This window comes from Schistocerca serialis, chromosome 4, assembly GCF_023864345.2.
Source record: "Schistocerca serialis cubense isolate TAMUIC-IGC-003099 chromosome 4, iqSchSeri2.2, whole genome shotgun sequence".
NCBI classification, from domain to species: domain Eukaryota; kingdom Metazoa; phylum Arthropoda; class Insecta; order Orthoptera; family Acrididae; genus Schistocerca; species Schistocerca serialis.
Window position 1 is genome coordinate 347,572,206 of NC_064641.1, and position 133,834 is coordinate 347,706,039.

A 133,834-nucleotide genomic window follows, 5' to 3' on the forward strand; every position below is an offset into this window, starting at 1 on the left:
GGGGGCATTTATATTGTTAGAACTGTCTTTTGCGATGTTGGTGGATGTTTGATAGTAAAGGAAATCAAGTCTCAATATGATCTGTAGCATAGTTATATTTAGCAGGCCGTTTGGAGTCAGGAGTCAATACGAGAGCCATTCGGAAAGTAAGGTCAGATCGATCGCAAAATGGAAACGACAGTGAAAATGCGATTAAGCTTTGCACAGATTTGTTGGGCAGCGTCTCTAGTAACCTGTTGATCGCCACACGTCGCTCTTTTCAGTTTTGAGAGCACATAAACATGCCCACAAAAAATTGTCTCCCGCTAAGTGTGAGGGTCTGGTGAGAGATTTCGCCTGAAGCTATACAGCCCACGTAACATGACTGTCATGCGAATCCTTCCTCATGACAATTCTCGCCCGAACTTTGCAGGGGAATCGAAGATGGTCCTGCAACGTTTTGGATGGGAAGTGTTTGATTGCCTATAATACAGCCTGAAATTGGCTTCCACTGGGTTAAGTTTCTGCTCACATGAACCGTTGGCTATGAAGACAACATTTTGGTCCAGAGAACGAGCTGTAGAGCAGCTTAGAGATTTGAGATTTGGTGCAATGCACAGGTGGCTGCGTTTTATGGTCGACTGGGTAGAGAAGTAGATGGAATGTCTAGCTAACTGTTTCAAGTAAAATATTTTTGAATTTCTTAGTGGTTTCCATTTCGCGACCGATCGGACGCTACTTTACTAATGCCCCTCGTATATCTCTGTCTAGTGCCTACATGTCCGGCCATCTGCACAACAGATCCGTAAAGCGGGTCGCGGACGGAGCAGGGGCTATCCTGTAGACCGCCGAACAGAGGCCAAGTCACACCGGCCGTGACCATGGGCGTCAGACACGCAGGTAGAGGTCGCGGTGTACACGGACTAGTTTATTGCGCATAGAAATGTGATTCAAAATAACTTGCAGAGTATTCTGCTGCGGCCAGCTCATTTAAGGCTGCTCACAGACCACAGAAGTGGTCTTCACTGCGTAAGCCGCCTGACTACTGAGTGGAGGTATTAACTGTTGTTCTATTACAATTGCACTTCTGCCAAGAGTTATTTTGTTGTCTGGGCATTTAACCAGAAGAAAGTTGATCAACTTCTGTCTAATAACTGATGTGCTGGTAAACCGCCGCATTAAAAGATCTTGAATTCTTCGTGCTCTGCAGTTCGTGGAAATTTCTTAGTGATGCGACCTGCATTTAAAATATGTAATAGTCAATCTGGTATTTGCTAGTACAACCCAAAGTCAGTGTCACATATATGTTCAGTAACATTAATGTGGCCATCTGTCAAAAGCCTCAATATCCAATCATTGCAGACCGCTGCGGGATGTGCAGTAAGAGAGCCAGTGAGGTTCTGGAAGGTAACAACAAGGCTGTAAATCCAAGCTCACTCCCGTGGCGTGGCCAGGTGCGATTGTTTTCTCCGATGAAGTTGCATGAAGCGAGCAACCTGATCGAGATGGTCCCACAGACTCTCGATTGGGTTTAAATCCAGGAAGTTTGGCTGCCAGGGAAGTACGGTAACCTCATCCTGGTGTCTTCGAACCATGCGTGTACACTACGAGCTACGTGACACTTTGCATTATCCTGCTGGTAGATGTCATCGTGCTGAGGAAAAACAAACTGCGTCTCCTCAAGGATGCGTACTTGGATTTCTCGATTTTGGTTTCCAGAACAACGAGATCATTCAGGGAATGCTACGAAAACATTCCTCAGATCATAACAGACTTCCTGGATGCAGAGTGTTTGCTTTCAGAGGTTTCACGCCGTAAAGACCAACAGCCATCTGCCAGAAGGAGCATAAAACTTGATTCATCTGAAAAGGGCACTCAGTGGACGTCTAGTTACTATGCTGGCGTGCGGATTCCAGCCTTTTTCGCTGGTGAGCAGCATTCAATATGGGGCATGAGCAAGGCGCCTGTTGTAGAGGCCCACAGGGAGCAACGTTCACTGAACGGTCGTTGGTATCTCTTTGGTTCACTTGTGTAGTTAGCTGATCATCTGTTACACGTCTATTCGCCCTTATGCATTTACACAGCTGAGGTTTACCCTTGAATGTAGTGCACCACTGTTTCCTTGGAGTCGGTTTTGTAAAGCACCATTTTGCTATGCATGGAATACTTTAACCACAGCCGTTTCGGAGATACTTCCACCCTTGGTCCGAAAGTCAATGATCATGCCAGTTTGGACGACAGATAAATCGCTCTGTTTCCGCTTTACGACAACGACTGCACAGTTTCCCGCATCCCCAACACACTTCAAATCCACTGCTAGCGCTGCCGACTGCCGGCTGTGATTGGTTATTGCACGTTGACGTCGAACATACAGTGATCACACAAAGGGAGGAAGCCACGTTAGGAGGTTCAAAAAATCCGATTTTTGTATCGCATAAATCGTTAGCGTAACTATCCAATAAGACGCTATCAAAATTTCAAAGCGAAATTCGCATTCATTTACATTATATGAGATTAGAACCGAACGCACATTGGGTACAACAGGAAATTCTCCCAATTAATGAAGATTTATCAAGGGACTAATTACTGGAGAGATGTTCAGGTGGCCACACACAAAATGCGAATGAAAATTTTAATTCCACTATTTGACGATTAGCTTCTAAACACTTGCACTCCACCCTAAAAGTCGTTGAATTGGCATCGTATTTAGCAGCGGGCTTATTCAATGAAGGAAATTCATCCCTTCTGATGGTCATGAACGAGGCAGGAATTGTAGTAGACACGCAAAGCTTCAGGTATGCCGAACAAATCGATAACCAGTGAGTGAGCCGGCAGAATCGACGTAGTTCGTTGAATCTAAAGAAGGTCAGAAAGAACGGAAAGCACTACTGCAAGCGCAAAACGAAGCCTGTGAAGAAGAAGGATTACTATATGGTGCTGGAATCGCAGATTAAACGGTAAGCATTTTACATTATTGTTAACTTCCTTGAATCTCTAATTTCCGAGAATTTATTTTTCAAACGCGTTTATCTCGAAATGACTTTTTTCGCATTTGCATACAGTCAAACTCCAAAATGATGGAAAATTGAAAAAAATTGATAGTATGATTCTTTATAATATTAGGAATTATATGAACCAATTTGTGAGATTATATAATGATTTTAAGGGTATTTTTCTTTGCATAATCAGAGAAAAAATCATGAATATCGAAGTAAATTGTTCTAACGCCTGCAAAATTTTTGATTTTCGTTATTTTCATATGCATTGAGTTCATATTCTTAGAAAAGAAGTTACTAATGTAAAATCAAAACCTTTTTGATTTCAGATGAAAATCGAAATGGCTACACTGCACGCAAACGGAGAAGTATACTCACAACTTTAAGCGGACATCACAGCGTAACTTTGCCATGTTTGGTTAAAGTTATTCAAAAAACTTTTAAAAAACTGTTGGAAGCATGAATAAAATGATATCAAAATTTGATAAAATTCTAATTAATTCTTCCCCACCACCCTAAAAGAAAATCCCAAAAAAATCTGTCACAAACAGATGTTATTTTCCCCATTAATAAGAATAGACCGTGTATTTTCTATCTTTATCTTGCAATGTGGGCATTCATTCTGATTTTTGTATGTTATCGACGTGCACGTCAGACAGAGAGGGGAAGTTACTTCACTGTTAAACAACCTTTGGTCTTGTCGTGCCACAGTTTTTGGCTCTGCGCAGACTGATAGGTTCTTAGTTGAAGTGTGTTAGATGATGGACTATTTTGTAGTGCTGTGTGAACTTGTGATTGCATATATTAGATTAAGAAAGGACGGCAAGGATGAGTATGATGAGTGCTTTGAAACATGAAAGAAATATAAATTTTGCATACTGCATTGTTCTTGAAGAGAAGGAGTTTGAGGTAAGACTGCAGCACTGCACAGCTGGGAATGATTATCGTCAGGTAGTTAACTTGCTCAGGGCTGAAAGAAAGACCAGCCCACTTCCCTCAGTCATGGATTTGTATATTAATTGATTGAGCTGTTTTATTTTTATAGAAATTCTCTGTTAAGTGTGTACCCTTTCTTAAATCATTGTTCACTTGGTTAAACATAGTATTGTTCAGAACCATGTTATGCATGAAGATCACGCGAAGTTGCATTCTGTCTTTTTGAATATGTATAAGGGGCGTTCAAAAAGAAACGAGCCAGAGGCATAATCATAGAAGCCAGTACCTGTACGTTAGAAGTATTGACCCTCGCTGGTGAGACACTTGTCCCACTGTGACACAAGGCGGTGAATGGCTGTCTCATAAAATTTCCGGGGCAGCGATGTTAACCAGTTCCGCACGTTCAGGTGGACGTTGTCATCCGAGGTGAACTGTTTGGCCCTAAGAGCCATTTTAAGGGACCAAAAATGGCGTAATCACAAGGAGAGAGGTCCGGACTGTATGGAGGGTGGTCGAAAACCCCCCATTTGAATTTCTGCAAGAGTGCCGCGGTTGTGTTGGTCGTACGAGACTTTGCATTGTCGTGGAGCAGAATGACCCCAAGGGTGAAATTGCCTGGTCATATTGATTTGATAGCTTGGCGAAGGGTGGTCAAGGTTTTCGAGTAACGCTGGGCATTCACTGTTGTCCCGTGCTTCAGGAAGTGAATCAGAAGGGGGCCATCTTGGTCAAAGTAGAACGTTAGCTCTGAGGGGCAAACGGTTCACCTCAGACTACGACGTACATCTGCAAGTGCGGATCTAGTTAACATCACAGCCCCGGGAATTTTATGGGGCAGCCACTCACCGCCTTGTGTCATAGTGGGATAAATGTCTCAACAGCCAGTGTCAATACTTCTAACAAACAGGTACTGGTATTTGTAATTCTGCCTCCAGCTCGTTTCTTTTTGAACGCCCCTTGTATTTTATTCTAAAATCGTTGAACTGGAATAACATTTCGTAGGAATATTTACTTTTGCCTCCTCACTGTTTATCATTACGCATTACTACGTGCAACATTTTGATTATGAGGAGTAACTTTCCAAACCCCAGTAGTCCACAAATAAAAATTTTATAGGAGAAGCAAAAAACTAATATTAGGCTAAGCTGTTGAGTAAATTAGATTTGTATATGAGACTTTATTAAGCTTCAAGAAGTTAGAAGAATGGAATGAGTGAGACAAATCTCACTCTTTATGTAAAGGCAGTGTTACCAACTGAATTTATGAAATACATGGAACTTTCTCGTTTTGCAACAGCTGAACGGACATAATGGGTTTTGAAACACATTTGCATAATAAAAATACAAGAATCAATCGTTTTGTCTTTTATTTACACCAATAAGACACAGTACAAATGAAACAGGAATAAGTGTCCAGTTGTTGTTGAAAGAAAACAGTCAAAATTAGTCACGTATTTGAATGGTTGCTTACAGTAACTTTTTACATATTGTCTTTTGTAACAAATTTATAAATGCTGTATTCTTTATCACTCACTCAAAATTAAAATTAAGCATGCCATTTTCAAACATTGTTAAAGGATACAGCCACAATTTTTATCGAACCTACAAATTATACGCTGTTTTTCTCAAAATTATCTAAAACGTTTGTAACCAGTTAAACTGAAATTATTAAAAATTCTTTTCACACCGTAGTTAATTTATTATTTCAAAATAATTTTAAAACTTATTTTAACGAAATATTGAAAAGAAAATCATATTTTGGACATCAAAAACATCATTTCAGTTTCCCCATGTTTTAATTAAAAAGTGTTCAGAATGTACTGGGAATTATTCTTTCAAACTTTCTCCAAAGTTTTGACATCCTAGTTCCTCCTCCAAGCAACGACACTCTTTATAAAGTTGTTCTGCAAGCTACTTACGGTGTTTCTTTACATAATCTGCTGCTTCCCTCCTTGCTAGCAGTGGTTAGTGTCAACAGGCTTTGTTTCACATCTGCACTTAGCAGTTTTTGGCGTTCTGCAGTATTTCCTGCTCTGTACGATTCACAAAACAAAAGAACAGGCATAAACACTGTGGCAGTGCAGAACGAAAAACAGTTCAAGAAAGTAAATTGTAAATAGTGCAGCGTAAGTAGCTTAGAGACCAACGTTATGAAGAAGATGCTGTCTTCGCCTAAAACAATCAAAAAATGTACAAACATATGTACCCAGTTTACAGAACAACCACTAAAGATGCTTTATAAATAAAAGCGAAACGCGTCTGGTGTAATTTTTTTAAATTAGATTGCACTCAGCTCAAGACGGATAACCTGTAGTAACAGATAAAGACAAGATATTGAGCAGTGTACCTTTCATAGCTGTGTAAAACTGTTCAGCTCTCATTTTATGAGGAGCAAGCTCTGTTCGCGCCCTTTGTTTTTTTAATTAGTTTTATTTCATGTTTAATTCTAAGCAGTAACTACAAACATCTACTGCAGGATCACCAAGCCACAAATCAAATTATTTTAAGAATATGTTGCTGAAGAACCACTTTTTTGCTTTTAATGAATCAGGGAAACTTTCATTAGACATTTTAAAAAGTTTTGTGGTATTTAAGTCTGCTATAGTGACTTTATCTAACCTTCAGATTTGCGATGAATTATATCACACTATCGTTTTTTGCAAAGTTTTGTTTTGTTCTGCGATCCCCTCCTCTTTTTTCACAAGTGAAATTACCAGCATGCCATTAAGTCGAGTTTTCCCTATACCAAACAGATCTCTCAAAAACTTGGAACACACAGGAACTCTCATGCTGTCTACTCTCACCTGAAACTTGTAGATAGGGTCTTCAGTTTTCCATCCTCTTCGTTTTCGACTGGAGGCAACCATAAATGAAGACAGAATCATGTCCTGCTGCAGTTTGTTTAAGTGTCTGTAGACTTTCATCCTATTTCTGATTAGATGGTGTACAGAGTTGATGCAGCATTTGAATTTTCCCTCTCTGTGTCTACAAGGATGCTCAAACTCCAGCATTTCAAGGTCCTTATCTGAAAGAGGTAAATAGTACACGTTTAAGTGGATTCCTATCAAAAAATTAAAGCGAAACACGTAGTTAGTATGTGTAGTAAAATCAATTTAGGAGACAATCTCACAAAAATATTGTCTTTTAAAACATCTTACATCTTCATCTGCTCAATCTTTATTTTCACATCGGCCTTCTGCCTCTTCGTAGATTCAGAGGAGTGGTCCCCTACATGTACAACTCCTTCTACATCAGTCATATTTTTCACGAATAGCAAGCTCCCACATAAACAAGATGCTGGCCAACCAATCTGGCTACAACAATGAGTGGTACGGGTTTACCACAGATACATTGTAGTGAAGTTTTAAAACGTATTCTGTAAAATTTCGTTATCAAGCGGCAGTAAATGGGCTTACCACGATTTGAACCAATTTCGCTGATGGACTTATTGTACATTGAACCGAAAGTCAAATTTACATCTGATTTAAATAGTTAAAAATATCATTATTGAATGAAAACAACACCATAGCTTGATGTTAGCACACCTTCTGGAGCAGAAATTCACTTCAGCTTAATTTTTGACCGTGAGTGGACTTATCGCGTTTTGAAACGTCACTCCTCATTGTATTCAGAAACGAAAATGTAGCTTAGCCGCTACCTGCTTGCTGTTTCTTGTTGCGCTTGCGAGAAAGCTGCAACAACATTGTCAAGACGCGAGGTATGTTCAAATTTTGATTAGGGCCAAATAATTGTTTTACTTCTGTTGCATATTCAATACAAAATTACAGTTCAGTTCAAATTTGGTTCTGTTTAGTCAGAGGTTATCATACGAGTGTAAGTCGAATAACAGTTTGTGAATACAAATTTTTGGTAATAGGTAGACGTTCATAGAGGTACTTTTATAAAGGTAAAGTTGGACTAAATTTCGTATAGTTACAAATAAAGAGTGGCGAGGTTACATATGTCGACCTTTCTGCCTGGTAGTACATTCTTTCGGTAATACATAGTCAGATATTGTTGGATTTCTCGGAAGCAAAAATAAGGCTGCGCTAATTTTTCTAATATTGTACCTCTTCTTCCGGCAAGTTATTTAAAATTCTGTGTTCAGTTTGTGAAATTTAGTGTTGTATGGCGATTATTGATTACTTTGTTGCGTAAGCAGTTGACATAACAGTACAGGTCATGTGAACATTTCTTTCTTTGTTCAGTATTTGCGTGCGCGATAGTACAATTTTGTTTGCTTGGTCCTTGTAACAATTCTGTTTCTCCAAGAAACAATGTTTCGTCGTGATTGGTACAACAGAAAACAATATGAAAGTTCGTGGTAGCACAAAACAACACAGAGTGTTGCAAAATAACGAGTCGGCACAGGATGAGACAAACCAGCTTAAGCAACTAGCAAATACCAGTAGTTTACATGAAATTGCAGGAGATTGCGCGGATCTACAATTATTAACCAATTTAGCGAACAATAATGAAACTGAACAAACGATGGGTAACGAATACGTACATTCTGAAGTTGAGTCGATCGGCAATAAGTTGCCACAGTCAAGTGAAAGCTCACAAATGTCGCCAGAGTGGTGGGAAAGTTTGCAACGACTGGTAGCAGAAACAGATTTTGTGTCAGTGCCTTTTCAACGAACGCAAGACACATATCACCTTCGTGAACAGTCATGTAGAACCACACTTCGCGAATCCGACAAATTATCTAGAATCAGCTCATCATATGCTTAAAGAAACTATAGGTAAGAATTGACTAGCGCGCGCATAGAACAGAAAATAAAAGGAAGAAATGATATTAAAACACACAAAATTTATCAGTTGAGATTAGGGAAGAAATTAAAAATGACCTTGAACCAACAATTAACAGTTTTGCAACTACAATACATGACCTTGAAACAAAACATGGAAACTTGAAGACAAATCGGCGTAAAGAGAAGGACGAATTGTTAGCTAAAATCAACACTGAAGTTCCGAGTGCTATAGTTACACATATAAAAGAACGGAACGAACATCTTAACACAACGGTAAAAGATATTAGCAAACTAGTGGAAACTTTGACACTAAATTCTGAAGAACACAAAGAACAATTTTGTGCGCTAACAAACAACACAACATTAGCCGACAAGAGCAGAAACAGTGACACAAATCCGTGCACTGACAAAGTAGAAAAACTATCCAAAGAAAACAATGTAATACCCTGTATCGCTGCAACTCATGGTGAAAAAGAAATCCAACGTCTGGCTGTCCCAACCTTTGAAAAACACGAACAAAGAGCATAGGCCGAAAGTCAGAAAACATTTCACTAGTTTGTTCTTCTCGTATAGCAAAACTTCAAGCTTTGAAACAGCATACAGACGGTCATGTAAGACTTCTGGAACAACTGCTTACACGTAGTGAAAGAAAATGCAAGTACGATGATCTTGGTCATTCTCATTCATATTTTGGCGTTTGAGGTATCTGTATGTGTTCACGGAATTTATGTGACTTTTCAAGAGAACACAATTTCTTTCGCAGTCGAAACAGTGAACAGCCTTGGCGGCATACCAACAGAGATTTGTAGATACAGAAAGCTTACTGCTAAATTCACAAATATTTTGGTAAAGACGGTTTAGGCGATTATTTTCTTATAAAAATGCACTTACACGCAAGACAGTGAACAATTCGAGCGCAATTATACCGAGCACTGGAACAAAATAACTACGAAAAAGTGACGATCTGAATTCCATGCATTTTATCACGTTCAACTGTCGGTATGGGGATCCATTGCACTTTTCTGGATACATCTATTGGCGATGATGCCTCCCCGAACTGGGTGTCAACTATTCTTCAAGTTCTTAGTACACTCGTCTTCTCTTACTATCCTTTTGGTCGATATGTACAAGGAACTTTTCTCTACTACCCTAATGTAAATATGTTGAAAGTAATTTTTAGTGATTTGAGAGCTACGACCGTCCCAGGAACTCTGCTATCAGTAAACATTTGCTAATACGAAATTTTTGGAAGTGAAACACAAAGTGGCGAAACAAATACAACTTTTACAGATAGCAGTAATAGTCGTGAGTTATAAAATGAGATATTTAGTACCAGTTCTGATGAGATTTGCAGATTAATGAGATAGTAGTTTCATTCTCTAAATGGAAAGTCTGTTTTGCAAGTAATAGTCGTACTGATGAATTGCAAGTACACTCCTGGAAATTGAAATAAGAACACCGTGAATTCATTGTCCCAGGAAGGGGAAACTTTATTGACACATTCCTGGGGTCAGATACATCACATGATCACACTGACAGAACCACAGGCACATAGACACAGGCAACAGAGCATGCACAATGTCGGCACTAGCACAGTGTATATCCACCTTTCGCAGCAATGCATGCTGCTATTCTCCCATGGAGACGATCGTAGAGATGCTGGATGTAGTCCTGTGGAACGGCTTGCCATGCCATTTCCACCTGGCGCCTCAGTTGGACCAGCGTTCGTGCTGGACGTGCAGACCGCTTGAGACGACGCTTCATCCAGTCCCAAACATGCTCAATGGGGGACAGATCCGGAGATCTTGCTGGCCAGGGTAGTTGACTTACACCTTCTAGAGCACGTTGGGTGGCACGGGATACATGCGGACGTGCATTGTCCTGTTGGAACAGTAAGTTCCCTTGCCGGTCTAGGAATGGTAGAACGATGGGTTCGATGACGGTTTGGATGTACCGTGCACTATTCAGTGTCCCCTCGACGATCACCAGTGGTGTACGGTCAGTGTAGGAGATCGCTCCCCACACCATGATGCCGGGTGTTGGCCCTGTGTGCCTCGGTCGAATGCAGTCCTGATTGTGGCGCTCACCTGCACGGCGCCAAACACGCATACGACCATCATTGGCACCAAGGCAGAAGCGACTCTCATCGCTGAAGACGACACGTCTCCATTCGTCCCTCCATTCACGCCTGTCGCGACACCACTGGAGGCGGGCTGCACGATGTTGTGTCGTGAGCGGAAGACGGCCTAACGGTGTGCGGGACCGTAGCCCAGCTTCATGAAGACGGTTGCGAATGGTCCTCGCCGATACCCCAGGAGCAACAGTGTCCCTAATTTGCTGGGAAGTGGCGGTGCGGTCCCCTACGGCACTGCGTAGGATCCTACGGTCTTGGCGTGCATCCGTGCGTCGCTGCGGTCCGGTCCCAGGTCGACGGGCATGTGCACCTTCCGCCGACCACTGGCGACAACATCGATGTACTGTGGAGACCTCACGCCCCACGTGTTGAGCAATTCGGCGGTACGTCCACCCGGCCTCCCGCATGCCCACTATACGCCCGCGCTCAAAGTCCGTCAACTGCACATGCGGTTCACGTCCACGCTGCCGCGGCATGCTACCAGTGTTAAAGACTGCGATGGAGCTCCGTATGCCACGGCAAACTGGCTGACACTGACGGCGGCGGTGCACAAATGCTGCGCAGCTAGCGCCATTCGCCGGCCAACACCGCGGTTCCTGGTGTGTCCGCTGTGCCGTGCGTGTGATCATTGCTTGTATAGCCCTCTCGCAGTGTCCGGAGCAAGTATGGTGGGTCTGACACACCGGTGTCAATGTGTTCTTTTTTCCATTTCCAGGAGTGTATATGAAGGATTTTCTGTCAGTTCAAGGAATAATTATAGGTTTTTACAGATAGGATTGTGTTGTCTGAATGAAATTGTCAGTGCCCGAGGTAATATGTATTTTTGTAGGGCTTTCTTTTTGTGATTAGTTGTGCAGTAATGAAGGCTTGTTTGCTCAGTAGTGTTATTTATGAAGTGTGAGTGTAGACTGTTCCACGTGTAAGTACTGATTAATGAAACAGAGCAGGGAGTATTTACTATTCATTATTTACGAGATACGAGGATATTACAAGATGTGAGGTTATTGTGATGATGATATAGCAGAGATCAATAAGTTAAAGGTCTTACTGATTATTAGTGATGATGATTATGAGGGTAATGACGACAACATAGCATCAAGATGCTATGGTTAGGAATTATGACGTATTATGGGGAATGTGTGGGTAATGGTTAGGGCATATGTTAGGGACTCTGTTTCTGTTGAAGTTGATTTTTCTTTGCATAGATATATTTCGTTAGCTTGCATGTAGTAAAGGGAGGGTGATAAACGGTAAAGTGGTTAGTAGGAAAACGGAGTAAGTAACGCTTGTGTAGTAAAAGGCATCAGAATTATTTTTTCATGTGGTGGTACCCATATAATAGAACTACCTGTCACTGCAAGCTTCTGTTTTTCAATTCCAATCAAGACTTTAATAAAAATGGCAAAGGTAACGTTAATTAGAACACTGGGAGGAGCTGTGATCTAAATAACAATTGATTTATTCATTATTAACATCATATGACAAAATATGGCTAAAGAAACAGCACATTACATTTTTTATTTGACAAACGATTTCAGTGATATGGGGTGTATGGTGAACAATGTGGTCAGCTGTGGATCAACACACGACACTAACCAGAACTACTAGCCTTACCTGACTTCATACATGTGAATCCGTGGTATGGACCAAAAACTATTATCAAGCATGTATATTGTACTATTTCATAAAGAATAATATGGTTCCAAAGAACAGGGTGTCGAGAAGCATATATTGGATCCCTACACCTTAGCAGCGAATACGTTACCCTTCTGCTGCTCAGGACGGCACACCACGATGCTCTCTGATGCTGCAGTCATGGACACTGACAATCTGTTATTAAAAGCACTTGCCCGGAAGAATGCAAATACGCGTTATAGCGTTTGGCTAATTTGGGATTCAGGTACTTCCCTGTGAGCCTATGAAACCCCACTGGATTCCAGTGTGCAGGTAGATCCATTTGCTGGTCTGTCGAACCAGTTTGGCTCTGTGCCATGACTATGCATGATGGCGTCAAATTTTTAGACAGCTGACTCAAAGCAAATAAGTACACCCGCACATCGCTCGTTGTGTGCGTGATGCAAGGAGCAGTATCTTTTGACAGTTCAGATAGCGACTGACACAGGCTATAAGTGGCACACTAGCAAAGGACACAAACCTCACCATTTAGGTAAAGACCTGCCATTCTTTATTAGCAAAGCGACGGTACAAGTGAGAGCACTTCGCTTTCTCTCAGCTTTCTTCGTCAGCTCGGTAGCATTTACATCTTACAAGGGGAGGCCGCCAATTGTGAAATTCAGATTCGATTCATACTGCGCGTAATAAAAGCTCATGGCCAGAGGTGTAATGTGGGAAGGCACCAAGATGCACTTCTCAGCCGTTGTCGAGAAAATCGACAGTTAAAAGAAACCGTTGCGGTGAAATACTCTCTACGATTAACGATTTTCCAGAGCGTCCTGGCGCAGCGGTAAGCACTCGGGTTCGTAATATGAAGGTCGCCGGATCGAATCCCGCACCATGCAACTTTTTTATTATTAGTTTTTGTAATTCATATATATATATATATATATATATATATATATATATATATATATATGAATTGCTTATGCATGTTGGTGAAGGCGGATCGCTCTTCAATTGTACCGCCTCCATTTTTCCGTTTGTTTAACAGGGTGTACCAAAGCTCTCCCGTCCGCACTGATTTTCGACGATGTTATAAGTTGCGCTAGGGACCGCATCTACCTTCTTTCGAAGTTAGCAGGCAACTACGCTGTTAAGCGGCGGCCCGTTTCGTCCCATTCAACATCTGTCCTTCAAGTGTAACGAGCGAGTAACGGAGTTTATATTTCATACCTGCCACAGCAAATTTGTGTTCGTGGGGTTTCTATTCTAATTCGAACGTTTGACTTACGCTATACGTATTCGTTTCGGAATATCGTTTCTACGTCTTCCGTTAACTATACGTGGTTAACATTATGAAGACAATTAATAACATTTGTGAAATACAACTTTGTTTGCGGAAAACATAATGATGTTCGAAGTCGCCAGTTTTTCCACGACAAACGACTTTGAACAACTTATTATATGCATAATTGTTGCGACTGATTGCCGAGAATTTTATATATATATATATATATATATATATATATATATATATATATATGAATTACAAAAAACAAATACTAAAAAAAAAAAGTTTGCATAGCGCGAGATTCGAACCGGCGACCTTCGGATTACGAACCCGAGCGCTTACCGCTGCGCCAGGACGCTCTGCAAAATTATTAATCGTAGAGAGTATTTCATCGCAACGGTTTCTTTTAACTGTCGATTTTCTCGACAGTGGCTGAGAAGTGCATCTTGGTGCTTTGCCACATTACACCTCTGGCCATGAGCTTTTATTATGCGCAGTATGAATCGAATCTGAATTTCACAATTGGCGGCCTCCCCTTGTTAGACTACTCCCACTTTAGCACAAGCCAATCACGAGCTGGATCGTGGCATTTGAAGCTGGGAGACCACCTCCTGCACGGAATACACAGATCTGACCAGCCAGTGACTTTAAAAAATAATTGGGAGGAAAGGAAAAATGATTCAGCTTTGCGGCCTCTTTCCCACGCATGTATGCCGTGTCTTTGCTAGCAGCCTGACCTGGATGAAACCACAGCCCTCTATAAAAAGATCGTTATCTCCCCTGTTGCGTCAATTTCAAACTTTCCAAAGAAAGGCCATAAACCCGCTAAAAGCCTCGTGCCTTCACAGATATGTTTTGTAGCCCAGTCTGGACGCCTGGGCACCACTGACCTGTCCCACGGAAAATCGCACGAACTCACAGTCGTCTCATCGGCTTCCCACCTAGCAAGGGCTCATCCTCTGCTTTATTGCCGGTCATCAATGTTCTGCCCATAGCTCCAACGATTCCTTGCCGCTAGTCAGCGCACCTGAGCACGGCCAGCGAGCGACCGGTGCCATCCAATGTGTCTGCACAATGAGACCGAGAGACTGGGCAGTCCACAAACGTTGTCACCTCGGCCCTCAGGCATTGCATGCTTTTACTGCAGTCAGTTAACTTGGCACCCTGTTCTTTGAACGCAGGTAAAGCTTACCACTATTCCTTCACTAAAGCACACAAGCAAGAGCGTTAACTACTGCAAACCATTTCATCAAAGCAGCATGACACCGTATCAGAAGTGAGAGTGCCTTGCAATCTCTCAATTTGTTTCGAAAATATTCATTGCGTTACAGTGCACAGCAACTGCTATTGCACCACATGCGAGAACAACTCCAGTCGTCCGGCACATAACTTTTGACAAGAACTGGGCGAATATCGTCGCGCAACAAACTTCATTTATTGCACAACAACTCGAGCGATTTGCTGCCATGATGCGAACGCTAAACAAACTGCTCGAGAAGTGTATATTTTTGTTTCCATTTGTGCACGAAAAATGTTTTTGCGAAGATATGGCTCAGCATTGATTGCTACTCTGTACCCTGTCACACTATTTTAGTATATGACATTTCATTGACCTTTTTGTCATTTGTCTTTGTGTTGAACTTTTTGTGATTTGTCTTTGTGGTAGTGTCTATTTTCTTCTTGATACTGATGAATGTCACTGTTTTCTCTGATTCGAATACAGCTACAAGCACTCAAGATTTATCTTCTACTGAATTCTGTAGAACTAATCTAGCTTTCCTTTGTCTAACAGATAAGCTTTACATATGTATGAAACGATGTTATAACAGTATAGGTATGCAGAAAACTTTAAATTCTTGGGAACTGAAGATGCAACTTCTGACTCACAAGGTGTGACGTGGATAGAAAGTACACTTAATAAGAGACAGGAGATACAGAAATTATGTGGGATACTACTGATGATGTATTTATTACTTTTCAGCTTTACGTGATGGTTTCTCTTTAACTTTTAGCTTTAATTCTTTTTCCATGGCATTGTGTAAGATTATTTTATACAAGTGTGATATTGCATACTGTCTTCTTGTATTTACACATAATGTAACGTAATAACATGCATTGCTTTAACTTTAGGAATCTTCAGCTTGTATTTATCTTTTGCAGTTATGTCATTTGCTGAGTTGTGACTTCTGAAATTTTCCCGACGTATTTCTTCTCCTAGAAATTTTCGGGTTTGCAGCCGAATCCCGTCAACATTCTGCCACTATATTTCGGCTCAGAGATGTCTGGCCATCCTCAGGTGGGTAGACGAAGTATTGAAGAGACCTGATGCAGTCATAGTATTTATAGCGGATTCCGCGCTTGCGAATCGTTATGGCGGCTTACGGTGCATGCATTACGAGGTGACATGCGTAAGGCAGCCAAGTTGTGTGTGCTGCCCTCAGTGATGAAGTAGTAACAAATTAATCGCTAAGTATCGACTGAGCATGTCGATTCAGTTGTGACCACATCATTTTAATAATAAGATTCCAATTTTTATCGAGCTGAAAGCCGTTGTCACGATTCATTTGATTATCAGCAAGACGTATTTCCTTGGATTCTTAAAACAAATTCACAGAATTGGTAACCGGTGCTAAAATTTTGGTATTATTGCATTCCATTGAATGTCCCAAGGAAATGCAATCTGTCACAGCTTATTTTAAAGGTGTGTTCTACGCAGCGTTCCTGAACCGCTCGTGTGGTCTGGCCTATATATGCAGAGTCCCACTCACAGGGAATTTTATAAACACCAGTCTTCCTCAATTTTAAATCGTCTTTAACGGATCCAACTAAGGCCCTGCTCTTTGCTGGTGGACGGAAGATGATATTAATGTTATTCTTTCTAAGCAATCTGCCTAATTTGCAAGACATGTGGAAGGAACGCAGTTGATTTGCCTTTAATTACGTTCTGAACCCCAGTCGACTTGCCACTCATAACGACAATTAATGTTTCAATTTCTTTCACAATACTCTCAGCTATAGTATGAGCATTTTGACTTTCCGGATTAACAAAGTTCCAAACTCCTTCAACAGATTTTCCCTCAACAACATAACACAAAACAACTGAAATTCGCAAGACAGATCTGTGGTCTCATCCGCGATTATTGCTACATAATCGGCACTTTTTATTTCTTTATGAACTTCATCACGGTACACTTCCAACACGTATTACAGTAGTCTCTTCTGGACAGTCTTAGAAATGCCTTTAAACACTGATGCTTGACTGAGATGAACGTAAAGATCTTCACCCAGTTCCGCACTGAACTGAATTAGCTCATGAGAAACCCCTTTTTTGAGAGGCATTAGATTCATCATTGCCCCTGAGAGCCAGTTTCAAAGCACCACAGAATCGAATACAGTTTACAACCAACTTCAATATACACTCCTGGAAATTGAAATAAGAACACCGTGAATTCATTGTCCCAGGAAGGGGAAACTTTATTGACACATTCCTGGGGTCAGATACATCACATGATCACACTGACAGAACCACAGGCACATAGACACAGGCAACAGAGCATGCACAATGTCGGCACTAGTACACTGTATATCCACCTTTCGCAGCAATGCAGGCTGCTATTCTCCCATGGAGACGATCGTAGAGATGCTGGATGTAGTCCTGTGGAACGGCTTGCCATGCCATTTCCACCTGGCGCCTCAGTTGGACCAGCGTTCGTGCTGGACGTGCAGACCGCGTGAGACGACGCTTCATCCAGTCCCAAACATGCTCAATGGGGGACAGATCCGGAGATCTTGCTGGCCAGGGTAGTTGACTTACACCTTCTAGAGCACGTTGGGTGGCACGGGATGCATGCGGACGTGCATTGTCCTGTTGGAACAGCAAGTTCCCTTGCCGGTCTAGGAATGGTAGAACGATGGGTTCGATGACGGTTTGGATGTACCGTGCACTATTCAGTGTCCCCTCGACGATCACCAGTGGTGTACGGCCAGTGTAGGAGATCGCTCCCCACACCATAATGCCGGGTGTTGGCCCTGTGTGCCTCGGTCGTATGCAGTCCTGATTGTGGCGCTCACCTGCACGGCGCCAAACACGCATACGACCATCATTGGCGCCAAGGCAGAAGCGACTCTCATCGCTGAAGACGACACGTCTCCATTCGTCCCTCCATTCACGCCTGTCGCTACACCACTGGAGGCGGGCTGCACGATGTTGGGGCGTGAGCGGAAGACGGCCTAACGGTGTGCGGGACCGTAGCCCAGCTTCATGGAGACGGTTGCGAATGGTCCTCGCCGATACCCCAGGAGCAACAGTGTCCCTAATTTGCTGGGAAGTGGCGGTGCGGTCCCCTACAGCACTGCGTAGGATCCTACGGTCTTGGCGTGCATCCGTGCGTCGCTGCGGTCCGGTCCCAGGTCGACGGGCATGTGCACCTTCCACCGACCACTGGCGACAACATCGATGTACTGTGGAGACCTCACGCCCCACGTGTTGAGCAATTCGGCGGTACGTCCACTCGGCCTCCCGCATGCCCACTATACGCCCTCGCTCAAAGTCCGTCAACTGCACATGCGGTTCACGTCCACGCTGTCGCGGCATGCTACTAGTGTTAAAGACTGCGATGGAGCTCCGTATGCCACGGCAAACTGGCTGACACTGACGGCGGCGGTGCACAAATGCTGCACAGCTAGCGCCATTCGACGGCCAACACCGCGGTTCCTGGTGTGTCCGCTGTGCCGTGCGTGTGATCATTGCTTGTACAGCCCTCTCGCAGTGTCCGGAGCAAGTATGGTGGGTCTGACACACCGGTGTCAATGTGTTCTTTTTTCCATTTCCAGGAGTGTATATATCTATTCTTTTCCACACATTTGTTGTGGCTGTTAATTGCTTGTGTATATTGCGAATATAACGTCTGCTGGTTTTGCCGTGAAAGACTAAACACATTGTTCATGTGTCGCTTTGACATTTCAAAACGCCCAATATCAGTTATTCTGGGCTTACACCAACGAACATTTCCCCCAAATAACACACAAGAAAATCGAAGAACAGCATTGTTTTCTTCACAGCCACAAATCTATTTGTTCTTTTGGTAAATTTCTGGATCGAAGTGATGGCATCGATCTTTTGGTTGTTGCTGCAGATTCAGATTCAGGAGTGGCCCACCCTGTGTTTTTATGCGAATTTTTTCTCTGAGAGTCCCGTCGCTAAATGGCGTTTTTAATAAGTCAGTTATTTTGTCCATGTTTGCTATTTTCACAGTCAACTGAGTTTTCCCTTGCAGATAACACCGCACACACAGCTATATACGGTCAGTTACCTGATCTCACAACAACTGCAACGTTTTTGTAAAGAATTGTATAATGCAAAAGTAATGAGTATAAACAGAAATACTTCATTGTTGTTTGGAGGGTAGATGCTCAGCAGGTGGTGTATACGTTAGTTTTTTGTTCTGTACCAATAGCCCCTCTGTTGTGAAATATACCAATATTGAAATAATGCCTCTTGGTTCCAAAATCTAAGGGCATAATTATATTTATAACGATATTTAAGTGTATTATTTCTATATTCGATTTTGCAAGCATTAATTTGTGTTTACAAATGTATTAGCATTAACTTGCAGAAAGAGTGTAAGATTGGATTACAAGAAGTTTGTGCCTCGATGCATTGTAACATGATCGCTAGAAGGCAAAGCGTGCCTCTATAGGTTCTGCACTTCACTGCTCTCTGGCGGAATGAACGTAAAGCTCTGAGTCAGACCAGCTGTGGCTCCATCTCCGCTATAAGAAGTGTGCAGGAACCGACAGCCGAGCCTTTCACACAGTGATTACGAGGGCAGATGGGGCCAGTCTGCAGTTGGCTCCAAGCTTCAGAAAACTACCGCAAGAGTGCATGCGGCGAAATGCGCCTCTTCAAATCAGAAAATACTTACTCCGAAACAATGTTTTATGTGCAATTCGCATAGATTTCTCTCTCTTTCTTTTTCATGCAAGTGGTGCTATGGCACAGTGGCACTTCTTTAGAAACCGCCCCTTTTGTATGCCTTAGACAAAGAAAGGACAGCAAGGATGAATATGATGAGTACATTGAAGGGTGAAAGGAGTATAAATTTTGAATAATGTCGCCATTTTTTAAGAGAAGAAGTTTGAGGTAAGACTGCAGCACAGCACAGCTACGAATGATTATTGTCAGCTTGGAGGGCTGTACCAAAAGTAAGGTTCCCAATGACGTACAGCCTCGAGGGAAGGTGCTAGGCTAAATCCGACAACAGTGCCATGTACAGTGGTTGCCCACTTTTGATTCCACCAATCCGTGATTTGCTAAGTCGCTCAGTTCACGGGAGTGCAAATGCGGCCTCCCACTCTTTTCTCCGCCATGATGAATTTTGAGCAGTGACGTCACCTGGCAGCTACTGCAGTTTGTTTACAACAGTGTCGCTCAGTGTTTCTATCGAAGGCGTTGATGTGAGTTCGTGTTACATGTTTGTGTATATTTCTTGTCCTGCCGAGTGTTCAGATGGAAAGGAGTTTGTTTCGTGAGTCTTGTAGCTTCGTTTTTGGAATTATGTCTACAAATACGACGTACTGTGCAGTTACTGAATGCAGTAATAGCGGACGTAAGACTGAAGGCGTAATTTATCATCGTCTTCCAAAAAAATGTTGAACTACAGCGTAAATGGATTGCTCGTTGTAAACGGGAGGACAAAATTAATGTTAATAAAAAATGGTTCAAATGGTTCTGAGCACTATGGGACTTAACTTCTGAGTCATCAGTCCCCTAGAACTTAGAGCTATTTAAACCTAACTAACTTAAAGACATCTCACACATCCATGCTCGAGGCAGGATTCGAACCTGCGACCGTAGCGGTCGCGCCATTCCAGACTGTAGCGCTTAGAACCGCTCGGCCACTACGGCCGGCCAATTAATGTTAATAGTACAAGAATTTGTTCTGAACGTTTTTGTGAAAGCCATTACAAACGAGACTTACAGAATGAATTCTTAGGTCTACCTACACGGAAATTGCTACAGGATAATGCTGTTCCGTCTCAAAAAATACCAAACTGGCACGGAAATCTATTCAAAGTTCCAGGTCCTAGCACCGCGAATGTCACCGGTAGCGTTCTGACAGAGAGAGAACGTCGCTGTGATACTAGAACAGTAAAAAAAAAAGAGCTCTCTCAACGTTGAAAACTTAAACTCCGAAGAAAAGTAAGCTAGACAATTCCAGCAACACAGACATTTTTACTGATCCGCTAATTTCACTTAAAGACCAGGAAATTCAAGAACTGAAGGAAGACTTGGTTAGGTTGAAGATTAAAAATGTTCGACTGGAACAAAGAATTAAGTCCATGAAGGAAATTATAAAGCAAGTTACATCTATAAAACGTAATGTGTCTCACACTAAGAAGCACAAATGTGTATGCTCGGATGTGAGAAGTCCACTTTCTCAGTGTTTCACACAAGGACAAATTCGCTGTCTGTTAAAGAAGAGGAAGCAAGTAAAGTGGTGCTCAGAGGACACTGCAAATGCTCTTACGTTGAGAGCTTTATCTCTTAAAGCATATGCGTATCTGAGAAGGAAGAATTATCCTTTTCCCTGCACACCAGACATGGTTGAAACAGTTCAAGTGCCAATCAGGTATTTTGAAACCAGTTTTGGAGTTAATTAAAGGTAGGTCAGAAATGTTCACATCATTAGAGGCGACTGGTGTCCTAAGCTTCGACGAGATGAGCGTTGACGGTCGTGTGACTGACGATTCGTCCGACGATGTAGTACTCGGACCACACAACAATGTCCAAGTTGTCATGGTTCGCAGCTTGTTTTCAAAGTGGAAGCAGCCAGTGTATTATGTTCAAAAATGTTCAAATGTGTGTGGAATCTTATGGGACTTCATTGCTAAGGTCATCAGTCCCTAAGGTTACACACTACTTAACCTAAATTATCCTAAGGACAAACACACACACCCATGCCCGAGGGAGGACACGAACCTCCGCCGGGACCAGCCGCACAGTTCATGACTGCAGCGCCTAAGACCGCTCGGCTAATCCCGCGCGGCAGTGTACTGTGACTCTGATGTTTCAGTGTCTAGTGATTTGTTGCAGAATGTCATAAAAGAAATTGAAACAGCAGGAATCCCTATCGTAGCTGCTACGTGTGACATGGTGCCAAAAAATGTATGGAAGCAACTTGGTGTGTCTACATCCAAGACTTTCTTTTTCAAACCCTGTTGATCATAGCAGAAAGGTCTGGGTTATTTTGATGTTCCATATTTGCTTAAATTATTAATAAATCCTTTTCTTGATGATGGAATCACTTTAAAAAATTGTTATAAAAGATCTTCTTCGACATCAGAAAGGCGATCATACTATCAATCGTCACATATCGGAGGTTCATCTTAACGTTAGTGGACTTGATCATCAGAATGTCCGAAGTGCTGCGCTGTTATTTTCACGTGGCATTGCCCAAGCTGTGAGACATGTTCTGCATAAAGATCGCGAAGGAAGCTTCATTGAGCTGGTGAACGATGTTTTCGATGTGCTGAACTCGAGATATCCTCAAGATGAGAAAGCTCCCCTTAGAAGTGGTTACAGGTTTAATATCAGAAGTCAGGAAAACTCTCTAAAAAGATTTCTTGAAATGTGTTCTAATATACGAATATGAAAAAGAAACAGTCTTCTCTCGTTTCAGAAGGGATTCATTATATCAGTAAATTCACTTTTTGGACTTTACAATGATATGAAAAATTCCGGAGCTACTTATATATTGACAGCCAGACTTAACCAAGATTATATGGAAAATTTCTTTTCCAGAATTCGTGTCTTCTACAACAATCCCACACCTTTCGAGGTGAAAAACAGAATTCGTTTATTGATACTGACTGGAAGTGCAAGCGAAATACCATTTTCTTCAGGTGTTCCGACTTCAGAGGACAGAAATGAGAATTCTGCTTCTGAAAACCACCCGACACTTGCTGAGGAAACTGATGAAGATTTTGCGCGTTTCCTCTCGAGTGATTTATGTATCATAGTAACTGATAAATCATTTGACGTCGCTACAGATGACGAAAACTTGCTCTTAGATTTGGAGCTCAGTGATTCAGTGTGTACCAGTGAAGACGTGAATGATGATACTTTAAAATATTTAGGGGGATACATAGCATTCAAGTGCAAAAACGTTGACAGTTCTCTGGGAAATACAGCAGGGCAGTGTGTTGTTGATACAGTATTAAGTCTGAAGCAAGACTGGATTACTATTACTTCAAAAGGAGGCCTCATTTCTCGCTCTACTGACTGGTTTGCTAAAATACGCGAGTTTTAAATTATATTTGCCGCTTTCATGGATCAAATATTTGTCATTGTAGTAGAGTGATGGCAACCTTAGCAGATCAAATACGTGCGAAATTTCCCGAACTTGATAGCAAAATAGTTCAAATTTTATGTCAGAACAAGAACTTTTATACGGATTAGGCATTTAAACAAAAACGCCAAATTGATGCAATGAAACGGAATTCGGCAAGGAAGAATCGGCTCTAGTCAGCGTCGCCCTCTGCATCTTCGACGTAGCTTCTGCATCAGCTTTGTAAGATAAGTTTGGAGATTATTATCTTTTTATTTACAAAAAAAGTGTACAATAGGCAGTACCCAATTGTAAAACATTTACCGTAGTCACATGCCTAAAACACAAGCACGAATGCGGATGCGAACATCGGCCACTAGTTTTGCGCGCATTTCTTTCGGAAACCTTGTATATAATATTAACATGAAGTGTGTTCAACCCTGTGAGCGCGAAACTTTAAGTTATATGAGAAGAGAAGAGACGTGAAAACAATTATTGTGCAATCTCCCATTCTCTAATAATCGGAGACTTCTGCCGTCTGGCTGCCGGGTGACGTAACAAGTCGCTGACCAATGAGAGAGCACTAATCCAATCTGGTATACCTTTTTTACTCTATGTTCCTTGGCTCAGTGTTGGCATGGCAGCCGTCAGAGATAGAAGTGTTATCGCTGCCCCCGCCAAGTGCGAGGTTCGAGCAGTAATCCGGTTTCTCCATACGAGGTAATTAATTACTGCCCATGGAGATTCATCGGTTAATGGCTGAGATTTACGGTGAAGAGTGCACATCCGTTCAAATCGTCCGCAAATGGTACAGGGCTTTTGCTGAGGGTTGCACAGAAGTTCACGATGAAGAACGTAGAGGAAGACCGCCGGTTTCCAGAAGATCAATGGTGAGCTGCTCAAAGATAGGAGGGTCATTGTCTGTGAACTTGTTGAAAGCATTCCTGAAGCTTCCCACAGCACAATTGAAAGAACTTTAGCAGGAACACTGGGTTATCGCAAGGTGGTGCTTGCTGGGTCCCCAGACGCTGACTGACTGACTGTGCTCACAAGTTTCTTCAACAGTGTTAGGGGTGAGGCAACAAGGGAAAGCTGTTGGACTCTATCGTCATAGGAGATGAAACGTGGATGTTTCATTACACTCCTGAAAGAAAACAACAATCTCGTCAGTGGTATCACTCCGGTTCAGCGTCACAAAAAGGTACGAACACAATTAGCAGGAAAGGTTATGGAAACTGTGTTTTGGGATCGGAAGGGGTTGCTCCTCATCGATTTTATGCAGCCTGGGGCGACAATAAACTCAGACAGATATTGTGAAACATTGACCAAACTCCGGCGAGCGATCCAGAATCGCTGGAGAGCAGAGGTCACATGCTTCCTCAACAGGTTGGCGGGACACTTCTTTGACTACAAGGTGGAGCACCATCTTCAAAAGTGTGACGCAAAAATAGAGACTACGTTGGAAAATAGACAAAAGTGTGAGCTTTCTAACGATGTATAAATTAATAACACTAAACAATTTTTTCTATTTGTTAAAATATATGGGGACCTTACTTTTGGTACAACTTGCTGAGAGAAAGACCAGTCCACTTCCTTGAACCATGGATTTGCACATTAATTGATTAATCTGTTTGACTTTTATAGAAATACTTTGTTAACTTTGTAACCATCTTAAATCATTTTTCTCTTGTTAAGCATAGTATTGTTCAGACTCATGTTATGTCTATAGATCATGCCAAGTTACATCCTGTCTTTTTGAATATGTATTTCATTCTAAAATCGTTGTCCTGGAACATCATTTCACAGGAGTAGTTACCACACCCCACAGTTTCTCATTATGAATTACGACATGCAGCAGTTTGAATATGTATGCTTGCTGTTTGCTATTGTGCTTCCGATAACTCTGCAACACGCAAGGTAAGTGGAAATTTCGCTTAGGGTTGTTTTACTTCAGTTGCACGTTTAATACAAAGTCAAGCTGCATTCAGATCGGTTACAGTTCAGTTCATATTAGGCTCTGTTTCGCAAAGTTTGTCATAAGAGTGGATGTTGAGTAACAGTCCGCGGATACGAAGTTTTGGTAGTGGGTAGACTTTTATAGAGTGGGAGGTAAGTTGAGCTACATTTTAGACAGAAACAAATATAGACAGAAATTTACAATACCGATGACATGCGTGTTAATTATACGATTTCCTTGCTGTGTTCAAATCGATGTTCATCTCACAGTGCACATGTTATCGTCTATGGAACTGTTGTCAAGATTTAAACGGTGACGTTTCTTTTTCGCTCTGTTCCCACAAGTCACGTAATGTAAGCGAGGAACTATCAAACTAAGCGAAGGTTGCTCTTCATCGATAATAGAACTAACTTCAGAGGAGAACGCAGAAAGTATTAGGTTGAATAGCCTGTCTTACAGTTCCCTGTTTATATTACATGACAACTGTGTCCATTGTGACCAAGAAATGTCACTATCTGACAGCACCCATGCACGCCATAACTTTTACGCTGTGAGATACCCATCGACTTGAATATCACAAAGATGCACAATTAACACACATGTCTTGATGTGGAGATACGTAATACACTGCTTGGCAATTGTCAGGGAAAAGTTGTCACCTGCTAAGGAACAACTGCCAATTCCTATGGAACATTCGGAAACGGCAACGAAATACCCGATCCATGATAGTAAAAGGAGATGTGGAGCGTGGGATGTGTTAACAGCAGCAAAGCCTGCGTATGAACGCGCTGTATGCGTTCAACTGTTCAGGCAGTACGGTGTTTGACAGAGGTTGCTTTGGAACTGATCAGTGCGACATTCCACATGTTACGGTAACGTGTCCGCAAAACATCTTTTGAGTGCTTACGATGGTGGGCGAGCAGTAGAACGGCTCGAAGGCGGTCAAAGTGACGTTATTATGGCTACAGCAGTGTGTGCATCAGAAAGCTACCGGTACACGTGTCTCTGCCACAACCATTTTGCAGCAATTAGTATCACACTGGTTTGTACGCTTGGAAAACTGTTAAATGCACCCCACTTCAACCACGTCATCATCGGGAAAGAATTCGTTAGTGTAGGGAGCATGTTGGCTGGGGTCAGTAAGAGTAGCTCTGAGTGATATTCTCCGACGAATCCCGCTAAAGGGTGTAAGTGATTCTGGCCACCATTTAGTGTGGAGAGAGAGAGAGAGAGAGGAACGCATTACATGCGACAGAATGTTGATGAACGTCATCGGTGTGGCCTAGGCGTTATAGTGTGGACAGGCATTATGCACCGTGGCCGAACACCGGCGCATATCTTTGTGTGAGGTGCCGTTACAGTACAGTGGTAGATTGCTCTGGATCATGTCTGTCTATTTAGAAGTTCTGTTGGACCCGACTTTATGGACAACACTGGTCGATATCACAGGACACTTGAAGTGTCTTACACACTTGAAAATGAAGATATTGAGCGTACCGTATAGAATGACCTGCGAGCTGACCGTACATGAACCCTACAGAGTGCACCAAGGAGATTCTAGCTCACGAGTTTCTCAATGTTGGTCAATGAACACCTCCTCCCCATATCGTGCAAGAACCGAACACTGCCTTGAGAGGAGCGGTACAATATCCTCCAAAGATTCCTCGACAGTTTGGAAGTCAGCGTGAACAACAGGTGTAATATGTTAGTGTACAAGGAGAGTATATTCCTTATTGAAAGTCTGATATCGCATTTATGCTGGGAGTTCTCACGTCCGTCGGCCGTCGTAATTTAATGTATATATTATTATTGTTATTATTATTTTTTGATTGTTGCCGACTTACGTGGTGGGCCTTAATAAAAATGATATTTAAGTTGAACAATGTAATTAACTTTTCATATAAATTTCCTCGGCTAGTCAGTTGACGTTAAAGCAAAAGATCTTTAGTTATTAATTACAATTGCGGCCCACACACGCGCGAGAGTATTTTCTTACCTCCGTTAACCATTGTATTGTAGTCAGAGTCCTGGCTCTGGGTCTCGGCTATGCTACTGAAAATAAGAATCTTAAAGCTAAGTATTTCTGCAACTTCGTGCGGCTGTGGAGAAAAATTAATATTATGCTAATAGCGGGCGAGGTTTCCGCTTCCGCTAATTTTTCATAAGTTAATATCGCCACGTAATGGCGTCGTTGGCTGCATCGGCCGCTGCGATTGTTGAGCTGTAAATTACTTGAATGCAGGTTAATTCAAGGAAGGCGGACATGAAATCGGGATCACCTCTTACAAATTAAAAGTGCACAATGATATTAAATAGTTATATTATATGTTTAACTCATACAAATATGCTTACATTTGTCAGCACATGCAAGATGTCCCTCTAGACACATTCAAGACAAGCGAAGAAGTAAGGTCGACTAAAAAATTAACAAAAGAGTGTAACTTGTCGTCTCTTTAGATCATTCTGTCATAAATTATTTCTTTGCAATCTAAACTTACACAGAGAAATTATTATTTTACGGCTACATGATAAAAAAAATCTCTTACAAATTATGAATGTCTTCTTTATAAATAATTTAAAGTCTTTTCGTAATATGGCACTGGGGACGCTATATTGCCCCCCGAAATGTTTATGTCATAAAAAATGTTCGTGTTTTTTGACATAAATATTTCCACTTTCATGTCCACAGTGTCCACACGCAGAGTTTTCTTTCATAGTCTATATATGTCACATCGTATGTTGTAATTACTGAGGTGTGTTGCACACAAAGTGTAATACAGATGAAGTTATCTACATAACAATATAATATACAATTGGTTACGTATGCAGTCATGTACAAAAGGACATAGAATACAACTAGTTTTATTTTGGTTGCTTCTTCTTAGGGTTGCAACTTTTGCAGTGTTCAAAGGTATACAATCACGAGTTAGTCCATAAACTTGAAGTCCCAGGGGTGTCAACTATTGGCTCCCCATTTGGCGCGGCCGTAGGGAAACCTGGGGAAAACCTCGGCGGAGCGACAGACTAACTGCTTTGGTCACTTTCACTTAATTGTTTCTGGAATGTCATTGGAGTACAGGATGTGCATACAAATATTTTTGTTGCAATATGCAAAAAAATGAGGTCATTAAAACAATTGATTGCGGTGTCGTTGATGATCTACGCCGCGACGTTTAGCTCGCGACGGCGTCGGTTGGTGTGTTCGGTGCTCGGCGGTTGCGGCGGCTGCGGAGAGGTCAACGCCCGCTCGACGCCAGCGTGTCTCTCGCCGTCGCGGAACGTCAGAATCAGCTGATCGGCTGCACCGTTGGCGATGCGCTTCTGTCTCGGCCGGGCGTGGCGGAGTGGGATGATATCCGCCCCCCGCTCTTGTTGGCAGGAGTCAGCTCTGCTACGCATCTCCGACGTAGTACATGAAACACACACACAACCAACGTAATATTTGTTTCCCGCTTCAGATGGTTACGCTAGTGGGAAAGGAGCATTTATTAGTGCGGCAGTTGTTGTTAAGTTTTCGCCAGTTTCCGAGTGTCAAGCTAGCACTGTCTTGCAGAAAACATGACATGGACCTTCTCCCGTGAATGCAGTTTTGATGCAATACTGTTTCCATTACACGTCAGTTTTTGTCTTAATAAAATTATTTATGTTTTCGCCGCACTCGCAGGCACTGGTGAGTGTCCCAATACGAGCTTAGCACAAACATTCGCCGTTTCTGCGGTCGCTGTTTTGCAACAGTCCACGCATCGCATTCCAATCTCGCATTATTGTGCTCACTGAAACTACAGTCTGTCCCAAAAATATTGACTGTGGGTTCACTTCACGTTAACAGTTCACATTTATAGGCAAATTCACAGTTTTTCGTGCGTAATATTGGCGTTTGGCGTCCTCACCGCTGTTGAACGTTCAATACTAGCACCTCACTGTCCATATCACAGTTTCACCTTCACAGTTTTTCACACTGTTTAAAGTAACTGTTTCGATTAGTTCACAAACACTAATGAATTTCATTCAGTCTGAACTGGATTTTGGCTTGTGCTGGATTTTACCAGTCTCTCGCACTACTTGTCTCTTTTCCTTTTCCACTTAGAGTCGTACTTGCCTCGTACTTGCCTTCAGATTTTTTGACTATACAATTGTATTTCCGTCTCATCTGAGGTCAGTCCCCATGTCATGTCTGCCCACTCATTGCGTACTTGCCCTCCAGAGCCAGGCTCGACTTTACAAAACTTTGCCTCTCGCATTATTGTAGACATTTTATAATCTAGGCCTAGCGTGCAAGTTCCTAGATTAATGTTAGATTTGTGACTTTTGTTTACACAACAAATTCGTGCAAATCTCTGCCTTAGCAGATGGCAATATAGTTTAACAGTGCTTAGCGGTAGTCGCGTTTATTGATTTGCTTTGTACCTTGTCCACAACACATGAGGTACCTTGGGTGATGTACACCCTGCACTCATGTTGTTTAGTAAATTATGATTGAGCATATTTCAAGATCGGTATAGACATAAATACATGGAACAACATATACACTATAATATTGAATTTCATAAGTTGCGTTACTACTACAGTTCAAAAATATTCATGACACACTAATGAAAAATTCTTTCATCATTAAATGCTATTGAAATTTTTTTTAATATACTTTTTTAGCTTTTTTCAACATGAAATTTTTAAAATATTCTTAAATCTATGTTTTTTTTCAAAATGCAATTGTTTAAAAATACTATTATTCCTTAACATCTACAAAATTGAATCGCACTAATCTTTTGTGCCTCATTGTCTTTAAATGTTACACTAAAATCTTAACATTTACACACAAAAAAAATACACTATAAACTTAACCTACTACACACAAATGTAAACGTTGCTCTACTGAGCAAACTTCCTTAAGTCTTTGTAAGTATTTTTTCTTATTTCCTTCGTAACTGCCTCCCTCTTTGACCACGGGATGGTGTAGTTTGCGTGACAGAAAGTATCATGAGGTACCACTTCGATGTTATAGGTGTAGCCCTCGATAACACCGGGTTTTTCCGAAAACACATTCTCATAATCTGTAAGTAGCTGAGTCAATTCGTTTTGTTGTGCTTCAGTCAAATGTTCTGACTCCCTAACTTTCATGGCTATCAGTTTCCTTTTTTCCTCTCTGTCTTCAGTAATAAACTCCTTATAATATGCTTGTCTTGTACTTAAGTCAGAATATAAATTCATTACCTGTATTCCTTCGAATCTCGACTGAAAGCTCCGGCAATATTTACCGTGCACTTCCCGTGTCCTCAACAACGGTAAAATTACACGTCTATCCTCATTCATAAGGCTTACTTCCCCGCACAAGAGGTCGATTTTTGCGTCCCTCTAGCGTAAAAATTCCATCCCCAGGATGCAAGCAACACCTAATCCCTTAACTACTAGGAACGAGCTTTTCATTGCTTCATTTCCTACCGTAAACTCGACTTGCACCTGGTGCTTTATGATATGAGATTGTGCACCTATTGCACCTGTAACACGACAATTCTTCACTGGCAATACTGGTATTCTATTATTTTGACTCAAGTACTTGTAAAAATTTGCGCTCATGTCATTGGTTGACGCACCGGTATCGACTATTATGTGTATTGGTGCTCCGTACATATCTGCTTGCAATATAGCCTGCACAACACTTTTGTCGGTTCGGTTACATGTCTGCGGTATGTCTACAAGTTCCTTTTCTATTTTTGTTCCTTCATTGTATCTCAGCATACAAAGTTTATGGCTGTCATCCGTGAATGTGCCCTCACTACACCATCCTGCAGCCAACAACGGAGAGCGTATTGTGGCTGTCTTTAGTTTAACGGATGAGCATTAGTGGGTTGACAGTTGTCTGTCACTTCCACTAACCTCACATTGTGGTTCTGGTTGTTGTTGTTGCTACTGTTGGGTTGGCCGCCCTGCCTCCCCGATGGTGTATTTTGATATTGTGTATGGCTCTGGTTTTGCGGTGGTCGGTTGTAACTTCCTGACATGTTCTGTGATGGACCTGGGTTGGCGTTCCATTGTGGCGCTGTGTTTTGTTGCCACTGTGGTGTCGGTTCGTTACGACCACGCCACTGGTTTCGGTTGTTCCGCCATTGCGGATTGCCGTTACCATTATATCCATTACTCATGCGTCCATCATGATGTCTCTTTCGATTTTGACGATTATAACCATTGCCGTTATAACCATTGCCATTGTTTGTGCCTTGATTCTGTTGCCGGTGCTCTTGCCTATTCCCGTTACCATTTGGTACTAAGTTACTACCGTTACTGTGGCTGCTATTGTAATCGGCTTTGTGTTGATTATAGCCTGCATGGTTCCACTTGTTTTCGGTTTTCATATCTTCGATCAATAGGTCAACAGAATCCACTATTTCCATGAATTGTTCTATATCGTATTCCGGCACATTGATGAAATATCTTTTAATTTCACTGGGCAACTTCATTTTTATTAATCTGATTATGTCACGATCGGACATTGGCTCGTCCCAGTACCTGGTTTTGTTTATATACTTTTCGAAATATTTGCGTAACGTTCCCATCTTAGGATTGTACATTTCTGGACTGTACAACTCCTTTCGTAGTCTTTCTTGGACGCTATCGGACCAGAATTTTTGCAAGAATGCACTTCAAACTGTTGCATCGTTAGACATTTTTCGGACACGTCGGTGGCCCACAGTGCCGCGTCACCTTGAATAAAGGAGACCACGAACTGTATTCTTTGTCTTTCCGTCCATGTCCTGGGAAACACATTCCTGAAGCTCTTAATAAATACAACAGGGTGGACATTTCGTTTTTCGCTATTGAAGGGTTGGAATGTCCTGTGTTTTATTACATTGTCCTCTTTTTTGCACATCTGATTGCTACATTCTGGGACATTCATCACTTCGTGATGTGCGCTGCACGGTATCGCGTGTTGCTCGTGCTCATAATTCGCATTAGGTTGCGGTTGCGCACTCGCACCCTGGCTACCGTCAGCGTTATTATAGTAATCAGTACGCGAAGTTGGATTCATGATCTGTCCGCCACTGTTTACATTGCTTTCCAACACAGACAGTCTCCGCGCGACCTCCTGTTGCCAATTTGGCAACTCCGCTGTCACAAGGGACTTAATCTGTGTTAATTCGGCATGTAGTGCGGCAGCGCTGGCGTCAATATTTACACTCGCGGCCGCAGTCGCTTGTTCTACAGCTGTTTTTACGTCGCTTTCAATCTTTGCAGATATCTCGCGATCCTTTACTTCTAGCCATTCATTTAATTCTTTTTCTACTTTTTGAGCTTGCACTTCCAAATATGCGTCAATACTTTTCCGTGCATCTATCTCCACATTATCCACGCGGTTGGTTAAAGTCTGGACATTGTCTTCAAGCCTAGCCTGCGATATCTGTAATTTTTGCATCTCTCCGGCTAAGCTTTGCACGAGATCGGGGATCTCTTTGCACGCATCCCGCATCTCGGCTAGTTCGCTTTGGATCCTATCTAGTTTCGCTTCATTGCGCTGCTCTTGCTCACGTAGCATCTGAGCCAGTTTTTCGTCTCTTTGTTTTTCCCTCTGTTCTGACATTCTTTCCTTTTCCCTTTCTTTCAGTTCTCTTTGTTGCTCTTGCTCATGGAGCATCTGAGCCAGTTTCTGATCTCTTTCCCTATCTCTTTCTTCTAACCTGCGCAGAAATTCTGCAAATGGGTCTGCAATCGGTGAGCATACTGGTGCCCCGCTAAATCTAGCACTCGATTGGCCCCCCTGCCCAGGCAGTGGAGTTGTTACTCTATTCCCATTCTGCTGTGGGGCGTCATTCACCGTCCACAGATCCTCGCCCCCCGCTCCGGAAATTATGTTATCCGAGGCGGTGGCTTGGGATTCGTTTACGTATTGCAAATGGGCACTTTCCATATTAACAGAATTTTGTTCTTTTGGTACGGATGCTTTAGGTTGTCCTATCTTACCCATACTAAATTCACTTTAAGCCACTGACGAATCTTTAACACTGATACACACACGATTAATTATCCCCTCCAAAAATAAACACATAAATACACAAAACGAATAATTATCCCTCCAAAAATAAACACATAAATACACAAAACGAATAATTATCCCTCCAAAAATAAACACATAAATACACAAAACACCGAAGGTATCTCATGTGCACATGGGTTCGATATTCCGCACAGAGCTACACAGGATGCTTGCACAATAGGCCTTACCTTACTTATTTTTCTTTCTCGCAATCCTTTTCCTTTTCTACACTTTTTCCTCTCCAGATCTCCTCAGGGTGTGGTTTTGTTGTTGTACATGTAAAAGAATTCATACAAGCATTAATATTTTACAACAATTAGACACATACATAATTACATTCATTACAATAGAATCATATTAATCGGGCCCCAAAGTTGCGGCGCCAATCTCGCGTCCGTCGGCCGTCGTAATTTAATGTATATATTATTATTGTTATTATTATTTTTTGATTGTTGCCGACTTACGTGGTGGGCCTTAATAAAAATGATATTTAAGTTGAACAATGTAATTAACTTTTCATATAAATTTCCTCGGCTAGTCAGTTGACGTTAAAGCAAAAGATCTTTAGTTATTAATTACAATTGCGGCCCACACACGCGCGAGAGTATTTTCTTACCTCCGTTAACCATTGTATTGTAGTCAGAGTCCTGGCTCTGGGTCTCGGCTATGCTACTGAAAATAAGAATCTTAAAGCTAAGTATTTCTGCAACTTCGTGCGGCTGTGGAGAAAAATTAATATTATGCTAATAGCGGGCGAGGTTTCCGCTTCCGCTAATTTTTCATAAGTTAATATCGCCACGTAATGGCGTCGTTGGCTGCATCGGCCGCTGCGATTGTTGAGCTGTAAATTACTTGAATGCAGGTTAATTCAAGGAAGGCGGACATGAAATCGGGATCACCTCTTACAAATTAAAAGTGCACAATGATATTAAATAGTTATATTATATGTTTAACTCATACAAATATGCTTACATTTGTCAGCACATGTAAGATGTCCCTCTAGACACATTCAAGACAAGCGAAGAAGTAAGGTCGACTAAAAAATTAACAAAAGAGTGTAACTTGTCGTCTCTTTAGATCATTCTGTCATAAATTATTTCTTTGCAATCTAAACTTACACAGAGAAATTATTATTTTACGGCTACATGATAAAAAAAATCTCTTACAAATTATGAATGTCTTCTTTATAAATAATTTAAAGTCTTTTCGTAATATGGCACTGGGGACGCTATAGAGTCTAGCCCGTGTCAATCACGAACGTAATTATGCCTATTACCGTGCTTTCCCAAGTGGTGAAATCTGTATAATTTTTCGATGTACCACATCACCTCTGTTACGTATGTACTGTTTTTCATGTTGTCGATCATAATCTGTGAATATTGCTATCCAACAATGTCTCTGTTCCTTAGCATTTGTCAGGCAGTGTACATGTGGCTGACAATGGGCTTTGCAACCAAATAACGGTTTGACTATTCCAGTTTAAAATGTAGCTCATTTTGTTTACAACGTGTCCTTTAACAAACCGCAACAGCTCACGTATTAGTATTTATTACGAGTTCTTCTTTTTAGATGCCTACATCTTCTGATTCCGTTGCCGTGGTGGAAACACATTAAATGACTAAAGCTTTGATCGGCTCCATGATTATCACGCGTAGATTTAGAATGAATTTTCACTCTGCAGCGGAGTCTATCCTGATTTGAAACTTCATGGTCAATTAATACTGTGTACCGGACTGGTACTCGAAACTGAGACATTTGTCTTTAGTGGGCAGATACTCTACTAACTGAGCTATACAAGCACATCTCACAGTATGCATCAAAGTTCCACTTCACCCAATGCCTCATGTCCTGAGTGTTTCGACAGCTAATTCAGTACAGAAGTTGCTTTCGAAAGGCAGAAACCCCATGTTAGAGTTCCAGTCGAGAACACACTTTTAATTTACCAACAAGTTTCAAATCGTACAGATTCACTGTGTGGGACTGAGTATCTTTCTACACTGTACTAGAGAGTCACAGTTAAAATGGACATCTAGAGAGTTGACAACTAGTCTTCTTGATGGCAATGGAATTATTGCTCCTTTAGTGGTAGACTATCGTCCAGACTAAAAGTTGTTCTGTAACTGTTGGAGTAGTTTAGTCTGTCTGGACTCAGTGGTCTGTCAACTCAACGTTCTGTGACTAAGGTGCCTGAAGTAAGTCACATCAAGTACAACATTGTGACTGCAGTCTGCTGAAGTGACAAATTTCAAGGGTTGTGTTCTATCATTGGTATTTTTTTTCCCAACACGTATTATTGGTGGTACGATGTACAATCTAAGACAAAAGAAACTACAAACGACAAAGGAATTATTCTAATTTGGCAGATATTGGTATATGTGGTGTACACATAAGGAAAAACAAATGCTTAAAATTAAAAAAAAATTAGATGATTTATTCAGGAGATAGAGCTTCACAAATTGAGTAAGTCAATATTGCGTTGATCCACTTATGGTCCTCGTTGGGATTGACACTGATTGATAGAGTTGTTGGATGTCCGCCTGAATTCTGTCTAATTCGCGCGCTAGGTCGTCCAGAACTGATTGTAGGGTCCAGTCCATAATGAACAATGCATCCAGTTTTTCTGAAAATATAATGATTGGTTTGTCTGTAGAATCTATCGATTCCCACTCCTCCCTCCCCCCCCCCCCCCCCCCATACGGATAATTCTTTCTTGGTGCGTTTTTTAAATTATTTTCTTCTCTCTTACAGAGTATTTTGCCTCTCGCAACCTACAGAGCAATGGTCCTAGAATCTCGGAACTTCTGTCTTGGCTGTCGGTGATGCACGTACAGGAAAAGACGTCCAGAATCTGTAAGAGTCACGACAGGTTGGTCGTTCATGATTAAGTCGAGCGATTTCTAATATTTTCGCAATTTCATGAGATTTTTGAATTGAAGACAGACAGCCTCGGCATCCTTACACGACATCTCGACTGACGATTCAGCCATATTCAGCGTGAAGGTGGTCGAATGCTTATCATCCGTTGATCACGCCACATAGCATCTTCAACGCTTCGATTCTCGTCTTTCAAGTTTGCACACCGTCCATGATGTACTTCCATTTAACGCAGTGCTGTAACCGTTTATTGTCAGAAATTTCGTCCTCAAACTGAGAGATACGTTCGATAGACTACTAGGAGACTTCCTTTGGTGAGGAATGTTATCTTTGGCTGTAATATTCTGTTTTTTATGTCCTTTGTTTGACCGGCGTGGGTAATTTTTCTTACTAGGTAGCAGAATTCCCGCACTTCATCTACGTCGTGTTCCAAATATTGGTACTGAGTTTATCGCTAGTCTCATTTCTGTTACTCCTCATTACTTGCTACTCTATGCATTTCAAAACTGCTTCATGTCGGCAGCTTATTGGCAACAGAAGATCATTAAATATTAGTCAAGGTTTGTGAATCGGCTCCTTCACTTTCGATTTAGAACTGACTGGCTGAATTCAGACAGGGATACTTCTCATGAAAATGATCCATGTGAACAACATTCCAAAACTGCAACCATAGCTTAAATCAACGACGAAATGCGCAATATGGTACTGGATGATGTGCGAAATAGCTGATGGAGTTGGAAGATCGGAAAAAGTATTGCTACAAACAAGTTTCGTGTCGTATATACTAATGACTTAAAAGCTAATTTCTCAACAAGGTTACAATAAAGAAAAAGGTCAACTTGGTTTCATTAAGATGGTAATAAGAGGGTTGGAACTAAAATAGTGGCAACTATTTATTCACAACCGATACAAAAGAGTTACATGTTTGTACCTGTTATTGGCCTTCAAGGCAGTCACCAGCGTTGTGTAGAACCCGTTGCCAGCGATGTGGAAGGCGTAGTATACCGTTAGCAGAGCCTGTTCTGATGATGCTGTGAATGGAGCGGTCTATTGCCTGTCAAATCTCTGAACAGTTCTGTAATGAATGCCACGAAGCCAAAACTGAAACGCCAATCCAACGAATGGCGTCATTATGGGTCACCACGAAAGTCGAAAATGCGTCAGAGCCCCAGTATGGTGAAAGTGATGGTGATTCTCGTGTACGATTGTGATCGTGTTATCCTAACACATTACGTTCCTCCACAGGAGACTGTCAATGCACAGTATTACTGTTCGCTTTTAGAGCATCACCTGCGACCATCTTTGCCAAAGAAGCGGCGACACTTTCTGCGCAACCTGCTCATCATTTTGCACGAGAATGCGCGAGCGCATACAGCAAAAGCTGTGGCTGCTCTGCTCGGTCGATGGGCCTGGGAAATACTGCACCCTCCACCATACTCCCCGGACTTAAGTCCTTGTGACTTTGATTTGATTCTGAAGATGAAGGAACCACTTCGCGCCATTCGCTTCAGAATTGTTCCAGAAATTCGACAGGCAGTAGACCGCTCCATTCGCACCATCAACAGAACAGGCTCTGCTAACGGTATACTACGCCTTCCACACTGCTGGCAACGGGTTCTACACAACGCTGGTGACTACTTTGAAGGACAGTTACAGTTGCAAACATGTAACTCTTTTGTATCGGTTGTGAATAAATAATTGCTACTATTTAAATTCCAACCCTTGTGAGCCATGCGCGGCTCATGTTCATCCCACTTATTGTTTGTCATCTTTTCTTACGGTACTGCCGCCTCGTTTTCTTATTCCTTTTACTGGAGTGATTAACTTCCTGCCTTAACTGCCTGTGAGTGGCAGCAGCAGCGCTTATCGATAAGTGCACTCTCATGCCATCTCTGGCGCGACCGATAGTATTTCCAGGTCGTCGTGTGTCGGGAGTTTAGTCGGCACACAGCAGCAGTGAAGGCGAGGATGGAGCGCCGGCGACGCGCGGACAGTCAATGCTTGTCCACCGCTGGCGACACACATGAACTGTCCGAAGGAAGGAGATTGGAGCAAGACGACCGTTGGTTGGTCGTCTCATCGGGCGACGTGTATTTGGTCCTTTGACCGTTTCCAGGCCTAGGCAGTCAGTCGGTTGGGGCAGAGCAGCGAGGAAGTCTCCGTGGCGCACATTCACGCCGGCGCCGCTGGCGGCGTGCACGCTTGGTTGGAATCGTGAGACGCTTCTTGTGGGGTTACGAAGTTCGTCGGCCACCGATCCTGGACACTGAAATTGAGTGCTCACTTAACCAACTATCAAACCTCAACTGCTATCACATCTCTTCGTTTGATCCTGGTTGTCGCCTTCTGGGAAATTCCCACAAGCAACAACATGTGTGCTTTGAAGTCGGTTAGAATTGCAGCCATCTTCCTCTGTGGTGTTTAACGTAATCAAAATTATTCCTTCATTAATGAAGTATTCCAGTGGTATTTTCTGCCTTATGGCCGTTGACGTTCCGGTTACCTGCCCTGGTCGTTGACATAGTTTTAGGCAGTGTAATTTCCTCGTCGTGTTGATGCTATCCAGCACGGCGTGTAGTTCGACAGCTGAGATGTTGTTGGTAGTTTTGGGCGTTTATTCTGCCTTGGCCGGATTGGGCACCAGTAACCAGAACGTTGTGCTATGGACATATTGTTGTCGTTTTGCTGGTCAGGTGGAGCTCAACTGATCTTGTTGGTTGGTTTGTCGGGTGGCTTTTGGTTGGGTTGCCTTCCGATGGAAACGTTGTCAGTCTGGTTGCCTGTCTCACCTAAACGTGCATTAGTGTTACCTTCCAAGACCGGCCCTTGGAAACGTCTGAGCGCTGCTCCTTGTGTTTTACATAGTGATTTCTGTTTTAGTCTAAAGTACTCTTTGTGGCCTTCAGTCGAGTTTTAGCTTATTTAAATTGCAATGCTTTTCTTATTAGGCCTTAAGCGATTAAAAAAAGTTTCTTGTTTAGTATGCGGCCTTTGACCGAGTTTCAGCATTTAAAAATTAAAACTGAAAATTCCTTATGTTTAGGCTTTAAGCCGTAAATTTGTTTCGAGTTGGTATGTGACCTTCAGTCGTGTTTTCAGCATTTTCATATCAAAAGTTGAAAAATTAGTCTAGGCCTTAAGCTGTAAGAAATATTTTCTAGTTTTTATGCGGCCTTCAGCCGAGATTTCCAGCTTAAATTAAAAATTTGAAATTTCTTTGTCTGGGCTTTAAGCCATGAGATTGTGTTTCTTACGTGGCCTTCAGCTGAGTTTTATGTGAAGCATTTTAAGATAAAGCCTTTAGCCTATTTTAGTTGAAATTTAGAAGCTCTTTCCTTTAGGCCTTAAGCCGTAAAATTGTTTTCTGCATGGTGTGTGGCCTTCAGCCGAGTTTTAATTCCTCTTAAATTAAAAATTCAAAATCGTTGTCTTGCCCTTAAGTCATAAGATTGTTATTCTTTGGGCCTTCAGCCGAGTTTTCAAATAGAAAGCTCTTCTTCCTAGGCCTTAAGCCGTTAAATCGTTTTCAACCTACTTAGATTAAATAATGAAAATGTTTGTCTCGGCCTTAAGCCATAATACTGTTCTTGATTAATATGTGGCCTTCACCCGAGTTCAATGGGAAAAATTTAAGCTAAAGCTTTCAACCTATTTATACTGAAGATAAATTTTTTTTTTAAGAATTGAAACTTCCAGAAGAACTCCTGTACCTCAATTCCTTGCTTAGGCCTTGTGCCTTGGATTTTCGATGTGGCGTTCAGCCGATTTACATTAAATCAAAGGATTTAAAACTTTGCGAGTTTTTGATTCTTAATTGTGTGATTGTGTCTTTTAACAAATAAAGTTTATATGTTGAGTCCAACTGACAGTAACTTATTTTGGCCCCTTTCCACAAATATAACCTCGTCCGCTCTGTCCTGCTAGCCCAGGGATTTCATCTCGTATTATAACCAGTTATATGAATAATTATACTTCATTTATGTAATATTTAGATATGCAGTTTTTATTTTGGCGTACGCCTTAGCTTAAATGTACTCAGTAGTGTATTCAGTGAAAATATGAGCTGATGTGGGACCACTTAGTGCTTTGTGACGGTTGAAATCCGTCGCCGACGCGGACTGAGTTGATCGGCAGCCATGCTTCGCCGTCGCGGCCAGGGCGGCCCGCTAAGAAATTGTCCATGTCGGCCAAACCTGTCGAGAGGATTCTGTCGTGTGTTCTCAGTTCCTGCGTGGCGATCAGCAAGTGACGACGGCAGAGAATCTATAACCGATTCTCCATCCAGGGTATGATGACGGGAAATGAGCCTGCTCTGTTTCTCTTGTCTATATGCAATATTTGGCCTTCTGAAAAGTTGTACAGTGGCAACCTGCACTGGGTTTCTGACGCTGCTGGTTAATGATACGAGGAGAACGTGTAAATTACTCAGTGTGCCCACCTGTCGGCAGTTGACTTTAGGAGACTTGTGTTATCTTCTCTCGCCGGTTGCGCGCCCGTCACAGTTCTTTAATCCAAGAAAAAACGGAAGCGGCACTTGCTCCTAAGATAGTTTTTCATGCGTGTATATTTTGTGGCGCCCTTTTACTTAAACTGAAGTTCTGTCACACACAAACACTTAGGTATTTCAACTATATGAGAGTATTAGGTACTGTTATTGTTTTACAGGAGTGTGGGCGTAAGGTTATTTATTTAATTAGGTTATTGCCTTTACCTTATTTAATAAATTTTGATAGTATTACGCAACTTCCTAAGTAATGGTAATTTGTATTGTTTAAATTACTGTAAATTTTGAAGGTCGTCGTATATGGTCATTATACTAGTAAAATTCCTAAGGGTTCTGTTTGTGTTATTTTAAATGACTGTACATTTTTGGGGTAATGTTATATACTCATTGAAAACTGTAATTCCGTGTGTTATTTTAAATGATTATACATTTTTGGGGGTAATGTTACATCCTCATTGAAAATTGTAATACCGTGTGTTGTTTTAAATGATTATATATTTTGGAGGTTATTTTATATGCTCACTGTAAAACAGTGATTCTGTGGCCCACTCTTGGTTGAGTATTCACTTTAATGCTTGGCTTTTTGAGTAACAATTAGTTGTTTCTAAAATGTGGTTACGCACATCTCTAGAACCTGGCACCATACTCCATGTACTGTACATGTTAACGTTTTTGAGACGGAACGACATCTGTAAACACAGTTTTTAGATATTCCTAGGTCATATCTGAAAAGAACTTAGGAAACATAATTTATGTTTTTCACACACACACACACACACACACACACACACACACACATACACACGCACACACACACACGTGGCTAATGTTACCTGGAAACAGAGGCATTCATCATATTGCGTACGTTGCGAAGGTAAACAACTGGTAAACCATACACTAGGCTTCTGAGCCAGCTTACCGTAACAATATTTGCCACACATCGGATACTGCAAAAACCAAAATGCAAGCGAAATGTATCTATCCACGAAAGAACTTGGGTGAAGGGAAAACTGATGTTCAGGAGGTGTGAGGTATGGCAGTATCCCCATTATCACAGATTTCCCACTCTCATAGTCCCAAAATCCCATTATCTGAAAGAAATTAATTCCTGTAATAAATTTCAAATTTTAGTGACACATAGGGTCTACTGTTTACCACCACAAACATTTCTTGCCTTTTGTTACGTTGTATTATTACCGTTGTGCGTTGGAAATATGATTCCTGTTGCGATCAATGTGCTCTTTAGAATTTTTATATTTTAATTACAGTGTGCGTCGGAAATTAAAAGATTCAGCTCATGATTTTGTTGGTTCCTCACGTTTCTTCTGGTTAGTATTCTGGAATGATGGCATATGCACCATCTCTCAGCCAATCAGCGACCTGTCGCTTATGAAGTACGTACATCATCGCTAAAAACGTTTTTAACAGTGACTTAGAATTAGTTCAAAACATATTTGCAGTTTCTGTGTTGGTCTAGTCTTCAGCCCGAAGACTTGTTTGACGCAGTTGATCTCGCAAGTATCCTATGGAAGCCTCTTCTCCTCTGCATAACTGCTGCAATCTTAATAAACTTTATCCTGAGTACTAGAGTCAAGTCTTGTACCCTCTCTACAAGTTTTATCCCACACACTACTGTCCATTAATAAACCGAAGGTTCATTGATGTCCCAGGACGTGTAATATCAAGCAAAACTTTCTTTTCGCTTAATCGTACACAAATTTCTTTGTTCTCCAATTGATTCAGTAGCCTCTCTTCGGTTATTCGTTGTACTACCACACTTTTCAACAGTCTTCTCTAGCACCACATTGCAAAAGCCTGTATTCTCTTCTCGTTGAGCTATTTATCGTTCAAATTTCACTTCCATACAAGGTACACTCCAGACAAATGCCTTAAGTAAAGGCCTCCTAACACGTAAGATTATATTAGATGTTAACAAATTTCCCTTTTTCAGTTCTGCTTTTTCTTGCTGTTGCAAGTCTTTGTCTTATCATTGTCTCTACTACGGCCACCGTCAGCTACTTTGCCACCCGAAATGCAGTTACGACGTCGGCGGCAAAATTTAGAATTGTTTTTTCGCTAGGCTCATGTATACATTTTTAATAATATAAGAACTGTGCAAGTGAGTACTTTATTGTCTACATTACAGTTGGGGTACAATGTAAATTAATCTCATTTAGCAAGTATCGATGGTTTATTGCACACAGTGGTCAGATGTGCCGCGTGCAGCATGCTGTAGTAGCTCGCTGGTTGTCGTAGCTCGATGGTTGTCGTGCTTCGAGTCAGCAGTTCAAACACGACCAAAAGCGATTACTTATTATTTAGTATCCATCGTCTCTGGAAGTTTCTTGACATATGTTCGTAACGTTTGTGTATTCTCTAAAATTCTATGTATGTATAAATATCTGCTCTCTCCGTCCAGGAGGTCTATTCCGTTCTGGTTGTACTTCTGTTTCAATAACAAAAGTGCTTTCAGTACCAGTGAACTTTATCCATGGCCTTCCATTCGGATTTGGATTTGACTGTCATTTAAACGTAACATTATGACAAAGCACATTACACCTTAGTTAAATAGGCCCCATCTATTACAAAGAAATATTTGTGACATTACTAGCTGACATACCCGTCATTGCCTGGTATTCATTTTGCCAGCTCTATATTGGATACGAAAAGAAAAAAATGAACTCTGTTTGTAGTGCAATATCTAAAAATTTCTTTTCCATGCATTTTAGGAAACACATTTGAAATTGTGCAGTAGACTTGATGTGAGATGATCACGGACAGTTTCTGTACTGTGCGCTGGGCGCAATTGCTCGGTTTGTCAACAGTGCGATTTTGTAAACTAACCAAGAAACGAATGACCAAAAGTATCACGTCATCTCTGGTCTGAGCGTTAGCTAAGTATTTTGCAACCCATGGTGGGTTGCGACACACCGTTTTTGCCTGCGATTTCTATTGAACCGAGCTACCAAGAGAACTTCCTTACGAGGCTTCAGTCAGTAAATCAGCTTATCGCTCGCGAGAAACTATACCGTATATAGCCTTGTCTAGTCGAATTTCAGCGAGAAGTACAGTCACTCTCGCAGTTCCAACCACTGCCTCTAAATTACTCGCCGTATTTCTAGTGGTAAGAGCTGTGTAACTGTTTCTGCGCTTTCCCTTTATAGCATCCACTTCATTGCCTCCCGTCTCTAATCTATGATGTGTAGCTGATAATTATGCCTCGAGGACAAAAAACCAATTCCTTATTATTTAAGACAGCGTTTGCTTCGGAAAATTCAGTGTGATAGTCTGTTTACGTGCTCAGTTTTACTCCATTCGTGTATTCTTTCAGCTGATACAAGCTACAATTTTTATCTTATACTTTTTGGACATGTAGATCATTATGTTCATCCCTCTGGCCTCCTTATCATTATTTCTTAGGTGCGTGGTGTTGATCAGCGTATTTTTTTTTAACAAAAATGGGAATTCCATGTGACACAATGACAGCTACGGTGAAGTCTTAGCTGCTCATGATCTTTGTTTAGACTGTGGCTGTACGTTATCTGATTGCCAGCAATTCAGAACGCACAGGGCCTACTGTGAGCGATAAAATTAAGTCACACTTGTTCAAACAGGAACAGTTTCTTTGACCTAGCCCTTTTACGCAGATATACAACAGTATATTTTTGTTGGTTACGTTAACCACAAGATGAGGATTTCGCACTGGAGCCAATGATACATAACTACGTGTCATTCTTCATGTTTTGCATTTAGTTTAACAACATAACAAAGTCGCCCACAAAATATGGTCCACCGTCGTTAGTTTCACGAGACATTACTGGCTTAAAACTTTTTCGTGATTAAATATAACTGGATTTTATGAGTTTTCTTCGGGTGAATACATTTAATTACAATAATTGTCCTTTAATAAGCATTAAAAACCTTTAATAGCTTGTCATCTATATCTTGGAAAAGGCTTTATTCTTATTAAGCTGATATGATATTTAACTTTATTGTGTACATTCGATGTTATCATTCAGTATAGTGGCTTTGGAATTACTTAGCTTCAACTGGCCTTAGGAAGAATTCTTTCACTCGAGTACCTTGCTCAATTTTACTGTCATACTATATCTTTTGTGCTCCTTGTTGAACATAGGATGTCCACTGTATCAGTAATACTGTGCTACAAACGTCTTGTTGACTACGAGGAACTTACTTCCTTTGAAGGATTTCGTCACCTAGTATTCAAAAATATAAAATTCAGTGTTCTGAAGCTGCCACTTGTTTGTTATAAAAAGCTCATAGATTTCCTAATAATTATATTTGTGCCATAGAGAACCTCTATGAGGACCTGTTGTGCATGTGTTGTAAATATCTAGTTTCATTTAGCTCGTGACATCAGTCGTGAATGATGAAAACTTCCATCGCAGTGACACCCGGTCAACGTACAGAGCAGGAGAAAAGAAATAGTTATAAAGTTGTCTTTCTAAATAACTATAGTATTTCGTCTGCCTATTTACCCCTGTCTGTTTCTGACATAGAGAAAATGAACACCATAAGGAACTGATTACATGAATCATATGGAGGTTACTGGAAGTTGCAGAAGAGCTTTTGTCCGGATTGATAGATGTCTACAGTGTCGACCTACTCCTGCAAACTAAATGCTGAATGTCAGAGAAAGCAAGGAGGGGGTAGACACTCTTCCGAAATTTCCAAGAGAAGCAAAGTCCTACGAAGAAATAGGAAAGGTAGTGTTAACTGCATTCACAAATCAAGCGCAACTTTGAAAGTTGCAGTCGATAAGATTTTCAGAAACACGTAAAATTGTGATGAAGGAAATTATTGTTTACCCAAGACTCACTGCAAATCTTCACAGTTCAAACGAAAAAACAGCAAGTGTACGCTACTATATGAAGGATCATATATCATCATGCAGGTTGTTATTTCCTCAGATCCAAGGAGCAATAACTTCAACGTCTGTACCCACACAAAGATTTGAGAAAGCTTCAACATATACAAAACCAATAAATGAACATCAAGGAAGGTAAGTACCGGCTACGAGGATATTGGTTGAACTTCTTGCCGAATGAACTGGAACATATGGAACATTACGTATCTTGACTTCGTTTGGAATTAGCATTATAGTTGCAACATATGTATGTATCAGTGATACAACATCTATACTAGCTGGAATTGTATTTATTCGATTGCATACGGACACACATATTAATATGGTTTTCAATGTTTCATTCGTACAGGTGTAATGTTGTTTCCTCAGACTGCAAAGGTGCATCTCAGACTTAGACATTGCTGAATACACGCTATCTTTAACGCATTTCGATACTATGACATTTACTTTGTGGTGACAGTACAATATGGTCATAAACTAATACAGCTGATTGAATAGTAAAATGACAGAGGATGATGTATTGCTAATAAATGGAAACATTTATGGAGGTACACTGCACTGTGTGCCATGTACCACCTAAGCACAAAACAATAAAAAACATGTATATAACGTACTAGCCCGTTCACAAAGTAAACATTAGTAGTACACTTACACAAAATGTTATTATGCAACGTGAATGGTAATGTTCTGCTGACAGGAAACGAGTAACTAGACGTTCTTTCCTGTGCTCCTTTTGGATGACCTTCTTTTACACTTGAATCCTTTCTGATAGTAAGTACTTTGCCATTTTGTACTCACGTACTTCAGGCACTGATGTGTTTTAATGACTTGTCTCTGACTGCCTTTTATGTGTATATAAATAAATGAAAAATGAACTTCAAGATATGTGAACCATACATCCGGATTATAAAAGCATATTAACAATCTAGGTAATATTTTGTGAAAATGACTGGTTAACAAAAAAAATTTAATAAAATGACTTGGGCAGAGAATCTGTAAATATGAAAGCCTATTTTAAGTAAGAAACCTCACGCAAAAGTACCTAAACCAAACTAATGGTGTGTATATATGACAACACAGTGACCAACAGTAGGCAGTGGGATGAGATTAAGTTCATTGTGTGTAATCCCAGTCCCTAACGGGATGTTAAAGAGACGTTAGGATAAATAAGCAGCAATTTTGCTGGATACAAAGATATACACTTAGCTTGTGAGAAAACTGAAGCTGCTTCCTCCAAGAGAATGTGATACCGAAAGGGTGCCGGTGGATTCGACTGCAGAGGAACTCAGAACCCGTCTCCAACGCCAGTCCTCGCTGAAAGAACTTCACATGACATGAAGCTGGAGGGAAACGAACTTTTGGCTTTCTCTGAAAGCGGCAATATCCAAGTCCATCCAGTTAAATGAAACCAAATAAAAAGGAATAATTTCTGTTGTACACAGTATTGACGTTCTGAGCTCATATTACTATTTGTCAAAACAAAGAATTTTAAACTTTTTATTGTATATTTATTTATCTACGTATTTCAACTATCTACGCTCGTAGTAGTGGATGTTTTTCAAGAGCCTAGTATCGTGGTAGGAATGTTTCTTGAATCCCAGACCTTCAGCACTGCTGCATGAATGTGAGCCGACACTGGCGTCAAGCAATGAGACAGCGATGTATTCGTGGACCGCAGACCGTGCTGAGGAAGATCGCATTGACTGGCGTGTTGCCGCCTGATGATGTCTTGCAGCTCACATCTAACGTCACTCCTCTAGACCTACGAGGTATATTGCGTCACGCACACAAAGCAATAACAATCCAGAGAACAATAGTGTTGCTCACATGCCGTGCTGACACGGACATATGGACAAGCCTTTGCCAGGAACTCGATAACTAATCAAAATAAAACAAACACTGCCCAAACAGGTCTTTAATGCCCACTGCAATATACACAGTACTATCTGCAGTGAGAGTTGAGCGTAATACGTAAAAACAGTGCAAAAACTGGACATGCTATTCTATGAAAATTTTCGCTAAGTAGTAAACGTTTTTTTAGAAAGTAATTCCATTAACGACAGCTGAAAATCATATTTCGTATTATGTGAACCGAAATGCTTTGTATTTTCTTAAATAACGAAGCATTAATACATAATTCTCATTTGAATCAACTTTAGAGTTCTTCCTTGGTAGCGCTGCATCGCTTTGTTTGCCGGAGAGGTAGCGACCTCCAGAAATCCACTCGCTCTTGGAAGAGACCTTTCTTCGTTTCCAGCTGTTTTCCTATATCCAGGTACTCCAAATCACCATCTGATGTTACCCTGGGCCAATGCACAGGGTCGTTGTCTGGTGTGGGATTTCTGAAATGTATGAAAAGCTTTATTGGCAAATAACGTTATAATAATGGATGGTTTGAAGCTATATCACGTAACTGTAGTAAAATGAATCTAAAATCAATAGGAAGAGTTGCACGCAACTACATTAGTGTCAAAACTACAATTCGTCTATGAAATTTTGGAAAATGTCTTCTTTGGTTTCCTCTGCAGTATGATACGTATTCATCGTCCACTAAGGGCGGACTCTTGATATTTTTTACCCTCTCTCATTAAGTCTTACTTCCAAGTGCTTTAACTCAACATGGAAACTTAATGACTTCAGGAGGGTGAAGATTTTCTTGATAAATATCACGAATGCTATCAGGTTATTTAATCAAGTAACAGAGTCGTATTTAAGCAACGTCTCATCAGGCTAGAGGTCCGATTAGTGCAACAAGTGATCCTTAATCGAGTCTGAAACACGCTCCTCCGTTTCCGAAGGAGAAACGTGTGAACCATTCGTATTACTTTGGAATACAGCGTATTAATAAATAACATATCGTTCAGTAGTGGGGGCTCCCAGCATTGCGTCCTTCAGATACTTCAGAACATTGTCATCATTGCCTGCCTAGACCTTAGCAGGGAGCGACCTGACGAATTTCTGTTGACGTATCACACCATATAGATTTTGTTGGCAATAACTGTCGTGGTTGATACTATTTTCTGTTACTTTTATTTGCACTACCTCTGATTACAGACTTCTATCATCCACTGACATGGCACAGAAGTTTTTTTCTGTTCAGAGCCATACATGTATACTGAGAGCAACAAGGTACCGAACAGAATTGTTTCTACAGCCTGCAGCCCCTACAAACGCATTTCTCTCCGCGAAGTTTATTAAGACCGACACTGATAATTTGTAAAGCGTCACATTATAACAGTAGGTGACATTTCAGCCGAGGTTGACGAACAGGAAATTTGTTAAAATGATTCATCATGACGAAACTGCCACTCGGTTAAGGGGAGGCGTATGTAAAATAGGCCAAAGATGTTGAAATTTTGGTTCCCACCAGTACGTTTTTAGCGTGTTAGAAATTTTGTTTCCAGTTTTCAGAGTTTAATCCGTACTGCAAATGATTATAATCCATCTTGTTTAAACCAATGTAAAGAGCCAACCCCCCTTTTCAACCTGACTCTGTCCTCGTCTGGCATATTATGTTTATTTATTGCCATCAGAGGAGACATATGTAGAATATAAAAGACTGTGAACCCATTTGCGAAGCGATTCATTACGATTTATAAAGTAAATGCACAGCTGGTTGAACACAAGACACGAACGAAAGCTTTAATAACATCATTCAGAAGAGATTCCCAAGGACAACGTATTGTCCATCTACTGTTTTTAATACGAGTATTTTCTCTTATGTTGCACATGTTGTGTTCAATAATGTTAACTCTGGAAGAATCAGGACCTCTTTATGACACTAGAATTTTAGGTAGTTCCATTCACTGAAAAACTACTGAAGGAGACTGTTGATGTGCACATTGCTGGTTCGGAAATGGCACTGAAGGATACGGACAAAAAGGCACTTCAATAGGATCAGACCTACATGAAGACCAAAAAGAGAAAAATATACGGCCATGGCCAACAGTAAGGTACTTGTTTCTGGCGTAAATACTAATAAAATCTTTTTTCTCCTTTCCTGCAACACCCATTTTTGAGTGTATAAGGAAAAGTACGTCTAAAGTAATGCACATAAAGATGTGTAATTTACTACAGACTTCGTATATTCTATAACACAGCTTCCTGTGGTACGGAATGTTTCAAAGTGTATTACTGAGAAGTTTATTTAAATTTTGCTGAAATACAAACTGCTATGTATCACACGACCAGTGCGAGAATTATCGCTCAGTCAGATTAACAGCTCATGCATCCAAGTTGCTGACAAGAATAATTTACAGAGGAATCAAGAAGAACGTTTAGGACCGTCAGTTTGGCTTCAGGAAAGGTAAAGGCACGAGAGAGGCAGTCCTGACGCTGCAGTTAATAATGGAAACAAGACTAAAGAAAAATCAACACACGTTCATAGGATTTGTCGACCTGGAAAAAACGTTAGACAATATAAAATGGTGCAAGATGTTCGAAATTCTGAGAAAAATAGGGGATAAGCTATAGGAAAAAAAATGTAAGTTATGCAATATGTACAAGAACCAAGAGAGAACAATAAGAGTGGAAGACCAAGAACGAAGTGATCGGATTAAGAAGGGTGTAAGTGAGTGATGCAGTTTTCGTCCCCTAGTGATGAATCTGTACATCGAAGAAGCAATTACAGTAATGAAAGGAAAAATTCAAGGTGACAGAATACCAATATTAAGATGAGCTGATGACACTGTTATCTTCAGTGAAAGTGGATAAGAATTACAGAATTTTCTGAATAGAATGCACTGTCTAATAAGTAAAAAATATGGTTTGAGAATAAACCGAAGAAAGACGAAAGTAATGATAAATAGCAAAAATGAGAACACCGACAAACCTAACTCACAATTGGTTATCACCAAGTATATGAAGTTAAGAATTCTGTTATCTAGGCAAGGAGAACTTCAAAAGCAGACTATCACTGAAAAAAGGGCATTCATGACCAAGAGAAGTCCAATAGTATCAAACATAGGTCTTAATTTGAAGAAGAAATTTCTGAGACCGTACGTTTGTAGCACAGCATTGTATGGTAGTGAAACATGGACTGTGAGATAACGGAAAAGATGATAATCGGAGAATTTGAGACGTGATGCTACAGAAGAACGTTGAAAGTGTGGTAACTGGTAAGGTAAGGAATGAGGAGCTTCTCTGGAGAATCGGCGGGTAAAAGAATTCATGGAAAACTCTGATAAGAAGAAGGAACATGGTAATAGGACATCTGTTAACACATCATGGAACAGGAAGTTGTAGATGGTAAAAACTGTAGAGGTAGACAGAGACTGGAATACACACAGCAAATAATTGGGCTGCAAGTGCTTCTCAGAGATGAGAAGACTGACAAGAAGAGGAATTCGTGGCAGGCAAAATCACACCAGATAGTAAAGTAATGTGTTGGAGAAGTATCCTGCAACGTCCTGATCAAATTAGTTGACAAAACCGTTGAAGAAGGTCCAGATTATAGCCAATAATATAATTACAATATGCAAAACATTTGGTTCATTTGTCATTCAAACTGTAAAATTTACATTAGCTTATACGTACCCGTGTATTTTCCCATACTTCCTCCTTCAATAATCACAGAAATATCGACAGAATAAGAACTTTTTCGAAAGGTGAATAATAAATCAGATTGTCATATTGCAAGAATTATCCTTGCATCATCTGAAAAGATTCAGAGAACATTATAGAAAGTGTTTGATCAAGAATACAATGCTTTGCTTTCTCACTCGTTAGGAATATTTGGTCCAGCAAAACATTATCTCCCCTCCCCACGTCTCCGACACGTCACACCACCCCTTTCTTCCCCAAGAACTACGGACTTTCCCGCTGTGGGAGTGGGATGGCTTGAATGCGTTAACAATATTGATAGCGGCCAGCTAACTTAAACGGTTTGTAAAATGGATCAGTAGCCTTTACAGTTGTTACTTTAACAACAGTATGGATAAGTGACCTTATAACATAAGCCTTGCTATGTTCAAATTGCGGAAGACTTAAAGCAGCGGAGAAATATAGTCGGTATATTTCTCGAACGCGTACAGCTCTATTGCACGGTGTAATGATGATGGCATCCGCCTGAATAATATATGCTCGGATGTCAAATAGCCTCCCTCTGCCAAACGCGGGCTTTTTGAGTGTTTTAGTTAGTCAGAAACGAAGTTTACGTATTCTGAATAAGGAATGTTACAACTTTTAAACGGATATGTTGGTTAACGAGCGCGAACACGGAGAGAGAAAGGGAGATGTTGAACTTACATACGATAGTAGTCAGTAAAGTTTGGTGGCTGTAATTCCAGGATTTCTGATAAGGAAATACCCGATTATCAAAACAAAACGAAATATTTTTAATACAGAAGCAGGTCTCATTGTGAGCATTTTAATAATTGCTAACAGGCTGAGTCAAGAAGGAAGGTATATGTGGAAGAAAAACGTGGAGACACCGGAAGATTTAAGATGGATTATTTAACGATAAGGCAGAGATTTAGAAGTAACATTATAAACTGCAGAACATTCCAAGAGCAAATGTTGACAGTGTTCATAATTTATTATTTATGAAACTTAATTAAAACTGAAGAAACTGCGAAAGGATTTGAGACTAGAATAAAGTGGAAAAAGTACACGCTGTTGTCAGTTTCAGAGTGAGCAGTAGCCAACGATTGACTGAAACAGGGGAAAGGAACAGATTACAAAACGAATAGGTGAGAGATGAAATAGCCAAGGTACCGGAGGAAAATGTAGACCACAGGGCGATGCCCAAAGAAATGCTTGGAAAACATACGAAATATGTTATTGACATAAGGAGAAAATATAAAAATGCTTCAAATGATGGAGGCATAAGGTAATACACATATCTAAACAACAAATTGACAGGAAGTACAAAATAGCCTCAGCATGTCTAGAGGAAAATATAAAGCAACGTAGGTGTGTATGACTGTCGGAAAGGTAGATACAGTGAGTAGGAGAACTGAAGAAACTTTCTTGCATGTACGACTATCTACAAGTTCTGCAATCAATCGTACAGTGCATGGTGGAGTGTACCACATACCACTACAAGTGATTTCCTTTCTTGTTACAATCGCAAACGGGAAAAGGGAATCATCTTTGTGGTTCTTTAGCGGAATAAACCTTGGCAGCAGTAGAGTCGTTCTGCAACTGGCATCAAATGCCAGTATTCTAAGTTTCCCACATGGTGTCTACCGAAAAGAACGTAGTTTTCCTACAGGGGCTCCCAATTGAGTTCACGAAGTAGCTCTGTAATGCTTCGATACCGATCGAACCTACAGTGACAAACCAAGCAGCACGTCTCTGGACTGCTTCGTTGTCTTGATTTAGTCGGAACTGATGGGGATCTCAAATTCTCGAGCAGTATTCAGGGATGGGTTATTTATTGTTCTTTAAGTCGGTTCCTTCACAGATGAACTACACCTTCTCCAGATTCGCCTTCGCTACTACCAACCTGCCGTCCTCGTTTCATTTTATATTGCTCTGCACATTACACCTAGATATGTAATCTATGTGGCTCTCATGCAGCACACTGCTAATAATGTATACGAAGTTTGAAGGATTGTTTCTCCTGCTCATCTGGATTGACTTATATTGTTATACATTTAGAGCAATTAGGAATGCAGTTTGTCATCCTTTATCCTCCTACAATTACTGTACGACGTCACGTTCTCGTACAACACAGCATCACCAGCAAACAGACGAAAATTGCTACTCACACTGTCCGTCAGGTTAATTATGTATGCAGAGAATAATACGAGTCCTATCACACTTGCCTGGGGCACTCCTGCGATACCCACGTTTCTGATGAACAACTCCTTTTAGGACAACGTACTGTGTTATAGCCACGAGCGACTGGCGAGCGGTGCGCAGGAGAGAATAGAGACGTGAAGCTGCCAGTAGGGGGTGCCGCTGGAGGTATCGCTAACAATGAACAGACAGGACAAACGAACAAGTAGAGGACGACAGGCACTACAACCGACCAGGACATAACACGGAGAGTGGCGCACTCCATGGCTAGACTCGCGGAGCAGATGGTAAAGCTGAAAAGTGAAATACATATGGAGAAGGGGTGGGCAAGGAAAGGTACTTTATGAAAATATTATGCAAAAGGAAGAGGAAATAGACAAGGAAGAGAGAAAAATTAGCCACTGCATGAAAGCCAACGTCAAATAATCCGTATAGAATAGACAACTTGCTGCTAAAATTACTGAAATCCTTGGAAAAACCAACGATGACAATAACATCCGTTTTGATATGAAAGGCATATAGATGTTCAAAATGCCAGCAGACTTCAAGAAGAATGTAAGAATTCACTTGCAAACAGGGCAGATCACTAAATTATCACTCTAATAAATCACAGATTCTAAATAAAAACACGAATTACAAAAAGGAAGAATGAACTACTTATAGAAGCCAACCTGGTGGAAGATCTGTTGGAACTTTAGAGAAATGAAGAAATACCCGAAACTCTTGCCAATAGAATTACAACAACATTTGACCATCTTGAACGCTATATAGGCCTTGAAATTCAGGAAATGTTGCGGATAGTATACAGGGAAAGAAAGATTAACTACTACTTATGCACAAATCATATTATGAGTCGAAGAGCGTGTGAAGGAGGCAGTAACTGAGAAGCGAGTGACACGGAAAGGTAGTCTGTCGCCCTGTTACTCGAAATTCAGGTAGAGGAAATAAAAACAATAAGACTAGCCGCTGACATTGTCTTTCTGCCAGAGTTGGAAAGAACCTGGCAGATTAGTGTAACGGAATGGCTAGCGGTTTAAAAAAGACATTATAAGGCAAAGATCTATGAAAGTGAAACAAGGGAAGTGGATTTTAGCGGAATTAAATTGAGTCACAGTACGGGAATTAGTTTGGGAAATCGGACGGTAAACGTAGAATCGAGTTTTGCTATTTGGCCAGCAAAATGAGATGGCCAAAGCAAAGTAAATATAAAATACAGACAGGCCGCAGCAAGAAAACATTCCAGGAAAAATGAATTTGTTGGGACAAAATATAAGTTTAAGTTTCAGGGCGTCTTTTCTGAAAGTTTTTGTCAACAGTGTATGCTTATTTGAAAGTGAAACGTTGGTGGTAAATCGCACTTACAAAAGGAAAATAGAAGACTTAGAAAGTAGATGTTATGGAAGTGTTGAATAGTAATAAGAAATCTTACTGGTTCTTACTTTCATTTCGTAAACGTGTAAGGGCAGCTTAGGAGTACACCAGCGAATGTAGTGGCCGCTATTGGTGTGCAATGCACAACCCAATTTGTTGGCTTGACTCGTTGTGATAGGTGTGGGATCGGTTGGACACCGTCACCTTAACGTCCACACATTTAACAAAGACCCAATTTTTAAACCATGTTTATTAAATGAAGAAATCAGCGAAAAAGGATTGGGTAAAACCTGAAGTATTAATGAGACACGCGGAACTAGATATTTATAGGTTAAATCACTAATCGCTGCTAAACGTATTTGAAAAGTTTCGTAAGACAGGTCTAGAGACTTGTAAGTATCCATTCGATTTCATAAACGTAAGTTTTTCACGTACGAGAACGATGACGTCACATGAATTGCGAATTCAAACGAAAAACAGTTTTAAAAAATTAATGAGATAGTAGTGTATGTAGGGCGTCGAATACCAAAAAATGTGAGAGCGAAGTTCATTCAACAGTACATTAATTCACGAAGTCAAAAGCAAATGTTGTAAGTCGAAACCGGCAGTTTCCACTGTCAGTGGCGAAATAAACTAAGGTTCGTTGCTTAGAGTAACCATTGCGAAAAATATGCAATTTGTCCATTATACATGAAAATAAATCTCAACTGCAGCAAATAATTACAGTTCACAGCTATCTTTAGTCCTGTGAAGCAGACGTCCTTAAAGTCTGGCAAAGTCGACCACCGAAAACACAGGAATATAGAGAAATTTTAGATTCGTATCTTTCGCTGATGTAATTTTTCCAAGTCCAGAGAAATGTTAAAGGCTCTTACTTACACGTGGCCGCTTGGCTGCACAGCCTCCTGACAAAAACATTCTAACAACTACAAAAGCGAACCAACGAAAAATCTTATGCACCTACTGCTTGTCCATAAATACTTTCTACAACGGCATGCACCACTGAATCGAAGACAGAGACTTTAATAGTGGCCTCCATTCAAATATAAAGCTAATTACATGAACACAAAATACAAAAGTTTACAGACACTACTACTGTGGTCTTTAAGGATTGTCATTAAAATATCAACGCACTATTGAGCTACGAGGGTGTGCTGAATAGTAATGCGTTCGAATTTTTTATGTGAAAACTTTTAAAGCTTTTTAAGTAAAACAAACTTCATTGCCATCTGCATCTTTATTACTTTTATCTACATATTTTTTTGATAACACAGTCATTCTGGTGATGAACACATCTCTCCCAACTAGAGACCAATTTGTTAATGCTGTCGCTGAAGAATTTCTGACTTCTTTGACTGAGGCACATCACCTCTGCTTTTACCGCTTCAACAGTATCAAAATGAAGTCCTTTAAGCTGTTCTTTAAGTTCTGGAAAGAGATGAAAATCTGATGGGACCAAGCCGGGACTATGGAGGATGATCGATGACAGTGAATCCAAGGCCTCGGATTGTTGCAGGTGTCGCAGCACTCGTATGTCGTCTGGCATTGTCTTGCTCAAAGAGGGGTGTTCAGTGTGTGGACGACCTTTTCGAATTCGTCCTTTCAGTTTTATGAGGGTCTCGCTGTTCTGAAAAGATGAGCTGTACACTCTCACGTAATATGCCATACTTACCTCAGAGCTGTTACGGCCCGATGATTTTGTCTCATGAGTTCATCAACGCATTCCCATGGATACCATCGGCATCATTCCGAGCATTGTCACACACGCTAAGATTAACACCATCGTTTTCATCATTACTCGCAGGCCCCTAGAGGCACAGGGTTGTACCTTGAGTCAGCGAAGTGAAAAAGTCGACCGAGTTGTATGAATGACATGTAATACTTCAACCGATAATGAGAATATTGAGAACGGAATAAAAAATTCGGATTCATTACTTTTCAGCATTTCCTCGTAGTTACTAATAAAGTTGATGCCAACATCTGCTCTTGCTACGCAAGATAACTTTACGTAATTTTATACGAGTAAATAAATATCTAGTCATAAATTGCAGTTACTCATCCACTAGGAAAATTAGTTAAGGATCTGGAGAACTCATACTACCTTCATATTAGGTGTAACCGTGCAGAGCCTCTACTAATGGTATGCTCGCATATTATCTTTTAATAAACTCGTCTTCAGTTCTTCATATACATGCCTAATTGAAACTGTTTGATGTGGCGTTTATCGTGCAGGGCTTAATTTCGGTCGGAAGGTGCCAGAATGGCGTGGGGCTAGTGTGTGTGTGTGTGTGTGTGTGTGTGTGTGTGTGTGTGTGTTTGTGTGTGTGCGCGCGCACAATACACCAAGGTTTTTTGTGGCTGGGAAGAAGGGATTGTGTGGTTCAAGACGTCCGTTCTGGCACTTACAATTTTAGAAATTAAGCACTGTTTACAGAAGTTATGTTACATAGTGATGTGTAATACTCGTAATATGTACTGCTATACAAAGGCATCGAGGCAAAACCTGTGCTGCAGATGTACGGCGCACTTGTCACAACTAAAAGTTTTTGAAATGTTTCATGCGACAGGTTTAGGGAGTTGTAAAATAGCTATACGAGTTCATGAACATAAGCTACCCATAGTAGACTGACGATCTCTAACCCTGAATTGTTGTGTGTTGTTTACAACTCTGTAAATTTTTGAATGAGTGCAGGGATCAGTCAGGTGTTGCACACGCTGCATTTAAACTTATGAAAATAAACAATATATTAGCAGAAAGTAGCCATACTGTATTGAATTTCTTTCCATCAACCATGTCATGCCCACCATTAAATCAATTTCCAAGAAACAGCAAATCAGCAATAAAGCAATACCACTGGTGTGTTAGGTCCCCGTGGATGATGACACAGCCAACGAGATTTAAACTCGGACACACATTTGTAATAGGCATTTTTATGTTCAGCGGTACATTCTACCGAAAGCTGCATTGGGCAAATGTCAAACATTGTTTTTGCGTTTGAATTCACGAAAGTTATCAGCAAACGTTCCAAGTGCAAACGAGCAGAACCTCACTGCCAGTGCCGACGTAAACTGAAATTCTTTACCCTTCATAACCACTGTAAAAACTGTGCTACATGTCCATTACACACAATCAATTCTGACAGTTAATTTCTTGGTGAAGTACACTCTGCTTCACCAAAATATCTTTTTGACAAATTGGCCTATTTATTAAATACTCACCGGGTTTTAGTGAAGTCTGCACAGAGCTTGGTAATGGTTTTAGCGTCTTCACAGTTTTTCTCGGACATTTCACCAAATGTTGGTCTTATTTATTAAATCTAATACATACTCACCCAGTTTTAGCGAAGTCTGTCCAGAGCTTGGTTATGGTTTTAACGACTTCGTAGTCCTCCTCGGGCATGTCACGAGATGTTGGATAGTAAGGATTCTTAGAAAATAAGTAAAACAGATCGTCCCCATGGGCCACTCCTGTAACACAGAAGGTCACTCTATCACAGAAGATCTACAATTCAATTTTTCAGCCTTAAATTGCATTCTGACTTGTCCACTAGTGTTCGAAGAACTTACGATAACACTGATGAAAATTGTGCGCACTAGACACCGATAGAGCCCTATGGATTGTAACTCTGGCAGATGTCGTTTGTGGGGGGGTTCAGACTTGCTCAAAACTGTACAGATCATCCGATTTCCAACTAGTCTTTCTTAAATACGAAAAACTGACATCACTGATCGAAAACTGGTTGTATTTCGTTCGGAATCATTGTAATTTTGTATGTATTTTGATTTATTCACCACCTTTATCATTGTGTTGCTTTACATAACAGAACACACATGCTGTTCCATTAATCTGGACTCTCTTCTGACGACAACTAACTCAGCTGCAGTCACCCGCTCACTACATCTTCTCTCTACAACCTTCGCTTCCCGTTCAGCCTCGATCATTGTGGACGGAGCGAAATGGCTCGGTGGTTAGCACACTTGACTCGCATTCGGGTCAAAGTCGCGACAGGACATTCACATTCACTTACGTTTCCAGTTATTTCCCTAAATCACTCCACGCAAAGGCCAGTATGATTCATTCGAAAGGGCACAGTCGAGTTCCTTCCCCATTCTTGGCACAATTCGAGCTTGTGCTGCGTCTCTAATGACCTCGATGTCGACGGGGCATTACAGCCAATTTTCCTTCCTTCCATCCTTCAATCGTTGTGCTATGGATTATTATTGTTCATTATCACTAATCAAGGCGATGCATGAGTTAAGTATCAGCAAGATATCAAACACTGCGGGAAGCATTACGACACCTTACATAGTGCTTCTGAATAGTTTAGAAAAGTCGAAAGAGTAAAACTCAAAAACAAGCGATCACTTTAAATTAGCCAAAACTTAAACTACGCAACGAATGAGTGCGTAATTACACTGCTGGCCATTAAAATTGCTACACCACGAAGATGACGTGCTACAGACGTGAAATTTAACCGACAGGAAGAAGATGCTGTGATATGAAAATGATTACCTTTTCAGAACATTCACATAATGTTGGCGCCGGTGGCGACACCTACAACGTGCTGACATGAGGAAAGTTTCCAACCGATTTCTCATACACAAACAGCAGTTGACCGGCGTTGTCTGGTGAAACGTTGTTGTGGTGCCTCGCGTAAGGAGGAGAATTGCGTACCATCACGTTTCCGACTTGGATAAAGGTCGGATTGAAGCCTATCGCGATTGCGGTTTATCGTATCGCAACATTGCTCCTCGCGTTGGTCGAGATCCAATGAGTGTTAGCAGAATATGGAATCAGTGGGTTCAAGAGGGTAATATGGAACATCGTGCTGGATCCCAAAGGCCTCGTACCACTAGCAGTCGAGATGACAGGTATCTTATCCGCATGGCTGTAACCGATCGTGCAGCCACGTCTCGATCCCTGAGTCAACAGATGGGGACATTTGCAAGACAACAACCAGCGGCACGAACAGTTCGACGACGTTTTCAGCAGCATGGACTATCAGCTCGGAGACCATGGCTGCGGTTATCCTTGACGCAGCATCACACACAGGAGCGTCTGTGATGGTGTACTCGACGACGAACCTGGGTGTGCGAATGGCAAAACATCATTTTTTCGGATGACTCCAGGTTCTGTTTACAGAATCACAATGGTCGCATCCATGTTTGGCGACATCGCGGTGAAGGCACATTAGAAGCTTGTATTCCTCATCGCCATGCTGGCGTATCCCCCGGCGTGATGGTATGGGGTGCCACTGGTTACACATCTCGGTCACCTCTTGTTCGCATTGACGGCACTTTGAACAGAAAATGTTCCACTGCTGACATGGCCAACACATTCTCCAGATCTCTCACCAATAGAAAACGTCTGGTCAATGGTGGCCGAGCAACTGTCTCGTCACAATATGCCAGTCACCGTTATTATGGACAGAGGTGGTTGTTCTGCGTACTGATTTCTCAGGATTTACGCACCCAAATTGTGTGAAAATGAAATCACATGTCAGTTCTAGTACAATATATTTGTCCAATGAATACCCGTTTATCATCTGCATTTCTTCTTGGTGTAGTGATTTTAATGGCCAGTAGTGTATTATACTGAGAAGATTGAATTGCACCCACAATGTACCACGTTAGCCTTAATATAGGTGCATTGTTTAGCAATCACGAACTCGCTCATGTTATAATCGTTAGTTTCTAATTCTTTCTTTTCCTTTACTTCAACAACAGTTTGTGCCAGCGTACCCATGTAGAAGTCTATCGTTGTGCTACGGGATAGTACTGATCATTATCTCTAATAACGGCGATGCATTATTTAAGTATCAGCAAGAAGTCGCACATGTGGAAAGCACTGCAACACCTTACATAGTGCTTCTGAAGAGTTTACAATTGTCATTAAGAGGATAAAACAAAAAAAGAAAATCTTTCGCTTTATAATTAGCCAAAGCGTAAATTATGCATCAAATAAGCGCGTAATTATTATACAGAGAAGAGTGAGTTGCACACGCAATGTACCAAGTTAGCCTTAACGTCGGTGCATTGTTTAGCAATCACAAACTCTTGCCTCTTATAATGGTTAGTTTCTTATTTGTGCTATTCATTTACTTCAACAACAATTTCCAACCAGCATACCCTATGTAGCAGATAATAACAGTACAAACATAGCAAATATTTCATGGTTCTCTATTTAATAACACTATTGAGAACATATCTGATTATCAAAGATTGCAAATTTCGAAAATCTCACTGTCGCTGCCATATATTTCATGATTTACGTTTTGCTTTCCATTGTAAAACTATCACTCGTATGTTGATGATGGTGGTTATGCACCTTTATTGTAGAGTTAGTTAAAATATAAATAATGAATTATGCGCCTCAGTGCACCATGAATAGGTCTATGATAACAGTTAAAATTCTGAGACAGGCTGAGCTGATTAAAAAAAAAAAAACAACGAGAGAACCGGTTTTGGCACTCCCTCACGTTTCATAAAATCATAAGTTTTCCCTTGTATTTTATTTTATCTGGCATTCGGTATGATTAATGGCCTTAAACAAACAAATTGTTTTTAATAAATACATCTGTGATTTGAGGTAAACTCTGTACTTTTTTTTTTAATTCTCAGAATATCTTTTTCTACATACCTACGATACTGTTCCTCCAATCACAAATTTTGCATTAATTCTTTCTCGTGAAGAGCACAAATTCCTAGTTCTTTAGAAAAAAAAATCGTTTTGCGCAAATTACGGGTCTAACCATTGAGGAAGAAGTAAAAATATACTTTTAGACTCTACAAAGCACTTCAGAAAAGTAAATGATACCTCTAACGACTATTTACTTTATTCATTTCACTTTCGAAAAATTTTCACAGAACTCTTACCCAGATCCAGATCAGCACCTCCGAAGTATTTTGTCATTCGGTATTTTCCCCTGTATGAAAGAACGTAGTAGTACACAGGCGCTGTATCCTTGTACTTCCTGACAGCCTCATCCGCGTTCCAGATAAACAATCCATCAGTGTATAACTAGAAAGAGAAAAGTGGAAACTATTTGTATGGCAGATCATTCCATAAAATTCAGTAGCGAAAGAAAAAAAATTACTTTTACAGAACAATGTCGGTCACTTTTATTCACACATGCATTAATACAAAAATTTGATAGGGCAAGCGAGTAAAAGCACACAATAAAAACATGAGGCATTTAGTCTTGCAGTGACAGTAACTTATGGTAGTATTACATGTATCCATTAGTTTAGAGTTGCTTCATAAAATATAATCCATATCTATATCTACATGGTCACTCTGCAATTCACAGTTAAGTGCCTGGCAGAGGGTTCATCGAACCACTTCGATGCTATTTCTCTACCTTTCCACTCTCAGACAGCGACTGGGAAAAGTGAGCGCCAAAATCTTCCCATGCGAGCTCTGATTTCCTTTATTTTATTATGATGATCATTTCTCCCTATGCAGATGGGCGCCAACAAAATATTTTCACACTCTCAGGAGAAAGTAGGTGATTGAAATTTCAAGAGAAGATCCCCCCGCAGCGAAAACGGCCTTCGTTTTAATGACTGCCACCCAAATTCGTGTATCATATCCGTAGCACTACCCCCTCCCCCTCCTTATTTCGCGATAATACAAAACGAGCTACCATTCTTTTAACTTTTCCGACGTTCTCCGTCAATCCTATCTAATGCGTTTCCCACAGCGCACAGTAACACTCCAGAAGAGGGCGGACAAGCGTAGTGTAAGCAGTCTCTTTAGTAAACCTACATTTTATAAGTTTTCTGCAAATAAATAGCAGTCTTTGGTTTCCATACTCCGCAACATTACCTATGCAATTGTTCCATTTAAGTTATTCTGTCACTGTAATCCCTAAGTATTTAGTTCAATTTACAGCATTTAGATTTGTGTGCTTTATCGTATGAACGAATTTAGCAGACTGTTTTTAGTGGTCATGTGGATGACTTGACGCTTTTCATGATTTAGAGTCAATTGCCACTTTTTGCAGCGTACAGATATCTTGTTTTTATGTGTACGCAGCTTGTTTTGATCGTCTTGACGACATTAAATGACGGTAAATGGCAACATCATCTGTAAACCATCTAAGAGAGCGTCTCAGATTGTCTCCTTAATCGTTTGTATACATCAGAAACAACAGAGGCCCTATAACACTTCATTGACGAACGGTGGATATTACTTCTGTTTCACTCGATGACTTTCCGTCAGTTATTACGAACTGTGACCATTCTGACACGAAATCACAATCCTAGCATACAAATGAGGCGACACTCTATAGACACGCAATTTAATTAGAAGTTCCTTTTGGGAAACGGTGTCAAAAGTATCCTAGAAATCTATGAATATGGTATCAATTTGACGTCCACTGTCGATAGCACTCATTACTTCGTGAGAATAAAGGGCTTGTTGTGTTTCGAAAGAACGATAATTTTTGCATCCGTATTGGTTATTTGTCAGTAACTCGTTTTCCTCAAGGTGATTCATAATGTGGAGCACAGCATATGTTGCAGAATCCTACTGTAAATCGACGTTAGTGATATGGGTCTGCAACTCACCCGATTACTACTGTTTCCTTTCTTGGGTATTGGTGTGACTTGTGCAACTTTACAGTCCTTTGGTACGGAGCTTTCTACGAGCGAGCGGGTGTATATGATTGCTAAATACGGAGCTATTGTATCAACATACTCTGAAAGGAACCTGACTGGTAAACAATGACGATTGGACGCCTTGTCGTTCTTAAGTGTTTTAAGCTGCTCCGCTATACCAAATATATTTACTTCTAAGTTACTCATGTTCGACACTTATTGTTGATTCGAATTTTGGAACATTTATTGTGTCTTCTTTTGTGAAGGAAGAATGTTTAGTAACTCTGCTTTAGTGGCATTGCCACAAATAACATCACCATTGTTATTGCGCAGTGAAGGTATTGACTATATATTGCCACTGGCGTACTTTATATACGACCAGAATTTGTTTGTGTTTCCTGCGAGACTTCGAGATAGGGTTTCATTGTGGAAACAATTACGAGTTTTCGCTAAATATCAAGCTTGGGTAAAACTTCGCCAATCTTCGAGATCTTGCGTTCTGTTTAATTTGACATGCTTCTTTCGTTGCTTTTGCAATAGTATTCGGACCTGTTTTTTGCACCGTGGTGGATCAGTAACACCTCTTATTAATTTATTTGGTATATCTCTCAACTGCCATAGCTACAACTTCTTCGAATTTAAACCACATCTGTTCTACGCTTATACAGTCACACAGAAAGGGTTGGAGTCCGTCTCTCAAGAAAGGTGCCAGGCGCATTTTTGTCTCGTTTTTTAAATAGATAAATTTTGCGTATACTTGTGGTAGGATTGGATGGTAAAGTGGTCAGTCTAGCTACAACAGCCTTGTGGTCACTAATCCGTGTGTGTGTCACGATGCTGCTTATTTGGTCAGCGGTATTTGTTGCTGAGAGTTCAAGTTTATTTTCTCAAGCATTTACACTCCTGAAACAGTTGTTCAATACAATTTTCTGACAAGGCAGTTAAGATTTCAGACGACGTTTTGTGCCTACCTCCGACTTTAAACCTATATTTTCGCCAATATATCGATGGCATATTGAAATCACCACCAACTTTAATTGTATATATGAGGCACCTATTTGAAATGATACTCAAGTTTTCTTCGAACTGGTGAGGAACTCTATCATTTGAGTCGGGAAGTCGGTAAAAGGGACCAGTTATTAATTTATTCCGACTTTCAAGCATACCCTCTACCCTTACTAACTCACAGGAACTATCAACTTTAGTTTCACTGCAAGGTAAACTGCTTCTGACAGCAATAAATACTCCACCACCAACTGTATTTCATCTATCCTTACTGAACACGGGTAGGTCCTTCGTAAAAATTTCGGCTAAACTTATTCCCGTCTGAAGCCAGCTTCCAGTAAGTATATATAGAAAGAAAGAGCTTTGTGACTTAACGAACTAAGAAGTGAACTAGATTGTTATTGCACCTAATTAGGAAACGAACTGTTTTCGTTCTTACTGACAACACGAAATAGTTGTTTCTTGGGATGGTATCCATTAGTACCAAACTGTACATGAGGGAAAGATTAAACCTCGAAGTTTACAGTCAAAAGGCTGTAAATATAAGTGAAACGCTGTCTATAACAGTGGCGCCTGAGTGCGATATACTTAATCCAATGTAAATGTCTCATTAAGTGAAAGGTATCATTGGTCTGTATCCGTCAACGTTTTTGATTCGTGATTATGGCTGGTGTTCTAAGGGGAACATTTTAGCGTTCTCTTCTAGACACTGCATGGCTTCTTAGTGATCGTGCTATCTAAATTTCGTTCACAATCCCATACACGGAAATATTTAGGCCTGTGGATAGTAATAAGACTTAATATGCACCCACAGTCAGCTGTCGTGGTAGATGCATTGGACTCCTGTAAGTAGTGGACATTTCTGTGGTCCATTTCAGGATTCCAGGTAGGATTAACTCTTCAGTCGTGCCTTTCATTGACAGTAATGTATTGACACATTCCAAAGCAAATCTCCGTGTTCCGCCCCTGATTTGCCAGTCGGGACAGCCGTGTCACACTCTGCCAGCGGTGGCTGGTGATTGTGGTGTGGAGGGGCAGGGCATGACGTCAGCACACGACACTGCCGGCCATTATTTTATTTTTCCCTGGCAATACTCGGTATTGAACCTAGGTCTTCCACGTGGGAGTCAGATATGCTGACCACTAATCTACAGAGGCGGACTAATGTAGTGGGTATCATGTTATACACCTAAGTGATAGAGAAAATAAGAAATTCTTAATCTTAAATTTCATTTTAGTCGGAATACAAACAGTACATCCAGTTTGAGAATATTTACTTCACTGAGTTTGCTGACAGAAACTTCACCGTTTGAGAAGTAGAAGTCCTTAATCTTCTTAGTGACGAAATCAGCCTCTGGCTCTCCGTCATACGATAAGGACAAGGGAAACAGCCTTTCTCCATCCTGTGTCAAATCTTCCAGTAGCTGTTCATTTGCTATGAAAGCTGAAATGTAGAGCAATTTTTGATGAAAAGTTATTCAATGGACGTATATCATACATTCGTCAATATTTGCAGGGAATCATAAGGCTACGTCATTTCGCTAGTGACATATGAAAATTTTCTCTACTTTAACTGTGTACAGTACTGATGTACTATACTTATGACCACTTAATTTAGAGACAGATACTTAGTAGCGTGTTGCAATTAGTTTCTCCTCCATGGTACCTGCTTTCAGTCGTGCCACGGGTTCCACTATACTGCTCAAGCTTTCCTCTTACCAGCTGAGTTAACCAAGCCTGGGTAGCTCAGGTGGGGAGAGCAATTTCTACGAAAATCAGGATCCAGGTTGAAATCACTGTCCGACGCATAGTTTTAATCTGCTCGGAATTTTGAATCTGCTTTTTCTTTTTCTGGTGATATTTTACCGTTTACTCTAATAATGACAGAGATCTAAATGGAAGAGAAATACTTAGGAGTTAAAATATTGAAGTGTTAGAATTTTTAAAAAAATAATATAAAAACCAGGACATATTACCAATGAAGTCTTAGTGCTATTTCTATTTGATGGGTTATGTTTCCAGTACGGATGAGATCAGAAAACATGGATTCATACAGTTGAAAAAGGCAACGAATCATGAAATAGTATTCAGAGCGGTCAAATTAGATAAAGACACATTATGTGGTTACTGAATTTATTGTCATCATATTACAGACGGAGCAAATATTTCGTAAACAGAGAAAAAACGAAATTAAAAGTCTGAAAATATTGCAGATATCAGTATATTTCTAACCAAAAACAAACATCATGAAGTACACTCGTGAGCCAAAACGTTATGACGACTGTCCACCACGACAACAAGCGCCAGCTGGTGGCGCGGTAAGTATTGTGCTCAAGCGTAGCAGAGACACTATGTGATCAAAAGTATCCGGACACCCCCAAAAACATACGTTTTCATATTAGGTACATTGCATTATGCTGCCACCTGCTGCCAGGTACTCCATATCAGCGACGTCAGTAATCATTAGACATCGTAAGAAAGCAGAATAAGGGGTTTCGCGTAATTCACGGGCATCGAACGTGGTCAGACGATTTGGTGTTTGCGTCATACGTCTGCACGTGAGATTTCCACACGCCTAAACATTCCTAGGTCCATTGTTTCCGATGTGGTAGTGAAGTGGAAACGTGAAAGGACACATAAAGCACAGAAGCGTACAGGCCGACCTCATCTGTTGACTGACAGAGATCGCCAACAGTTGAAGAGGGTCGTAATATGTAAAAGGCAGACATCTCTCCAGACCATCACACAGGAATTCCAAACTGCATCAGGATCCACTGCAAGTACTATGACAGTTCAGCGAGTGGTGAAAAAACTTGGATTACATGGTCGAGCGGCTGTTCATAAGCCACACTTCACGTCGGTAAATGGCAAACGACATGTCGCTTGGTGTAAGTAGCGTAAACATTTTACAGTTGAACAATGGGAAAACGTTGTGTGGAGTAACGAATCACGGTAAACAATGTGACGATCCGAGTGGCAGGATGTCGGAATGGCGAATGCCCGGTGAATGTCATCTGCCAGCGTGTGTAGCGTCAACAGTAAAATTCGGAGGCGATGGTGTTATGGCGCGGTCGTGATTTTCAAGGAGGGAGCTTGCACCCCTTGTTTTGCGTGGCGCTATCACTGCATAGGCCTACATTAAAGTTTTAAGCACCTCCTCGCTCCCCACTGTTGAAGAGCAATTTGGGGATGGCGGTTGCATCTTTCAACACGATCGAGCACCTGTTCATAGTGCACGGCCTGTGGTGGAGAGGTTACAAGACAATAACATCCCTGTAATGTACTGGCGTGCACAGAGTCCTGACCTGAATCCTATAGAACACCTTTGGGATGTTTTGGGGCGTCGACTTTGTGCCATGCCTCACCGACCGACATCGAAATCTCTCCTCAGTGCAGCACTCCGTGAAGAATGGGCTACCATTCCCCAAGAAAGCTTCCAGCACCTGATTGCACGTATGCCTGCGAGAGCGGAAGCTGTATCATGGCTAAGGGTGGCCAACACCATACTGAATTCCAACATTACCAATGGAGGGCGCCACGAAATTGTAAGACATTTTCAGCCAGGTGTCTGGGTGCTTTTGATCACATAGTTTATCATTCTAGTGACGACGTGGGCCGCAAAGGGGAAAAGTATCTGCCACTTTGACAAAAGGGAGATAGTTATGGCCCGGCTCCCGGGAAACGGCGAAGTTTATCTACTGTTCGTGAACTACTGTCGTGAGCATTCTCGAGGTGTGTGATAAAAGTAATGAGAGTAACAACACTGCGAGCGGTGTTACTCTACTTGTGCAGACATGTGTGTTCATTCCTTCGAGATGTTCATTCCAAGTTTTAGTTCGTACAGACATTAGTGACTCTTTACAGCGCCGCCAGTGAAGTTGTGTTTGTGTGTGTGTGTGTGTGTATCTGTCAATGTCGCGAAAAAGAAATAGCGAGATTTAGAGCTAAGTTAAGCAATCAAGTTTTGTGTTACTCTTGGGGAATCCGCGACCTAGACCTTTGAAAAGCTGGAACAGGCCTACGGGGAACATTCCTTATCAAGAGCAAAAGTTTCTCCCTGACACAAATCATTTCTGGAAGGCCGAGAATACGCTAAAGACGAACTTCGCTCAGGAAGATCTTTATCTTCAAAAACCGACGAAAACGTGTTCTTGCTCTTGTGAGATCAGGCCGACGTTTAACAATAAGGATGATGGGTGACCTGTAAAACTTCAACACTTTCAGAGTACATAAAATTTTGAAAGAAGATTTGCACGTGCGAAAGGCTTGTGCGAAAGTGATGCTGAAAACCCTCAAAACAGCAGAAGAACAGTGGAAGAAGTGTGTGCGTTTTTTGAGAGGACTGCAAATGACCACTGGTGACGATTCCTTGAGTTTTGAGTACGATCTTGAGACAAAGTGGCAAAGTCAGGACTGGCACATCCACACATCTCCTCGACCGAAATAGCTCGAATGAGCAAATAAAAGATGAAAATTTGCTTTTTTAAGTGTAGAACGGTTTGTTCATCTAGGACAAACTGTCAACCAAGAGTTTAAAGATGTCCGTGAAAGCCTCAGGGAAAGGGTGAATCGACGCGCGCGGTAGCCTTGAGGTCTGAGGCGGCGTGTCACCGTTCGCGCGGCTCCACCCGTCGGGTTCGAGTCCTCCCTCGGGAATGGATGTGTGTGTTGTCCTTAGCACAGGTTAGTTTAAGTTAGATTAAGTAGTGTGTAAGCATAGGTAACGATGACCTCAGCAGTTTGATCCAATAGTACTTTCCACAAATTCCCAAAGGCTGACTCGAGTGAAACTGGACATTGCAGAAAAGTGAGTGCTGTCTCATGCCAACACCCAATGTCCCCATGTCACAAGGCCACTTCCATCACGGAATTTTTGACCTCTAAAGGCATTCCTACTGTTCCACAGTCCTTCGTATTCAAGTGAACTGTGTCCTTGTGATTTCTTTCTATTCCCGAAACTGAAAAAGTCTTTTGGAAGTCTCGAGAACTTTCAAAGGAACGCGAGCGACATACCAAAGGCCCTGTCAGATGAAGCGTTTCAGCGCTGCTACCAGGACTGGGAAAAACGAACGACTCCGTGTGTGAATGCCTGCCTTAGAGAATTACCTTGCAGGTAGTAATGTTGTAGAGGTCAGAGACTTGTCCAGTCCTTGAAAGCAGGATAGGCAACAATCAGTGGCAGATATGACAGCAGAGTACAATGCTGATGCAACCTAAAGCGTTTTTGAGTATACATTTAAGTGGACATTGTTGAATATACGCCTCCGTAGTAGATGACTCCTATTTGCTTCCACGTTAACTCAACGGTCACGACAATTATGACTGCAATGAGATGGTATCATCGATATTGCACCGTGGATCAATGAAAACGTGTCCCCTGGTCGGATATTACACCAGGTCAGTAGTCATCTCCGGATACATCACCATCCTGACGAACGGCTGTTCGAAACATACATCGTGCCATGTATCGACAGTGACAGGTTTGACAGTGTTATGCCATGAGGACATTTATGTGGGATCCCATGGGAGTTGGTGTAATAATCGAAGGCAACATGACAGCTTTGAATGACAAGAAATTTTGTCACAGTCCAGATGGACCAAATGGATCTGAACACTATGGGACTTAACATCTGAGATCATGAGTCCCCTAGAACTTAGAACTACTTAAACCTAAGTAACCTAAGGACATCACACACATCCATGCCCGAGGCAGGATTCGGACCTGCGACCGTACCGGTCGCGCGGTTCCAGACTATAGCGCCTATAGCCACTCGGCCACTCTGGCCGGCTGTCACAGTCCACTTGCATCCTATGATACTTGGTTTCTTTCACGATGGCGACAGCATCTTCCGGCAGGTTAACTGTCTGTGCTACAGTGGTTTGCGAAGCATGATAGTGTATCAACATTGATGTCTTAGCCATCCAGTTTGCCTGATGTCAATCTGATAGATCAAGTCAGAGACGCTGGCGGACGCTTGGTGCGTGGCACGGACCGCCAGTCCGCAGTTTACGGGAATTGGGTGATCTGTACGTAGATACCTCGTATCACACAGCTCTGGAAAACTACCAACGACGCTTTCGAATCCATGAAATTCAGAATCACTGATTCACTTTCTTGCCTAATCGTACCAACACACTATTAAACGAGTGATCTTAACTGTGTGGCTCATCAGTGAATAACAAAAGGCAGTACGTTCTCACATCTTATTATGAAATGGGGTGTGCAGTTCGAGGATTTTCTTGCAAATAACACAATGTTCCACTGACCCCTTAAGTTTGAAAACATATGCTAGTTTTTGTGATTCAGGAAATGAGACATTAAACCGTCTTCAAACGTTTAGTTGCTAAATTTTCAGCTACCGAAAATATGAAAAAACAAAAAGTAACGTTCCGAAATGAGTGAGTAATAAAGGTTTCATTTTTATCCTCATCACTACTATTTCTTCTTTTCGGCAATTCATAACGTTTCCGATGTCGGTGTAAGCAAAATAGCTTGTATGGTATCTGCATTGAAGGAGCTACCAAAATATTTACCTCGACGAAACTATTAGTATTCCATACCGTAAGCCTTCCAGAATCATCAGCGAGTCAACCTGTAAAAACGAAACCTTACCCGCTGCAAACATGTACCCTTCGTCCTGGGTGGCACCTGTCATCCATGGAATTGCTGTATGAGGCTCCAGTTCAAGTGGATGTTTGGGCAGAAACGAATCTTCTCCTTCACCTTCTATAGCTGGTCGGAAAGGTATGAGTGGGCAGAAGAACCATTCCTACAACAAAGAAACTAACGTTATTTAGGTTTGCATAATCTAGAGTTTTCTCGAAACTTTAAAAGAAATTCAGATGCAATAATAAGTGACCTACTTTGCTATTTTGATCCTGCAGCCATTATGACATGTAGCTGCCAGTGGGCATTGATTCACGTATTGCTGTTACGGCAATCGGTGAAACGCCGCGAGTAATGAGTAGGGGCACTACATCAGTACTGTGCGGATAAGTTGAGAATTTGGGTATGACGGGAGATATGCTAGGACATTCCGTGCAGTTGCGATCGCCATTTTGTCTGGATAGCTCAGTGGTCAGTCGGCTTTTGGCGGCCGTGGTGAGTGGACCTCCGGCGTGTGCTGTGCGCTGCGGTCTGCTGCGTTCCGGTCGGTAAGTCAAGCGTCTGATGCAGTAGTTAGCTGCGTTATTTCAGACTCTTGATGGATTTGTATTAGAAGGAGAGATGAATCAGCCTAATATGCTACTGGACATTAAAATTGCTACACCACGAAGACGGCGTGCTACACACGCGAAATTAACTGACAGGAAGAAAATGCTGTGATATGCAAATGATTAGCGTTTCAGAGCATTCACACAAGGTTGGCGCCGGTGGCAACACCTACAACGTGCTGACATGAGGAAAGTTTCCAACCGATTTCTCATACACAAACAGCAGTTGACCGGCGTTGCCTGGTGAAACGTTTTTGTGATGCCTCGTGTAAGGAGGAGAAATGCGTACCATCACGTTTCCGACTTTGGTGAAGGTCGGATTGTAGCCTATCGCGATTGCGGTTTATCGTATCGCGACATTGCTACTCGTATCGGTCGAGATCCAATGACTCTTAGCAGAATATCGAATCGGTGGGTTCAGGTGGGTAATACGGAACGGCGTGCTGGGGCCCAGCGGCCTCGTATCACTATCAGTCTTGATGACAGGAATCCTATCTGCTTGGCTGTAACGGATCGTGCAGCCACGTCTCGATCCCTGAGTCAACAGACGGGGACATTTGCAAGACAACAACCATCTGCACAACAGTTCGACGACGTTTGCAGCGGCATGGACTATCAGCTCGGAGACCATGGCTGGGGTTACCCTTGACGTTGCATCACAGACAGGAGCGCCAGCGATGGTGTACTCAACGACGAACCTGGGTGCACGAATGCAAAAAGTTATTTTTTCCGATGAATCCAGGTTCTGTTTACAGCATCATGATGGCCGCATTCGTGTTTGGCGACGTCGCGGTAAACGCACATTGGGAGCGTGTATTCGTCATCGCCATACTGGCGTATCACCCAGCGTGATGGTATGGGGTGCCACTGGTTACACGTCTCGGTCACCTCTTGTTCACATTGGCGGCACTTTGAACAGTGGACGTTGCATTTCGGATGTGTTACGACATGTGGCTCTACTCTTCATTCGATCCCTGCGAAACCCTACATTTCAGCACGACTGCATGTTGCAGGTCCTGTACCATCATTTCTGGATACAGAAAATGTTCGACTGCTGCCCTGGCCAGCACATTCTCCAGATCTCTCACCAATTGAAAACGTCTGGTCAATGGTGGCCGAGCAACTGGCTCGTCACAATATGCCAGTCACTACTCTAGATGGACTGTGGTATCGTGTTGAAGCTGCATGGACAGCTGTACCTGTACACGTCATCCAATCTCTGTTTGACTCAATTCCCAGGCGTATCAAGGCCGTTATTACGGTCAGAGGTGGTTGTTCTGGGTACTGATTTCTCAGGATCTATGGACCCAAATTGCATGAAAATGTAATCACATGTCTATTAGTCAAATGAATATTCGTTCATAATCTGCATTTCGTCTTGATGTAGCAATTTTAACGATCAGTAGTGTAAAAGAGACACGTTGAAATTCGTGTCTGATCAGAAAGTTCAGAGACCGAATTCATTCGAGATTGAGACATGTCTAGAGAAAGTTGTGAAAATTTCGTTTGAGGATATCGTAGGTATTCACCTTCCAATTGTGAGCAGGATCAAGTACGTAAAGCTTAAAAACACAGAATCGTGTGAGAAAATTGTGGAATCTAGTGGCGGAACATTTAAGTATTAACATCATGATGGCAATATTAGTGAAGTTTGTGTTACGCATGCTGGTTTGGATTAAGGACTGTCCGTATCTTGGAACTGCCATTTGAAATCACCGCTGAGCACATTAATTCGGTGATAGCTCCTCATGGGAGAATAGTGAGTAATTTTGCAGAAATGTGGTCTGCTGCTTACAAGTTCCCCGGCTTGAATGGTATTAGGCAATTGCGAGTCGATTTACGCAAGCACATACCCTCGTATATAAATGTTTGTGTGATTATCATGCTATAGTAACATATGGTGGGCAGACAAGAACCTGCGCGTCGTTCGGCGGTACAGGCCATGTCCGCTCGCAGCCGACACAACGGCGACTGGCCCGGCCCAGATACCTGCGGGCGAAGCTTGAGACTCCCTGCTACTGTATGTCAATGTTGCTTTTAACTTATGCACGGTAGCCGCTGGACAGCTACATACGCGACACGCTCCTGGCGCTACCCAGGATGACGCTGCTCTCGTCAATGAATTGATAACGGACGTTAACGACTCGACAGCGACAGCACAAACAAAGCGTCAAGAAAGGGAACCTAATATCACTGTTGAAGTATGACAAACCCCGGAACCGACTGAAGTCTTTCAGAAGGAGCAGACTCCAGAAAACAACAAGGAAACCGAGCCACCACTTTCCAGCGAACAGGACCGAGCGCAAGAAACATACGAGGCAATGGAAAACGCTGAAATCTCCCCAAGAGGCAGTCCTACAAGAAGGCATAAAAAAGGGGGACTAGCTCACAGGGGTGCTGAAGAACTGGCACCGCCCTTACGAGAAAAAGCAAAGCAGATTAGCAACAAACTACATGAAGAACCACATAGTAATCCGGTTCTGAGTATGCATGCATCTGACCCATCACAAACCAAATCAAGTACACCATGTCACATGTCAACGGACCATTTTTCACACGAAAGATTGAAGCTGATAGCAAAATGTGATACAGAGAAGGTTCTCGCTGAGACTAGAAATGCAGAAAAAGACACGTCTAGAGATAATCAACACAAAAATGGGGCTGAGGAATCGGACGAAATGAACCAAGACGAAGAAATGAATGAAACTGGAGGAACGGGACAGATTTCTGCCCGGCAAGATGAATCGAACACGATGGATAAAACATTGACGGAACATAATGTGAAAAAGGATATAAGTCCGACAGCACTTCTTAAGACGAACATTGACTTCGATAATGAATAAGACAATATGATCGCTGCACATGCTTTCAAAATCGCCACGTTGAATGTTAATAAGAAACGTTCCTCCTTACATTTGCAACATCTCCAAGACTTCCTATAAGCAGCTGACGTTGATGTACTACTGTTGCAGAAAGTAACAGATATTAAATTAGAAAAGATACTTGGGTACAACGCCATAACTAACCCTGGTATCGGTGCAGAACTGGGAACCGCCATTCTTACGAAAGAAGGCATCCGTGACACACAAACAGTAAAGCTTGCAAACAGTAGAGGAACTGCAGTGACTGTTAATAAAGTCCGCATCATCAACGTTTAGGCACCATCTGGCAACGATAACAGGCATGCTAGAGCGGATTTTTTAAAAAGTTAAATCGTTCATCTATTCTGTACACATCAAGATTATGTAATCCTAGCCGGCGATTTTAATTCTGCCCTTAGCCCGAAAGACCAGACACCGAATTTCAAGTCCTTAGAGTGGTTCAAATGGCTCTGAGCACAATGGGAGTTAATATCTGTGGTCATCAGTCGCCTAGAACTTAGAACTACTTAAAAGTAACTAACCTAAGGAGATCACACACATCCATGCTCGAGGCAGGATTCGAACCTGCGACCAGAGCGGTCACGTGGTTCCAGACTAACAAGTCCTTAGAACTTGCAGTTAGCCGACACCTGGGAACATACACATGGCGCACAGCCCGGTTTTACATATTTTACCAGCCACTCAGCGAGCAGGCTGGTCAGGATTTACGTGTCGTCCAACCTAAAGAACCATGTACTCCCGTCTGAGGTCTGGTCCACTATGATTTCTGATCATGCCGCGTATATCACCACAATAAATTTACAAAAACGAGAGACTTACCGAGCCAGGGGCTTAAGAAAACTCAACGTTACACATCTACAAGATGAGGAATGTCATGTGGCATTTACTAATGTATGAAAGGAATGCGAAAAACTATTCCCGCTATACAGTTCTACCAAAGCTTGGTGACTATAATGTGCTAAGCCTAAAATAAGAAGAATGTTGAAGAACAACTCACGACAGAAAAGCTGCTGGATTAAATAGATGACTGAGTTTTATTTTAGCTGCCTTAGAGGCCTATACACCCTGGACACATGATTAATAGAGGAGTATACACGGATTCAGAAAAAGCTAAACTCTTAGCACTGAAGCGGCGACGGTCAGAAGGTTTCAAAATCAGAGCAAGGATACAAAACATTGTAGAAGTGGAAGAAATTGCTATGTATCACGTAATGGGTAAGAATAAGAGAGGAAACAGAAAAATATTGACAGAAGTTACCTGATGGGACCAGTCTCACAAAACAGAGTGAAATTCAAGAGGCAGTTCATAAATATATCTCAGACATCATGTCCAACAAACGTACAAACGACGGGGCGCGGCGAGACCTTGTAAGGAACGTCTTCAGGCAGAATTATCACAGAGTAAGTATGAAACCTCACGGCTGAAATAGAGGAGGACGAACTGTAAGATGCAATAGCAGAGTCCCAAAACATAAATCGCCAGGATCTGATTTGTTCCGGCCACAAATAAAAGCAAGCTATGCATGTTCAACGCACTCATGAACGGACATTTCCAAAAAATTTCCTGAAGGGAGTATAGTTCTAAATCCTAAAATCTCACTTAGCAAAGGAATAGGAAACCTTCGTCCAGTAACATCACTCAACAGTGATTACAAAATTACAGCCCGCTTAACAGCAAGAAGATAAAATGGTTATTAACTCTATAACTGGCCCGTACCAAACATTATTAGGCAAAGACAGAAATACCTATCAGAATATATGCGAATATAGGGATATAATATCTACCGCAAATGTCTGCCGAATAAAATGTGCATTAGTGTCATTAGACTTCGAGAAGGCGTTTGACAGAGTAGATCATAAGTATCTCCTCGGAATCATGGAACTGAAGATTATTCAGCAAATATTAAAAAAAAAAAAAACTGTGTAGCACGAATACTGATGAACGGACAACTAAGCACAGAGATTGAGATGACTGGATCCGTACGACGAGGTTGCCCAAAGTCAATGGCCCTTTTCGCAATAGCAATAGAACCTCTCCTCGTGACACTCACGCATCATCTACAAGGATTGCATATCAACCGCAGAGAAAATAGTGTGTAACGCTTATGCGGATGATCTGGGCGCCCTGGTCTTAGATGAAAATGAGGTGGCAAAAGCTCTTCAGATTGTACACACATATGAACTTCCCTCTGGCGCCAAACTAAATAAGGAAGGCGGGCATCATGAACGTAGGCATAGGAATACGCATTCAGGGACAGTTGACGGAAGTACAACCTGAAATGTTTGGGTATTGAATTTAGGAGCAACATGCAACACACCATTACCATCAATTACAAAAAAATACTTGCAATCATACGAGTATCTGTACAGGGGAGCGGTATGAGGCAACTCGACGAGATACAATGCTCCCCACAAGGAAAGGAGGCTTAAATCTCGTTGATGCCAGTTACAGGTCACGAGCGTTATACGTGTGTTGAATGTACAAGCCATGGAAGCAGCTGCTGGACAGCTTAACGGCCCACTTGCTGAATGAAATTGCTTCTGCAAGCATGCAACCGCCAACAGATGTGCAGCATATACCAACTAGTCTTTGCAACTTAAAAGCTTTTCTCGTTGAAGACAGTCATATTTCATCGATGCTCTCAGAACAGCAATTGACGAAAGTAAAGGACAGCTATACATATTTGATGAAAGCTAAGGAAGAAAATATCATTGAAAGAAAATACCCTAACAACGACTGGTCAGCAATTTGGAAAAAACATCCACGATCGGAACTTTCCCTCTAAAGTGAAACCAACTTGGTATAATGCAGTCAGCAAGGAAATATCAACTAATTCCAAACTGCATGCTATACATCTCAGAAATTCGCCCATGAGCGCGTCATACAACCTTCTTGATACTGCAGAACACAGATTTGTGTTTGAAAAAGTCAGAGAAATTTGGCAAATAGTTAAGCAAAAGTTAGCGACTGTCACAGAACATCTCCAACCATCTTCACCGCCGCAGATTTTCTGACTCCAGACGCAGTGCCATATCATAATGCGAAAAGAAACGCTGTTAACTGGCTAAAAAATAATTTAAGCACGCTTCTTAAATAGAATCACGGAATAAAATGCTACAGGAGAACAATAATAGATAAAGATTGGTATGGACTTCTGACATGATAGTGTTGCATGATTACAGATAACTGACACAACAATGTGGTAGATCCTTTCACGAGACATTCCAGAAAAGATATAAAGTCAGTGGCAAGAAGCACAGGACCAAATACTCATGAAGAAATTAGTCGAAACATTTCCTTTATTTTAGTTTTTAATCTCCTTATGTGTTGAGAAATTTTATGTTCTAAAATAGCTTTAACTTCAAGGGGATACCAGATTTAATTTTTTTTTTCCTATGAAGATGAGAGACTTCATGTTCATTTTATTTTAATATACTTGTCTTTCCATTCTCAAGAGCAAGATTAATTTCATTTAATTAATATTAAGGAGAAATATTTATCTCCTTTATGTTAGCAACAGTGGTTAAGGCTGTGAGGTAACGGGCAAGTTGCGGCGCCCTGGAAGTTTTGTATGTTCGGAGTTGGGCGGCCGCTCAGACAGCCGGGGCGTTAGCCAGACGAGAGGGGTAGCTCCAGCGCATGGTCCAGCCGCGTGGCTGAGACTTCCGCTGTGACGAGGACGGTGCTTTGTGTCGATGAAGGAGATGGCTATGCCGGGAGCGCCGAAGATTGCGGACTTTGTGAAACCATCATGGCAGACATTTCACAGTTCGTATAGAAATTAATAATCGCTAGATGAATCACGATACCTCAAAAAGAAACATAAACATTACTGTTATTTGCACGACGATTCAGATGGGTCATCAGATTTTCAATATATCTATTAGTTTCAAGTTTAGTATCTGACTGTAAATTAGACAAGCAACCCCCAACAACGAATTTCCAAAATGTAAAAGGTTCGTCCGATTTCGTCGATCGATGTGTCTTTAGAAAGCTATTAGTGTAAACCTAAATTAGTATGAATTATAGGCATGTAACTTGAATAGTTCATGAGTTATTGGAGGTCAAAGTGGCCGATTACTATTGATCACGTCAAGCCATAAGTACTCCACAGTTACACGTAAAAACGGTAGCAGCATGCTTCTTGTTGTTGTGGTTTTCAGTCCTGAGACTGGTTTGATGCAGCTCTCCATGCTACTCTATCCTGTGCAAGCTTCTTCATCTCCCAGTACCTACTGCAATCTACATCCTTCTGAATCTGCTTAGTGTATTCATCTCTTGGTCTCCCTCTACGATTTTACCCTCTACGCTGCCCTCCAACGCTAAATTGGTGATCCCTTGATGCCTCATAACATGTCCTACCAACCGATCCCTTCTTCTAGTCAAGTTGTGCCACAAACTCCTCTTCTCCCCAATTCTATTCAATACCTCCTCATTAGTTATGTGATCTACCCATCTAATGTTCAGCATTCTTCTGTAGCACCACGTTTCGAAAGCTACTATTCTCTTCTTGTCTAAACTATATATCGTCCATGGTTCACTTCCATACATGGCTACGCTCCATACAAATACTTTCAGAAACGACTTCCTGACTCTTAAATCTATACTCGATGTTAAAAATTTCTCTTCTTCAGAAACGCTTTCCTTGCCATTGCCAGTCTACATTTTATATCCTCTCTACTTCGACCATCATCAGTTATTTTGCTCCCCAAATAGCAAAACTCCGTTACTACTTTAAGTGTCTCATTTCCTAATCTAACTCCCTCAGCATCACCCGACTTAATTCGACTACGTTCCATTATCCTCGTTTTGCTTTTGTTGATGTTCATCTTATACCCTTCTTTCAAGACACTGTCCATTCCGTTCAACTGCTCTTCTAAGTCCTTTGCTGTCTCTGACAGAATTACAATGTCATCGGCGAACGTCAAAGTTTTTATTTCTTCTCCATGGATTTTAATACCTACTCCGACATTTTCTTTTGTTTCCTTCACTGCTTGCTCAATATGCAGATTGAATAGCATCGGGGAGAGGCTACAACCCTGTCTCACTTCCTTCTCAACCAATGCTTCCCTTTAATGTCCCTCGACTCATATAACTGCCATCTTGTTTCTGTACAAATTGTAAATAGCCTTTCGCTCCCTGTATTTTACCCCTGCCACCTTCAGAATTTGAAACAGAGTATTCCAGTTAACGTTGTCAAAAGCTTTCTCTAAGTCTACAAATGCTATAAACGTAGGTTTGCCTTTCCTTAATCTTTCTTCTAAGATAAGTCGTAGGGTCAGTATTGCCTCACGTGTTCCAACATTTCTACTGAATCCAAACTGATCTTCCCCGAGGTCAGCTTCTACAGTTTTTCCATTCGTCTGTAAAGAATTCGAGTTAGTATTTTGCAGCCGTGACTTATCAAACTGATAGGTCGGTAATTTTCACATCTCTCAACACGTGCTTTCTTTGGGATTGGAATTATTATATTCTTCTTGAAGTCTGAGGGAATTTCGCCTGTCTCATACATCTTGCTCACCAGATGGCAGAGTTTTGTTAGGCCTGGCTCTCCCAAGGCTGTCAGTAGTTCTAATGAAACGTTGTCTACTCCCGGGGCCTTGTTTCGACTTAGGTCTTTCAGTGCTCTGTCAAACTCTTCACGCAGTATCATATCTCCCATTTCATCTTCATCTACCTCCTCTTCCATTTCCATAATATTGTCCTCAAGAACATCGCCCCTGTATAGACCCTCTATATACTCCTTCCACCTTTCTGCTTTCCCTTTTTTGCTGAGCTCTTGATATTCATGCAAGTGGTTCTCTTTTCTCCAAAGGTCTCTTCAATTTTCCTGTAGGCAGTACCTATCTTACCCCTTGTGAGATAAGCCTCTACATCCTTACATTTGTCCTCTAGCCATCCCTGCTTAGCCATTTTGCACTTCTTGTCGATCTCATTTTTGCGACGTTTGTATTCCTTTTTGCCTGCTTCACTTACTGCTTTTTGTGTTTTCTCGTATTATCAATTAAATTCAGTGTCTCTTCTGTTACCCAAGGATTTCTACTAGCCCTCGTCTTTTTATCTACTTGATCCTCTGTTGTCTTCACTATTTCATTCCTCATTCTTCTTCTACTGTATTTCTTTCCCCCATTCCTGTCAATTGTTCCCTTATGCTCTCCCTGAAACTCTGTACCTTCAGCTTTAATCAACAGTTCATAACCAATAGATTGTGGTCAGAATCCACATCTGCCCCTGCATGCTTACAAAAAATATATTTATTCATCTATGTCTTTGTTTGTGTCAGATATATGCTATTCATGAAGAAATTGTTTAAATATTACTGTGTTTTAGAAAGCACAGAGACATTAGGCTACTGTCTTACTTTTGCTTGGTATTTCTTTGATATATATTTATTTAATTCGTTTATGTATTTAATAATGTATGTTAGAGCGTGTTTATGGTCGAGTCATAGCAACATGTATTTAATGTCAAGTTATTTAAACGTAACTCCAGTATTTCGTATGTGTTTCAATATGTTTGTGGAGATACGTTGTCTTGGAGACATGGAGGGAGCGCTCTAGCCAATCACAGCGCTCGTTACTAAGAGAGGCGTATGGTGGTTGGGGAGGAGCATCGTTTCTGGAGAGGACACGAGGGAGTTCGGAACAGTGCTGTCGGAGGGGGAGTATGGCACAGGGCGCGGGAGTGAGTGCTGGACTCGGACAGTACAGCACGACGGAAGTTGTTAAGCAGTAGCTATCTTTAAACTTTCATGGAAATAGTCTGTGTGAAGCTGCCAGTGTGATTAGAAACCTGGCGATATATGTAATTGGGAAATATCCAGCCATTTCTCAAGAGGTCATCACAATGTGTTCTACGACCAGAACCTTTGTTCGAATAAGACACCTCAACACATCAGCAAAGGCACAGAGGACCAAACAACAGCAGAAGAAAACAGCACGCCGGTGGAGAGCTTTTGCGGTTCATTCCAGATCCGATTAAAGTATATAAATTCTTCTTCAAATGGCTGAAAATGGGGCGATTAATCGTCTACCTTCCGTTTCATCATGCGTAGTAATGTGACAAGTAACTGGACTCATAGCGTTTCCTTACTATTTAACATCTGCATGAGAAAAGTTTCATACACTATTTCCGATTGTGACGCAAAAACATGTTTACTAAACTGGAGGCTGTTGTGATTGTTGCGTTTACATACGATTGAAAATTGTATAATATTTGGAAACGGACTAAAGGATACCAGGTTTTGAGTTATCTAATAGAAAATATTAAATAACAGAATATACGTGTTAAGGGGGCACAATCAATAGTTTTTTCATTACAAGAAAGACAACCAAAGAGTTTCGTAGTCTTAGTAAGTAGTTACATTCAGTCCCTGTATAGGTAAACTTCTATCGAACCCATTACTGGTTACATTGCCCTTCAGTTTTAGTAGATTAACGTTGGTATGCGAGGAATGGCATCATACGCGAACTTGAGAATACGTCTCGCGCTGCTGACGTTTCTCGACAGTGACGTCACGCGGAAGCGCACTACCGCTGTCGAACGCACTGGACGAACCCTCTATGTAGGAACCTTGGGCAGAACTGACGAACGGTGAGTCATCCCGACTCAGCTGTCATCGCGACTGCAGGAACCGCCCTAGCACGCCTCCCGTCAGACCCAAATTCTCAACTTACCCACACACTACCAACGCGGGGCGCGTCGCCCGCTATCCTCATTACTGGTGGCGTTTCGAGGATTCCCGTAAAAATTCGGGCCTGGTTGCAACCGCACTGATGAGATCTTTGGTCATCCTTGGCTTAATTGTATACCCCGGTCCAGTCCCAATTTTCAACATTCGCCATTAATTTAAAACAATCACCACACGCAGCCGATGTCTGTAATTCCTTTGTGTCGCAGTGGCAACTGGATCAAAAAGTCCGAAAGAACAGACATGACACATATTTTCGAACCATTTGGTTGGTGTTTCAAGATAGGTTTTGTATTGAATTGAATTCATTTATAATTTTAAAGAGGTCTGGGTCATTACACCTCTGAAAATATGCACATGTGGTTTTAGTACCTCGTACCCGTAGTTTTGTTTGTTAACTGAAGCTACTTTATGCTGTGGAGAGAGCGTTTCTCCATCTATTAGTCGTTCAGTTTCGAAGCTAGAGAGTCCATAAAAACAATCAGTCTAAATTGCTGGTCGTTGCGAAATAGCCTAATTACAGTGACCATCTGATACACATTTCATTTAAAAACTGTAATTTCTGATTAGTTAATGTTGTCGTGCCGTTAAGGCCTTATATTGCTATTGTTGTGGACCTGAGAGACTTTGTATTGGTCTCACACAAACTTTTCCAGTGCCTAGCAATAGCACACTAAGTGCACAGGCACACAAAGTATTGGCGTTATGTGCGTTTTATATACTAGGAGTAGAGGTTCATTGCCAGTATGGGTAGTCCAACACTAATTTCTGTGGTAGTAAAATCTCGGTTGTATCTGCCTACCTTGCCTCACTTTTCCTTTTTGGGGATTCTGCTTCACTTTTGACGTTAGCACAGTAGTGAAAGCGTCCTTGGAAACATGTCAGTATTGTCCCTGAACCTGCATTGAATTTTAACAGAAGGAGTTGAAGTAGTTGAAACAAAACAATGTAATCAATTCATTCGTGTTAAAGCCAGTAGTCACACAAATAGTTAGTGTACAAAGATTCGCATAGTTGCGTTGACAGTTCCATTAATGCAAAATACCATTGTTCTTAGGTTTTTCGCAATATAGGACCATCTGATTCATTGACCTAATGGTCAATTATTTCTAGTAGTGCTATAAGAATGTGTTTAATAGCATTGCTCGTAAGAACTAAATGGAAAATGTGGCTGCGATGAGCTATTTGAAAATTATGAGAAAGAACAGTAATGTCACTAACAGTAAAGTGGTGTGTCGTGTTGACGATCTTGTAGTCGTCCACACTCCTCAGGCAGTCGACGAGGGCGGCGCTGGGCTCTGTGGGGCATCCCACCAGGGCTGCCACCTTCTGCGCCTTCTGCAGGCCTCCAGGCAGTGGTACGCCCCAAGGCGTCACGGAAACGCCACTCTGCGAGATCGCCCGGTGGAAAAGACCTGATGGATAAACAGCACACACAAGTCATTGCAGCAGCTTCCGATGACAAATGCATATAGACTGTCTTAGCAATTCCTCTCACCCATTAGTTTATTCTGTGTAAACACCCAAAATTTAATTAACTGGTCGAGATACTTCTAACAACCGACATTGTTGTGTGCTCAATATTTACAAACTGAGACAATGAGATTGAAATTTTGCTTTGAATTTGAGTAACGATATTCGACAGTCCTCGAAAGCAGGAATGTAGTGTGAAATATGTCTTTTTAAGATTTGTAGTAACACTCTGCAATAAAAAATAAAAATTGGCCAGATGCTATTAGGACTTTCGCTCCGACGGTTCCGTACATTCTTAATTATTTGTATGAACATTTCATCGCTCCTGCAAATCAAGATCTCGAAGATTTTTTCTGTTATCGACATAGATACTGGTAAGACGTCAGTTGCTGGAATTCCATGTCTTTCGACAATCTTTTAATTTTAAGTCTAAAGTCGGATAACAAACGACAGAATATATATTTTATTTTCGTCTGCTGTAATTACAAATTAACAATTGTCGGATTTTTTATTGATTTTTGCTGCGAAAACTTGCTTCTTGCCATATTTCGTGACACTAGGTCAACGGGGAGTACCCAACAAGTTTTCATGAGTGAATTTGCGAGTAATAGAATATGTGACTTAAATGGCCATATTTTTTAAGGCCTCTACGTAGAATCTCAGGTGTTAACAGAATCCTCTTTCAGTTCTTGGTAGAACAACATTATAATAAATGAAAAGCACCAGTTTGCTTTTGTTCTACAATATTACTTTCATTGTTAACCGGTTTTCGGCTTACAAGGCCATCTTCAGATTTTTACTGAGTATTATCACCAAAGAAGTTACAATATTTGCAAATAACTTTGGAAGAGAAGTAACACGTCTAGACTGAAGTAGGAACATACAGTAAGTAATATTTTTGACAGTGTGGTGGTAATGCAACGAAAAAGTAAAATTTGAACAGTACATAAATAACAGTGGAGTAGTACTCCATTGTTAATTATGTACTATTCAACAAAGGAAATGCAAGGGCGAATTACTGTAGCCAACATTATTAAGGGGTGTGTAATAGATGACAAAAGGCAGAGATCCCACAAAAGTGATCAGGGAATAATTAGAACAGTCAATAATGAATTAGATGAAGAAAAATCACAAATTCTCAATGCAGACAAAGTCAGTTTTCCTGTTACCCTTACTAAAGACGAGTGCATAGAGGAAACAGAAAGGTTTTTAGAAGATAATCAAATATTCTATATTCCTAAGGATCCCTCCTGATAAATACCAGGACTAAACTAAAGAAGCGGTTCACAAATATTTTTCTATATTTTCAGATTTTCGAAAGAAAGAGTGTATAGTCATGAAACCAGTGCTTCTAAACTTAGAATTCAACCCAATCATTTAAGTCAAAAATTGATTCAGCTCACAACAGAAATCTAATCATTTATAAACAGCCATGTGCTAAAAATGCAACGGAACTAGAACTGCTTATCCAAGACACTGGAGTCTCAGTTGAGGCCAAAGTGCTGTTATTAATTGTGACTAATATATATACAAATTTACTAGTTGAGGAAAAAATTAAAATTTAAAAAAAATACTCTAATGACATACAATAAATTGAATAGCCACCAACTTGTGGAGCTGCGTGATCTTGATACAGTTTCCTCTCGAAATTATTTTTCATGCAATTGGGTACAATGGTTCAAATGGCTCTGAGGATTATGGGACTTAACATCTGAGGACATCCGTCCCCCAGAACATAGAACTACTTAACCCTAACTAACCTAACGACATTACGCACATCCATACCCGACACAGGATTCGATCCTGCGACCGTAGCGGTCGCGCGGTCCCGGACTGAAGCGCCTAGAACCGCTCGGCCACGCCGGCTGGCATGCAATTGGGTCTTCTATAAACAACCTTTTGGCTTAATAATGCATAACTGCCTGGTGAGGACTCTAGGAAACATTTCCATGGATGATCTTAGGAAAAAAAATTGTCCAGTGAGTTACAGGCACTGAGTAGTAACATCATCTATTACAAAGAAATATGTCGATGACACACTTACACTGTTCAGCGGAAGCAGATCAGTCAGTCAAAGTTTACATGACAAGTTTAATGAACTGCGTCCTAATATCAGCTTCACAATTGAAATATAAAAGAGAAACACTACCAGTTTTCTTTGTATGAGGATAACCAGACTTAACAGGAAGCATTAACAAAACATATTAGAAAAGCTACGACTACAGATGTTGTCATATGTGAGTCTTCATGTTATACATTTTCCATGCCATGCTCCATACGTTGTTTAGATCTTCCATGTCTAAGAAGCGCATAGATAACTCAACATCTTACAGCATGTGGCTACTAGCAGTGGGTATGAATCTACAGTAATGGATAAACTACTCAAGAAAACAAGGAGACCCGATGACAGTCTGATGATACACTGAAACTGATCATCACCAACAAAAATTACTGATACAGCCGTCCATTTCATAGTGTAATTTATAAAACAATTACAGTGGAATGTAGTCGAACTAAATCAGGTGATGTCAAGGAAATAGAGATTTGGAGAAGAGACAGTAAAAGTAGTATATGAGATTTACTACTTGAGTAGTAAAATAAATGATGAAGGCAGAAACTGTGAGGTTATAAACTGGGGCTGATAATAGTACGAATATAAGAAATTTGTTAAGATATAATAAAAATGTAAGTGATAGGGAATGTTTCCTTTGCGTATAAAAATGTCTGGAGAGTAACCTTGTACGGAAGTGACAATACTTTTAATTAAAGTCAAGAAATAATTCGCTAAACTACCACACACGAATTGAATCCCGATGGTTCTTCATGTTTACTGTGGCGATGGCATTCCGGTTCTCCATTCTGGTTCCGTGTTTGGAGACTCACCTCTGGAGAGTGGGGACAGCATGTGGTAGTGTACGCTGGCGCCACCTGCACTCTCGCCAAAGATGGTCACACTGCCGGGGTCGCCGCCAAACGCCTCGATGTTCTCTCTGACCCACCTGAGAGCCGCCACCTGGTCCTTCAGGCCAAAGTTTCCTGGGGATGCAGCGTCTTCTGTACTCAGGAAACCTTCGAAATAAAACGATCCTTTTCAGCTAGAGTTATCACAACGCTATTTACCAGAATGAATTTGTAGAAGAAACAGTCATTTATTCTATTTAAGACACTGTTAAGTGCAATTCATTGTTTCCCAGAAAACGCAACTGTTTTGCAGTTACCACAAGAATACATGGTCATATTTCCCAGTAAATTACCTGTGTAATGCATGATGTCTTCATAAACTCGAGTCGACTGACCTAAAACCTAACTATCCAGAACTGTCATTTTTTTCTGTTGTGTCGTGATTCCAACAATAAAAACCCACTTGTGTGTAATATTTATCCTTATTTTCCCTGTTACTGTTGTGTAGTGTCAAATGCAGTTGTGAAAGATCTCTGGGCGTAGAGCTGCTTCACTATTCGAATAATTCAGTATTTTGATTTATATAACTTAGTCATCAATGTGCTCTTACAACCTTAAATTTTTGTGTATTACTCTGTGCAAAGGGTTTCAGTGAGTTTTTCTATGCCGGTTGAGTACTGTACCGATCTGACTCGTCTTCGGTTTGTATTTCTAAAGGTTACAGATGTTTTTTCCCACACACTTACGTCTTCTAAACAATGCGACATTTAGATAAAATAATAATCTCAGGAAAAGGAGCAATAATTTAGTATGATGTTACCTGTAATGTATAAATTCGATGAAAACGTATAAGATTCCATCTCTCAAACACAAAAATTTACTAGGGAGCAGTTGCAAATAAATGTGGGAAAATAATTTATGGATAGTGTCGCACATTAAAGACACACTGTTCTTCCTGAAACTAAACTAGTCCACTCTGAATCTATTATCAGTTTTCTCTTCTATTTATTTGCAATATCTTCTTGTGTAGAATGTAATCCGGGGCAAAACTGTTACTTTTAAGATAAAATCTCAGTATCTTACAAACAGAAACCATTTTTAGGTGGAAGATATATGAGAACCAGGTTTGTAAGGTGACTTCCCTATACACCATGCAGTTAAACTCGTTCGTGAAGTGTACGGATCAGGGACATGGCAAACTACTGCGCAAGACCCTAGAAAAGTTTTACTTGTTTGTGATGGACGGAAGAGATAGAGCTTATTGCGTTGTCTCACTAGCTGGACGGGATAAGTGCATATTTTAAACATATTTCCAGCATTCACTTCATGTGATTTTACTCAAGCAGGGGAAAACAAAATCAAAATGGCCAAAAAAGGATTGGAACGATATTGCCACTTGAGATGAATCGTTCTTAAACCTCAGTGTTACCTTTTTCATTATGTTTAATTAAGCTGTTACAGCACCAGGGAATATGTGTGAGATTTGTTTGAGAGTGATTGGTGGACACGTTCTCACAAGAAGATTGGACCTCTGGATTGTCTGACCCGGTACAAGGATAGGAGCCAGAATTTTTGCCAGTTTACATCAGGGGATCTATGGGTTGCGGAAATAATGAGATCAAGTTCTTATCTATCACAGACGCATAAAGTTTACGAAATCTTGACATGACGTCTTTCACCAACATATTCCATTGCCTTCAGGCTTTGATTGTAGTGTTACCTAATGTCATGTAGCATGGAAGATTATGACTGTAGAGCTCTGAGCTCAAAGTATCTATAGTGTAAGACTAACTGAACATCGTTGTTTGTTGGGACAGTGTAACATGCAACGTCGTTCACATGCTTCCGAAGAATGGAGCAGTGATAATAATGACTAAAAAATAATTAACCATTGAATATTACGTTCCATTTCTTGTAACTGCTTTTTGTCAGGTAGAAAATACTATGAATCTACTGCTCCTTGCTTTTACTTACCCAGAGCACCAAGACGGTAGTTAATAGTGACAAGAACGATGTCGTGGTTCATTAGGAAGTCTGGCTCATAACCGATTCCACTACCTTCAATCCAGCCACCTCCGTGAATCCAGAACATGACTGGAAGCAGCTCCGCATGTTTCAGCTGCAAGAAAAATGATAATGCTATACTACATCTGTATACCTCGTAAACACGATACATAGACCTAATCCTTCGGAAAAATATTAGTTATGAGACCGAAACCACGTTGTTTTTTAAATGACCTAAATAGATGATTAAATAAACTATTTCATAATAAATAACTATTATGAAAACATTAAAACCTATGGAATGAAAACAGAAAAATCTAGCAAAGGTTTTATTGTGAGTGTAGATTTCTGGAAGTAATCAGTTAGTCAAATAAAGAAATAAGAGTCTTCATTATACTTTAAAAACTTCCCTTCGTTTTTGCTGCTACGCAATTTTAATTTTTAAATAATTCTTCATAAAATTTCTCTGCTTACATTTCAGATAGCGTAGAGAATTCAAAATACTGCAGTGAGAACTTTAAACGCATCATAATTACGTGGAAATCACTTTTTCATGAGGTGCTTTTTTTAGACATTAATGCCAAGTAAATTACGAAAGAAGGCGGATTACAGTTTAAAGTTCCGACTACGAAGAGGTTCTGAGGATTGTCCTGTTACTAATATTGACGTTTCCCATAGTTTGTTGTGCCGTGTCAAAACGCGCGGCTTACGTTCGCCCTTACTAGTGCTGAGCATCCTACACGATAACTTAATAATAACACCTGGTGGTTACTGTAAATGTACGTGTACGATGTATTAAGACAAAAAATATGTTGTAGATGAGCCGCAAACGTCGACGAAAAAGCAGGTGGTGAGCGCGCGCGGCTTCAGCGATGCAACAACTCGCCTTCGCTGGGTCCAGAGATGCTGCCTGAGCGACGCGCAGTAGCCGACCGCTGTCGTAGAGAACCGACAGCAGCAACGAATAATAATTAACTGTCAAAAGTTGGCGTGGCGCTGCGTGTTTGTTCGTTTTAAATGGTTCCTATGTCATGACATAAAGAGTTGGTTAGTTTCCATGTAGACCTCCCACCGACTACGTGGATATATCGGTGTTCGTCTAGGTCTGGTACTAGAGCGTCCCACTGCGTGGTGTAGTGAGGAACCGCAGCTGGCGGTTAAGGCTTGGGAGAGGGAAAGGAGTTTTCATTGGTAGTACCAGTACTTTAATTTGGGTACAGTCCGAGGAGGCAGTGTGGCTATTTTGTCTGTTAGGCCCTTGCTCATATACGTGGCTGTGACGGTTGATCCCTCCCAACGCTGAGCAACGAAATATACAGAGATTCTGTGGGATTTTCTGAATAGTCGCTAGTGATACACCGGTTTTGGAGAATTTAGGTGCACGAGCTATCAATTGATTGTTGTCTTGTGGACAGTTTCGGTCGTAAAGTTTGCTGTGGTAAATCCAGCGTGAGCCTGATTAGAGAGAGAAGTAGATTTGTAAGTGCTGAATTTTTGGGAGTCGGTGGAACCGATATCCTGCCCGTGTTGTACGATTAGTGGTCGGGACTAGCCCAGAGGTCATTGGGTTGTTGAGCGTTTTGTTGAAGTGGTTTGGTAGTGGTTGATGTGTGTGTGTGTGTGTGTGTGTGTGTGTGTGTGTGTGTGTAGTAAGGTTAGTATTGCCTCACGTGTTCCAACATTTCTACTGAATCCAAACTGATCTTCCACGAGGTCCGCTTCTACCAGTTTTTCCATTCGTCTGTAAAGAATTCGCGTTAGTATTTTGTAGCTGTGACTTATTAAACTGATAGTTCTGTAATTTTCACATCTGTCAACACCTGCTTTCTTTGGGATTGGAATTATTATATTCTTCTTGAAGTCTGTGGGTATTTCGCCTGTCTCATACATCTTGCTCACCAGATGGTAGAGTTTTGTCATGACTGGCTCTCCCAAGGCCATCAGTAGTTCTAATGGAATGTTGTCTACTCCCGGGGCCTTGTTTCGACTCAGGTCTTTCAGTGCTCTGTCAAACTCTTCACGCAGTATCTTATCTCCCATTTCATCTTCATCTACATCCTCTTCCATTTCCATAATATTGTCCTCAAGTACATCGCCCTTGTATAAACCCTCTGTATACTCCTTCCACCTTTCTGCCTTCCCTTCTTTGCTTAGAACTGGGTTTCCATCTGAGCTCTTGATATTCATACAAGTGGTTCTCTTCTCTCCAAAGGTCTCTTTAATTTTCCTGTAGGCAGTATCTATCTTACCCCTAGTGAGACAAGCCTCTACATCCTTACATTTGTCCTCTAGCCATCCCTGCTTAGCCATTTTGCACTTCCTGTCGATCTCATTTTTGAGACGTTTGTTTTCCTTTTTGCCTGCTTCATTTACTGCATTTTTATATTTTCTCCTTTCATCAATTAAATTCAATATTTCTTCTGTTACCCAAGGATTTCTATTAGCCCTCGTCTTTTTACCTACTTGATCCTCTGCTGCCTTCACTACTTCATCCCTCAGAGCTACCCATTCGTTTTCTACTGTATTTCTTTCCCCCATTCCTGTCAATTGTTCCCTTATGCTCTCCCTGAAACTCTGTACAACCTCTGGTTCTTTCAGTTTATCCAGGTCCCATCTCCTTAATTTCCCGCCTTTTTTCAGTTTCTTCAGTTTCAATCTGCAGCTCATAACCAATAGATTGTGGTCAGAATCCACATCTGCCCCTGGAAATGTCTTACAATTTAAAACGTGGTTCCTAAATCTCTGTCATACCATTATGTAATCTATCTGATACCTTTTAGTATATACAGGATTCTTCCAGGTATACAACCTTCTTTCATGATTCTTGAACCAAGTGTTAGCTATGATTAAGTTATGCTCTGTGGAAAATTCTACAAGGCGGCTTCCTCTTTCATTTCTTCCCCCCAATCCATATTCATCTACTATGTTTCCTTCTCTCCCTTTTCCTACTGACGAATTCCAGTCACCCATGACTATTAAATTTTCGTCTCCCTTCACTACCTGAATAATTTCTTTTATCTCGTCATACATTTCATCAATTTCTTCATCATCTGCAGAGCTAGTTGGCATATAAACTTGTACTACTGTAGTAGGCATGGGCTTTGTGTCTATCTTGGCCACAATAAAGCGTTCACTATGCTGTTTGTAGTAGCTAACCCGCACTCCTATTTTTTTATTCATTATTAAACCTACTCCTGCATTACCCCTATTTGATTTTGTATTTATAACCCTGTAATAACCTGACCAAAAGTCTTGTTCCTCCTGCCACCGAACTTCACTAATTCCCACTATATCTAACTTTAACCTATCCACTTCCCTTTTTAAATTTTCTAACCTACCTGCCCGATTAAGGGATCTGACATTCCACGCTCCGATCCGTAGAATGCCAGTTTTCTTTCTCCTGATAACGACGTCCTCTTGAGTAGTCCCCGCCCGGAGATCCGAATGGGGGACTATTTTACCTCCGGAATATTTTACCCAAGAGGACGCCATCATCATTTAATCATACAGTAAAGCTGCATGTCCTCGGGAGAAATTACGGCTGTAGTTTCCCCTTGCTTTCCGCCGTTCGCAGTACCAGCACAGCAAGGCCGTTTTGGTTAATGTTACAAGGCCAGATCAGTCAATCATCCAGACTGTTGCCCCTGCAACTACTGAAAAGGCTGCTGCCCCTCTTCAGGAACCACACGTTTGTCTGGCCTCTCAACAGATACCCCTCCGTTGTGGTGGCACCTACGGTACGGCCATCTGTATCGCTGAGGCACGCAAGCCTCCCCACCAACGGCAAGGTCCATGGTTCATGGGGGGACATAAACCTTACGTGTATTTAATTAGTATCTGGTGTGTGTATATATATTCTGCGGGAAAAGAGAAGGGGGAATTCCAGAGATCTTAATACCGCGTTGCAGGACACAAGTATACTCTGGTATTTGTAAGTTTGCACAACTCATTGATTGAGTGGAACCACGATAAACCTACGGAGGGTAGATATTCTATACAGTTAAAACGATTTCATATATAGAAAGCGTGTCCTCAATAAATGCAATTAGAATTGAAGTTGTCGCAATTTATTACGAAAAAAAGAGGTTCAAATGGCTCCGAGTACTATGGGACTTAACATCTGAGGTCATCAGTCCCCTAGAACTTAAAACTACTTAAACCTAACTAATGGCTCTGAGCACTATGTGACTTAACTACTGAGGTCATCAGTCCCCTAGAACTTAGAACTACTTAAACCTAACTAACCTAAAGACATCACACAGATCCATGCCCGAGGCAGGATTCGAACCTGCGACCGTAGCGGTCACGCGGTTCCAAACTGAAGCGCTTAGAACCGCACGGCCACACCGGCCGGCCAAACCTAAGTAACCTAAGGACATCACACACATCCATGCCCGGGGCAGGATTCTAACCTGCGACCGTAGCAGCAGCGCGGTTCCAGACTGAAGCGCCTAAAACCGCTCGGCCACAGCGGCCGGCTATTACAGAACAGTCAACGATTATACCTATAACAAAGATTGATAAATCGGTAGAGTACGTGACGTCGTGTTATTTACATAGCAACGCTGTGCTAAGCGGAAAGAGATTTAGTGGAAATATAAACTATTTTAATCCATATAAATGTCGGTAAAGGCGTCTTAATACAAACTGGTCATAACACGACGATATATGGAATAGGAATTTTGTAAGTAATCATAAAAGTTACATATCTTTTCCAGAGATAATGTACTGCGTTGTGAGAATTTCATTGTGTGGGAGAACAATTGAGAGCTAGATGTGACATTTATCTCGACATAATCTAAATAGGTACTGTATTTAAAGAGATTTGTTGCTTTGATTTGACCAGTAGTTTAGATAACGAGAGTTGCTATCTAAATTGGCCTATCACGTAATTACTGCTTGATATTGGTGATCATTGTCATTAGAATGATTGGATGTGTCTAATCGTAGTGTAATCGTGTCATTGTTCGATCTCGACGTTGCGTAAAGTAAGGGTGCTCTCTTTCATTATTCGATATTGGAGCCGGCTGCATAGTCAGTGGTTGAGGTTTCCCTATTAGTAATTATACTAAAAGTGATCTGTCTTCAATCTGTTCCTTGAGAGTGCGATTACGATACGAGCTAGACTTCGAGTAGTCGCCAGACGCTCCACTACGACTGGTATCGTCTAAAATCAGATAGCGATCTGCAGTCATAACGTAGACTGTGAAATTAAAAACTGTACCAAATTAAAGCTGTAGTTGTCGATTGGTTCGCCCAAGAATTTTGCGCTGCAGGAAGCCATACATTAACGACATAGCGACGTTGGTACAATACGATCCATTGTCGTTGTAAGTTCGATCTAGGGTACCGCCAGGCGGCACGTTACACGGTCAGTGCTTACGTCGGTGTTGGGTCCCGTGAAAAGAAATACTGGATTTCTCCCCTGAATTTTTTATCTAGAACTTGTGCTCCGCGGCTAATGACTTCATTGTCGATGGGCTGTCAATTCAAATAGAATTAAAATGCTGTTACCAGTAGCAAAAATACGGAAAGTGATGACTACAAATGATTTCATGGACTCTTACATCTGGTCACTGACACTGACAGAAATCACCGACCCTGCTGACAGCCAAGGCAACGGGACGAGCTTGAAAAATATGTAACCCCAGTATTAAACAAAGTATGGAAGCACGCAGGAAGCATTCGCAAATGCGAAAAGGAACCACCGTTGGCTGTATATTGGGAATGATGACAGTGAGAGTATATGCCATACCAGGACTCGAACCCAGATATCCCGCTTTACGCGAGCGGTCACCTTAGCAGCTATTTTTTTTCAAAACTTTATTTAACAATATAACGCTACACAATTACATCATCGCAATACATGAACAAAATAAACAGTTTATGGATTGTTGTGCACATTGCAGCATGTCACGCTTGAGTCTTAATTATGGATAGTTCTGGGGATACACATTTGTGTTTATTTCATTGGGGTATGTGCGTGTAAATTGCATCAGTTTTTAATGTATGTCCATTGGCGACGACCTGTGAGATTTGTTGGGATCTGTTGAAACTTTCTAAACTGACTTTTCTCTATTCGATTTCAGTGAGTTACTTTTTTTGTAACGTAATCGTAAATTTTAATAAATTTGGAAACTTTTCCTTTTTTTAGGTTGTTATGCTATGTAATGAGAGCCAGAGATCTTTCCAGAATGAAATTTTCACACTGCAGAGAAGTGTGCACTGACATGAAATTTCCTGGTAGATTAAATCTGAGTTCCGGACCGAGACTCGAATTCAGGACCTTTGCCTTTAGCGGGCAAGTATTCTACCATCTGAGCTACCCAAGCACGACTCACGTTCCGTCCTTACAGCTTTACTTCCGTCAGCACCTCGTCACCTACCTTCCAAACTTCACAGAAGCTCTCCTGCGAACCTTGCAAGAGTAGCACTTCTGGAAGAAAGGATATTGCGGACACATGGCTTAGTCACGGCCTGGAGGATGCTTCCAGAATGAAATTTTCACTCTGCAGAGGAGTGTGCGCTTTCACGAAACTTCCGGGCAGATAAAACTGTGCGATGGACCGAGACTCGAACTCGGGACCTTTACTTTTGTTTTCCATCAGTTTAAGATGTGTTTCCCTTGTCTTCGTCATATTCTATTAAGGAATGTTTATATGTATATAATTGAATACAATTAAAAATTGTTTAAGACGATGTAATCCGTTAGGGAGATGTTGCACTTTAATTGGCGGTTCACACTGACTGGAGTATTTTCGTTGAGCAAGAGAGATGTTACAGTGTTGAACGATCTTTATTGTGCAAATAATGCTTTAGACTTTATGGTAATATCCACGAGGTTTATTCCGCCACTTTCTGCAGAGATAGTTACAGTCCCAAATTTAACTTTCAGTATGTTTTGACGGGTTACAAAGTGAGTTAAGGCCGACATAATTCTGGTACCTGTGTCTCGAGGAATCGGTATCCCTTAAGGAACATAGCTGATTTTTGCCATTATGTATATCTTCGGGGATGACATCTGGAATTCGACGAATTTCATCACTATTGAGACCCATGTCATCAGTGTTTGCCCTACATACGTTATTTTGAGCATTATGTTTATTACTCTTAGCTGTTTTACCTGAGTGACTAGCAGAGGTTCAAATACGGTGGCAAACAGGGCCAATGTCATTGGAGATCCTTGTCTTACCCAGCAACAGAAGTTAAATGTTCTCGTTAGCTGGCTGTTTATTAGGATTCTGGATGAATCTTAGCTTGATATTCTGAGTATTAATATGCTAAATCGTTGCGGAAAACTCATTACCTTCATCGTTTCGAATAAGTAATGTTGGTTTACTCTACCAAAGGCTTTTTGAAAGCCTTGTGACGTTACAGAAGATTTTAATTTGAAACCATCTACTATGGCTGTTGTATCTCTATAATCACCACAATCTGTACAATCGTTCTATCCTGGCCCACGCTTGTTTTAGAAGGAGCGGTAACTAACTATATACGTTACATTCTTGAGCCTCTGATGTAGTTCACGTGCCATGATCTTACAATCACTGCTCAGCAAAGTTAATGATCTATGGTTTTCCATGGATACACTGTATTGTTTTTTGGAACTAAAACCGTAATTCCTTCTACACAGTCAATTGGGATTTCTGTGGCAGTGTTCACTAGTTCACTATATATACATAATAATTTAATTTTAATTTGTTGTTGGAAGATATGATAAATCTCTTGTGGTATTCAATATGGGCCCGGCGATTTATTTTAGGGACTATGTTATATAAATGCTTCCAAAACTTTTTGATCAGTCTTCATCTGAGTCAGGATTGTTGAGCTCTTTTCTGAAAATGTTTGAGAAGACTTCCTGTGCATTATTATCACTAGATCTGCTGGAAATGATTGTAAATGCCTTCTTTTATTTCGTGCTGTGTATTTAGTGTGATCCATGTTTCCTTTTAATTTTTGTCAATATTTTCCTTTGTGCAGAGCTTTCTTTCGCACATACCGTGATATATTGAGGTTTCTTCAAGGTGTACATACTCAGGTATCCTCGCCCAACTTTTGTATCCTTCTTAATGTTTCAGTATCTAATGTTTGGATTTTATTTTCTTTATCTTCACGCATTTCCCGATTACTGAGGCGTCTACTCTGTAAAGATCTCGAATACATTCAAGTAAAATTGACTCGTTTTCCTGTACCAGAATTTTTTTCACGTGAGTAATTCATTGACTGTATTAGTAGTTGGGGTCTGGCGCATTTGCGCCACCAGGCTATTGCTGAACTATACGATGCAAATTTTCGTTCACATTATTCCCACATCCGAGTGAAACTTTCTTTCTATACGTCATCTCGTAAATGTGTGACGTTCAGTTTCCACATTCATTTTGCACGAATCAGGTCAGACCCAGACTTCAATACGTCCATGTGTCACATTCGGCAATGTTCCTTTGGACATGCATGCATGTCCAAAGAAACATTCCATTGTACTTCTTAATAATATAGGCACTGCTATTTCATAAATAATGGAAAGTTGAAAGATGGATGGAATACAGGAACATTCAAGTGTTATACAAAGGAAACAACGTGAAGCCAATATTGCGCAAGATTGAAAGATGATAGTTGTAGTTGAGATGCGATGCGACGAGAGTAGTTTGATGGAGCCCTGAAATACCTATGAATAGACTAGACGCCCAAGAGGCGTTATTCCCTCATAATTATTTTGAACTTTGGTGGCACATACCGTGACAAAACCATTCATCACGGGATGCAAGATATCATGGGAAATACACTCCGACTTCTAGAAGAATGTAATAATAATTACAATTCCAAAGACGGTTGGTAGTGACAGTTGCCAATATTAAAGAAATGTTGGATTAATACATCACAGTTGCAAAGAACTAACATGTATTATAAAAAAGGAGAATTAAAAATTGTTAGAAGTCGACCTCAGGGAACATAAGTTTGAGTTCGGGAGAATTTGTGACATGCGAGGCAATACTTACAATCTTCCGACTGAAGAAAGGTCAATATACGTTTATGCATTTGCAGATTTGGGAGACAGTTCTTGAAATGTTGACTGGAATATACTTGCAATTCCGAAGGTAATAGTGATGGAATATGAAATATTTTTCCAACTTGAACAAAAACCAGACTGCTGTTAGGAGAATCGTAGGACTTTAAAGTCAAGCAGCTGTTGACTAGGGCGTGACAAGAGGATTGTTATTCTATGTGTACACTGGACCAGCAGTGAAACAGTCGTTGGAAGGACGCAGTCCCGTGATCCGTCGGTCAGTAGTTCTAGTCTACTGTGAGTTTTTTGTCGGATAATTAGTAAGAGAGTGTTCCAGTTTACTTCACGCTCGAGGGTGTCTGAGGTATTTTAGTGTTAGTTAAATTAATAGCTCTGGTAGATGGAAGTCATGGGGCAGAGGTTGAGTGTGGTAGATGTGGCCTTAAATCCACAGGATTTCCTGCAATTATTTCACCTGGAAACTCCGAGAACATGGGGGACGTTTGCGCAGCAGATGGGTCGAGATACAATCTTACAGTGTGAAGGAAGCTCTACCGGCCATTATTACCCTCTGGAGAAGATGTGAGCTTTCCCTTGCTGTGTTGTATTGTATGATTCAACATCTGCTTGCAGCTTCTACAGTTCTCTTTTATCAGTTGGTTCCAAGCGTGTATCGCTGTTGCAGTCAGAAAGTCGCAGTAAAAAAATCTATTTTCAGACTATTGGTTGCTGCGTCCCATCGAACTAATTCACACATACTGATATATCTTTCTATGAAATGGCATTTGCTTATGTCGTTCCAATTTGTATGACAACTATTCATCGAAGATGTTAGACGAAACGCTAACAGTTTTTGGTCGCGCAAGTGAGAACGCTGCTGTACCTAAGTAGACGCCATCTCTTTGCAGTTGTAATCAGTTTTAGCTGGTACACTGTTTAACACACCACTGAGATCGATCTGATCCGAGAGGTTCTTTCTAGGCGTTACAGTTTTAATAAACATTAGTACTGCGGTATCCTACAACGATATAGACTACATAACGAAAGAAAACGTACCTGTGGAGTGAAGACGTTAAGGTACAGGCAGTCCTCAGTGCCGGAGACAGCCGATCCCGGCATCACCACTGTGTACTGGGTGCACACTGGCCCAGGAGTCGTAGCATCGAGAATGTGTGTCCACGTATCCGGAGGCTGAGGACTCTGCAACAAACAGTGAAACTCATCTTGTTACACAAATCAACGATGCGAAAACATTTTCAAAGAACGTCACATATTACTGTGATTTTTACTACGTTTAGTAGTAATATAAAACGAAGACGCCCAAATATCCACCACTGCTTACAGACATCATCCAAAATTTAACCAACTGCATATTAATTATTTTTGTGACACAAGTTTCATGTACAATTTCATTTAATAATTTGAATTACATAGATTAGTAGGGCATGTGATCAACATTCAGACAATGTACTGCCGTGCAAGAATATCTATGAAGCCAAGCGAGAAAAGTTTTTGTGTAAGGACATTGTGAATTCGAAAAGAAATCTGTTACCTTCTCTTCACAATAGGCTGGGCCTACTGAATAGTCTATGAAAGCATTAACAGAAGACAGGCAATGTTTCAAGTACATCTACGAAAAGTTTCTTCATCCATCATAGGTTAGTTTAAAAAAAGGCGCGTCTGTTAAATATCAAATTAGAAAAATGTTTTTCAGTTATAGCTCCGAACAAAAAATAGAAACTGGAGTCAGACGGAGGTTTTTACAAACTTGTCTGGCAGTAAGAGAACCCATGTTACATATTTATTGTAGGCAACATGCTATAAATACTCAGGAAGTTACACTGTTTGATAAGCTCAAGTTTCAGTTTGTGAACATTCACCTCTCTTTCTTGCCTGATAATTTGAGAGATGTCTATAAAGAACAAGACGAGGCTCTTTCTTCAAGAAATCAAAGCGATGGAAAGATGATATGAGATTCACAGGAAAGTTAATACAGTTGGTTGCTTACTGAGATCCACAACATTAAATTTATCGGAGAAAGAACTCTGTGGAGGAGAAAGAAGCGACATCTAAAGTAACGGTTACATTGTCCCAATCAAAGGAGGTGTTTTCGTGTCTAATCTTCAGTAAAGCCTTCGTTCAGCTTGAACAAAATTAAACTGGTTTTCATTCGAATTACATATATATTGTCCGTTTCCTGGATTGAGGCAAAGCTGTACGTGATGAATTAAAATCAAATAAAGGTTAAGCATCCGAAAAGACGTAAGACTAAGGTATTTCCCAACAAAAAATACCCAAGAATGTCTCTCACAAGTTATGTGAAATTGATAAATTTCATAAAAATACGAAGCAGTTAAACACATTCATATGGAATTGCGTATCTGAACATTCTGTAGCAAGAATGTAAATTAATGTAGGAATTATTCCCTATGATTTCAGCAATCTCAGTTTAGCTGGGTTGGAACTTTAATAGTGGCAACTATTTATTTACAGCTCGTGCGAAAATAGATACGCGTTCAAAGTTGTGTTGACAGTTCGAGCGGCGCGGTCTATTGCCCTACGAATCTGTAGCAGTTCTGAAGCGAATGCCGTGAAGTGTTTCCTTCAGTTTAGAAATCGAGTTGAACTCAAGAGGGCTTAAATCAGGGGGGTGCAGTAGGTGGTACAGCACTTAGTAGCCTCATCAGTCAAACAAATCATTAACAGCTTGCACTGTACATGCTCGAGCATTGTCCTGCAAAATGATGGTCAGGTCCTGCAGAAAGTGTCATCACTTCGGTCTCTAAGATGGTCTTAGGTTATGTACCAAAAATGAATGGCATAGAAACAGAAGTGGTGATAATTTCAGTAAAACTTTGAAACACGTATCTATTCTGTACGAGCTGTAAATAAATAGTTGCCACTATTAAAGTTTCAACCCTCGTGTTTTACGATATGAACGTAGCTGCAAGTTGGCAGAATGTTACAAGTGCGAACGCTCCCACGATTTAAGTCAATTCGAACAAAGTCGTTTTGGGCGTTTGGACTCGTCCTATACCCACTGTTGAAATCAATATTTCCTCCGTCTTCGCAATGGTCATGTTCAGAACGTCACGACGAGGATTTAGTTTCAAAGTAACCCAGCCTAATGCGTAAAAGGACTTTGTTCTGATTGACACAATGTTGCTCCTTCTGCTCTTTAACGTAGAAAACAATGCAAATAATTGCGAAAAGGTATATAAATGACGAACGTACGCTGCTATGATGCTCCAGAGGATGATACAAAACTAGGAGCCACTACATTTTTAAGCACTGTGGCCGTCTTGGGAATGAAGATTCCGTCTATCCTTGTTTAACTGTCATATGTTTCCACTAAGCACTTGACAAGAAAGTCGAGATAGGCCATCATCCACATTTCGTTCTTACTTGTTAAACTGATTTCCTCTACCGATATGATAGAAAATGATATTTATGGGACGCTAAGGTCCCACCTACATTCCTTTTTATAGCTTTTCATTTGGTGTCACCTGGGAGAGCGTGACAAGTTCCTTGACATACCAGAATAGTGAAGAATCGTGCTTATGGAAATTCAGATACGTTAAGGACACAGTGAAATGGCTGGACAAGGATTCTCACATAGTGAATGGTCGTTGCATGGGTGAAGCTAATACTTCGTGTATAGTACAGATCATTAATGATTCCAAAAGCTGATGACTCTCTGAGAGGCGAGTATTAAGAGTGTTGATGATAGTCGTACGCAACTATTCAGTCAACCATGGTCTTTATAGTTGGAACGATGCGCATTTTAACTGGAACACGCAATTTTGTTATCGAAGAGTGCAACACTTGAACAGCTAGTGGCATCTGTTGCGAAGGTTCTCGCTGAATGTCGTGGAAAATAACGTTAGAATGTATGTCACATGAAAGCAAAACAGTTCGTTTTTTATCCATAACCCTGTATCTTTTGAAGTCAATGATATAGTAATTACGTTAGTTGTTCATATAAAACTCCCGACTTCCATAAGACAAAGCTATGTTTAAAACACTTACTACCAAACAAAGTTCAAGAAGAATGCTCTGGACGCGAGTATCCTCTTCACTAAATATTCAGAAATATACATTTAGACGAAATATGGAGAACTGTGTGGCTCCATATCTGATCCTTAGTGTGACTGGTAAAGCAAGACAGTGAAGCCTAGAGCCTCGTCGATGCACACTCCACTCGTTAGAGAATACTAACTTTCTCTACAGCTTAAGAAGTGAGCAGTGATTTCCGTCATTACGGGATATCTACATCTACTTCTACATTCTTGGAGCTCCATTACGCTGTGTAGCACAGAGTACCTCTTTTACCACTATCATTTCTCCATACTGTTTTCCACTTGCGAATGGTGCGTTGGAACTGACGATAAACCTCTGTATATGAACAATTTCTCCGAAATTCTCGTCTTGGTCATTTCGCGAGACATGTGTTGTGCGTCTCTTTTGCGAAAGTACGTTCGCAAAGTTTCAACAGTATCTCCGGGACACAAATTTTTTAACGTGTACAACTGGAGTTTGTTGAATATTTCCAGAACGCTCTTCCCCTTATTATACCATCCAATGACGAAAATATGTGCCGCTCTGTCTCTATCTCTCGTATTAACACTGCGCGATAACGGTCTCAGAGTGATAAGCTATATCCAACAATCAGACTAACGGGCATTTGATAAGCCGCTTATGTAATGTGTGGATTAGATTACCCTACTATTATTCCAATGAAATTTATCTTGGCATATGGTTTTCTTACAACCTGTTTTGTGATTGTGGTCATCCTACTTTAGGTCTTCCATAATCTCCAAAAAAATCGTCTTTGTATTTGGAAAGTAATTAACATAATTTTCATAGTACGATTATTGACAGTTGATGTCAAAAATCTTTACTTACGAACTTCTCTGTATCACAGAAATTGCATCTACTACCTCATTCCCGCAGCTAGTATCGGCCACAACAACACCAAACGCGACAGCTGTGCAAATCAGAAACTTAAATCTCCATTTTCGCGAGACTTGGTCAGTGTGGGATAGGCAACAGCTGATATCGTCTGCAACATGGGTGTCGAGACCGTAGTGCAACCGCGGCTCCAGAGCCGATCCTGCATTACGTAGCAGACAGAAAAAACGCGATCTTCAACAGGTAGCTGCCTCACGCTTGGGAATCTACGCGGACTATTGTGTACCTGTCAAGTGTGTAGTGAAATTTTTGAGGTATTGTGAAAGTGTGACAATTTTCCCCTTTGTGAATCACGAGAGTACCATTAGAAATATGATGAACCAAGAGAACAAATACACATATTCAGAGTGTGGGAGAAGTGATTATAACAAGATTCTGAGGAAGCACGTATCACAAGCACATTCAGGAAAGATATGTGATGCCGTTCCACAATTAAATGTGCAAAGTTTTTAGATATATTTCAACCCTGAACACAGTTTAGTGTGCTACGAATGGAACCACCATACATCGGAAGATAGTTGTGTGAAAATGAAATGTTCATTATGTGAAGTTTCAGTGTTTTCGATAACTCAAGTTACGTATTATACCTAACTGGCAAATCGCTTCAAACATTTGTAGATACATGTTCTGAAAATTAGTTACCAGTCGCATTTCTTGTGAGTGGCCTGAAACACCGATGGGTGTAGTAGACACACCTAAAAGCCACTTGCCTCCCGCGTTTCTTTCCTCACTGCAGAAGAAAGTACGAAACGAACAAGCGGGCGGCTGTTAGGGACAATCACAGTCATGGACTGGAAATGCAGTAATAGCGAGCACGCCAAGAGAAGTAGCAGCTGGTCAGCAGGTCACACGAGGGTTCAAATGGTTCAAATGGCTCTGAGCACTATGGGACTTAACATCTATGGTCATCAGGACCCTATAACTTAGAACTACTTAAACCTAACTAACCTAAGGACAGCACACAACATCCAGTCATCACGAGGCAGAGAAAATCCCTGACCCTGCCGGGAATCGAACCCGGGAACCCGGGCGTGCGAAGCGAGAACGCTGCCGCACGACCACGAGCTGCGGACTGTCACACGAGGGGACAACGCGTCGCTATGGTAATAATACCAGAGTGGAAGTCACGTGGCTGAGTGTTTTCCAAACGTACATTTCGTTCATGCACTAATGCGACCCTTTTGATAGTCATGTGTCTGCGACCACTTGGTGCATCGCGTCATTTCTAGGTGACGGGTATCAACGTATAGAGGAACTACTTTGGAACTATCGTGTAAGCGAATTGTTTATAGTAAATACTGATTACATTTAGAATTGTTAGCCGTGCCCAAAAGAAGAGGAGTTTGCGCACCGTGTAAGAGTTACGTCGGGTAGTTCATAGAATCCCTTGTAATTAGGACATCCCGAGGAAATTGCAACATCTGGCAGTACTAATTCTTAGATAGAAGCATTGTCTCCGTTTACTGAATCAAGTTCGAGCAAAAGTAGCTCAGGGAAAGAAACGCGCATATCAGCTATGTTTACAGGCGAAGAAAGAATCTCCGAAACAAGAATCTAAATGTCTCATACCAAAGTAAAAACCACTGCCATGAAGAACTGAGCAACCGTGGACTACGTTTGCATGCGTAACTGAACACGATTTCCACTGAAGATAGTCTACAGCTTACAAGATGATAAAACGTTTAAATAAAACTTAAAAAGAGGCAAGGAACTTAAGCATAATACCAGAAGATAAAGAGATAGTAAATTATTAACAGCGAGGATAAAAGGAAGGTCTCCTTGGAATCCATATACCATATGAGGGTGATCTCCTGACAGTCCAAGAACTGAAACTCAGGTTTACTTCAATGTGATGGTGATGTCCCATACTCCTTCACAGAGCGTAGGGGAACGATGCGGGGACCCGCACCGCCGTACTAGGCATAGTCCTAGTGGAGGTGGTTTGCCATTGCCTTCCTCCGACCGTAATGGGGATGAATGATAATGACGAAGACAACACAACAACACCCAGTCATCTCGAGGCAGTTGAAAATCGAACCCGAGACCAGGAGTTCGAGAAGCGAAAATTCTACCGCGAGACCACAAGTGACGGACACTTCAATGTGGTGGATTATTTCAATACTTCGACTTAAAATAAAGAATATATGGTGGAAAACTCGACTTTATAGGGTAATGACCGTCCCAACATTGCCGTTTCAACAATGAATGAAAAGTTAGAATATAGGAAGCGAGAGGCAGAAATTGAATTTTTAAGAGAAGTGATTGACTCCAAAAGATTAAACAGACTCAGAAAAGTGGGCATAAGAGCAGTGATCGAGATATATGCAAAGATCTAGTCTAGCGGACAAAGCTGGCTAGAACTTCTGCTACAAATACCAGACTCTAGACTACCAAAAGTAGCCTTAAATTTCAGACCTACATCTACATCTACATCTACATCCATACTCCACAAGCCACCTGACGGTGTGTGGCGGAGGGTACCTTGAGTACCTCTATCGGTTCTCCCTTCTATTCCAGTCTCGTATTGTTCGTGGAAAGAAGGATTGTCGGTATGCCTCTGTGTGGGCTCTAATCTCTCTGATTTTATCCACATGGTCTCTTCGCGAGATATACGTAGGAGGGAGCAATATACTGCTTTACTCTTCGGTGAAGGTATGTTCTCGAAACTTTGACAAAAGCCCGTACCGAGCTACTGAGCGTCTCTCCTGCGGAGTCTTCCACTGGAGTTTATCTATTATCTCCGTAACGCTTTCGCGATTACTAAATGATCCTGTAACGAAGCGCGCTGCTCTCCGTTGGATCTTCTCTATATCTTCTATCAACCCTATCTGGTACGGATCCCACACTGCTGAGCAGTATTCAAGCAGTGGGCGAACAAGCGTACTGTAACCTACTTCCTTTGTTTTCGGATTGCATTTCCTTAGGATTCTGCCAATGAATCTCAGTCTGGCATCTGCTTTACCGACGATCAACATTATATGATCATTCCATTTTAAATCACTCCTAATGCGTACTCCCAGATAATTTATGGTATTAACTGCTTCCAGTTGCTGACCTGCTATTTTGTAGCTAAATGATAAAGGATCTATCTTTCTGTGTATTCGCAGCACATTACACTTGTCTACATTGAGATTCAATTGCCATTCCGTGCACATGCGTCAATTCGCTGCAGATCCTCCTGCATTTCAGTACAATTTTCCATTGTTACAACCTCTCGATACACCACAGCATCATCCGCAAAAAGCCTCAGTGAACTTCCGATGTCATCCACAAGGTCATTTATGTATATTGTGAATAGCAACGGTCCTATGACACTCCCCTGCGGCACACCTGAAATCACTCTTACTTCGGAAGACTTCTCTCCATTAAGAATGACATGCTGCGTCCTGTTATCTAGGAACTCCTCAATCCAATCACACAATTGGTCTGATAGTCCATATGCTCTTACTTTGTTCATTAAACGACTGTGGGGAACTGTATCGAACGCCTTGCGGAAGTCAAGAAACACGGCATCTACCTGTGAACCCGTGTCTATGACCCTCTGAGTCTCGTGGACGAATAGCGCGAGCTGGGTTTCACATGACCGTCTTTTTCGAAACCCATGCTGATTCCTACAGAGTAGATTTCTTGTCTCCAGAAAAGTCATTATACTCGAACACAGTACGTGTTCCAAAATTCTACAACTGATAGACGTTAGAGATATAGGTCTATAGTTCTGCACATCTGCTCGACGTCCCTTCTTGAAAACGGGTATGACCTGTACCCTTTTCCAATCCAAGGTCCGTGGGAAGGCTAAAACAGACACTCCTAGATACGAGGACGTGCTGAAAAGTAATGACTCCGAATTTTTTATGTGAAAATTCTTAAAACATTTCCAAGAAAACAAGCGTTATTAATACTTTACAGACACATACTTATTTCTCAGTTTACTCATCCTAGTGATGAACTCATCGCTCCCAGCGAGAGACCAGTTTGTTTATACCGTAACTATACCATGTTTTACTTTCTTGATGGAACCACAATCTCTCATTTGCTTGCACTGCTTCATCACTGTCAAAGTGAAGTCCTTGAAAGGGTTCTTCATGTTCTGGAAACAGATGAAAGTCGGGTAGCACCAAGTCGGGACTGTATTAATGGTGATCGATGACAGTAAATCGAAGGCGTCGGATTGTTGCAGATTAGACAGTGCTTATGTGTGGTCCTGCATTTTCATGCTGAAGGAGGGGTTCGAAACTCGATTTCACACTGTTTCCCACACACTGCCATAGTTACGTTTCATTCCGTCATGTTTACACTTAACAATTCGGAGCACTCTATCAGGTAGAGGGCTGCAAATACGTAAGCACGAAGAATAAAGATGTACAAGGTTAAAAATAGTTTTAGTGGTTTGGACATAAAAAATTCGGAGTCATTACTTTCCAAGCTGTCGTCGACTTAGAAGAGCAACCAGACCTATGGCCTAGACCCTGATGAGAGAAGTTAGGGAATAAAAAACTTCCAAAAGAACTTCCAAACTGCCGCCACACATAGTACGATAGATTTCTACATCTATGTCTATAGTAGGAAATTGACCTCACGATGTATGGCGAAGAGTACTTTATACTCCACACTCAGAGATCACAGAACGTGAAAATAGGATCCGAAGAGTAGGTTCTGTCCGCCTCGACTCACCCTGAAGCGCAGCGGTCCGACGGGCGGCTTGGCGTAGGGTATGCGGTAGAAGGCGTGGAAGGGCCGGCCCTCGCTGGACACGCGGCTGGTGCCCCTCAGCGCGCCCTGCCTGGTGCGCACCACCTCGCCGGCTGCAGCTGCGGCACTCAGAGACACCTCCACCACCAACACCAGCAGCAGCAGCAGTGCTGCAGAGGGCGCGCTCCACACTCCGGCCATGGCTGCTGTGAGCCGGCACCGAGGCGTGCTTCTCATATTGAAAGGAGCCGTATCGCAAAGTCACGGTACTTAACAAGATTCTGCATCTTATCGCGTACTCCGCCCGTGACTAACCACGGCCAAAAACTGCAACTCACGTAGCGTTACACAATGCAGAGGGTTCTACACGTAACCGCGTACCTGAAATGTGTTGTGAGCGTCGTAGGTAACCACGTATGTCGAACATGCACTGGAGTTTTGAATGAATATGGTGGTGAATGATATTGGAGACGCTAACATCTTTAGTGCCCACACTATTACAAAATACGAAATAAATTTGTCACTATAGTCGAGAATTGTGTTGAGAGATTCAGCATCTGTGTAGATAATTAAAATAATTCTCATATATTGTCCTATCTCGGTTGCAGATTTGTGATTATATTACATGTTTCGACCACTCTGGATCATCTTCAAATCTAAAACAAAGCAATACTGAATATGTACCATGTAAAGTTTTGCAGTTAGTAAAAAAGACATGAACTGAACAAAAATGCCTCAAAGCAGAACCAAATGCAATTAACCGTAACTGTCACACACTGTCATAACCATAACTGTCACACACTGTTACCCATAGTTACTGCGCGTAGTTTCACTATTCAAATTTAGTGTTTTCTATATTATGCTTTCCATTTTCTTTTTATAATAGGTAATATTTAATGAAACTTTATGCACTTCTAGGTCGTCAACAGAATATCTCTTCCATAACTTTAGGATCTTTAATCCTTTCACTACTTATACATCAGTGGTCATAGCCCTTTACTTTTAATACTTTAACGAAAAGAAAATTTTGTACAGTATAATTTTTGCACTTTTAGAGTAAGAATTTATTATTTCGAACTTTCCAAGTTTCGCACTTTGAATTTCTTCAGAAACTAATTCAGTATTCGCTTTTATATTTGCAATTGTATAATCTACTATTTTATCCACTTTTTACAGTTTTACGTATCCATTCTGGTGTCTTACCGGAAGGTTTTTTACATTTCTGACTTCTTGCAATTTTCGTATAAGACGCTCTCTTGTTAAATCCATAGCATACCTGCCACTATCCATCCATCTACCTCTCTTACCGTCTTTGCCCATTCTCAGTCCTCCTTCGCTTTGTTTTACAATTTCAGTCTATTATGCCGTTTATGTTTTACATGTCTGTTGTTATACATCATTAGTGTTTAAACGAGAATCTTTACATAATGCTACAATGTTAGCACGACCTCTCTTGTAAAACTCTTGACATCCTCACATCCCCTCCCTGCTTCCTTTCCGCTTCCCTCTGCCCTCCGCCCCAAACCATCAACGTATACATATTTAAAACACTAACTGCAGCTGCAAAACCAAGTACTTTCATACCTTGCTGATAGTGGGCAATACGGGTTGTTCAGGCAACTATTTAGGTAAATTCTACGTTTAGGTACAATTTATGCCTTTTTGACTTATTGTAAGATATTACGCGATACATACTTAGTTGTACTTTGTTTTCGATCTGAAGATAATCCAGAGTGATCGGAACATGTTATCACTTACAAATATCCATCTGAGACGGACCACTAAATGAGAAATATATTGAATAAATTTGTGTTTGCCCTTATGAAAGTTGTTACGTATTGATACTTAAAAATTCATATCTCCGACATCGATGCGGCCGGAAAAATATCCTGCGAGAACGGGACCAACGACGACTGAAGAGAATCGTTCAACGTGACAGAAGTGCCACCCTTCCGCAAATTGCTGCAGATTTCACTGCTTGGCCATCAACAAGTGTCCGCGAGCGTACCATTGAAAGAAACATCACCGATGTTGGCTTTCGCAGCCAAAGGTCCACTCTTGTACCCTTGATGACTGTAAGACAGAAAGCATTACCCCTCTCCTGCGCCAGTCAACACCGACATTGGATTGTTGATGACTGGAAACATGTTGCCTGGTCGGACGCATCTCGTTTTAAATTGTATCGGAGGGATAGATGTGTGCGGGTATGGAGAAAACCTCATGGATCCGTGGACCCTGCATGTCAGGAGGGGCTGTTGAAGCTGGTGGAGTCACTGTAATGGTGTAGTGGTGTGTGTGTGTGTGGGGGGGGGGGGGTGCAGTTGGGGTAATATGGGACCCTTGATACGTCTATATACGTCTCTGAGATGTGACACGTATGTAAGCATCCTGTCTTATCACCCGCATCCATTCATGTCCATTGTGCATTCAGGCGGACTTGGAAAATTCCAGCAGGACGATGCGACATCTCACAGATCCACAATTCCTACAGAGTGGCTCCAGGAACACTCTTATGAGTTTAAACGCTTCCGCTGGCCACCAACCTCCCCAGATATGAAAATTATTTATCATATCTGGGATGCCTTGCAACGAGAAATTCAGAAGAGATCTACATATCCGGGCCCCCATGCAATATTAAAGGAGTGAACTCACTCCAGCTCTACTTCAGATATTAGTCGAGTCCATGCCACTACGTACTGCGGCACTTCTGCATGGTCGCGGGGCCCTGCACGATATTAAGCAGTTGTATCAGTTTCTTTGGCTCTTCACTGTAACAGGCTGTTTGAAGTTAATACCCTGTATATCGTTAATATACGATACACCTCGGCCATCTTCACAATGTGACCGTTAGATGGGTCCCGGATAGTGTAGGGGCCAGTCTGTCAGCCGCCAGATGTGACTACAGATCCTACTGGCAGCCGTCCGGCGAATCAGATACGCCGCCAGATGTCGCGACGTGAATGGTCTACATGAAATGTACACTCCTGGAAATGGAAAAAAGAACACATTGACACCGGTGTGACAGACCCACCATACTTGCTCCGGACACTGCGAGAGGGCTGTACAAGCAATGATCACACGCACGGCACAGCGGACACACCAGGAACCGCGGTGTTGGCTGTCGAATGGCGCTAGCTGCGAAGCATTTGTGCACCGCCGCCGTCAGTGTCAGCCAGTTTGCCGCGGCATACGGAGCTCCATCGCAGTCTTTAACACTGGTAGCATGCCGCGACAGCGTGGACGTGAACCGTATGTGCAGTTGACGGACTTTGAGCGAGGGCGTATAGTGGGCATGCGGGAGGCCGGGTGGACGTACCGCCGAATTGCTCAACACGTGGGGCGTGAGGTCTCCACAGTACATCGATGTTGTCGCCAGTGGTCGGCGGAAGGTGCACGTGCCCGTCGACCTGGGACCGGACCGCAGCGACGCACGGATGGACGCCAAGACCGTAGGATCCTACGCAGTGCCGTAGGGGACCGCACCGCCACTTCCCAGCAAATTAGGGACACTGTTGCTCCTGGGGTATCGGCGAGGACCATTCGCAACCGTCTCCATGAACCTGGGCTACGGTCCCGCACACCGTTAGGCCGTCTTCCGCTCACGCCCCAAAATCGTGCAGCCCGCCTCCAGTGGTGTCGCGACAGGCGTGAATGGAGGGACGAATGGAGACGTGTCGTCTTCAGCGATGAGAGTCGCTTCTGCCTTGGTGCCAATGATGGTCGTATGCGTGTTTGGCGCCTTGCAGGTGAGCGCCACAATCAGGACTGCATACGACCGAGGCACACAGGGCCAACACCCGGCATCATGGTGTGGGGAGCGATCTCCTACACTGGCCATACACCACTGGTGATCGTCGAGGGGACACTGAATAGTGCACGGTACATCCAAACCGTCATCGAACCCGTCGTTCTACCATTCCTAGACCGGCAAGGGAACTTGCTGTTCCAACAGGACAATGCACGTCCGCATGTATCCCGTGCCACCCAACGTGCTCTAGAAGGTGTAAGTCAACTACCCTGGCCAGCAAGATCTCCGGATCTGTCCCCCATTGAGCATGTTTGGGACTGGATGAAGCGTCGTCTCACGCAGTCTGCACGTCCAGCACGAACGCTGGTCCAACTGAGGCGCCAGGTGGAAATGGCATGGCAAGCCGTTCCACAGGACTACATCCAGCATCTCTACGATCGTCTCCATGGGAGAATAGCAGCCTGCATTGCTGCGAAAGGTGGATATACACTGTACTAGTGCCGACATTGTGCATGCTCTGTTGCCTGTGTCTATGTACCTGTGGGTCTGTCAGTGTGATCATGTGATGTATCTGACCCCAGGAATGTGTCGATAAAGTTTCCCCTTCCTGGGACAATGAATTCACGGTGTTCTTATTTCAATTTCCAGGAGTGCATTTCCAATTGCGAACATGGACAGCCATCAGCTGCAGAATGAAATGACGACAGTGAAAACTTGTGCCGGACCGGGACTCGAGCGATCGCCTTACCATTTGGCTATCCGTGCACAACTCACGTTTAGACCTAAACTTCCATCTGTCGTCAACCATGCGTCAACAAGCTGCACTCGTACTTACATTATGTATATTTCCGTACAGGAGAGATATTTTATTTGAAAGTCACTTGCCCGGTGTCGATGGATAAATGTGGTACTGCAGCGCCAGTATTAGTGGGAATTACGATGCAAAGTTGTTTTGGAGATGCATGCATACATTCATGTCTAAAGGAACTTTCCATCGTGATTCCGAATAACTCTGGCACTGCAACATCACGCGAGCATAGAGTACTTCATTACTCATAGATACGTGATTAAAAATAGTGCGCAGAGTATTCTGCTGCGAGTAACCTGTTTGAGGTCCTTCACAGACTACATAAGGAGTTTCTTCCACAATCTGGGCTCCCTTCTGTGTATCCAGGACGATGCGTCGCGCTCCACCGCCATTATGACGACGATTCGTCGTGCTGGGGCTAACTCGAAGCTCCGGATCATTAGCACTCCAAGTGCGGCCTATGACGCCGCATGAACACTATGGACCTTGCTTGTTGACTTTGGTTGCACCATCCTCTAAGACCTCTCACTGGCTGTAGACACTGACAATCACTGACTGATGTCTAACTCCAGAAAACATAACTGGCACACTTGTTTGTTTTACAGCGTTACAGCCTAACTTCAAATGGCTCTAAGCACTATGGGACTTAACATCTGAGGTTATCAGTCCCCTAGCCTTAGAACTACTTAAACCCAAATAACCTAAGGACATCACACACATCCATGCCCAAGGAAGGATTCGAACCTGCGACTGTAGCAGCAGCGCGGTTTCGGACTGAAGCGCCTAGAACCGCTCGGCCACACAGCCTCGCTCAAGCAGGCTTAAGTCCTTGTCCACACCGGCTTTCCGCCAGACTAGTTAGTGGGGTATTAACTGTTATTCTATTAGAACTGACCTTCTGACAAGAGGTATTTTTTGGTCTGGCAAATTAGCGAGAAAGTATTTGTTATTGTTGTAACTCGGCCATAAGTCAATTACTATTTCTTATTTTGGTCTTCAGTCATGAACACTAGCACCAAAAGTGGATTTGCGTTTACTGACAATAAATAAACTTTCTTTCGTTAAGCCCTGAGAGTCGTTCATGTTCGATGACTGCAGGATAAAGCAGTAGAAGACCTATTTCGTTCAAACTTAAGCAAAAGTTTGTTTAACTTCCATCTAATAACTGGTGTGCAGATAATCTGCCACACTAAAACATCTTGAATGCTTCGTGTTCTGCAGCTTGAAAAATTTGTTAAATGACATCTTTTAAACATGTCTTAAACAGTAAACATCTCTTAAACAATTTGAAATGGCTAATAGCCAAACCGCTATTTTTTGTAGAACCTATCCTCAGTGGTATGTAGGCTGCCCAGTCACATTAAAGTGACCACCTGTTAGAAGCCTGAAAATCCTACTTTTGTTGTCCAGACCGCTAGGAAATGTGCAGGAAGAAGATCAATCAGGTTCTGGAAAGTGCTGTGGCGCGAACAACCCGGTAATACAGGTTCTCGACTAGTTTCTAATTCAGGAAGTTTGGTGGCCAGAGGAGTAAGGTAAAATAATTGTGTTGTTCCTCGAACGATTTGCGTTCAAGGTAAAATCATTGTGTTATTCCTCGAACGATTTGCGTTCACTGCGAGCTATGTGACACGTTGCACTGTCCTGCTGGTAGATGCAATCGGACAGAGGAAAAACAGTCTTCATGAACCCAAGGATAGATGCATACTTATGTTGTTGCATTGTGCCTTCCAGAATTACGAGATCACCCACTGAATGCCACGAAAACATTTCTCAGACCGTAACACTCCCCCTGGTTGCAGGGTGTTTTCCTTCTTTGATCTTACCCCGTAAACGCCAAGTGCCAGCTGTCCAATGAAGCAGAAAACGTGATTCATCTCAAAAGATCACCTGACACAATTCAGTGGTCGTTCATTTTCGATACTGTTGTGCAAATTTCAGCCTTCGTGGCCGGTGAACAGCAGTCAGAATGTGTTCAGGTACCAGGCGCTACTGCGGAGGCTCATACGCAATAGCATTTGATAAATAGTCGTTGAAGAGACACTGTCGGTAGCGCATTGGTTCATTTAGGCAGTCAACTGCTCGACAGTTGCACGTCTATTCGTCCATACACATCTCCACAGCCGAAGTTCACCCCTGACGTCTTTGACCCGTAGTGTACCACTGTTATCTCGGCGACGGTTTCGGAAAGTGCCATTTTGTTATGCAGCGAATAGTTTAACCATGGCGGCATGCGAACTGTTTACAAACTCACCTATTTTGGAAATGCTTCCACTCTTGGCCCAACAGCCAACAGTCATGCCCTTTTGGAAGTCCGTTTCCGCATTACGACAACGACCGCACTGTTTTCCGCTTCCCCTGACGCGCTTTACACGAGGGTTGGAACTTTATTAGTGTCAAGTATTTATTTACAGCTCGTAAAAAATAGATACGTGTTTCGAAGTTTTACTGACCTTCAAAGTAGTCACCGTCATTGTGTATAACCCGTTGCCAGCGATGTAGAAGTCGTAGGATACTCTTAGCAGTGGCAGCTGTATTGACAGCTCGAGCGGCGCGGTCTATTGCCTGACGAATTTTTAGCAGTTCTGAAGTGAATGTCGTGAAGTATTTCCTTCAGTTCAGAAATCGAGTTGAACTTAAGAGGGCTTAAGTCAGGCGAGTGCAGTAGGTGTTATACACTTAGCAGTCCCATCAGTCAAACAAATCAGTAACAGCTTGAACTGTACGTGCTTGAGCATTGTGATGCAAAATGATGGTCAGGTCCTGCAGAAAGCGTCACCACTTCTGTCTTTAAGCTGGTCGTGGGTTGTGTTCCTAAAATGAACAGCACAGAGACAGAAGTGATGACACTTTCTGCAACCTGACCATCATTTTGCAGGACAATGCTCAAGCACGTACAGTCCAAGCTGTTACAGGTTTGTTTGACTGATGGGGCTGCTAAGTGCTATACCAGCTACTGCGCTCCCCTGACGTAAGCCCTCGTAAGTTCAACTCGATTTCTAAACTGAAGGTAACACTTCACGCCATTCTCTTAGGAACTGCTACAAATTCGTCGGGCAATAGACCGTACCGCTCGAACTGTCAACACAACCGGCACTGCAAAGAGTATCCTACGACTTCCACATCGCTGGCAGCTGGTTATACACAATGCTGGTGACTACTTTGAAGGTCAGTAAAACTTTGAGACACGTATCTTTTTTGTACGAGTTGTAAATAAATAGTTGCCACTATTAAAAGTTCCAACCCTCTTATTTTCTCCATTGCCAGCGCTGCCACCTGCCTTGTGTGAGTGGCTATTGCATATTAACGTCGAACAACAACGGTGATCTCATTAATATGACTTCATCGTGTATTATATATCTTTATACCTACGACATATATGTTAATAATATAAATTCTTTGTGATGTCCAAATCCATGACCACCTTACAGTGTACAGGTTATCGCAGTGGTTCTCCTCTCAGATCTTAAACGGTGAGATGCCTTTGTCGCATTGGATACACTTGTCATGTAATGTAAACGTGGAACTTTTTAACCCGGCCAAGGATACTGTTTATTGTTAACAGAGGATTAAATTCAAGATACAGAAGATTGCAGGAAGGAAGACTGCAGAAAGTATTAGGTTCAGGAGCCTATCTGTCAGTTCCATGTTTACATTATAAGGTAGTTGTATCCAAAGTGACCAGGAAATGTCACTGTTTAAGCTCTGGCAGCGCTAGCAAGCACGAAAATTTTTATACTGTCAGATAAACATCGACTTGAACGTCACAAAGAATGTATAATTAGTACAGATGTCATTGACGTAGAGATATTTAATGACCTGCTTGACAGTTACCAAGGAACGACTGGTACTTGCTAAAAAAACAACTGTCAATTGCTACCGAATCCCCGACCAATGATAGTTAAAGAGAATGTAGAGGGTGGGACACGTTAACTGCAGTGAAACCTGAGCACAAACGCTTTGTAAGCGCTCGACAGTTCATGCAATATGGTATTTGACGGAGATTGTTGTGGAATCGGTTAGTAGTGGCATTCCATGTTCTGTGGTAAAATGCCTGTAAGACATCGTTTGAGTACTTACGATCTTGGACGAGGAGCAGAACGGCTCGAAGCCTGTCAAAGTGTCACCATTGTTTTCACAATAATGGTTTTATCAAGGCCGTGGTCTGAGTGGAGTGGGACGGACAGGGTTGAACACTGTTTCACCTGCAGCGTGCAACACGAAGTTGTCTGACGATTCGGAAGTGCCCTGGCGGAAAACCAGTCGGGTGGCGCGTGCAGCTGGCTGTAACAGCGTCCGGCAGAGCGTGCTCGTGCAACATGAACCAGTTTGTATTTCTAGAGCGTGCAGCGAGTGGCGAACCACGTCCTTTGAAGAAGTTATCACAGCGGTACAAGAAACGGCAGAAATTTGGTAATCTAGTCAGTACAAAAATAGGTCAATTGGAAGGAACTGGAAGGAAGACATGGAGTGAAATAGCAATGAAGCCTAATATTGACGGTAAGTAAATGTTCTCATTGTATCATTCGGTTCTGACGAAAGTAATTCAAAAACATTTCTCGCACATTTGTTGCCACTAGAAATTTTAGATGCAGTTCTTGAACCTGTTTAGTATAGTTTCTTGTAAAATAAAATCTAGAAAAGCAAGTAAGGAAAAAGAGTATCATGCTCTTTTACTTACATTACGGTAACTAGCTTCTCCCCTGGCGGTGTAGTTGAATCGCAGTTTGTGCAGGGTACTCTCAAGTACGCACCAATGTATTTCAGAGCATAATCAAATGTAGAAAGAGACATTCTCGCGTATTCGCGGAACTTACCAGGATCTGATCGTAAAGTCCCATGCAGGGTATTATGCTCTCCAAACTAATTCTGTCTGTTTCACCAGAGTACATTGACCTTTACACTGAATAAATCGTAATTGCTTCCAGTGTGAAATCGGATAGCAATGCGTTCCACTTTATTGTTTGTTTCATCTCTGCAGAACGCTACTAAACACCGCTGAACAAAGAGCTGCTACTCAGGACTCAACATCGTTGGCTCGCTGGTGCCCATGAGAAATACGTGCCCCACAACGAACTTGGGGTGTCACACTAGTCGGCTTCTCCGCCAAACACTTCGTGAGCGCTCGGCTCCTTGCAGGGCCCACGGAAAAACAACATGCAATTGAAAAGGTACCATGTAAAGGTCTTAACTGTATCGTGTGCAGTAGAGAACTTGCATGCGTTTAAATATTCATTGAAGAATTACTTAACACATTTGAAATATATATCTGATGTAATTAAATTTCCCTTGAGACGTTCGAGTCTCAACTTTATTTTATAGTGATGGAAAGCGAAGAAATGAACCGAAATTTGTGTTACAGTCAGGACTTGAACCCGAGTCTGCTTGCTTACTGGGCAATAGTGCTAGCCATTGCGCCACCGTACTGGTATAGGTCATACAGCTCACAGAGTACCCTAGTCCAGAGCCGTCTCTAACACAAACTTCAATTCGTAGCCCATGCAGTCGCGTTACATATACCACTGTGGCTGTGTTATGGCTAGCACGTCTGTCTAGTAAGCAAGGAGATCTGGGTTCAGTTCCAAGACGTGGCACAAACTTTAATTCATTTCTTCAGCTTCAATCATTAACATCTGAAGTAGTTACTCCCTCCCCGACAGAAACGGCTGCTGGCACTCGTGAGACCTGTAGTGTCATGTTCTGTGACGTAGGCTCCAAGACCCTGGCCTTTTTCCTGGCCTTCCAGCTCACGTTACGACGTCATCGAGCGTTCTGCCTGCTCTCCGCCACACTGAACTCGGGCCATAGACTAAAGTGCCTTCTCGCAGCTAAAAAGGCCGATGAAGATAGAAATACTATGCGAAAACATGCCGGTGGTCTTTGAGAAACACCATACCACAAGAGGGTCATTACGTACACTTAGTGGCGAAAATGAATACGCAGCTCATTGCAGACCTTGCAAACTCTACCAGTACACGTGTCTCTGCCAGATCCATTTCGCGGCGGCTACAGCAAGCTGGTTTGTATGCTCGGTAGCCTGTTAAATGCAGCCTACTTCAACCAAGCTATCATCGAGATAGAATTTTTTGGCGCAAGGAGCATGGTGGCTGAAGTGAGTAACAGTGAGCTAGGGTGATGTCCTCTGACGAATGCCGTTTCACTGTGGCAAGTGACTATGCCCACTAGTTATTGTGGAGGGAGAGAAGGGTAAACAAGTTGCACACAGTAGAACGTTGATGAGCATCATCGATGTGATTTAGACGTTATGGTATTTGCAGCCATTAGCACAATCGCTGCAAATCTACACACGTCGTTCCGTTACAGCATAGAATTGTTACAGGCAGACTATTCTTGATGATGTCCGTATGTTTCGGTGTGCAACAGGTCCTGAGTTCCTGATTATGGACTAGTATACCCGTCCACACAAGACCACTGAGATACCTGACGCACTGGAAAGTGAAGTTATTGAACGTACTGTATGGAATAACTTGTGTACTGCCCGGACCTAAGCCCTACAGACTGTGCCTGCGATGTTCTGGCAGAAGTGTTTCTCAACGAACACGCCCTCCCCATAGTGTGTAAGAACTGAAATCTGCTTTGAAAGAGGAGTGGGAGAATATTCCTCAAGGATTCCTCAATAATTTGGTAGCCAGCACGAATGAGCATTAGTACTCAAGGACGGTATATTCCTTACTGAGAGCCGCATATCGAGTTTTATGTTGACCCGTGTCAAACATGAACGTTATTTACGCCTGTTATCTCGCTTTCCCATGTCGAAAAATCTGTGCCATTTTTCGTTATAAATGTAGCACTCCACATCTTTTATATGTATACATATATATTTATACATTGTTCCATGTCGTCAATCCTTGCCTGTGATTATCCTTGTTTAATAATGTATCTGCTGCTTAGCAATTTTCAAGCAATGTATATGGGACTGGCAGTGGATTCTACGACCAAACACCGGTTTGGTAATTACACGTTTTAAATGCAGCTTTTTTTGCTGTAAGATTTCCTTTAAGAAAATACCGCAATTCGTGTATTAATTTATTTATTACTAGTTCTTCTCATCAAATGTGAACATCTTCAGATTTCTATTGCCCTGGTGGAGACGTGTTAAATGTGTAAAACTTCGATCGGCACCATTGTCAACACACATAGACTGAGAACGAATTTGCACTCTGCTGTGGACTCTGTGCTAATTGGAAATTTTCTAACCGATCAAAACTGTATTTGCCTTCAGTGGGCAGGCGCTTTACCTACCGAGCTAGCCAAGCACGTCGCACGATATGCATCACAGTTCCACTTCAGCCAGTGCCTCATCTCGTGAGTCGTGTTTGGATACCTCATTCAATACAGAAATTGTCTGCGAAATGCAAATGTCCCAGTTTACCTGGAAGTTTGAAATTTTATAGATTTATTTTGTCATACTGAGTATCTCTCGGCACAAGACTACAGACTCACAGTGAAACTGGGCAGCTCAAGTATTGACAACTCGTCCTGTTGATGGAAGTGGGATAATTTTTGCTTCAATGGCTAGACAGTCGAGCAGACTAATCGTCGTTGCGTGTAATTGTTGCAGTAGCTTCGTCTGTCTGGAGTTCGTGTTCTATGACTGTTGAGACTAAGAATGGGTGGCCCAACTTGAGGTGTCATTTATCATTCCCATAAACTATTATCTTTTGATGATAATTCGGTCATGAGTCAACTTAACCGTTACCAGGATTCTTGGAAAATATATACAATAAATTAAGATTATTAAGTTACATTCTCAATATTCAAGGACATTTGCATTATACATAAAATTAACAGTAGTACTCAAAATGGCACCTATGCAGCACAATGATGGACCAACTACAATCAGTTAATTAATTAATTAAACAAGCCTGTCCCCGCAACTACATTACAACTGTGAGCTAATGCCTCAGCAGGACTTAAGTACAAGTTCGACAAACTTTAACTAAAAAAACATTAAAATGCACACATCTCCACTAATAATTTTGAATTCATGTAGGTAAGATACGTCAAGCTACCCAAAGGCTACGCACATGTAAAACCGAACCCACAGAAGTACTGCACTGATTTGATACAAGCCTATTCCACCTAAATCACGTTAAGTCTTTAAATAAACTACCAGTTCCCTAAAACACAACTTAAATAATAAGGACAATTAAACCCTTAATTTTTGAAGTAATCAAAAAACAGTCTTAGTTCGCCCAAAGACTCATCTCACGGCCACAAGAGCCATACAATAACAGATGTACTGAGTCAGTTACCTCCTAATTCGGCGACATCCACGCCGTGGTATGATACGAAAGGAATAAGAATAAACTGCCCAACTTGTGTCTGGAATTGGAGATCCGCAGAACTGAGTGTGACATGCCAACACTTAGGCCTCGTACGATGACGAGAAGGCCGCCAAAGCAGAAGCAAAACGCGTCCCTGTCCCGGACCAGCAGAACAGTAACGCGTCAACCACTGCCGATACTAGGCCGTCACATATAGCAAACAACAAACAGCAAACCAAGTTTGATAAAAATGAATATATACAATAGTAATTAAAAGGGCAATTGAAATTTCAACTATTAAAACTTCAGTATGGAAGCGGCCTGCTCATAATATTGCAAGTTATCATTCCCAGCAGTAACAAGAGGCAATGTACAAGGTTTTCTGAAAGAACAATTACATAATAGTTCAAAAAAGATTTAAAAAATAGACACCGTAATTGGGATACCCATCAAATGGCAGATGGCCGGTTAAACTATACACCTGTAACCCGAACGGCTCCTCAACACGGAATAAGTACGCACACACGCACACATGACCCACGTGTGCGTAGCTTCAGGCTGAGTGCACACAACTTTATTTACAGGTCAAAAACAATAACATGCCCCAGGAAGGGTCATGAAGTCTCCAACAAACAGAAATTACAATAAATAGTATTAAATCCTCAACAATAACAAATCATGATTTCTAGTACAAGATTAACATTTCGAAATACTAGCTTGGCGCATACAGAAACCTCCAGATTCAGACACACAGCCGCAAAGGGGCAACCAAAAGGCATAAAGAAGTTGGATTCCTGGCCAGCTCACACCGGGTACAATTAACAGTCTTTGAGTGCATTAGTTATTCAACAGTCTTCATAGATAATGTCAAACAAACGCCAAGGAGGGCAATAGCTTCAGGACTCCAGGTTGGCAATACATAATACTGCCCTGCTGCTCGTGGATGCTAACAAGTTGTTCAATACATCTCGGCGTATTTAGCGCAGCACAATTGACTGATGCACGTCGTGACCAGGTTGTAAGATATGAGAGCTGCTCCTTGTCCACTAAACTCACCAGTAGCAACGAACAGCGCTGCAGGAAAAGGCGGGTGCCCATAGTCCAACGGTTAACGGTTTCAACTCGCTGCAATCGACGGGAAGTCGAGTACTCAGAGCACGCGTCCAGCTCCGTGTCCGACACATCACTCACCACCACACAGTTCCAGAGGGAACACACAACCCAACAAAGATGATACGACTAGGGCCAAAGTCGATGGAACGAGCGCACAGGCGGTTCCAGTAGGATCACGTGCTTGCCCTCGGGGAAGTCGTCACGGCTGAACTGTGATGGCAGATACGTCTTCGCGGTGGAACTTCATTGACTGGAACAAATTTGTCTTTAGTGATGAGTCTTGCTTCGAACTGAGCTCCAGTGACCAAGATGTGTCCAGAAATGCCCCGTACAATGGTGGAATACCAACGTGACTGACACCGAACATATGGCCTGACAACCAGGAGTTTTGATGTGGGGAGCCATTTCACATCAGAGCAACATCCCTTTCGTTGTCATCCGCGGCACCCTTACATCACAGTAGTACAGTCCGGTTTGTGGCCGTTGATGTAAATCCTTCCTTGGCTTGCGTTTCAGCAAAATAATGGCTGCCGCACACGGCAAGAGTTTCTACTGCTTGTCTTCGCCCATAGCAAATCGCACCTTGGCCAGCAAGTTCGCCGGTTTTCTCCCCAATGGAGAACGTTTGGAGCATTATGAGCAGGGCCCTCCAAACAGGTTTTGATGATCTAAAGCGCGAATTGGACAGAATTCGGCACGAAATTTCTCAGGAGGACATCCAGCAACTCTATCCATCAGTGCGAAGCCGAATAACTGTTTGCGTAAAGACCAGAGGTGGACCAACACGAAATTGACTTTCTCAATTTGTGAAGATCTTTCTCCTAAAAATATCATCCAATTTTTCTGAAATTATGATAATTTGTTTATCTGTACCTATACATCACATCTCCTCATTTTCCTACCACCCGTATAATTCCTTCATGGTGCATCGTTTCCTTTCTTTTATGTGCTAAATGTGCCTTCATGGCATCGGAACATAATCTTCTTCAGCTGTCCATGATACTTGTAATGTATGACGAGAAAGGAAGCCATATAATGAGAAAGTGTCACGACAGGTTTGATGAAGTCGATGTGATTTCTTCTATTTTGGCAACTCCATGACGCTTCAGAATTAAAGCTGGACAGCGTTGACATCTTACGCCATATTTCGGCTGACAACCAGTGAATCATATTCAGCCTGAAGTTGGATGAATGCTTGCCATACTTCGAAGGCACCAAATACTATCTCAAATGCTTCGAATCCCTTCTTTCCAATTTACCCAAAGTCCATGATTCGCTTCCGTACGACGCCGTGCTCTAATCGCATATTCTCAGTAACGTCCTCCCCAAATGAAGACCTCTGTTTGATACTAGGAGGTTTCTCTTGGTCGGAAATTTTGCCTTTGCCTGTGCTACTCTGTTTTTTATGTCCTTGCATCGCCATCATGGGTAATTTTGCATTCAAGGTGGCAGAACTCCACTTCACCTACGCCGTGATTACAAATTTTGATATAATGCATATCTCTAGTCTCATTTCTGCTACTCCTCATTACTTGCCATGCAATTCATTTAATAACTGCTTCATATTGATTGATTACTGGCAACAGAAAATTATCCAGTGTTAGCACAGTTTGTGAGTCTCGTCCTTCATTTTCAATCAAGAAATGAGTGGCTGAATTAGAAAGCGATACCTCTCTTGAAAGTGATCCACGTGTATGACCTAACAAAACTACAACCACAGACTAAATCATCAGCAAAGTCGCACAGCATGGTACTGGATGACGTGCGAAACAGCTGACGGCGTTGAGAGATCGGAAGAAGGATGTACATGAAGAACTTATTGTAAACCAGTTTTCTGTATACGGGTTGCCACATTTGTCGAATGATGACGAAAAAGTTAATTTCTCAAGACATTTACAATAAAAAAGGTGAAGTCGGCTTCATTACGTTGATAACATTATACGGAACAAACAAAGTCGTGAGATAACGATATGCACATATATAGATGGCGGTAGTCTCACTTCCACAAGGTATAAAAGGGCAGTGCATCGGCGGAGCTATCATTTGTACTCAGCTGATTCATGTGAAACGGCTTTCGACGTGATTATGGCCTCACGACGTGAATTAAGAGACTTTGAACGCGGAATGGAAGTTGAAGCTAGAGGCAAAGGACATTCAATTTCGGAAACCATTAGGGATTGAGTATACCGCGATCCAAAGTGTCAAGAGTGCGCAAAGAATACCAGATTTCAGGCATTATCTCTCACCACGGTCAACGCAGTGGCCAAATGCCGTCACTTAACCACCTATAGTAGTTGCGTTTGCTTAGAGACTTCAGTGCCAATAGACTAGCAACACTGCATGAAATAGCCGCAGGAATTGTTATGAATGACCACGCACTGTGTCAGAGGGCCAAAGTTGTTTGCGACTGGTATGAAGAACGTTCTGGCTACCCATATCGGCCGTCGTGAATCCCATCGAACATATATGTGACACAGTCGAGAGATCAATTCGTGCAAAAAATGCTGCCCCGGCAACACTTTCGCAGTTATGGATGGTTGTAGAGGTATCCTGGATCATTATTTCTGCATGGGACTTCAAACGACTTGCGTCCATGCCATGTCGAGTTGCTGCGGGTGAAAGGAGGTCCGACACGATATTAGGAGGTGTAACATGATTTTTGTCACCTTAGAGTATAACCAGTTATATCAATAATTTTGCTATTACGTCTGTATAAAATTTAGAACTCCAATTTCTGTTTTAGCATACGCCTTAGCTTCAATGTACTAAGAAGCACCTTCAGTGGAAAAATGAGTTGATGTGGGACCACTTACGTGCTTTGTGACGGTTGAACTCTGTCAGCGAGGCGAACGGATTTGAACGCCCGCCCAACCTCGCGATCTCGGCCAGCGCGGGTCGCTAAAGAAGTGTCCATACCGGTTACACCTGTCGTGGGGGGGGGGGGGGGGGGGGCGCTCTCGAGTGCCCTCAGTTCCTGCGGGGTGATCAGCATGTGAACACGGCAGAGACCATTTTGTTTGTATTGGCACGTCTTGCTGGATGTGCGAACCTGACGCGAACTGTGACTCGTTAACCGATTCTCCAACCAGGATATTATGTCGGGACCGGTTCCCTTGGCTGTATGAAATGCTTGGTCTGCTGGAAAGTTGTACAGTGCCAAGTTGCACTGGGTGATGCTGGTGTTTAATCACATGATGAGAATGTGTACAATATAAATCGTTAACCGATCCTCCAACCAGGATATGATGTCGGGACCGGTTCCCTTGGCTGTATGAAATGCTAGACCTGCTAGAAAGTTGTACAGTGGCAAGTTGCACCGTGTGATGCTGGTGTTTAATCACGTGATGAGAATGTGTACAATATAAACTTTGCCCATCTATAGGGTTGGGTTGCTTTGGGGGAAGAGACTAAACTGCGAGGTCATCGGTCTCATCGGATTAGGGAAGGAAGTCGGCCATGTCAGTTAAAAGGAACCATCCGGGTATTTGCTTGAAGCGATTTGGGGAAATCATGGAAAACGTAAATCAGGATGGCCGGACGCGGGATTGAACCGGTGTCCTCCCGAATGCGAGTCCAGTGTGCTAACCAGAGCGCCACGTCGCCAATCTATCGGCAGTTGTCGTTAAAAGACTAGCGTTATCTGGCTTTAGTTCAAGAACATGAGCAGTGGCACTTGCTCCTAAGATTCATTTATATCTGTACATATTTTGTGGCGCCCTGTTACTTAAACTGAAGTTCTGTCACATTTAACGTGGAGGCCGACTGAAGTAATTGGTGGAAGTCATAACTTGGTATTTAAACTGTAAGAGAGTGTTAGGTACTGTTACTGTTTTAAGAGTGTGTGGCCTTCAGGTTATTTCTTTAATTATTTTCTTGCCTTGATCTTATCTAGTAAATTTTGAGAACTTCACGCAACTTGCTAATTAATGGTATTTCTTACTGTTTAAATCATTATACATTTTGTGGGTCATTACCTATGGTCAATATAAATGCGCTAAAGGAGCTACTTCTATTATCTTAAATGATTGTGCTTTTTGGGGGTCATTGTATACGCATATTGCGAAAGTATGATTCTATAGCTCACTTTGTGATTGGGTATTGACTTTGATGTTTGGATTTTTGAGTTAGTCAATAAAATTGGTTACTTGTGGAATGTTGTTACGCACACCTTTAGAACCTGGCACCACCGCTCCCTCTACATAAATGCTATCTTTTTATGTTGAATTAGACCGATGCGAGGCTTTTAGCACAGAACCCAACTCGAAAAACAGTTTTTTACCGCGTTAGTATGTTATTGGGAAAAATATAAATTTCATTTATTAAGTTCCGTTTAGGCATAATTTAAAAATCAGTACTATAATATTACTAGTACCAAGGGTTGATTAATTTTGTGATCAATATGCTCTTTCGAATTTTTATATTTTAATTTCAGAGTTCATCGGAATTAAGGATTCAGCTCATGAAGTAGCTGTTTCCTTAGGTTTTTTCAGTTAGTATTCTATCACATCTGAGTAAATCAGAGCGGCTGTCACTGATGACGTAAGTAGAGCACCGTTAAAAAGTTTTTAGCAGTGACTTAGAGTTGGTTCAAACCATATTTACAGATGCTGTGTTGTTATGCCTCCAGTCAGGAGACTTCCGTGGTACAGCACGCTACACTAGCAACCCATGAAGCCTCCTCACCTCTGACTAACCACTGTCAACTAAATAAACTTTATCTTGATTACTAGAGTCATGTATTGGTCTCCCTCTAAAATATTTATCCCTCATACAACCCTCCATTAATAAACTGAAGATTCATTGATGGTTCAGGATTTATCAACCGATAATTCTTTTTTAACTGTGTGATAAATTTCTTTCTTCTCCAGTTCGATTCAGTAGCTCCTCATTGGTTGTTGGATCTACTCATATATTCTTCAGCATTCTTCCGTAGCACCATATTTCAAAAACTTTGATGTTTGATCGTCTGAACTGTTTATCTTTCGCATTTAACTTCCATACAGGATTACAGTTTTTGATAAATACTTTCACAAAACACATCAAAGCACCTTAGGATATATCGGATGTTAACAAATTCGTCTTTTCCAGGAATACTTTTCTTGCTATTGCCAGTCTGCGCTCTGTCATCTTCTCTACTTAGGACAACATAAGATACTTTGCCGTCTAAAAAGCAAAATTCATATCCTACTTTCAGTGCCACGTTTGCTAATCTAATTTCTTAGCATCTCCTGATTTAATTTCATTACATTACATTACCCTTTTTTTTACTTTTCTTGATGTTAACCTGATAATCTCCTTTCAAGAAACTATACATTTCCTTCAACTACTCTTCCAAGTTCACTACCATCTCTGAAAGAATTACAACGTCATCGGCAAAGTGTAGAGTTTTTTATGTTTTACGAAATCACGGCTTGGCTCTTGTATGTCTTTCTTTTAATAATATACACGCAGTGCAACTGCAAGTGACTACGTTAATGTCTACACTATAGTTGGGGTAACAATGTGAGTTTATTGCACATGACGGCCAACTACTGAACAGTCAGCATGCTCAGGGGTTAGCATCGATGGATCGTGTGCTGCAGATCACCATTTCAAACCCGACAACAAACTATTACTTGTTATTTAGTATCCATCATTTCTGGAAGTTTCTTGAAATGTGTTATGTTCGTAATGTTTGTAGACACATTCTACCGAAAATGAGGCCTTTTTTTCATTTTTGCGTCTTTATTTTATTCATCAGTCTCCTGATGCTTTAATGAGGTCCTTCACGAATTCCTCGCCTGCTACTTCTCATTACTTTCGTCTTTCTTCGATTTACGCTCAATCCGTATTCTGTACTCTTTAGACTGTTTATTTCAGTCAACACAACCTGCAATTCTTCCGTTTCACTGAGGATAGCGGTGTCATCAGCGAATCTTATTAGTGTTATGCTTTCACTCTAAATTTTAATCCCACTCATGAGACTTTCTTTTGTTTCCCTCATTGCTTCTACGAAGTACAGATTTAAGGGCAGGGGCGAAAGACTGCAATTCTGCCTTACATTTGCATACCGCGTGCGAAATATGTTGCAATTAGGGTTAGTAGGAAAGAAGTAATAAATTACATCGTCATGCATGAAGCCGTTGTTTTTCTCGCGTCTCATTGTTAATGACTTAATTTGTTCTGAACTGTGATAGGTGGGTGGTTCTTACCACAACAGCGAATGTTGCCTGACAGTAAAGGAGATGAGTATCAAGCTTGGTCGAAATCGGCCCAATGGTTTAGGTAGAGATGTGGAAAATATGCACATATACACATACATACATTCATTTTTATAATACGAGGGTTGAATGAAAAGAAATTCCTCCACCTTCGTTAATGGGTTTGGATGGGAATATTTTAATAAATCAAATGCAGGAATAATCCTTAGAATGTGATCTTTAATTACCAATATTCACTTTCCCATATAATTACCAGCCAACTGGATGCATTTCCGCAACGATGAACAAGTTTTCTCAAGCCGTCACGGAAGAAGTCGACACTCTATTTCCGCAACCACAGTCTCACAGTTCTCTCAACGTTTTCATCAAAAGCATAATGATGTCCCTACAGATCGTCTTTCATTATCGGCAACAGAGGGATGTCAGACGGTGCTAAATCTGGACCTTATGAAGGATGCCGTACGGTGGTGAGATTCAGTCTTCGAATTTCTACTATGGTGGCACGTGAAGTGTGAGGTTTGGCATTGTCAAGCTGCAGGAAAACATTTCCCTTTTCCTTTCGGACCCTTGTTAGCCGTCGTTTCTGAGATCGCAACGTTCTGATGTAATGCTCTGAATTTACTGTTGTTCCCCAATCAAAGAAATCGACATGGATAACACCATCCAGAGCACTGTGACCATGATTTTTCCAGCTGAGGGCTGCGTCTTGAATTTCTTTTTCTGGGGCGAGTCTTTGTGTCGATATTCCACAGACTGACGTTTCGTCTCCAGGTCGTAATGGTGTACCCACGTTTCGTCTCCTATCACAATTGAATGGAGAAAGGCGTCATCTTCATTCTCGTAACGCGGGAGGAGTTCCTGGCAAATTTCATGTCTGTGCGCTTTCATTTCAGGAGTCAGCATCCGAGGTACCCAACGTCCACGTATCTCCCAATAGCCAAGCAAAGCAATAATGTGACCGACACGTTCTTGTGAAATGCATATTGTGCTTGCAGTTTCTCTGTGAGTGATACGACGATCGTCCTGAATCAGTCTGTCAATATTTTGGTTGTGGAACTCGTGGTTGCTGTCACAGAACGTCCAACTCTTTTTTTGTCATGCAGGTCAGATGTTCCCGGCTCAACATCTTTAAAGTTACTCCCCCAACGACGCACAGTACTCACATCAACACAATCACCATAAACTGCTTTCACTCTCTGATGAATCTCTTTTGGGGTGACACCTTCTGCTGTCAAGAATTCAATGAGTGCACTTTGCTTAAGTCGCATTGACCAACCACCTACGCAGGGTTCCATACTTACACGCTGTAACAACACAAAAGTTCAGTGCTGAGGCTTCCGATTGGAGCTGTACAGAAGAGGCTACGAAACAAGCCAGTACCTGCCGCATACCAATGCTGCCAACTGCTGAAAAGTTACGAAGGTGGAGGCATTACTTTTCAGTCAACCCTCGTACGAATGGATTACGCATCAGCTGAAGTCTTATTATTTCAAATCCAACAAAATTTCGAGCATGCACAACTAGCCATACATTGCATCAACTGAGAATTTGGAAGCCATAGAAAACGCACTTCTTCAGTCATGTAGAGAGCATTGCAGAAATGTATTACGTGGTAAGCTCATCAGTTTTGTAGATATAGACGGAAAAGTTCACTCAGGATATAAAATAATGACTTGCTACGCTGGAGTGAAGCTAAGTATAACCTTTATCGTGAAACTGAATGCATTTCACCTGTATTGACCAAAACATGAAAGGTTGCCAGAAAAGAAGAAAAATCGTCAAAGTATGATTATTAGCTATAAACCCTGTATAGACGTACAGTACAAGCCTGTTTCGTCAGTCCATTAAAAGGTCATGCGTATTGAGAAACCTCTGATTTCATGCTCAGAGATTGCGAACTAGATGTAAAAAGCGACGCTGTCATGTACCATCTGTAAGCAAACAGACACCCATAATTGACGTATACAGAGGACCTCAAAGGTGCAATTCTAGTGAGCAGAAGACTCCAGGGAGCAAAAGAATTCCAGAGCTAGAGATACTCTAGACCGAGGAGCCTCGCACGACCGGTAGCCTGTAGCAGATACTACGTGAGTTAAACTTGTACCTATATACCTTGTACCTATGTCAGAATGTCATTTTCATTGTGACAAGTAAGTAGAGCGTCGAAGCATTTGAGATTTGATGCTACAGAAGAACGGTGAAAATTAGGTAGACTGATAAGATAAGTAATGAAGAGGTTCTCCGGAGAACCGTTATATATTGTGAGAAACAACGAGACGAAGAAAGCAGGATGGTAGGACATCAGTTAAGACATCACGGAATAATTTCCGTAGTACTAGAAGGAAATGCAGAAGGTTAAACTTGTGTAGGAAGACAGACATTGGAATATATCCAGAAAATAATTGAGGACGTAGGTTGCAAGTGTAATGTAGAGTATGGCACAGGGGAGGGATTCGTGGTGGGCCGCATCAGTCTAGACAGAAGATTGACGACTAATAACAAAAAAGTATCAGAATCTTAAAAATGTTATAGGCTAGAGAGCCTTTTATTTTTATAACTTTTTGGAGCATCTGATAAGCTTCATGTACGTTTTACACTTACTGAAGGTATAAATTAAAGTCTGTGATCTTCTGGCTGTTCACTGGAAACATGTGAAGAAGCACTAAAAGGCAGACCAGTAAGGCAACGCAGAGTCTCATTTCTTATCATCACCATGTCTACCACCTTACTCTAAAGTCCGAGTCATTCTGTACTGTTTCCAAACACCCGATAAATCTCGGCTTGACCCCGTTGCCGTTTTCCTCTTTTACACAGCGGCTCGTGTACCATCAAGCGAATGACCAGAAGTCCCATGTCATCTCTGATCTGAGGGTGAGCTTCTAAGCATGTTGCAGCTCACGTCCTGTTACGACACACCGGTTTTCCCTGAGCTTTATTTTGAACTGAGCCATCATCATAACTCTCCTACGATAGCTGACGTTAAAGACATTTGCTTCAATCAATGAATCAACTTACCGCAGGCGATAAACGACAAACCAGTCCGTATCTAGCCTTGTCTAGTTGAATTTCAACGAGAATTACGGTCACTATCGTACTGTGTCTAAATTACTGGCCGTATTTCCAGTGGGAGCAGATGTGGTGTTCTTGTGCAAATGTTTTTGTGCTTTCCCTCCATTCCCTATTTCATCCCCTGCCGTCTGGTACATTTGATGTGTAGCTCATAACTATGTTTTGCGGATAAAATACAATTTTTTAATAATTTTTTCTGCTTAGCAGATACAGAACTATTTCTTTGTTATTTAAAAACAGCGTTTGCTTCGGAAAATTCAATTTCATAGTTTGTTTAAATGTTCAGTTTTCTTACAACTGATACGACCTATATTTTTTATCTTACAGTTATTAGACAGCACTATATACTATTTTTAGCAGTGCCAAAACGTCATCGCACTGGTCTCCGTATCACTGTTTCTTAGGTGTAACACAGTGAGAGCTACGGTGAAGTCTTGGACACTCGTAATGTTCATGTAGACTATTATTATACCTTAACTGATTTCCAGGAACTCAAAACACACGGGACGTACAGTGCCTGATAAAATTAATGGTCACACTTGTTCGGACTTGATGAATCTCTTTGAGCTACATCTATTTTGATTACTCTGCTTTTCACAATAAAGTGACTGGCAGAGGGTTCAATCTGTCTCTCTACCGTTCCACTCTCAAACGGCGAGCGGGAAAAACGAGAACTTAAATTTTTCTGTGCGAGCCCTGATTTCTCTTATTTTATCGTGATGATCATTTCTCCCAATGTAGGTGGGAGCCAACAGAATGTTTTCACAATCGGAGGAGGAAACTGGTGATTGTAATTTCATGAGAAGATCCCGTCGCAACGAAAAACGCCTTTGTTTTAATAATATCCACTCCAGTTCACGTATCATGTCTGTGACACTATCTCCCCTATTACGCGGTAATGCAGAACGGGCCTCCCTTCTTTGTAATTTTTCGATGTCATCGGTCAGTCCCACCTGATGTGGATCCCCCATCGCACAGCAACACTCCAGAATAGGGTGGACAAGCGTGTTGTAAGTAGTCTTTCTAGTAGACCTGTTGCACGTTCTAAGTGTTTTGCCAGTGAATCACAGTCTTTAGTTTGATCTAACTACAACATTATCTATGTGATCGCTCCAATTTAGGTTATTTGAAATTGTAGTCCCTAAGTATTTAATTGAATTTACAGCCTTCAGATTTGTGTGACTTATTGCATAATCGAAATTTAGTGGGTTTCTTTTAGTACTCATGTGAATCACACTTTTCTTTATTCAACGTCAATTGCCAGTTTTCGCACCATGCAGATATCTTATCTAAATCGTTTTCAATTTGTTTTGGTCATCTGATGACTTTACAAGACGGTAAGTAACAGCATCATCTGCAAACAATCTAAGAGGGCTGCTGAGATTTTCTCCGATGTCGGTAATATAGATCAGGAACAATAGAGGATATATAACACTTCCCTGGGGAACGCCGGATATTAATTCTGTTTTGCTCGATGACTTTCCGTCTATTACTACGAACTGTGACCTTTCTGACAGGAAATCACGAATCCAGTCGCACAACTGAGACGATATTCCATAGGCACGCAGTTTGATTAGAAGAGGCTTGTGAGGAACCGTGTCGAAAGCCTTCTGGATATCTAAACATATGGAATCTATTTCACATCCCCTGTCGATAGCACTCACTACTTCATGATTATAAAGAGCTACTTGTGTTTCGCAAAAACGATATTTTCTGAATCCGTACTGACTATGTGTCAATAAATCGTTTTCTTCGAGGTACTTCATAATGTTCGAATACAGTACATGTTCCAAAACCCTACTGCAAATCGACGTTAGTGATATGGGCCTGTAATTCAATGGATTACTCCTACTTTCCTTTTTGGGTATTGAAGTGACTTGAGCAATTTTCCATTCTTTAGGTACGGACCTTTCTGTGAACGAGCGGTTGTATATAATTACTAAATATGGAGCTATTGTATCAGCATACTCTGAAAGGAACCTGACTGTTATACAATCTGGACCAGAATCCTTGCATTTCTTAAGTGATTTAAGCTGCTTTGTGACACCGAGGATATCTGCTTCTATGATTCTCATCTTGGCAGTTTTTCTTGATTAGAGCTTAACAATATTTACTTCGTCTTCTTTGGTGAAGAAGTCTCCGAAAACCGTGTTTAATGACTCTGCTTTAGTAGCACTGTCATCAGTGACTTCACCGATGTTATCGCTCAATGAAGGTATTGATTGCGTCTTGCCAATGTGTGCTTTATGTATGACCAGAATCTCTTTGGGATTTCTGCCAGATTTCGAGACAAAGTTTCGTTATGGAAATTATTAAAAGCGTCTAGCATTGAAGTACGCGCTATATTTGAAACTTCCGTAATACTTTGCCAGTCTTGGGGATTTTGCGTTCTTTTAAATCTGCCACGCTTTTTTTGCTGCTTCTGCAACAGCGATTAGACCCATTTTGTGCACCATGGGGGATCAGTACCATCGCTTAGTAATTTATGTGGTATATGTCTCTCAATTGCTGCCGATACTATCTCTTTGAAATCATTCCACAAGTTTTCTACGCTTACATGACCAGATCGGAAGGAGTGAAGACTGTCTCTTAAAATGGCTTTAAGAGGATTTTTATCAGCTTTTTTAACAAATATACTTCGAGTTTCGTTTTGAAGGTTGTAGGCTAGCCCTTTTACTGCATGTGTACCCATTATATTTTTGTTAGTGACGATATACACGGCTCTGTACAAGGATTACGCACGAGGAGTTCGCACTGGAACCTAGGCTACGTAATTACGTGTTATTATTCATGTTCTGCGTTTAGTGTAACTATTAGTAGTTACAAAATACACCATGAAGTTTCTCAAAAAATATTGTCCATCATTATTAGTTTCATGGAGAATCACTTCCTTAAAACCTCTAATGATTAAATATAAAAGGATGTCATCAAGAACAAGTCAGTTTTCTTAGCGTGAATATGTTTAATCAGAGTAGGTGTTTTTCAGTGAGCATAGAAAGTGTAATTTTTATATTATTTTGCAAGCATTTTGTTTGTTCAACATCTACTATTTAAAATGTGTAGCAGATATAAGTTTCACCAATAGGAGACTAGTTTAGTTATATTATGCATACGGTTTCAATTTTACTAAGCTAATTTGACATTTAAATTTACGTTATATATTCGACATTACCATGATATTTTCTTCAACAAACTATTTGGCGACAGAGCTTAATACTGGGGTTTGGCATTATTTTGCTTTAGTTGATATTAGAAAGATTTCTCTCACTGGAGTGCATTATTCAGTTTTACTGTCATTTTACTGTCAGTGTTACTGTTTGAGCTCCTTGGTGAACGTCCATTGTATTAGTAACATTGTACCACAGATTTCTTGTTACCTACTAGGAACTTACTTCCTTTGAAGGATTTCATCATCTGTTATCTGAAAACACTTAATTCTACGTTCTGGATCAGCCACTTACGTTTGCTAGTTATGAAAATGTCAGAGGTTTCCTAGTAACTATATTTTTAGCGTAGTGAACCTGTATTAACACCTATTGTACAAGAGTTGGAAATAAGTGGATTCATGCTGCTCGTCACGTGAACGATGAGAACTTGTACCTTTCCCTCTCACTTTAAACCTCCATTGCAACGCCACCCGGTCACTGTACAGAGCAGTGGAACGACAAAACTTGTAAAGATAGCATTCTAAGCAATTATAGTACTTCATTTGCCAAGTTAGCCTTAACTGTAATCCACCTCTGGTCTACGTCCCACGATACGTGCGCCTTACGA

At 41.5% G+C, this 133,834-nt stretch overlaps 1 protein-coding gene across 1 annotated transcript; it reads right to left on the reverse strand.

Annotated features, from left to right (window-relative positions):
• Positions 1-45,580: 45,580 nt before the first annotated feature.
• On the reverse strand, positions 45,581-107,055 carry LOC126474116 (esterase E4-like). The gene is made up of 10 exons (XM_050101542.1): positions 106,817-107,055; positions 98,231-98,374; positions 88,141-88,285; positions 86,149-86,334; positions 83,014-83,207; positions 70,618-70,774; positions 65,282-65,448; positions 61,275-61,419; positions 57,731-57,866; positions 45,581-47,626 (listed from the first exon to the last, which is right to left on the reverse strand). The coding sequence occupies exons 1-10, from the start codon at positions 107,033-107,035 to the stop codon at positions 47,440-47,442; spliced, it is 1,680 nt and encodes a 559-aa protein (XP_049957499.1). The 5' UTR covers positions 107,036-107,055; the 3' UTR covers positions 45,581-47,439.
• Between the last annotated feature and the right edge of the window lie 26,779 nt (positions 107,056-133,834).

Bases quoted from the DNA above. Each gene is read 5' to 3' on its own strand.
- LOC126474116 (XM_050101542.1), bottom strand. From the start codon at position 107,035: ATGGCCGGAGTGTGGAGCGCGCCCTCTGCAGCACTGCTGCTGCTGCTG. The intron at 86,335-88,140 runs GTAAGTAAAAGC...TTTATTTCGAAG, and splicing joins CTACCGTCTTGGTGCTCTGG to GTTTCCTGAGTACAGAAGAC. The intron at 65,449-70,617 runs GTAAGGTTTCGT...TCTACATTTCAG, and splicing joins AGGGTACATGTTTGCAGCGG to CTTTCATAGCAAATGAACAG.